This window comes from Ricinus communis, chromosome 4 (genome assembly GCF_019578655.1).
Source record: "Ricinus communis isolate WT05 ecotype wild-type chromosome 4, ASM1957865v1, whole genome shotgun sequence".
Lineage (NCBI taxonomy): Eukaryota > Viridiplantae > Streptophyta > Magnoliopsida > Malpighiales > Euphorbiaceae > Ricinus > Ricinus communis.
In genome coordinates this window covers 10945233-11089411 of record NC_063259.1, presented here as the reverse complement: position 1 = coordinate 11089411, position 144179 = coordinate 10945233, and the positions used below count along the sequence as shown (strand labels likewise).

The following is a 144179-nucleotide window of genomic DNA, read 5'->3' as shown; positions in this document are numbered from 1 at the left end:
ACATCTTAAGAATAGTCCATTATCATTGCCTTTAAGCAATTAAGAGATATAGCCACAGATACCTACCCCACACTTGAGTATAACATTGTCCACAGTATTAGAAAAATTAAAACTGGGTATAGCACATAACTAGCACATCATAATCATTGAAGATCATACTAAATGTACATATCAAGATGGCAAAGCAAAGTGTTCTACTAAAATAAATTAACATGAAAGGAAAATGAAAGAAAATAACATAAAATTGAAAATGCAAAAAAGAATAGAAAATAAAGTAAAATAAAATAAAGAAGGAAAATAAAAAGGAAAAAGAAAAATAGCACAAACTTTTTTTTTCACTACTGGTAGTCTGCCGAAGGCGCATCCTCACTAGCCGGATCTGCTGGAGGATGAAGAGTAGGGGAAGTCGCTGAAGGAGGGGGCGGTGGTGGTGGCACAGGGTCCGTGAAGCATCCTGCTAGATGGAACTCCATATCATCGACGAATCGCTGATTTTGTGCTCCGGTCTCCACCTTCTTTTTAATCTGCTCCACCATTAGGTATGTCTGGGTGGCCTACCTCTCCAACCCATGCATAAGCTGCTGGAGCATATCGTTTAAACCTTGAAACTGTGTCGTAGTCTCCTCTTAAAACTGCCCAAACTCCTTTCTCTACTGTGCAAACTCAGTGTAGTGTTGTTGCTGTAAATCGTAGACTCGATCTAGTCGGTCAGCCAAAAGCACTAATCTGAGCACTCAATGTCCCTGTAGAATAAGAAGATGAGACTCTAGATGTAAACATAAACACTCTGGCTGGGTTAGGAATCCTAACATCTGGAATCCCAACCGTCAGGTCTTAGGCTCCTCTAGCTGCTGTCTCTCTAGCCTCCTTGACTATTGCGTTTACGAGCCTATACTCTATGCCATGTGGGTGTTTTGTAGCCATGATCATCTGCATGTTGATCATCTTTCTGATCCCTAGTGGTGTCATATCAGCAATCTGTGAAAGCTCTGACAGACAGTCATCCAATACATCTAGTCTCTTGGCTAACCTAGTGACATACGGGCCAAAATAGTAGTGCATCTTCTTCTAAGCATCTATTATAAATGAACGGATTTGACGAGCCAACAGATATCCTAAGTCAAGCTTCTTACGATGTTGTATAGCCCAGAGGATGAAGACATCAGTCTGTGTTACAGCTCCAAAACTATCTCCCCTGCCTGTAATCGTGTAAGCTAATAAAGTATGGAGATAGCGGAGATGATCCGGAATGCTAGACGCCTTAAACCTGCTGGGTAGTATGATTCCAGCCTGAGTACCAATGAATCCCACATGGTGTCGTACGAGATTGGGTTGATGTAGAGACATCCCTGATACTCCTCACCCGAGGTCTCCTGCTCAGTCTATAATCCCAAATACATGCTGAATTATGGAACTGACATTGAGAACTCCCTTCCCCCAAGTCTAAAGTAAACTGCATCAGGCTGATTGATAGGCTAAATCGTGTTAGCTACAATCTAAGGCAGTGTACCTATCGATGCAGTCTAGCATTAATAGCGAGTATCAAGGTCGTATTCCTCGGGAAAGTGAAAGCCCAGAGTTACTCCTTTGTTCTTTGTTATATTAACCTAAAATGAGTGATGAATACTTTCTAAACTAACTAATAGCTACAATCTAAATTCTAAGGGAGATGCAAGAGTAATTGATAACTAAAATAACTAAGGCAAGAGAGCAAACCCAAAGGGAACCTAAACTAGTTGGCAATCAAACAAAAGATAAAGGATTGTTGAATCTAATTATGCTACCCATGGACAAATTCTTAACCGAATTCGGTTTCTCTCTCGAGATAACCGAATTCCTAAATCTAATAACCTAAAGTTGGAATCTCTTCCTAACGATTGATTCTTAAATTAGCATTAAGCTTTAATCCGCCTCTATTAAGCTTTGTTAATTCTTAATCCGGCTAGTTAACTATCCTTATCTCTAAGCGATTATTAACTAGTTCTTGCTATTCAAAATTCCAAATGCCTAATGGACTTCTCAATCACACAAAGTAATCTAAACACACAATTCATAACGTCTTATGAATAATGATTATCTTATTAATACTGAAAGCAAGAAGAATACAAAACTAATCCAAACAATCTAACAATATAATACTAAACCAACATAGTGAAGAAATCCCAATGGATTTAATCAATCTAGCTAATCATGTTCATTATCAAAATGCACAAGAATTCAATTACAACAATGAGCAAAGGTAAAGAAAATCCGATTACACCCTTGGATGAGTGTAAACAGCCTCAATTCCTCTTGCTCGAATTGAATCGATTCTTTTTCCTCTTGCTCAATTTGAAAGCCAATCAACGAACCTCGCCCAATCTTCAATCTTTGAAGGGAATCCGATTGAAACCTTGATCCAAGTCTCCTTTTCTCTTGGTTTCAGCTCAGAAAACCCTTAGAGAGAGAAATATTAGGGTTTGGGACGTTCTAACCCTAGCCTCCTCTCTTTCTGAAGAGAATCCGATTGAAACCTTGATCCAAATCTCCTTTTCCCTTAGTTTCAACTCACAAAACCCTTAGATAAAGAAAAAGATGAGTTTTTGATGTTCTAACCCTAGCCTCCCTTCTTTCTTTCCTCTCTTCATTCTTTTAATTATTCCCCCTGTTGCTGCCAACACGGCCGTGTTCTTGCCCATGTTGGGGACATGGGCTGGTGTTCCTAGCCGTGTTACTCTCTGTGGCCGTGCTCCCTAAGAACTTCCATTTCTTTGATGTTTTGATGCACGCAACATGGCCGTGTTGGTAACACGGCCAGTGTTGAAACCAACACGGCCATATTTAGCTTCCTGATGCTCGTACTTAGCTCGTCTCGGCAGCTTTGACGTCCAATTATGCTCCAATTCTTCCCTTTTTCATTCTTTGACTTCTTTTGGACCTAATGCACACAAACAGACGCATAAGGTGAGTGTTGGTACCAATTCATATCCAAATATCCATAAAATCGATCTCAAAAACCCTATTTAGATGTGTGTATTTTACGCACATCAAATAACCCCACACTTAGCTCATTGCTTGTCCTCAAGCAATCAAAAGTAAAATAAGGAAAATAAACCACTAAGGAACAATACTTAAACTGACAGACAAGCTAGAGAGTTCATGCACATATCCTTAACAAGCATAAGTCAAACAAAAAGAAACAAAGTAATCAATTCAAGTATCACAACCAAGATGCCAATAATTCATAAAATACTATCTTAACAAAATTATTCAGAACCAATTCCTCATCAGATTCACTCTAAATCACTCAAAGTGTTTAAAGGGTAGTGTTTAATCGCTCAATGCATCAACTACTGCCTTACTTACTATATTCTTGCTCTTAAATCCTACTTTTACCACTTATGGAGAGTCAATAACCATGTCAAGAGGTCTTTATAAGGGTTGTAATGGGGATTAGGTAGGGGTAGGTAAATTTGGTTAGAGTTGAACCTATGGTGTTCTGCAATGAAATACATGACATGCACACAAATCATAATGATCACAAGGGGTAAACAATGGACAGTAGTCTAAGGTGGGAAATAGGAATCAAGTCAAAATGTTTAGCTCACTTACTTTCTTTCTTTTCATCACCTTTCCCTCTTATTCTTCTATTTCTTTTCTTTTCTTTTTCTTTCTTTTTTTTCTTTTTTTTCATAAGGGAAGAACATTCACATAATAGAGTGAATTAGTTTTGGATTGAAGAAAGCTGCTATAAGATTCCACACTATTCCCGAGATAAAAATTCCCAATAAAAACAACTCATGTGCAAAATCATAACTCAAAGCAGAATAAAACTAAGTGGTAATGGAATATGATAAAAAAAATATGGTAAAAGAAGGGGTTATCTATAGAATCAATAAATGAATGAAGGCTATTTGGCTAGAATGAAAAACCTAAGTGCCTCTATCATACCAAAGTGTTAAACTCTCCTTGTGGCCCTCATAAGCATTACCGAGCAAGTTCTAAAAGTAAAGACAGTAATTGGCACTCTCAACAAGAAATAAATACAAGCATATAAAGTGTATGCTTACAATTTAGGCTCAATTTCTCATAAGTGTGCTTTTGAGTAGGTTCCAAACAAAAAATCATCAAAATAGAATTAGATAAACCAAAGCAACTTAGTTAAAACTCAAACTAATTATCTTACATTCTTCCGCAAGACTCAACACTATCAGTTTTACCCGATCACATGGACATAAATAGGATTTCCAAAAGCAAGTCAACGGTAAAAGCATCGAAACAAAGTGAAAAATTTTCAAAATTTTACAAAAAATTGCACAAAGAATAAACAAATAACTGAGATGGGATAAATATCACCCACCCCACACTTGAAGGACACACTATCCTCAGTGTACAAAATATAAGAAATGAAAAAGGAAAAAGAAACTAATACTGCCCTGATTATGGCTCCAGAGTGAAAAGAGCTGCATCAGCAGGTATATTAGGGCGTTGGTGATGCGGTGGTGGAGGTGGCGCTCTCGAGGATCGGAAGTAGTGTCACATGCAGGAGCTGGTGGATCAGCAGGAGTAGTGTCAATAGGAGGCTCGTCAGTCTGCTGTGTTAAAGGGTGCTCAGTCGGAAAGGGAGGGCCAGCTGGATCATTCGCTAGAGGGATGTCAAAATGGCTCTGTTCTGGAACCCGGCTCTATGGACAGGCAGGTGCAAAGTCTGTAGCAAAAATATCATCAAACAAGTCATTCGCCATAGAGGCCTCTGACATTGTTGAGCCATCATTTGGCTCTGAAACTCAGCCTGACGCTATAAAAGGTCCTGTTGAAAAGCCTCTTATCGAATGAAATCTTTCTGCTTCGCTCCTCGCGCAACCTCGCACTCTGACTCTACAAACTCAATAGGGGATACTCCTAAAACGGTGATGAAGAACCGGAAGGGCTGAGTAGGCCGATGCGGAGGAAGACTCTGGAATATCAGAAGAAGGTGGGATATCCTAAGCACCATGGGCTTGTAGGGCAGGTCGCTCCTCTCGAGTCTTGCCAGAGAGCATTCCTCAGTCTATACTCTGGTCCTAGCGGGCCCTGCCTACGTGTCACCATCCCCATACTAACCATCTGGGGAAGTCCCAACGTTTCCATCACCCCCAGCTCTGTCAAATGTGGTATCGCCTCCTCCAAAACTCCTAAGCTCCTAGCCAGTCGAGTAATGTAAGTCCCAAAACGGGAAAATACCTTCTTTGAGTTATTGCAGGAAGGCAGTCTGTCCGGCCAATAAGTATCCCATGTCGTGAATTTGGTCTTTGGTGCATCTTTGTAAAGTATAAATACGTCCGGTGGGTAACTACACCACTGCTATCTCCTACGCGGTGATGGTCCTAGCCACAATGCATGCAAGTACTGCATGATCCACCGGGCAAGTTAGGCGCCTTGGGTGGCTAGCTTCATATCCTCGGTGTCATCAAATCTCGACCACATGCGGATATGACACACCAGTGTGTATCTGATGTTGTAGACCTCCCGACCGCATCCTCCTTAGTCCACAAGCCTAAGTGTACCCCAATGCTGTACACTCACGTGAAAGTCTGTTTTGCTAGTCTGAAACTGATCGCATCCGGTTGTTGGAAGTCCCGCAACTGGCTTTGCAGAAAGAAAGTGCTGGCATACTCCACAGTCAACTCCCTATATGTTGGTTCAACAATGTCAAAGAAATGTTGAAATGGGGGCGTCTCAAGATATTGGCGGACTGCGGTACTGCAAGTCAAGCGGTCTCGATCTTGGCGATCTATCCTACGCCCCTTTCCCAAATCTTTGTGCCTCATCGATTGATATCTTTGCTCAAAGGTGGGCTGCCCTTGGAAAAGTAAGAATCGATGGCGCTGCGGTGGTCTAATTTGGCCTGAACTAGTCGGTGCAACGCCTGACAATCGAGAGGAAGAGGAACCATCAGTCTGCCTCCTCTTGTAAACTCCTGATCCTCGTCTGGTGGACATGGTACCTGAAAAGGAAACTTTTAGTACTAAGGATCAACAAAATTCTGGCAGCATAACGGCATAAAATGAACAAACCAAATGATTTAACTTGATAAAATTAAACTGCTCAATGTCCTGCAAAGAAAATTTAATCCACAACACTGCCAAGCAATGCTAACCAATTAAATTTGCAATTCATCCATATGGAGTTTACTTTGCCATAATCCATCATAAGGCAAACCAACATGCTAATATAAAACAGACACAAACAGAGTCGACTATCTATGACAGAGCCTATTGTTTAGCGGCCGATAATAATAATAAAGAGAAAAATAAGGAATTAATCACAATCATAAATAATGGTAGAAAAGAAAAATGGAAAATATGAGCAAGTTAAGTATATAAACTACATTAAAGAAAATAAAAGAAAATCAAGCACAAACATGAATGTAAATGCATGCACCAAATAATAAAATAAGGAAATAAACAAAAAATAAAAAAATTGAAACACAAAATTCGAACACAAAGAAAACATAAATTCGAACTAATATCAAAATAAAATAATGGAAAATGAAGTCGGAGGGTACTTACTTGACAAACGCAATATCCAAAGCCTTCGAGATGAGAAATAAGAAGTGAGAGAGTAAGAGAGGAGATAATTTCCAAACTAAGAGGAGAGCAAAATTTTTGAAGATTTTGAATGAAGTGGTATATATAGGCAGTGTGCGAAACACGCCCGTGTTCCCCAACAGGGGACGTGTTCATGAACACGGTCAGGATATCGGGCCATGTTAAGCGAATTAAAACGTGCTGACTTACCACTTCTGAGAACACGCCCGTGTTACGGACACGGTCTTGGACACGGGGACATGTTGTGGACACGGTCGGGCATAAATTCCCGTGTTAGCTTTTGTGAACGTGTTCATCTTAGTTTGATTTTCTTCAATTAGAACACGGGCCGTGTTAATGAACACGGTCTTTAACACGCCCGTGTTAAGCTCCAAAAAAATGCAAAACTTGCGATTCTCAGCACTTTCTCACTCTTTCTCACCCGCAAAACCAATAAGTCCTCAACTCATACACTCAACATAAATAAAACTTAACAAAAACCAACTATAAAACCTAATCAACTAAGTTCACAATGCAAGGGTAAAGTATTCAAATTGAAAAATAGAATTTGGGGTACCTCCCAAAAGCACTTCTTTTTGATGTGATGAGTCTTCTTAGCTGGACTCATGGTGAAAAGCAAACGGTGGGGATTGATGACCATCCATTCTTCTTCTGAGCAAATGGCTTCAAGTATCCGCTTAGAGGGATAATCGTCGATTTCCTCTTCCTGATTATCAAGCAAGCTGCCAGTATGATGGGCAAGACTCGCTCCTCATATAATTGAACGTAGTCATGATGCTCTAGGGGCTCTTCCAATTTAAAAGCTGGAGTTTCAACAATTGGAAGGATCGATGGTTGGGCAATCTCTTCAGGAGTGTTGATGGTTTTCTTCAGTCCCTGGCTTGGTTCACTTGCTAGAAGAAACTCGAGCTCCTCCAAGACTTCTTCATTGGATAACTCGTGCTCATCTTCCATCATCGAAGGGACTTGTGGAAAATCTACCAACAATTCCTCTAACTGCAACTCAGCATCATCAACTGTACATTCCTGTTAATAGTCTTTCAGAGGAATTATGTTCGCCTCTTCCTTTTCTGGTTCCATCTCCATGACGAACACACAATTCCAACGGCAGCAGGAGAAAGAGAGACTTTCAGGGAAAGAGAGTAGCCATAGCTCCGGCCGTCCTTGCCAGCATTTATTACGGTTTGGGCACAAGTCCGCTCGGAACCAGTCGATTCCTGAGCCATTCATTCTCAGCCGCCCCTGAGCCCTTGTTGATCTTCAAGTATCCTCTCTGTTTGTTGGAATCTATCGTCAAGACTTGTAATGAACCTCATCATCAGCTCCTCCGACACTAACTCTTCATCTTGAGTTGAAGGTGCAAGATTAGGCTGCTGATGTGGTTCTTCGAGATTCAGTGGTTCTGGGCCATCTAAGCTCCATCCATAGGGTGAATGAGTGCTCCACTCTTGATTGTAGGTGCTTCCATACGAGTCATTTGGCCAACTTCCCATATAATTCACCTGTTCATAGTTATAAGAACAATGAGCAACATCACTATACAATGGACAATCATTACTCAAATGTAAACCACAACAAAATTCACAAAAAACTTGAGATGAAAGGATCAGAGTGGAGAGTTGATCGGTAGCCCTACGAAATGATTCCACTCGAGCTTCTAAAGATGCACGATTATCCCAATTTTTAGCACTCTTTTGGTTCCTAATCCCATTTTCCAATGCGTCATACAAAGAGTTTGAGTTTAGCATTGAACCTCCTTATCATTCATTATCTGAATCATAAACTTAAACTAAATAAATATGTACAAATAAAATAAAATAAATAAACAAATAAAAATAAAAATCATAAAATAATAAGAAAGAAAAAAAAATGGCTAAATTAACAAATAGCAAATTTCACTCTAGTTTTCAAACAGTTCCCCGGCAACGGCGCCAAAAACTTGATGGTTGCTAAATCGTGTTAGCTACAATCTAAGGCAGTGTACCTATCGATGCAGTCTAGCACTAATGGCGAGTATCAAGGTCGTATTCCTCGGGAAAGTGAAAGCCCAGAGTTACTCCTTTGTTCTTTGTTATATTAACCTAAAATGAGTGATGAATACTTTCTAAACTAACTAATAGCTACAATCTAAATTCTAAGGGAGATGCAAGAGTAATTGATAACTAAAATAACTAAGGCAATAGAGCAAACCCAAAGGGAACCTAAACTAGTTGGCAATCAAACAAAAGATAAAGGATTGTTGAATCTAATTATGCTACCCGTGGACGAATTCTTAACCGAATTCGGTTTCTCTCTCGAGATAATCTAATAACCTAAAGTTGGAATCTCTTCCTAACGGTTGATTTTTAAATTAGCATTAAGCTTTAATCCGCCTCTATTAAGCTTTGTTAATTCTCTTGTCTCTAAGCGATTATTAACCAGTTCTTGCTATTCAAAATTCCAAATGCCAAATGGACTTCTCAATCACAAAAAAAATCTAAACACACAATTCACAATGTCTCATGAATAATGATTATCTTATTAATACTGAAAGCAAGAAGAATACAAAACTAATCCAACAATATAATACTAAACCAACATAGTAAAGAAATCCCAATGGATTTAATCAATCTAGCTAATCATGTTCATTATCAAAATACACAAGAATTCAATTACAACAATGAGCAAAGGTAAAGAAAACCCGATTACACCCTTGGATGAGAGTAAACAGCCTCAATTCCTCTTGCTCGAATTGAATCGATTCTTGTTCCTCTTGCTCAATTTGAAAACCAATCAACGAACCTTGCCCAATCTTCAATCTTCAATCTTTGAAGGGAATCCGATTGAAACCTTGATCCAAGTCTCCTTTTCTCTTGGTTTCAGCTCAGAAAACCCTTAGAGAGAGAAATATTAGGGTTTGAGACGTTCTAACCCTAGCCTCCTCTCTTTCTGAAGAGAATCCGATTGAAACCTTGATCCAAATCTCCTTTTCCCTTAGTTTCAACTCACAAAACCCTTAGACAAAGAAAAAGATGAGTTTTTGATGTTCTAACCCTAGCCTCCCTTCTTTCTTTCCTCTCTTCGTTCTTTTAATTATTCCCCTTGTATGACACGGTAGTGTTCTTGGCTGTGTTGGGACAGTACTCTCGTATTTGTGCTCCCTAGGAACTTCCATTTCTTTGATGTTTTGATGCATGCAACACGGCCGTGTTGGTTCCCGTGTTGGTAACACGGCCAGTGTTGAAACCAACACGGCCATGTTCAACTTCCTGATGCTCGTACTTAGCTCATTTCGGCAGCTTTGGCGTCCAATTATGCTCCAATTCTTCCCTTTTTCATTCTTTGACTTCTTTTGGACCTAATGCACACAAACAGACGCATAAGGTGAGTGTTGGTACCAATTCATATCCAAATATCCATAAAATCGATCTTAAAAACCCTATTTAGATGTGTGTATTTTACGCACATCACTGATGCCAGTTTGTGATCTGTTGCTGCAGAAAGAAGGTGTTGAGGAATTCAATCGTAAGCTCGCAGTAGGTTGGCTCAATGATGTCGAAGAATCGTGCGTATGGTAGAGTTTTGAACAAAGCATGCACATCTTGAGCCAATCCCACTCTTTCCAAGGATACGAAGTCAATACAACGTCTAGCCATCACTTACTTCCATCTCATGACTTGGAACCGACTCTCGTTATCTATATTCAGAAATGTCCATAATGGATGACGACCAGGCGCGGGTGGATTCGCAGCTAGTGCTCTTCATACTCGGACTAGTTGCTGTTGCGGTGGTGGTGGTGGTGCTGGTGCTGGTGCTGATGAAGGTGAAGTAGAGGAAGATGTTCCTTCGCCACACGGGCACTTGCTGGTAGCGGCACGTTGCGGTTGCTTTCGATGTGATTGATCGCAGTCCCTCATATTGCCTAATGCAATGAATCATTAGTAATCAAACAAGAAATCAAGTTAATCATAAATTATACCGAAAATTAAACAGCATAACGACTATAATTCGACTAACAGAAAACTTTAGACTTATCACTAAGACTAAAGCCTCCATCTCCTGCATAAAACTAATTCACAATTACATTCCAGCCTACTTTATCGTGCACCAAATAAAGCAAATTTATGCTAACAATTGTTCATAATAAAATGCCATAAATAAACTTTATTGCTGCCAAACCCCACACTTATCATTTCATTAGTCGAATTCACAGAAACATAGCAACTAGTTTTAACTAAATCTTAATCGAATTCAAATTGAAGCAGTGTAACAAAGTAAACTACCAAAGTATATCAAAATGTCCTAAATAAAATGAATGCATAAAATAAAAATCAAATTTAATCAAATAAAAGCAAAAGGCGAAGAGACTTACTTGAAGTTGCCGAGACAGGCAAGAAAAATGAAAGACAAGGAGGAAAACTTCAACTTGGAGTTTAGAGAGGGAAAGATAGGAAAATTTTGAAAAGGCTTCCTTTTATAGTCACGGGGTTAGCACGGGCTAGGGCAAAGCCGTACTAGTCCGCACGGCTAGGACTCGGCTCGTGCTGAACCTTGATGCTTCATTCTGGCGCCCATCTGTCATGGGTTAGGGCATGGCCATGCTGGTCAGCACAGCCTGGTGTTGCTGCCCGTGGTGCCTTCGGAAGCCATGGTGGATTAGCTGAATTTACCTTGTGCTTTACGTGCATCTCCATCACGGGCTCAAGCACGGGCGTGGTGACCGACACGGCCTGGTGTGGTAGCCTATGGTGGCCTCAGAATCCGTGGTGGACGACTGAATTCCCAAATTCTATATGTGCATTCTCATCACAGGCTTCACTCCGGCCATGTTGAGTTACACCCATTATGCCCACAGAAACCGTGGTGGACGGGTGAAGTCCGGGCTGTCCTTCGCCTTCTCGAGTTGTCGAACTCCCTACCTGCATTGAACACATGTACGCACACATCTAGGCTGTAAATCAAGTAAAATAAATCAAATAGTTAAAGCGCAAGGGCGAGCTACCAAACCATTATCTCTGGCAGACCTTGAACTCAAACTTCTATAAGTCAAAAATGAATGCGCTGATCAACGCCGGTTGATCATGGAACTACACTCTGCTATACACTTCTTTTAGAAGAAAGAAGAAAATTATTTCTAAATTTATCAAAAGAAAAAGCAAACTGGGTCATCCAAAACTCTTTTTTTTGAAAAGACATAATAAACAAAATAAAATCTTCATTATCCTCAGACGAAAACACTCGCTCCTAAGTGTTCTCAGCTCGGAGAGGAGTTTTTTATGCATCTTCGAACTCGTGATTCGTCTTTCATTTTTCTTCACCAATTACCACAAATCTGACTTAAATTAGTCAAACTTAAATTCATACAACTATGTTTATTATTAAGTAAGTGTTCTAACTACCATCAAGCATGCAAATGACTGACAAAATAAAAATGTTAATAAAAACATAAAATTAAAATTTTAGGGTGCCTCCCAAAAAGCGCTTCTTTTTGGTCGAGTCGCTTAGTTGGACACTGCAGCAGCATTCCTGCTCCGTTGGCAAATTGAGAAGGTGGGCTCATTGTAAGCTGGGGCCTGAGGTATATAACCGCAAGGAGGCAATCCAATGTGTACAGCAGATGGCCAAGGAGGTGCTCTCCATACCGAGTTGGGATGTCCAGTCATCCACTCCAAATCCTGTCTAGATGACCTGTCATAAACAAACTTGCAACTACCCTTCTCGGGTGTATAATAGCATGAAGTTTCAAATTGACACAAGTTGTTTTCTTTAAAGGAATAACACATATCAACAACTAAAGAAGCATGTAGAGCATCGTCAATTAGTATATCATATGGTGGCTTATCACATGCAAAACCAATCCCGTCGATAGCGCAAATGGTGTGGACATGGTCGGCGAGAGAACTATCAAATGGGAGTAAACTGAAAGTAAACAATCATCCCCTATATTAAGCTCTAGTTTTCCCTTAATACTTCTATTTTAGCTCTAGCTGTGGCAAGGAAAGGTCTCCCTAAAATCAAAGGCACACCATGCTCATTATCCATATCCATAATCACAAAGTCCACAGGAAATATGAATTTATCTACGTTGACTAGCACATTCTCTACAACCCCCTAGGAAGCTTAACATAATGATCAGCTAATTGAATGCACATCCTAGTGGGTTTTTGATGAGCATAGTTTTATACATATTTGCTTGCATATTATTGTGTATTTTCTTAGCAATTATTGTGCTTTTATTCCCAGATCACCCGTGTTTTGTGTTCTTTTGCATTTCAGGAACATTTATAGGACCATCATCGTTGTTTAAGCAATTATAGATCAATACGTGCAGAAACGGACGAGAATTCATCAAGATCGGACAAGAGCCCGCAATGCATACATTGAGCACGGCTGGACTCGGCCGTGCTCAACCATTAACTGATTCTTGAAATTGGCACTTTGGGCACGGTTTCCGTAGCCACCACGGCCTCCGCGGCCCGTGGTGGCCAACACACGGCCGTGGTGGCCAACACGGGCGAAATACTGGCGTGGTGGTTAACACGGGGAGGAACACGGCCGTGGTGAAACCCTACTTGGTGAGATCCACGGTTTCGGCACGGCTGGACTTGGCCGTCTTGACCAGCCTGACCTTGAACACGGCCGTCTTGAGTTAAATATATAAGAAAAAATGAGTTTTTCTTAAGAAAAGAAGAGGGAAAGAAGTGACATTGAGCCTAGTGGGCTGGTTCGGTTTACTGCACAATCTTGAGTGCGAGAGAGTTGCGGTGAGTAAGAATCCGGAATCGTAAGATTCCGAGTGCAAACGATGAGTGGAGCAATTCAAGAGGCAGTTTGGGAGATTAATCAAAGTGTAGATCCAGATTTGGGCTGTTCATCCAATTCGAGAGAAAAGGGTGTACATGTTTTATTTTCATTATTCTTTCATTGTAATTGATTTCCTAGATTGTTTTAAACATGAACATGTTTAGCTAGACTGATTTAATCCATTGGGATTTCTTTACTATGTTGGCTTGATATTATATTGTTGGATTGTTTGAGTTGGTTTTGTATTCTTCTTGTTTTCAGTATGAATAAGATTATGCATTATTCATGAGACGTTGTGAATTGTGATGTTTAGATTGCTTTATGAGATTGAGAAATCCGTTTGGCAATTGGAACTTTGAATAACAAGATCTGGTTAATAATCGCTTAGAGATAAGGATAATTAACTAGCCGGATTAAGAATTAACAAAGCTTAATAGAGGCGGATTAAAGCTTAATGCTAATTTAAGAATCAATCATTAGGAAGAGATTCCAACTTTAGGTTATTAGGTTTAGGAATTCGGTTATCTCGAGAGAGAAACCGAATTGATTAAAATAAATCACGGGTAGCATAATTAGACTCACTGATCCTTTATCTTTTGTTCGGATGCCAACTAGTTTGGATTCCCTTTGGGTTTGTCTTCTTGTCTTGATTATTTCACTTATCAATTACTCCTGCATCTCCCTTAGAACTTAGCTCGTAGTTAATAGTTAGTTTAGAATTTATTCATCACCCATTTTAGGTTAATATAACAAAGAACAAAGGAGTAACTCTGGGCTTTCGCTTTCCCGAGGAATACGACCTTGATACTCGCCATTAGTGCTAGACTACATCGATAGGTACACTGCCTTAGATTGTAGCTAACACGAGTAGCACACATCAAGTTTTTGGCGCCGTTGCCGGGGAATTGTTTGAAAACTAGAGTGAAATTTGCTATTTGTTAATTTAGCCATTTTTTTTTCTTTCTTATTATTTTATGATTTTTATTTTTATTTGTTTATTTATTTTATTTTATTTGTACATATTTATTTAGCTTAAGTTTATGATTCGGATAGTGAATGATAAGGAGGTTCAATGCTAAACTCAAACTCTTTGTGTGGCGATTGGAAAATGGGATTAGGAACCAAGAGAGTGCTAAAAATTGGGATGCCCGTGCATCTTTAGATGCTCGAGTGGAATCGTTTTGCGGGCTACCGATCAACTCTCTTCTCCTATCCTTTTATCTTAAGTCTTTTGTGAATTTTGTTGTGGTTTACATGTGTGTAATGATTGTCCATTGTATAGTGATGTTGCTCATTGTTCTTATAACGTGAACAGGTGAATTATACGGAAGTTGGCCAAATGACTCGTATGGAAGCACCTACAATCAAGAGTGGAGCACTCATTCACCCTTTGGATGGAGCTTAGATGGCCAAGAACCACTAGGAATTCAGCAACTACATGACTAATGTTGCACCTTCAACTCAAGATGAAGAGTTAGTGTCGGAGGAGCCGATGATGAGGTTCATTACAAGTCTTGATGACAGATTCCAACAAACAGAGAGGATACTTGAAGATCAACAAGCCTCGATTAAGAACATAGAGCATAAAGTAGGCTTGATCTTTCGATTACTAGCGGCAGAGCAATTGGAAACTCCATCAAACGCTCTTTGAATCCGAGAGCATTTGAGCGCCATCACTTTGCTTTCAGGTGAGAATTTTTCCGGTTTATCTACTATGTTTGATGATGATGCTTCACATGCGGACGATCTCTTGAACATGGAGATGGAACCAGAAAGGAAAGCGAACATAATTCCTCCGAAAGACTATCAGCGGGAATGTACAGTTGATGATCTTTGAGTTGCGATTAGAGGAATTGTTGGTAGATTTTCCACAAGTCCCTTCGATGATGGAAGATGAGCATGAGTTATCCAATAAAGAAGTCTTGGAGGAGCTCGAGTTTCTTCTAGCAAGAGAACCAAGCCGGGGACTGAAGAAAACCATTAACACTCCCTGAAGAAATTGCCCAACCGTCGATCCTTCCAATTGTTGAAACTTTAGCTTTCAAATTGGAAGAGCCCTGAAACATCATGACTACGTGCAATTATACGAGGCGAGTTTTGCCCATCATCTTGGCGACTTGCTTGGTATGGGAAGAGGAAGTTGACGATTATCCCTCTAAGCGGATATTTGAAGCCATTTGCTTGGAAGAAGGATGGATGGTCGTCGATCACGCCCATTTGCTTTTCACCATGAGTCCAAATTTAAGAAGACTCATCACATCAAAAGAAGCGCTTTTGGGAGGCACCCCAATTTTTATCTTTAATTTCTAATTTTTTTTTTAACCTTTTGTTTTGGAAACATTTTATTAGTTTTAGTTTTCATATTTTCAGTTTTGATTTTATTTCTTTATTTTATTATTTTCAGGATTCTACTGAGGAGGCCTTTGAATTTCCACAACATCGGCCTCGATGGATGATCAGGCGATCCCCTAGATCTTTTATTTTTCCGCATTTATTTACTTTATTTTTCATACATGTCATGCACTTGGATTGTATTGCCTTTGTTCTCTTAGTTGAGCATTCCATGCGGGGTATCCATAACATTTTACACCGAGGACGTTGTGTTCTTCAAGTGTGGGGTGCTTATGGGTAAACCCTAATCTCTCATATGGATTTTTAATTGCTATGGCTAGGTGTTGTGTATTTTTAGGAGATGTTAGGACATTGTGTTTTTATGCACTTGAGTATGCTAATTTTGAGCTGATTGATGACTTGATTTATAGAATTGTAGTTACTTTTCTTTGTTGTTCATTGTCCTTGGAAAACCATTTATGGTGTTTTACATCAACCTACGGGTTAAACCGGTGTTATTTAATTGTTTTTCGAATTGTCGAATTTTAACTTAGAACGTTGATAATATCATATGCATGTGTTTCTTAAATAATGATTCAATTAATGATGTTACGAACCAACTGCACCTAATACCATACTTGAAAGTGAGATTTTGAGCCAGTTGAGCATTCATTTTGCTTATGCTCTTTATATTTCTTGTTTGAGTGTGCATTGTACTTAACTTTGCTTCTAGAACTTGCTTTGTAATGCGTGTTGAAGTTACATGAATATTGTGAATACCATGAGATGATTTGGGCGATTTAGGATTCCCCACATTTGACCAAAAGCCTACCACCTTATGTTTCCATTAGTTAGCCAATTTTTGAGCCTTCTTAACCTTTTCTTCATAATCTACACCTATACACTTCAATTATACCATTCTTTACATTTATCTTTCCTTTACCCTTATGCTGGAATTTCTTTCTGTGATATGTTCGACTTTATGTGGGATTAAAATGCTAGTTGCTATGTTGGTAAATTCACTAAATCTTTTTGATATTTTAAATTCTCCCCTTGATCCAATTTGTATTTGTTATTCTTTATGTTTATTCAAGGTTGTATGCTGGTGATCGCTAATAAAATTGCTAGTTCATTTCTTTAAAAAAAAAAAAAGAAGAAGGAGAAAAAAAATATAATAAACAAATTTCTTTAATTATTTATCTTTTTATTGGATTTAGGGCATTTGCGAGCGTTATTCTATGAAGTAGGGATTTTAGTGAATGATTCTTTTCGTGATCTTAGGCATTTAATCCTTTGAGCATATAATATTGTTTATCGCACGAATTCCAGCATTTTCAAACTTCTGTCCAAATCTCCGTACCTTTACCCTAGCCCTATTACAACCTTGGTAAAGACCCTTTGATTTTGGTATTTACTTATTCACAGTAGCGAAGATATAATTTATAAGCAAGCTTATGGTGAGCGGGTCTTGTGCATTTGCTTTGAGGGATTTGTTATTTACCTAATATACACTTTGAGCGACTTGAGTGATCCCTGTAAGGCATTGGTTCATGATGTTGGTGTTGAGTTGTCATTTAAGTTACTCATGCATTAATATTATTTCCATTCTTTGTTAATGATTTGTAATTTGATTTATGATTGAGTATCCTTTGAGATGTGTTGAATACTCTCTGTTGTGGACTAGGGGCATAAACTGAAAGGAATTGCTAACTGTAGTTTTATGAGGTGAGTTGTTAATTGCTTGAGGACAAGCAATAGCTTAAGTGTGGGGTAATTTGATGAGCATAGTTTTATACATATTTGCTTGCATATTATTGCGTATTTTCTTAGCAATTATTGTGCTTTTATTCCCAGATCACCCGTGTTTTGTGTTCTTTTGCATTTCAGGAACATTTATAGGACCATCATCATTGTTTAAGCAATTATAGATCAATACGTGCGGAAACGGACGAGAATTCATCAAGATCGGACAAGAGCCCTTAATGCATACATTGAGCACGGCACGGACTGCGGCCGTGCTCAACCATTAACTGATTCTTGAAATTGGCACTTTGGGCACGGTTTGTAGCCACCACGGCCTCCAAGCCGGCCCGTGGTGGCCAACAGGGAGAAACACGGCCCGTGGTGGTTAACACGGGGAGGAACAGCGGTAGTGGTGAAACCCTACTTGGTGAGATCCACGGTTTCGGCCGGCTGGACTTGGCCGTCTTGAGTTAAATATATAAGAAAAATGAGTTTTTCTTAAGAAAAAAAGAGGGAAAGAAGTGACATTGAGCCCTAGTGGGCTGGTTCGGTTTACTGCACAATCTTGAGTGCGAGAGAGAGTTGCGGTGAGTAGAATCCCGGAATCGTAAGATTCCGAGTGCAAAACGATAGTGGAGCAATTCAAGAGGCAGTTTGGGAGATTAATCAAAGTGTAGATCCAGTTTGGGTACATTCATCCAATTCGAGAGAAAAGGGTGTACATGTTTTATTTTCATTATTCTTTCATTGTAATTGATTTCCTAGATTGTTTTAAACATGAACATGTTTAGCTAGACTGATTTAATCCATTGGGATTTCTTTACTATGTTGGCTTGATATTATATTGTTGGATTGTTTGAGTTGGTTTTGTATTCTTCTTGTTTTCGGTATGAATAAGATTATGCATTATTCATGAGACGTTGTGAATTGTGATGTTTAGATTGCTTTATGAGATTGAGAAATCCGTTTGGCAATTGGAACTTTGAATAACAAGATCCGGTTAATAATCGCTAGAGATAAGGATAATTAACTAGCCGGATTAAGAATTAACAAAGCTTAATAGAGGCGGATTAAAGCTTAATGCTAATTTAAGAATCAATCGTTAGGAAGAGATTCCAACTTTAGGTTATTAGGTTTAGGAATTCGGTTATCTCGAGAGAAACCGAATTGATTAAGAATAAATCACGGGTAGCATAATTAGACTCACTGATCCTTTATCTTTTGTTCGGATGCCAACTAGTTTGGATTCCCTTTGGGTTTGTCTTCTTGTCTTGATTATTTCACTTATCAATTACTCCTGCATCTCCCTTAGAACTTAGCTCGTAGTTAATAGTTAGTTTAGAATTTATTCATCATCCATTTTAGGTTAATATAACAAAGAACAAAGGAGTAACTCTGGGCTTTCGCTTTCCCGAGGAATACGACCTTGATACTCGCCATTAGTGCTAGACTGCATCGATAGGTACACTGCCTTAGATTGTAGCTAACACGAGTAGCACACATCAGTTTTGCTTCCCCTAAACCTACCTTATTGAACATACTCGTGGGCATGACATTTATGCTAGCGCCTAAATCAGCTAATGCATCATCAACACACAAGTTACCCAAAGTGCAAGGAATAGTAAAACTCCTTGGGTCGTGACGTTTTTCTGGTAACTTGCTCTGAAACACTATTGATTACTCTTCATTGAGCTTAACATATGCTACCTCCTCCAGCTTGCTTTTGTTGCTAAGTATGTCCTTCAAGAATTTGGCATATTTCAGCATCTACTTCAATACATCGATAAAAGGCAAGTTAATATGCAGTTGTCTAAAAATATCCAAAAGCTTACTGAACTGCTCTTGTGCTTCTACTTGCTTCAGTCTAGCAGGATAAGGAATCTTGGGTTGATACTTCCTGACTGGGATTGGTTTCACCTTTTGCCTCTCAGGTTCCTTAACCTTACTGCTCGCCTAGATCTGCACATCAATAGTGGAATCATCAAAAACAGGCTTAGAAGGAGCTGAAACTAACTTACCCGAACAAAAAGTGATGGTGTTCACGTGCTTCTCGGGTTAGACTCAGTGGTGCTGGGGAGCGCTCCTTGTTGCCTTTCAGACAACATTTTAGAAATCTGCCCAATCTGATTTTCCAACTTCTGAATGGATGCTTGCTAATTTTTAAGAGCACTATTGGTCTACTAGAACCTCGTCTCAGTCGTCGTGACAAACTTCATCATCAGCTCCTCCAAGTTAGCTTTCTTCTCGGCTGGTGGAGGAAACTACGATGGTCGACTTCTGCTCTTCTTTGTGGTGGTGATCACGATCTCTGGCTTGGTGGACCACAGGCATTGTTGTTTCTCCAACTAAATTTGGGGTGATTTCTCCACCCAGGATTCTATGTGCTGCTATAAGGGTTGTTCTGCTGTCTGGGTGCATTCCGTATGTATTAACCTATTCATGGTCAGCAGAAGCAATAGATGAAGTAGAGAGGCTAGCAAACATACCTCTCGCATTACAATTTGCAACGTACTGCGGGCCACCACAAAACTCGCAGCTTATTTGGGCTGCTTGAACTGGCATCTGAAGCTGGTCTAATTTCTTTGTCAGAAGCTCCACTTGAGCTGCCGAGGCTGCCGTGGAGTCTAACTGGTTGACCATTCCCTATTTGACCGACCGACAGACTCCTAGAGGATTGCCACTGGTAGTTGTTCATAGCCATCTCCTCTATCAGGTTTTCTGGCTGCTCCGGTGTCTTGCTGTTCAAATCTCCACCTGCTACAGTGTCCACCATTTGCCTAGTAGCAAGGTTCAAACCACTGTAAAAGGTCTAAACCTGCATCCATATTGGTAGACCGTGGTGTGGAGAGCATCTCAACAAGTTCTTGTACCTCTCGCAGGCGTCGTACATGCTCTCGTCGTCCATCTGCACAAAAGAAGAAATGTCATTTCTCAATTTAGCAATTTTAGTTGGAGAAAAATACTTGTAAAGAAATTTTTCAGCCAAGGATTTCTAGGTTGTAATAGTGTTCGGTGGAAGGGACTGCAGCCATCTCTTTGCTCTATCCCTTAAACAAAATGGAAATAATCTCAGCCGGATGGCATCATCAATAGTTCCATTTATCTTGAACGTGTCGCATATCTCCAAAAAGTTGGCTATATGGGCATTGGGATCCTCGCTTGGCAGCCCTCCAAACTGTACACTTTGTTGTACCATCTGGATCACATTTGGCTTTATTTCAAAGTTGTTATCTGCCACCGCCGATCTGAGTATACTCATTTGTGTCCCATCCAATGATGGTCTAGTAAACTCGTACATCATTCTGTTGGCGTCCACCGCGGCATTTCCATTGTGATTCTCCATCCCTTTTGGTCTATCAACAAGTAGCTCAACCTCAATCTCCTCCTCTTCTGATTGCAAAAGCTTCCTTAAAAGTTTGAGGGATCATTCTGGATCAGACAGAGGCTCTATAAGATTAGAGCTAGAGCTCCTGGTCATAAACTACCTAAGAATGGAATGTAGCAACCAAAGAACAAAAGTAGTTAAAACAATAAAAGAATAAAATAAAGCAAAATAAAGACAGAAAAATCAATATGGCTAAATTAACAAAAACAAAAATTCACTGTAGTTCACACAAAAAGATCCTCGGCTACGGCGCCAAAAACTTGATATGCTATTTGTGTAGCTAAAATCTAACGCAGTGAACCTATCGATGCAGACTAGCACAAATGGTGAGTATCAAGGTCGTATTCTCGAGAAAGGGTGATCCTAGACCTACTGCAGTGTCTTATGTTATCTAACCTAAACAAAATCGATGAAGTATTATGCTATGATTAAATATGAACAAACAATTAATTAAGTGTCAAATAATCTGAAAGGATTTAGGAAAACTCTCGAAGAAAAAAGCAAACCCTAGGGGACCTAAGCTAGTTGGATTTTAGTGAAGATAGAGATTATATTGATTACCAATTGCAATTACCCGTGGATGAATTCTTAACTGAATTCGGTCTTGATGTAGATGATTCTATGCATGTTTATTGACTGTTTATCAATCGTTTATTTGTGTATTTGAGTCATATTTATTCCTGTTTGATCGCACTTTGGTTTGTTTATGAGTTTTTTAGGTTCTCAGACTCTTTGATGACAAATTGATTGATTTACGGGCAGAAACCAAGCTATTTGGATGATTTACACATATTAGAGGTTTGTCGAAGTCGATTCCTTGTTGGTGCGCATTTCGAGAGACCAATGTCATTTCAAAGGATTGATTTTGGGAGATTCAAGTAAAAATTAAAGGTTATAGACAATTGATCGAGACATCCGAGATCCATACTTGAGGCTGGTTTCAGAGTTGGCTTGCAACATTCCCATTCCGATTCGAGAGAAGAGGGGTTACATGTTCCATTTCCTTTTCTGTTGTTTATTTCCTTTTGTATTTGTTTCTTTCATTATGAGTAGCTAGGGCTGCCGAACCCATTGGGGTTCACCTTTGTTGATGCAGCAAGGTCGCGACCTGACATCACGAGCCACTGCCAGACCATGACCTCACATGCGAGAAGAAAGGAGACAACCAGTCCACTCCACGGGATGGACGCGATGCACCCATAATCATCGCAGCCTGGTCACGACCCATCTCATTGCAGTTAAAGGCAACAGCTCGAGCCCTATGTTTGGTGCCGCACTTTCTCCAGCCTCTTCATCAACTCACAACTGCGAACAAAAAAATTTCCAGCTCAAATCTTCGGCATTCATTGAAATTGCATAAAACCTTGATTGAATTTACTATTCATTAGTCGGGGATTTTGTAACCAACAACGAAATACCCTAACTAATTTGAAATCTAGGTTTTCAATTGCTTGATTTTTGGAGGAAAGTCAGGAACAATCTGCTGGATTTTTTATGCTCGATTCAACCAGACGTTAACCAAACTCGCTCTAGAGAATCTAAATACTTGGATGAAGTCACAAGGGTTTTCGAGCCCTCCTCCTCCTCTTTAATGAGATTTTATGAGTACCTCTCCCCTTTTACTTATGTTTATATTTTGCTTTTGCATTGTGGACACTGCAACATTTAAGTGTGGGGGAGGGTATTAGTGTATTAGTTTTTATTTGGTGTTGCTAAAAAGAATAAATAAAAAAAATTGAACATTCCAAGCCAATTTATGAAGCAAGTAATTTCAAAAGAAAAATGTTTTTCTATAGTTCTTGTCATGTGTTGATGGACACTAGATTGAATAATTCGGTAATAATGTGTAAATCCTTTCTTGGCAATGGGTTATGGCTAGAATTATCTTTCGGGCCCTGACTCGACTAATGCATGTATCTTGAGTAACTTGTGAGGAATTTGAGCCATATAGACTGACATATCTGAATCATTCTCTGTTTTTCATGTTTTCCTCTTATGTAGTATGATTCTTGGACTTGCCTTGGTTCTATTCGAGACTTTGTGACACGTATGTAGGGGGATGACTGAAGATTCCTTTAGGTAGTTAGAGCCTCAAATTTTAGGATTAGGATTATTCGCTCATTTTTCTTTTTATTTTACATTCCCCTCTAGGTTGAACCATGTTGAGCTTTAATCCCATTTCTTGACGCCCTACATTACATGCCTTAGAGCCCTTTTGTAGGTTTTTTTTTGGATTTTGCGGAGTATGCTACTACAGTATATGCTTTATATGTCAATATGGAGATTGTGATACGAAAGAAAAGTTGCAAAGTTTGTTACTCGAATAAAGTGTTAGTTTATTTTCAAAAAGAAAAAAGTGAAAAGTTCGGGAAAGAAGCACATCATTTCCCGATATAAAAAAAAAGAAAGAAAAAAAAAGAAAAGAAGTAAGTGAAAAAGTTCGAGAAAGAAGCACATAATTTCCCGATAAAAGAAAAGAAGAAAAAAAAAAGAGAATGAACCTTACATTTGGAAATAGTTGTGTTAGTCGGAGTAGGTTTTATTTTCTTTTATTAGGATTTGAGCACCACATCCCAAATAACGTTGTCTTACCCTATTTTAACCAAGCCTACCCTATTACAAGGAACTCATGACCCCTATGTTTATGCCACCCCAAAAGAAGTGGAGAAAGACCAGAGGCAAGTCTAAAGAGGAAGACTACAAAAGTGTCGACGCGAAATAGATTGAGTGATGATGCTGGTACCTTTTTAAACACATGAGAGACTCAATTTATTTCCTTCTACAAAACTAAAGTGAGAAGCTACATGCATATCACTGAGTTAGGGGAAGGAAGGGGTAAGATTAGTTGGCCATTGAAGGGTGTTATCGACTTACTATTTTATTCCATGTTCATTGATTTGTGACATTAACATAGTTCCTAAAATGATTTTAAGTTTTCAAAATTGTTACTTGATTGAATTTATTGGTTTGGATGTTCATTATTCAGCTTTGTAGGTATGCCATTCTGAAAACCTTCATGAGACCTTGCTCGTCCACTAGGGTTACCTAGGGGTTTAAAGGGCTTGTTGCACATGCTAAGTGCAACCGTGATTCCTACGACAGTGAGTTAGGATTTTATTGCTTTATTAGTATAGTTTTTCTTATTTTTGTTTTGTTTCCTCGAGGATGAGTAAAGGTTAAGTATGGGGGAATTTGATAGCGCAATAATATATGCATTTTATATGCTATATATATACGTTGTTCTTCATGTTATCTTCGCATTTCTAATCTTTTAGAGCTACTATTCGTTATTTTTAATATTTCTCTCCTGGGGTTCATTTTGTTTTGTTTTTGTAGGAATTGGCTCGAGCTGCTAGGCGTTGGCGAGGATGTTTGTAGAGTCGTTCATGGTCAAGCACAATATCAAAGAGATACTCATGCCTAGGAGGATTTTATATCGCGAAACGGGCAAGAGAAGCTATCCCGCGACCACTCCGTGACTTGGCTTTCAAGGCTAATGATAAAGTAAAGAAACAGTCCACTCTACCCCTTGCCCGCGGCCTACAATGCCACGCTGCAGCTTGCAAAACTGCATTTTGGACAGTTGTCTAGTTGATCTTTTAGGGTGAAAACCTAGCCAAACTCCTAGATACCCTATGATATAAATAGATTGTAAAGAACCTGAAAAAGGGCAGCCCCTTTTCTCCTTTTCTCTTTAGCTTTGTTTTTCCTTCTCTATTATGTCACTTTTCTTTATGCTTTGAAAATTTATTAAAGTCATCATTCATCTATCAATCCAAGTATTTTCCTTTTCCTTTTTAAGTTGTTATTAATTATGTTCTCTTTTATAATCTATTTTGTTTGTTTAACTATCATGAGTGAGTAGTTTTCTAATCTAGGGTTAAGTGAGCCCTAGCCATGATTGATGCATGATTTCTTCCTTTAATTCTCCAAATTAATTATTTAATTGCTCTTTATCACAGTGGGAGTTGGGTTTTGACAGATTTGATTATTTCAATTAAGGACATGAAATTCTCCATATGAGTAGGTAGAATGGATTGTTAGGAAGTCAGGGTATTGAGTTTAATGTCTTTAATTTGCATGATTCCACGGGAGCAGGTTTTGATTGCATATTAGGGAAGCCATTGATACTCAGGAGAGATCTATGGTATTTCATAGGGTTACCTTTCCTTGTGAACATTTATTTAATTAGTTTGGGGTAGGAACTTATCTTTGCATTAATTATGCTAGTGGGGATACTTAACTCTAGGTGCTTTTTTATCCTTGAATTTATTCTCATTATTATTATTTGCATTATAGATTAATTCATCCTCAATCGTTGATTTGGTTACTTACTTAGCATTAATTATAGTCAAGATTAGCTAGTTTTTACTACTTCAGTCTCTAGAGATTCGACCCTTGCTTGCCCGACTACATAGTTAGGAGGTCTAGTTAGGTTATTTTGGATAGGCAGGCGACAGCCTTGTCAATAGTTCTAAATCACGCTTAATGATAATCTGTAATAATCTGATATGAAGAGATTCCATTAAGTTAGTGCAGGTTTAGGAACTCGGTGAGCGAGAGAGAGGAACCGTGTTCGATTCGGGATTTAGGCACGGGTAAGCAAGATTGGTAAATTATAAAATCAACCTTCGAATTCCATCACTTAAGTCCCCTTTGAGTTTGTTTCTCTTGTTGCGATTGTCTTTCGATTGTTAGTTGTTGTTCATTTATTTATTTGCATTCATAGTCATTAGTTAATTAATTTAGACTTCTCACACCTTATCTCATACTAGATAACATAGCGAACAGTAGTAACTTTAGGTTCACCCAATCTCCAAGGATACGACCTTGATACTCACTAGTGCTAGGCCGCATCGATAGGTTCACTGCCCTAGGTGTAGGTTGCATCAGTAGCCCATCAAGTTTTTGGCATCGTTGCCAGGGACCCGTAATGGTTAACTAAAGTGAATTGTTTTTGTGGTACTTTAGTCATTATTTGTTTATTTATTTATTATTTATTCTTTATTTTATTATTTTTGTTGATTGGTGGCTGTTTGGATTGTCGTTTTCAGGTAGTTTATTGATGTGTGCTACTTGTGTTAGCTACAATCTAAGGCAGTGTACCTATCGATGCAGTCTAGCACTAATGGCGAGTATCAAGGTCGTATTCCTCGGGAAAGTGAAAGCCCAGAGTTACTCCTTTGTTCTTTGTTATATTAACCTAAAATAAATGATGGATAATTTCTAAACTAACTAATAGCTACAAGCTAAGTTCTAAGGGAGATGCAAGAGTAATTGATAACTAAAATAACCAAGACAAGAAAGCAAACCCAAAGGGAACCTAAACTAGTTAGCAATCAAACAAATGATAAAGGATTGGTGAGTTTAATTATGCTACCCGTGGACGAATTCTTAACCGAATTTGGTTTCTCTCTCGAGATAACTGAATTCCTAAATTTAATAACCTAAAGTTGGAATCTCTTCCTAAAGATTGATTCTTAAATTAGCATTAAGCTTTAATCCGCCTCTATTAAGCTTTGTTATTTCTTAATCCGGCTAGTTAATTATCCTTATCTCTAAGCGATTATTAACCAGTTCTTGCTATTCAAAATTCCAATTGCCAAATGGACTTCTCAATCACACAAAGCAATCTAAACACACAATTCACAACGTCTCATGAATAATGCATTATCTTATTAATACTGAAAGCAAGAAGAATACAAAACTAACCCAAACAATCCAACAATATAATACTAAGCCAACATAGTAAAGAATCCCAATGGATTTAATCAATCTAGCTAATGATGTTCATTATCAAAATCCACTAGAATTCAATTACAACAATGAGTAAAGGTAGAGAACCCCAATTACACCCTTGGATGAGAGTAAATAGCCCCAATTCCTCTTGCTCAAATTGAATCAATTCTTGTTCCTCTTGCTCGATTTGAAAACCAATCAACGAACCTCGCCCAATCTTCAATCTTTGAAGGGAATCCGATTGAAACCTTGATCCAAGTCTCCTTTTCCCTTGGTTCCATCTCAGAAAACCCTTACAGAGAGAAATATTAGGGTTTGGGACGTTCTCCCCCGCTCTCCTCTTTCTTTCCTCTCTTCTTTCTTTTAATTAATTCCCCCTTCGCCTGTACGGCCGTGTTGATCCGTGTTCAACCACAGTGGTGTTATATTCTCTCTCGTGGCGTGCTCACAAAACTTCTTCTTTTTAGATGTCTAATGCACCCAAAATGGCAGTGTTGGGAACACGGCCAGTGTTGCAATCAACATGGCCCTGTTCAGCTTCCTCATGTGCATACTTAGCTTGTTTCGGCAGCTTTGACATCCAATTATGCTCCAATTCTTCCATTTATCATTCTTTGACTTCTTTTGAACCTAATGCAAACAAACAAATGCATAAGGTGAGTGTTGGGACCAATTCACATCCAAATGTCCATAAAATCAATCTTAAAAACCCCATTTAGATGTGTGTATTTTACGCACATCAAATAACCCCACACTTAGCTCATTGTTTGTCCTCAAGCAATCAAAAGTAAAATAAGGAAAATAAACCACTAAGGAACAACACTTAACAGCGGACAAACTGAAACTCCTGCACATATCCTTAACAAGCGTAAGTCAAACAAAAAGAAATGAAGCAATCAATTCAAGTATCACAACCAAGATGCAAATAATTCGCAAAACACTGTCTCAACAAAATTATTCAGAACCAACTCCTCACCAGATTCACTCTAAATCACTCAAAGTGTTTAAAAGGTAGTGTTTAATCGCTCAATGCATCAACTACTGCCTTACTTACTATATGCTTTCTCTTAAATCCTACTCCTACCACTTATAGAGAGTCAACAACCATGTCAAGAGGTCTTTATAAGGGTTGTAATGGGGATTAGGTAGGGGTAGGTAAATTTGATAAGAGTTGAACCTATGGTATTCTGCAATGAGAGAAATGACCTCACACAAGCCACAATAATTACAAGGGATAAACAATCAACAGTAGTCCAAGGTGGGAAATAAGAATCAAGTCAAAATGTGAACTCCCAAAAGCAATTAAACAATTAGCTCACTTACTTTCTTTCTTTTCATCACCCTTCCCTCGATTCTTCTTTTTTTTTTTTCTCTTTTTTTTCATAAGGGAAGAACATTTACATAATAGAGTGAATTTCTTTTGGATTGAAGAAAGCTGCTACAAGATTCTACACTATTCCCAAGATAAAAATTCCCAATAAAAACAACTCATATGCAAAATCATAACCCAAAGCAGAATAAAACTAAGTGGTAATAGAATATGATAAAAAGAAATTGTGAAAGAAGGAGTTATCTACAGATTCAATAAACGAATGAAGGCTATTTGGCTAGAATGAAAAACCTAAGTGCCTCTATCATACCAAAGTGTTAAACTCTTCCTGTGGCCCTCATAAGCATTACCGAGCAAGTTCTAAAAGTAAAGACAGTACCTAGCACTCTCAAATAAGAAATAAATACAAGCACATAAAGTGTATGCTTACAATTTAGGCTCAATTTCTCATAAGTATGCTTTTGAGTAGGTTCCAAACAAAAATCATCAAAACAATATTAAATAAACCAAAGCAACTTAGTGCAAAACTCAAACTAATTATCTTACATTCTTTTGAAAAACTCAACACTATCGGTTTTACCCGATCACATGGACATAAACAGGATTTCAAAAGAAAGTCAACAGTAAGAGCATCGAAACAAAGTGAAAAAATTTCAAAATTTTACAAAAAAAAAGCATAAAGAATAAACAAATAACTGAGATGGGATAAATATCACCCACTCCACACTTGAAGGACACACTGTCCCCAATGTACAAAATATATAAGAAATGAAAAAGGAAAAAGAACTAATACTGCCCTGACTATGGCTCCGGAGTGAAAAGAGGTGCATCATCAGGGATATTAGGGCGTTGGCTAGTCTGTGGTGGAGGAGTGGCTGCAAATAATAAAATAAAGACTTAAAATCGAAACTGAAACAAAAATTAAATAAAATATGAAAACTAAAACTAATAAAATCTTTCAAAACAAAAGGTTAAAATATTAGAGATTAAAGATAAAAATTGGGGTGCCTCCCAAAAGCGCTTCTTTTTTATGTGATGAGTCTTCTTAGCTAGACTCATGGTGAAAAGCAAACGGGCGTGATCGACGACCATCCATCCTTCTTCCAAGCAAATGGCTTCAAGTATCCGCTTAGAGGGATAATCATCAATTTTCTCTTCCCGACTATCAAGCAAGTTGCCAGTATGATGGGCAAAACTCGCTCCTCGTATAATTGCACGTAGTCATGATGCTCTAGGGACTCTTCCAATTTGAAAGCTGAAGTTTCACCAATTGGAAGGATTGACGGTTGGGCAATTTCTTCAGGAACATCAATGGTTTTCTCTAGTCCTTGGCTTGGTTCACTTGCTAAAAGAAACTCGAGCTCCTCTAAGACTTCTTCATTGGATACCTCGTGCTCATCTTCCATCATCGAAGGGACTTATGGAAAATCCACCAAAAATTCCTCTAACTGCAACTCACCATCATCAACGTTACGTTCCTGTTGGTAGTCTTTCAAAGGGATCATGTTTGCCTCTTCCTTTTCTGGTTCTATCTCCATGTTCAAAGAGTCGTCCTGCACATAAGCATCATCGTCAAACATAATAGATAAACTAGAAAAATTCTCACCTGAACGCAAAGTGACGGCGCTCAAGTGTTCCTCGGATTCAATAACGTTTGATGGAGTTCCCAAATGCTCTTCAGCTAGTAACTTGAAGATTAAGCCTACATGATGCTCTATGTTCTTAATTGAGGCTTGTTGATCTTCAAGTATCCTCTCTGTTTATTGGAATCTATCCTCAAGACTTGCAATAAACCTCATCATCAACTCCTCTAACACTAACTCTTCACCTTGAGTTGATGGTGCAAGATTACGCTGCTGAAATTCTGGTGGTTCTTGGCCATCTAAGCTCCATCCAAATGGTGAATGAGTGCTCAACTCTTGATTGTAGGTGCTTCTATACGAGTCATTTGGCCAACTTCCCGTATAATTTACCTGTTCATAATTATAAGAACAATGAGCAATGATGTGCATAGTTTTACACATATTTGCTTGCATATTATTGCATATGTTCTTAGCAATGATTATGCTTTTATTCCCAGATCACCCGTGTTTTTTCTTCTTTTGCATTTTAGGAGCATTTATAGGACCGTCATCGGTGTTTAAGCAATTATAGATCAATACGTGCGGAAACGGACGAGAATTCATCAAGATCGGACAAGAGCCCGCATTGCACACATTGAGCACTGCCTGAGTCAAGGCCGTGCTGACCATCACCGCTTGGACTCTGGCCGTGACCAACCATCGAAACTTGGTCTTCAAAATAATGGTTTGGCACGGTTTTTAAGGCCACCACGGCCTCCACCATGGGCCATGGTGGCCCCCACCGGCGGGGGCACGGCCATGGTAAAAACCTACTTGGTGAGATCAACAATTTCGCCGTAGGACTCGAAGCCGTCAGCGGCCCTTACGACCCTGACCGAGTCGTCTTTGAAACAAAATATATAAGGAAAAATGAATCTTTTAGGGTTAGAAAGAGGGGGAAGGAGTGACATAGAGCCCTGGCGGCCTTCGGTTCGCACGGTGTGAGTCACGAGAGAAAGTTGCAGGGAGGAAGAATCCGGAATAAGGTTCCGAGTGCACTGTGATGATGCGTGAATTCAAGAGGCAATTTGGGAGATTAATCAAAGTGTAGATCCAGATTTGGAGCTCTTCATCCAATTCGAGAAAAAAGGGAGTACATGTTTTATTTTCATTATTCTTTCATTGTAATTGATTTCCTAGATTGTTTTAAACATGAACATGTTTAGCTAGACTGATTAAATCCATTGGAATTTCTTTACTATGTTGGCTTAATATTATATTTTTGGATTGTTTGAGTTGGTTTTGTATTCTTCTTGCTTTCAGTATTAATAAGATAGCATTATTCATGAGACGTCGTGAATTATGGTGTTTAGATTGCTTTGTGTGATTGAGAAGTCCATTTGGCAATTGGAATTTTAAATAGCAAGAACTGGTTAATAATCACTTAGAGATAAGGATAATTAACTAGCCGGATTAAGAATTAACAAAGCTTAATAGAGGCCGATTAAAGCTTAATGCTAATTTAAGAAGCAATCGTTAGGAAGAGATTCCAACTTTAGGTTATTAGGTTTAGGAATTCGGTTATCTCGAGAGAGAAACCGAATTCAGTTAAGAATTCGTCCACAGGTAGCATAATTGGATTCATTAATCCTTTATCTTTTGTTTAATTACCAACTAGTTTAGGTTCCCTTTGGGTTTGCTTTCTTGTCTTGGTTATTTCATTTATCCATTCATTCTTGCATCTCCCTTAGAACTTAGCTTGTAGCTATTAGTTAGTTTAGAAATTATTCATCATTCATCTTAGGTTAATATAATAAAGAACAAAGAAGTAACTTTGGGCTTTCAGTTTTCCGAGGAATACGACCTTGATACTCACCATTAGTGCTAGACTGCATCGATAGGTACACTGCTTTAGATTGTAGCTAACACAAGTAGCACACATCAAGTTTTTGGCGCCGTTGCCAGGGAATGTTTGAAAACTAGAGTGAAATTTGCTATTTGTTAATTTAGCCATTTTATTTTATTTTATTTTTTTTTGTTTGTATATATTTATTTAGTTAAGTTTATGATTCAGGTAGTGAATGATAAGGAGGTTCAATGTTAAATTCAAACTCTTTGTATGATGCGTTGGAAAATGGGATTAGGAACCAAGAGAGTGCTAAAAATTGGGATACCCATGCATCTTTAGAAGCTCGAGTGGAATCGTTTTGCAGGGCTACCGATCAACTCTCCCCTCCTATCCTTTCATCTCAAGTTTTTTGTGAATTTTGTTGTGGTTTACATTTGAGTAATGATTGTTCATTGTATAGTGATGTTGCTCATTGTTCTTATAACTATGAATAGGTGAATTATACAGGAAATTGGCCAAATGACTCGTATAGAAGCACCTACAATCAAGAGTGGAGCACTCATTCACCCTTTGGATGGAGCTTAGATGGCCCAGAACCACCAGAATCTCAACAACCACATCAGCAGCCTAATCTTGCACCTTCAACTCAAGATGAAGAGTTAGTGTCGGAGGAGCTGATGATGAGGTTCATTACATGTCTTGATGATAGATTCCAACAAACAGAGAGGGTACTTGAAAGTCAACAAGCCTCCATTAAGAACATAGAGCATCAAGTGAAGCGATCTTCAAGTTACTAGGCCGAAGAGCAATTGGGAACTCCATCAAAGCTCTGAATCAGGAACACTTGGCGCGCAAAATCACTGCGTTCGAGTTAGAATTTTTCGGTTTATCTACTATGTTTGACGATGATGCTTCTGTGCAGGATGATTTCTTAAACATGGAGATGGAACCAGAAAAGGAAGAGGCGAACATGATTCCTTTGAGAGACTATCAATAAGAACATACAGTTGATGATGCTGAGTTGCAGTTAGAGGAATTTTTGGTGGATTTTCCACTAGTCCCTTCGATGATGGAAGATGAGCACGAGTTATCCAATGAAGAAGTCTTGGAGGAGCTTGAGTTTCTTCTAGCAAGTGAACCAAGCCAAGGACTAGAGAAAACCATCGACGTTCCTGAAGAAATTGCCTAACCGTCGATCCTTCCAATTGGTGAAACTTCAGCTTTCAAATTGGAAGAGCCCCTAGAGCATCATGAGTATGTGCAATTATACAAGGAGCGAGTTTTGCCCATCATACTAGCAGCTTGCTTGATAGTCGGGAAGAGGAAATTAACGATTATCCCTCTAAGCGGATACTTAAAGCCATTTGCTTGGAAGAAGGATGGATGGTCGTCGATCACGCCCATTTGCCTTTCACTATGAGTCCAGCTAAGAAGACTCATCACATAAAAAATAAGAGCTTTTGGTAGGCACCCCAATTTTTATCTTTAATTTCTAATATTTTAACCTTTTGTTTTAAAACATTTTATTAGTTTTAGTTTTCATATTTTATTTAATTTTTGTTTCAATTTTGATTTTATTTCTTTATTTTATTATTTTTAGATTCTACCGAGGAGGCATTGAATTTCCACAAAATCAGCCTCGATGGATGATCAGGGCAATCCCCTAGATCCTTTTATTTTTCTGCATTTATTTACTTTATTTTTCATACATATCATGCACTTGGATTGTATTGCCTTTGTTCTCTTAGTTGAGCATCCCATGTGGGGTATCCACAACATTTTACACTGAGGATAGTGTGTTTTTCAAGTGTGGGTGGTTGTGGGTAAACCTTATAATCCTACTCTCTCATATGATTCTTAGATATATCTGAAATTGCTATCACTAGGTGTTGTGTATTGTTAGGATGTTAGAACACTATGTTTTTATGCACTTGAGTATGCTATTTTTGAGCTGATTGATGACTTGATTTATAGAATTGTAGTTACTTTTCTTTGTTATTCATTGTCCTTGGAAAACAATTGATGGTGTTTTACACATCAACCTGCTAGGTTAAACTGGTGTTTTTTGATTGTTTTTTCGAATTGTCGAATTTTAACTTAGAACGTTGATAATGTCATATGCATGTGTTTCTTAAGTAATGATTCAATTAATGATGTTGTGAACCAATTGCACCTAATACCACACCTCAAAGTGAGATTTTGAGCCTGTTGAGCATTCATTATATTTATGCTCTTTATATTTCTTGTTTGAGTGTGCATTGTACTTGACTTTACTTCTAGAACTTGCTTTGTAATGCATGTTGAAGTTACATGAATATTATGAATACCATGAGATGATTTGGGCGATTTAGGATTCACCACATTTGACCAAAAGCCTATCACCTTATGTTTCCATTAGTTAGCCAGTTTTGAGCCTTAACCTTTTCTTCATAATCTATACCTATACACTTCAATTATACAATTATTTACATTTATCTTTCCTTTACCCTTATGCTGGAATTTCTTTCTGTGATTTTTTCAACTTTATGTGGGATTAAAATGCCAGTTGCTATGTTGGTAAATTCACTAAATCTCTTTTATATTTTAAATGCTCCCTTTGATCCAATTTGTATTTGTTATTCTTTATGTTTATTCGAGTTGTATGCAGCGGTCGCTAATAAGGTGCTAGTTCATTATTAAAAAAAAAGAAAAAAAAAAGAAAAGAAAAAAAGAAAAAAAAGAAGAAGAAGAAAAGAAAAAAAAATATATAATAAACAAAATTCTTTAATTATTTATCTCTTTATCAGATTTAGAGCATTTGCGAGCATTATTCTATGAAGTAGGGATCTTAGTGAATAATTCTTTTTGTATTTTAGGCATTTAATCCTTTGAGCATATATTGTTGTTTATCTTGCAATTCCGGCATTTTCACGCCATCCAAATCTTCGTACCTTTACCTTAGCCCCATTACAACCTCGGTAAAGACCTTTTGATTTTGGTATTTACTTATTCACAGTAGCGAAGATATGATTTCTAAGCAAGCCTATGGTGAGCGGGTTTTGTGCATTTGCTTTGAGGGACTTTTTTTTCTTCACCTTATATACACTTTGAGTGACTTGAGTGATCCCGGTAGGCACTGGTTCGTGATGTTTGTAGTGAGTTGTCATTTAAGTTATTCATGCATTAATATTATTTCCATTCTCTGTTAATGATTTGCAATTTGATTTATAATTGAGTATCCTTTGAGATGTGTCGGATACTATCTGTTGTGGACTAGGGGCATAAACTGTAAGGAATTGGTAACTGCAGTTTTATGAGGTGAGTTGTTAATTGCTTGAGGACAAGCAATAGCTTAAGCGTGGGGTAATTTGATGTGCATAGTTTTACACATATTTGCTTGCATATTACTGCGTATGTTCTTAGCAATTATTATGCTTTTATTCTCAGATCACCCGTGTTTTGTCTTCTTTTGCATTTCAAGAGCATTTATAGGACCGTCATCGGTGTTTAAGCAATTATAGATCAATACGTGTGGAAACGGACGAGAATTCATCAAGATCGGACAAGAGCCCGCGTTGCACACATTGAGCACGGCCTGAGTCAAGGCTGTGCTGACCATCACGGCCTGGACTCTCGCCGTGACCAACCATCGAAACTTGGTCTGCAAAATAATGGTTTGGGCATGATTTCTGAGGCCACCACGGGCCATGGTGGCCAGCATCGGTGGGGGCACAGCCATGGTGAAAACCTACTTGGTGAGATCCACGGTTTGGCTGACTAGACTCGGCCGTCTTGGCGGCCACGGCCTTGACCCGCGATTGTCTTTGAAACAAAATATATAAGGAAAATGAATTTTTTAGGGTTAGAAAGAGGGGGAAGGAGTGACATAGAGCCCTCGCGGCTGGTTCGGTTTCTGCATAGTATTGAGTGCGAAAGAGAGTTGCAGGGAGGAAGAATCCCGGAATCGCAAGGTTCCGAGTGCAAAACAATAGTGGATCAATTCAAGAGGCAATTTAGGAGATTAATCAAAGTGTAGATCCAGATTTGGAGCTCTTCATCCAATTCGAGAGAAAAGGGTGTATATGTTTTATTTTCATTATTCTTTCATTGTAATTGATTTCCTAGATTGTTTTAAACATGAACATGTTTAGCTAGACTGATTAAATCCATTGGGATTTCTTTACTATGTTGGCTTAATATTATATTGTTGGATTGTTTGAGTTGGTTTTGTATTCTTCTTGCTTTCAGTATTAATAAGATAACATTATTCATGAGACGTTGTGAATTGTGGTGTTTAGATTGCTTTGTGTGATTGAGAAGTCCATTTGGCAATCGAAATTTTGAATAGCAAGAACTGGTTAATAATCACTTAGAGATAAGGATAATTAACTAGCTGGATTAAGAATTAACAAAGCTTAATAGAGGCGGATTAAAGCTTAATGCTAATTTAAGAATCAATCGTTAGGAAGAGATTCCAACTTTAGGTTATTAGGTTTAGGAATTCGGTTATCTCAAGAGAGAAACCGAATTCAGTTAAGAATTCATCCACGGGTAGCATAATTGGATTCATCAATCCTTTATCTTTTGTTTGATTACCAACTAGTTTAGGTTCCCTTTGGGTTTGCTTTCTTGTCTTGGCTATTTCATTTATCCATTCATTTCTGCATCTCCCTTAGAACTTAGCTTGTCACTATTAGTTAGTTTAGAAATTATTCATCACTCATCTTAGGTTAATATAACAAAGAATAAAGAAGTAACTCTGGGCTTTCACTTTCTCGAGGAATACGACCTTGATACTCGCCATTAATGCTAGACGGCATCGATAGGTACACTGTCTTAGATTGTAGCTAACACAAGTAGCACATATCAAGTAACATCACTATATAATGGACAATCATTACTCAAATGTAAACCACAACAAAATTCAAAAAAGACTTGAGATGAAAGGATAGCAGTGGAGAGTTGATCTGTAGCCCTGCAAAACGATTCCACTTGAGCTTCTAAAGATGCACCGGTATCCCAATTTTTAGCACTCTCTTGGTTCCTGATCCCATTTTCCAACGTGTCATAAAAAGAGTTTAGCATTGAACCTCCTTATCATCCACTATCTGAATCATAAACTTAACTAAATAAATATGTACAAACAAAACATAAATAAATATAAATAAAAATAAAAAAATGGCTAAATTAACAAATAGCAAATTTCACTCTAGTTTTCAAACATTCCCTGGCAACGGCGCCAAAAACTTGATGTGTGCTACTTGTGTTAGCTACAATCTAAGGCAGTGTACCTATCGATGCAGTCTAGCACTAATGGCGAGTATCTAGGTCATATTCCTTGGGAAAATGAAAGCCCAGATTTACTCCTTTGTTCTTTGTTATATTAACCTAAAATAAATGATGCATAATTTCTAAACTAACTAATAGCTACAAGATAAGTTCTAAGGGAGATGCAAGAGTAATTGATAACTAAAATAACCAAGACAAGAAAGCAAACCCAAAGGGAACCTAAACTAGTTGGCAATCAAACAAATGATAAAGGATTGGTGAGTCTAATTATGCTACCCGTGGATGAATTCTTAACCGAATTCGGTTTCTCTCTCGAGATAACTGAATTCCTAAATCTAATAACCTAAAATTGGAATCTCTTCCTAACGATTGATTCTTAAATTAGCATTAAGCTTTAATCCGCCTCTATTGAGCTTTGTTAGTTCTTAATCCGGCTAGTTAATTATCCTTTTCTCTAAGCGATTATTAACCAGTTCTTGCTATTCAAAATTTCAATTGCCAAATGGACTTCTCAATCACACAAAGCAATCTAAACACACAATTCACAACGTCTCATGAATAATGCATTATCTTATTAATACTGAAAGCAAGAAGAATACAAAACTAACCCAAACAATCCAATAATATAATACTAAGCCAACATAGTAAAGAAATCCCAATGGATTTAATCAATCTAGCTAATGGTGTTCATTATCAAAATCCACAAGAATTCAATTACAACAATGAGTAAAGGTAGAGAAACCTAATTACACCCTTGGATGAGAGTAAACAGCCCCAATTCCTCTTGCTCGAATTGAATCGATTCTTGTTCCTCTTGCTCAATTTGAAAACCAATCAACGAACCTCGCCCAATCTTCAATCTTTGAAGGGAATCCGATTGAAACCTTGATCCAAGTCTCATTTTCCCTTGGTTCCAGCTCAGAAAACCCTTAGAGAGAGAAATATTAGGGTTTGGGACGTTCTCCCCCGCTCTCCTCTTTCTTTCCTCTCTTCTTTCTTTTAATTAATACCCCATGTCGCCGCCAACACGGCCATGTTGATGCCCGTGTTCCCAACACGAGCTAGTGTTTATGCCCGTGTTACTCTCTGTGGTTGTGCTCCCTAAAAACTTCTTCTTCTTTGATGTCTAATGCACCCAAAACGGCTATGTTCAGCTTCCTCATGTGCATACTTAGCTTGTTTCGGCAACTTTGACGTCCAATTATGCTCCAATTCTTCCCTTTATCATTCTTTGACTTCTTTTGAACCTAATGCATACAAATAGACGCATAGGGTGAGTGTTGGGACCAATTCACATCCAAATGTCCATAAAATCAATCTTAAAACCCCCATTTAGATGTATGTATTTTATGCACATCATTTATGACCAGGAGCTGTAATCCTGATCCCATAGAACCCTTATCTAACCTAGAGCGCTCTCTCAGATTATTGAGATGACATTTACAGGCAGTTGAGGAGGGCGTCGGAATTACAGTTTAGGTTCATAGAGCTAACGTGATGGAGAACCACAACCCCCAGGCCGATGGCAATCAGAGGACGATGTACGAGTTTGCTCGACCATCTTTGGATGGGACGAAAACTATTATAGTTAGACTTCTTGTAGCAACCAACAAGGATAAAGGCCAATGTTATCCAGATGATCCAGCAAAGTGTGCAGTTTGGAGGATTACCCAGTGAGGATCCCAATGCACATAAATCCAACTTTTTAGAGATTTGTGACACATTCAAGATAAATGGAACAAGCGATGATGCCATTCGGCTGAGATTGTTTCCATTTTCCTTGAGGGACAAAGCAAAGAGGTGATTGCAATCTCTTCCACAGCAGACGATTACTACTTGGAAGGCGTTGGAGGTGATTGCAATCTCTATCCAGATTACCACAAAGTATTTTCCTCCGGCTAAAACTACTGAACTTAAAAATGACATATCTTTTTTTATGCAGTTTGATGATGAAAGCATGTACAATGCATGGAAGAGGTTTAAGGACCTTTTGAGATGCTGCCCACATCACGGACTGCCAGTGTGGATGCAGGTTCAGACCTTCTACAGTGGATTAAACTTTGCGACAAGGCAAATGGTGGATCTTTGCGGTGGGCGCTAAGCATGAGCAGCTCGGCGAGGTGCTCGAACTTGATAGAGGAAATGGCCATGAACAATTATCAATGGCCGACCAGGAAGACAGGGAGTGGTCAACCAAGTGGATTCTACAGTAGCCTTGGCAGCTCAGGTGGAGCTTCTAACTAAGAAGATTGACCAACTCCAGATGCCGGTTCATGCAGCAAACGTTGGCTGCGAGTTTTATGGTGGCCCGCACTACAGTGCAAACTGTACTGTGGGAGGTATGTTTGCTTCATCTTCCTCTGTAATATGGGAGGTATGTTTGCTTCATCTTCCTCTACTTTTCCATCTGTTTCTGTTATGTCTTCTGATGTTGAGCAGGTTAATTATATGGGGAATGCCCTAAGGTAGCAGAACGACCCTTACAGCAACACATACAACCCCGGGTGGTGCAATCATCCCAACTTCAGTTGGAGGAACAATAATGCCCAAGGTCCACCTGGTTTTTAGAGACTTCATCAGCAGCCACAACAACAGCCAACTGGGCCTGCACAAGCTCCTCCTCCACCAGAAAAGAAGTCAAATTTAGAGGAGCTTATAATGAAGTTTATGACGACTATGGAGATGAGATTCCAGCAGACTGATAGTGCACTTAGGAATCAACAGGCCTCGATTTAGAACTTAGAGACTCAGATTGGCCAAATTTCTAAGATGTTTTCTGAGAGGCAACAAGGAGCACTCCCCAGCACCACTGAGTCTAACCCGAGGGAGCATATGAACGCCATCACTTTGCGTTCAGGTAAGTTAGTTTTAGCTCCTTCTAAGCCTATTTTTGATGACTCCACTATTGATGTGCAGGTTGAGGTGAGCAGTAAGGTTAAGGAACCTGAGGGATAAAAGGTGAAACCAATCCCAGTCAGGGAATATCAACCCAAGATTCCTTATCCTACTAGGCTAAAGCAAGCAGAAGCGCAACAGCAGTTCAATAAGTTTTTGGATATTTTTAGACAACTGCATATTAACTTGCCTTTTATTGATGTATTGAAGCAGATGCCGAATTATGCCAAGTTCTTAAAGGACATACTTAGTAGGAAAAAAAAGTTGGAGGAGGTAGCCTATGTTAAGCTTAACGAAGAGTGCTCAGCAGTGTTTCAGAGCAAGTTGCCAGAGAAACATCACAATCTAGGGAGTTTTACTATTCCTTGCACTTTAGGTAACTTGTGTGCTGATGATGCATTAGCTGATTTGGGGGCTAGCATAAATGTCATGCCCACTAGTTTGTTCAATAAGCTAGGTATGGGGGAGGCAAAACCCACTAGGATGTGCATTCAATTAGCTGACCATTCTGTTAAGCTTCCTAGGGAGATTATGGAGAATGTGCTAGTCAAGGTAGATAAGTTCATATTTGTTGTGGACTTTGTGGTTATGGATATGGATAATGAGCATGGTGTACCGTTGATTCTGGGGAGACCTTTCCTTACCACGGCTAGAGTTAAAATAGACGTATTTGAGGGAAAGTTAGAACTTAATGTAGGGGATGACTGTGTTACTTTTAGTTTACCCCCATTTGATAGTTCTCCCACCGACCATGTTCATGCCATTTGCAGTATTGATGGAATTGGTCTTGCATGTGATAAGAAACCATAGGATGTACAAATGGATGATGCTATACATGTTTCTTTCCCTATTGATATGTGTTATTCATCTGAACAAAAAAACTTGTATCAATTTGAGACTTTGTGCTGTGATACACCCGAGAAGGGTAGTTGCAAGTTTGTTTATGACAGGTCACTTAGACAGGATTTGGAGTGGATAAATGGGCATCCCAACTCAGTGTGGAGAGCACCTCCTTGGTCATCTACTACACACATTGTACCTCCTCTTTGCGCTTATATGCCTCAAGCCCCAACTTATATTGAGCCTACCTTCTCAATTTGCTCGCGATGCAGGAATGCTGCTGCAGAGTCCAGCTAGACGACTCGAACAAAAAGAAGCACCTTCGAGAGGCATTCCTGAATCTATTTATGCTTTTTGAGTTTTTGGACATATTTTATTTACGTATTTATTTATTTTATTTTTTAGTTAGATATTTCGGTTTATTTTTAGTTTGTTTTATTTTGAGATGATTTTATTTTATTGAACCTTTAACTAGATGTTGCTTGGGATGTGTTTATTCTTGAGTTTTGCAGGAGTTAGCCTACTCGATGCTCATACGCAATTTTGAGGACTAACATATCCTGTAGTGTTAAAGCACACATCAAGGGCAGTATCCAATAGACTATTTCTAGTTTTTTTCTCTTTCTGTTGTCTTGTTTTTCTTTTAGTTTTCTAGCTTTTTGTGGACTCCTATAATTTGCTTCTTTGTGCATATTTTATCTCCCTTTTGGAGTGCCTACCTTATTTCACACTTAGGACAGTGTTTTTCTCAAGTGTGGGGTAGGTACCTTAGTTTTGTGCAGGTACTGATTTTGTTATCTCGAACCTCTGTAAGGATGGTATTCTGCTGTTTTTATTTTGCTTTCATTTCCCTTATTGATTGAATCCGTTCATTCTTACTGTCCTTATCTTGAGTTTTCTTTTAAGGGATTAGTTGATGATTTTTCTCTTTTGAATGGATACCCTTATAGCTTTTATCGAATCTTGTTGAAAGAAGGCAATGAATGAATCTTTTAATTTCAATCAAGCCAGGTAAAACTGGTGTTTTTCCTTAATTTTTCCATTTTACTTTATCTTGGATATAGAACACTGTTAATATTGATGCTTATTAGTATGATTGATTGTTTAAACTTTGGTTTGAGAATTCATGCAATTTTAACCCACTCAAATGGTTAGGTTTTTATGCTCCTTTTGTTTTTTATTAGCGAGCATTGTACAGAATTTTTGTTTCTAGAACTTGCTTTGTGATGACTTTTGAGACTACATGAATTTTTGATAATCATGAGATGATATGGGCACTTAGGATTTACACAATTTGGCCAAAAGCCTAACCCTGTTTTTCCCTTAGGGAACCAATTTTGAGCCTTAGCCTTTTCTTTCGTTATAATTCACCTTTGACACTCATTTTATCACTTCTATTCATTCTACCATTCTTTCTACCATTGTTGCTGGAAATTATGTAAGTTTATGTTGCATTTCATTTTGGATCAATTCGCATTCCTTTTGTATATATTCAGTAAGTTGCTAGATTTTTCGTAGATGCTCCCTTCAATCCAAATGGTACATATCGTTTTAAAATTGGTTATTGGGCAGTAGAAATTGTAACAAGCGTGCCATAAGCTATTTCTGTAATAGGATCACTTTTGCAGGAGTAGTTAAGTTAATTTGAAAAAAATAAATAAATAACCTTTTAGTTCATTTCGAGCATCATCTTATTATTGGAGCAACTTAGTATTCATTTTTGGTACAACATTTAATCCTTGGCTATTTTCTTGCATTACCTGCATAATTTTCCAACAACTTTTAGCCTATTTTCCATATTTCTCCATACCCTACCTTAACCCCATTACAACCTAGCTCAAGACCCTTTAATCATGATTATTGATTATTTCGCAGTAGTGGAGATTGGATCTATAAGCAAGCTTATGGTAAGCACTTTTTTTTGTATTTTTTCATTGAGATCTTGGCGATCTTTCACCTATATACACTTGTGTGTTTTGAGTGACATCTTGTAAGGCATGGTTCTCAAATTCTCAGTTTGGATGGTTTATCATTTTAATTTTAGCAAGCTTTATTAACTTTGTTCTCTTTCTCAAGGATTTAGTGATTTGGGGATTTTGAGGAAATTCGTTACGGAGTTTTGAGATTTGTTTTGAGCTAACCTCCTGCAATGTATTTGATTGAGTTATTTGGTATCTGTTTAAGGAGTGAGTTGTTGATTGCTTGAGGACAAGCAAATGCTTTAGTGTGGGGTAGTTTGATGTAGATGATTCTATTCATGTTTATTGACTATTTATCAGTCGTTTATCGTGTATTTGAGTCATATTTATTCCTATTTGATCGCACTTTGGTATGTTTATGAGTTTTTCAGGTTTTTAGACTCTTTGATGAGAAATTGATTGATTTCCAGGCAGAAATCGAGCTATTTGGATGATTTACGCATATTAGAGGTTTGTCGGAGTCGATTCCTTGTTGGTGCGCATTTCGAGGCTTTTGCACGGGCCGTTGCACGGCCTCCCTTGGACAATTTTGGAGATTGGCATTAAGGTTTAACCCGCCTCTATTAAGCTTTGTTAATTCTTAATCCAGCTAGTCAATTACCCTTATCTCTAAGTGATTATTAACTAGTTCTTGCTATTCAAATTTCCAATTACTAAATGAATTTCTCAATTACATGAAGCAATATGAATACCATAACTCACAACGTCTCATGAATAAAGTGATTTCTCAATAATAATGAAAGCAAGAAGAGACAAGCATTGATAATCAAAATCTCATAAACATTAAAATCAATCCAACAACTTAGGAACCCCAATGGGTTTGACAAATTTAGTTACTCATACTAATAAGCAACACAAAGTAAAGAATAGATTCAGAAAAGTAAATTAAAGGCATGTACACCCTTCTTCTTCAAGTTGGATGAGAAACTCTAAATTCCCAATTCAGAATAGTAAACCCTAATTTGCCTCTTGAATGCTCCCAAATCTTTTCTTGATCTTCAATTTGATGTTAAAGTAGTTGTAATCCTTCCTTCAATAGATGAAATGATCTTCTAAGATCGAGTATTGAAGTCTGGAGGAAGATGGTCTAAGCTTGTATAATGGAAATCAAGTCAGAAAATCGAACCCTTATTCAGCAAATCGTTTTTGCCTATGTAGTTCCTTCAGCATGGCCGTGGTCAAGCCCGTGTTGATCAGTACGAGCTGAGTCCAGGTCGTGCTAGACCTCCACATTCCGCAACTCGCAATTTCTTCCAGGTCGTGCACTAGCCAGTGCTGAGCCACAACGGGCCGTAGTGGAGGTTGTGGTGGCTTCGAGAACTGTGCCAAAATGGCACTCTTGAAAAGCAACTATTTGATGGTTCAGCACGGCCGGATTCCACGCCATGCTCGACCTTGGAATGCTAGTCCTTGCTAAATTTGATGGATTCTGGCCCGTAATTGCGAGTATTTCCCTCGATAATGACTTGAAACGTGAAAGGAACCAAAAGACAGGTGATTCTGCCATAAAACGAGATAACTATGCACAAAAATATGAACAATTGGGCATGTAAATATGTATAATATGATGCATATCAATATACGGCTTCAACCTCTCTTCTATTCCTTTCCATTCTTTGAGGGCTTGTTGGATTACCAGCATGAAGTCTGCATAGACCATCAAATGCTGAGCTCCTGTTACCACGACCACTTTTAATCCAAATAGACATGCTTCGTACTCCACCATGTTATTGTTCACTTTAAAGTCCAATCTTTTGGCCATTGGCAGCATCTCCTCTTCTGGCGTGATCAAAACTACTCCCGAGCCTACACCTCTTGCATTTACAGCTCCATCGAAGTACATCGTCCACTCTTGGGTCTCGATTGCCCCTAGATTCTCATCAAGAAACTCCAGATCCTAAGGGTTGTCTCCTTCAATCACATTCTTAGCTAGAAACTCAACTAAGGCTCTTCTTCCATTGACTACTTTATTGGTGATGTACTCAATATCGAATTCTGTCAGAAATACTAACCCTCTATACAAGTTCCCTACAAGAGATGGAGCTTCAAAAAGGTACTGGCTACCTTATAAGACTGAAAATAGTGCCTTAACTTTCTTATAGCCCATATCATGGCTAAGCACGTCTTTCCCTGAGGTTATACTTTAACTCGTAAGACAACAACTTTTTACTGAGATAATAGACCGTATGCTCCACTTCATTGGATCGGCATTGTGCTACCATTGCTCTTATGGCTTTCTCTTCTAAGGCTAAGTATAGGATTAGCGGCTTGCCATCCTTCGACGACTTGAGTACCAACGACTTCATCAGATACTCTTTGATTCTATTAAAGGCCTTTTGACCATGTTTATCCTACAGAACAGGATGATGCTTCCTCAAAAGCTTAAAGATAGGATCACAAACCATTGTAAGCTTGGAAATGAACCTGTTGATGTATTGCAAGCATCCTAGAAAACTTCTGACTTCTTTCTCCATCTTTGGCTTTGGCATCTCTTGAATAGCTTTGACCTTGTTTGAATCGATCTCTATGCCCTGCTGATGTGCATAGTTTTACACATATTTGCTTGCATATTATTGAGCTTTTTTTAGCATTTATTATGTTTTTATTCCAAGATCACTCGTGTTTTGTGTCCTTTTGTATTCCGGGAGATTTTATAGGTCCATCATCAGCGTTCGAGCAATTTTAGATCAATTTCGGCTGAAAGCGAACGTAATCAGAAGCGTTTGACCTTAGGTTGACTTTGGGAAGTCAACATGGCCCGTGCTCAAGCACGGCCTGTGTTTGAGCCTGTGTAGAAATTCCCAAGCCATGTAGCTTAAGCACTTTGAAGCAAGACAGTTCTCGAGGAAAACATGCCCCAAAGCACAGCTTGTGTTGGCTAACACGGGTCAGAACACACCCTTGCTACATTCAAGAGCACGGCCTGTGTTGGCTAACACAGGTGTGAACATGCCCGTGTTGAAGCGCAATATAAAATTGAATGAGCTAGTAAAGAGAAAAGGTTCTGCGATTTTGACTCTTCATCCTTCTCTGTAATTTCTCTAGACGCGTTTCAGATATCCCGAGGCGGCTTCAAAAGAGTACCTAAGTGATATCGAGTAAACCATAGGTGTTCTATACCCTATCACCTATAGACTAGTGGGCAAGTAGTGATTACCAATAGGGGTTTGAAATGCATCTTAAAGAAAACTGTGGGAGTGAGTAGGAAGGAGTGGGCGAATAAGTTAGATGATGCACTTTGGGCATTTAGGACAGCATATCGTACTTCTACAGGTTTTACACCTTATAGGCTTGTGTATGGGAAAGCTTGCCATTTACTTGTTGAGTTAGAGCATAGAGCCATTTGGGCCTTGAGAACTTGCACTTATGATGTTGATTCTACAGGTAGAGAGAGATAGTGGCAGCTCAATGAGTTGGATGAGTGGGGCCAGCAAGCTTATTACAACTCATTCATCTACAAGGAGCGGACCAAGAAGTGGCAAGATAAGCGGTTGAGGGGCTCCAAGGAGTTTCAAGTTGGAGACCGAGTTTTGCTCTAGAATTCATGTCTCCGTTTGTTCCCAAGGAAGTTCAGGAATCGTTGGTTAGGACCGCTCGTGATCTAGCATGTGTTCCTATATGGCATGGTCGAGTTGCATCATCCCGAGAAGGGAAATTTCAAGGTGAATGGCCATCACTTGAAGCATTAACATGGAGACTCATTTGAGGTTGAGGAGCGGGTCAATATGATTTTGTTCCAGCTCGAGTGACCTTTTGTATGAGTCTAGCTACACGACTCGGTCAAAATAAGCGCTCTCGGGAAGCATTTCCGAGCTTATCCTTTTGAGCATTTTACATTTTGGTTGGTTTTGAACTTAAGTCTTTTCATTTTTTATGTTGTTTTAGGTTGAAAGTTACTTGGTTGTGTAGATTATTGGTTTATACAGGTGTTAGTGCACAAAACAGAGTGAAAGCATGTGTCTAGGCATCAACACAGGCGTTGCATGGTTTCCAACACGGCCTGTGTTGATTGTCCAGGGCGTGTTAGGTGTGAGAAATAGAGCTACACTGTTCCTGAGAGTTACATGGTTTCCAACACCACACGACCCGTGTTAATACCATGTTGATTAGAAGGCGTAAACGGACACGGTCCAGGCAGCAAGCACGGCCTGAACACGGCCCATGTTTGGAACACGGGCATGTCGGCGCAGAATGGCTATGTATACGTGAAATCACAACACGGGTTTCAAACATCCCGAGGGAGCTTCCAGGAGACTTATTCTACCTTTTGACGTCAGATTCGTGACTCTTGGGATTCAATTGAAGATTGAAGAGGAGTTTTAGAGCAATTCAATAGGCATTTTGGAGATCATTTGTAGTATAGATCAAGGTTTTGAGCTGTTCATCCAATTCTAGGAAAAGGGTGTATATGTTTCGATTTCTTTATTCATTTATTATAATTGAATTTCTATTTGTTTTATACATGAATGTGTTGATTACTGTTCATAGAATTCTTTAGTAATTGAGAAATTCTAATTGAATTTGGAAATTAATTGCAAGAACAAGTTAATTTTCACTTAGAGATAAGGTCAATTAATTTGTCGGATTAAGAATTAACAAAGCTTAATAGAGGTTGATTAAAGCTTAAGGCTAACTTAATAATCGATCGTTTGGAGGGGATTCCAACTTTATGTTCTTAGGTTTAGGAATTCAGTTTTCTCGAGAGGGAAACCAGATTCAATTTAGAATCCATCGACGGGTTGCATAATCGAACTCAACAATCTGTTCTCTTTTGTTTGGTTGCCAACTAGTCTAGGACCTCTTTGGGTTTGTTTTCTTGTCTTGATTATTCCTTTTTCTCATTCACTCTCGCATTACATTTAGAATTCAGCTTTTAATCATTAGTAAATTTAGAAACCTTCATTATTAATTTTAGGCTAAATAACAAGGAACGAGTAGTAACTCTAGGATTTCACTTTTCCAAGGGATACAATATTTTTAATACTTGTCGTTGTGCTAGGCTGCATCGATAGGTTTACTGCCTTAATTGTAGTTGCATAAGCATCGCATCACCTGCTGATTTACTATGTGCCTTAATAACTTCCTTGATGTAACTGTGGGTACATTCTTTTTCGGGTTGAGTCTCAGGTTATACCTTTCCACTCATCCTAAGAACTTATCAATAGCCTGGAAGTGTCCTTCCCTTATTTCAGTCTTTACCATCATGTCATCAACATACACTCCCACCTCCTTGTGCATCATGTTATGAAACAAGTTAGTGGTTGATTTTTGATAAGTTGCCCCCATGTTCTTTAGTCCAAAAGGCATAACCTTGTAGTAGTACATCGCCCACTCAGTGATAAATAATGTCTTCAGCTTGTCCACCACTGCCATTATAATCTGATTGTGCCCAGAGAACCCATCCATAAAGGAGTACATTGCACTCGAGGCAGCACTATCAACTATTACATCTATATGAGGAAAAGGAAACTCATCCTTAGGGCACACCTTGTTTAATTCATGGTAATCTACTCACATTTAGACCTTACCATCCTTCTTCGGAACTAGAACAATGTTTGCCAACCATTCAGGGTAGTCAACCACGTAGAGAAAATTGGTCTTAACCTACTTAGCAACCTATTCTCATATTTTCTCTTCCTATTTCAGCCTCAGTCTCATCATCTTTTATTTGACTAGCTTGATGTGCAGATAAGTCGGGATATATGTTGCTCTGCTATTTTCCTGTCTACACCTAGCATGTCGTTATAGGACCAAGAAAATACCACTTTTCTAATCTCTATTATTTTCTCGAATTCTCTCCTCTCTTCAAGAGTTATATCATGAGCTATTAAAATATTATGTAGATTTACATTTGTTCCTAAATTAAATGAATCAATTTATATGGAATTGATATCAAACATGCACATGTCATGATTATCAAAATGCACACTACCATTAGGAAAAATATCGCACAAATAAGCAAAATTGTTCATATCATTGATCTTAAAAAGGAAAGAAACATCATCCTCATAAATGTTGGATGATGCGTTAGCCCCTTGTTGCTTGAATCAGATCTAGATAGGACGTGTGTCGAAGCTTCCCTTGTTGATGCCTAAGGCAGCCTTGATAAGTGGAGAAGGAGATCACGTTCTCGGCCTTGGAAAGGAGGTAGCTCAATACTCAATTTTGTTTGAGTAACAAATACAAATAAGGACAAAAGAAGACCAAGGTGATATCGGTAGAAATATTGTCCATGGCTCCACTTAATTAATAATGAAAATGGGGACAACCCCACCAACCCAATTCGACAAATGATGATTTATGGTCGTAGAAGAAGTGGACACAGATTCCACTTAATTTGCGGATAAAAAGTGGGGACAATCCCACTTTTGGCAAATGATGATTAAATGGTCGTAGAAGAAGTGGACACAGATGCCACTTAATTAGTGGATGGAAAGTGGGGACAATCCCACTTCCACAATTTCGGAAGTAGAAGTCCCAAAGTGGACATCGGTAGGGTGGTGATCTCAATTCTACTAATTTGATGAAGGTGCACCAACCACGTAACAATTTATTTGGGGACCGAAATGATGGAAATGAAGCCCGATCCCCACTTTCACAATTCGGCAAAAATAAAGAACAACCACTTTAAAATGGAAAATGGGACAAAAATAATTAATGAAGATGGACTTAATTTCCAAAAAAGAATGTAGAATAAAAGGGGTGATGGTGTCTAGTATTAGGATCGGCACAAATAAGAAATATAGGGAGGCGGCATCGAAGACAAGGGAGGAGTCCAAAGCTCTCTCAAATCCCTTGTTTTTTTTTATTTCAATGTATGGCCAACAAAACTAATATCCTATATATATATGGGAACCCTAAACCTAGATTTCTAATAAAGGGAAACAAGGTAAATAAATACAAGCAAATAAAAACAAATAGCAATATAAACCTAAAGATGAAACTTTAAGTTTTAGGAAGTCTCTTCACGCTAATTAGACAATGATAAAATCTTGAAGGTGGGTGTGGAAATTTAGGACGCTCCATTCCTTGTAAAGGCCTTAGCGACAATGCTCGAAGTGGCTTGAGCAATAGCTTTGGCTCGAGCCCTCGTGACAGGTCCGTTTGAGCGAACGCTCAACATGTCTTCCGCTTGAGCCTCCGTCAATGTCAGTGGTGGAACTGCATCATTGGACATTATTACATCATCATAGAGAACATTAATAATGTTATTTTCAATAAGAGTAGCTAGTTCCTTGATGGGCTCTTTATGCAACCTACACCTAAGGCAGTGAACCTACCGATGCAGCCTAGCACTAGTGAGTATCAAGGTCGTATCCCTGGAGATCGGGTGAACCTAGAGTTACTACTGCTTGCTATGTTATCTAGTCTGAAATAGGGTGTGAAAGTTCTAACATACCAGCTAATGGTTATGAGTGCAATTAAGTAAATGAAGGACAACGAACAATCAAAAGACAATTGCAAAGAGAGAAACAAACCCAAAAGGGAGCCTAAGTGATGGAATTCTAAAGATGAATTTTATGGATTGCCGATCTTGCTTACCCGTGCATAAATCCTGAATTGAATCACGGTTCCTCTCTCGAGCTTACCGGGTTCCTAAACCTGCACTAACCTAATGGAATCTCTTCCTATTGGATTACTACAGATTAGCATTAAGTATGATTTAAAACTATTAAGAGTTATTAATTCTTAATCTGGCGAGTAAATCAACCTTATCTCTAAGTGTTAACTACTAGTCCTTACTATTCAATGTCCAGTTGTAACAAGCATTTCTCAATGTCAAGAAACAACCTAATAAACAATTAATTCAACGTCTCAAATTAACTGAATCAAACTTTTATTACTAAATAGCAAGAAGATTGCAAGAATGACAATTATAAAACTAACAATTAAGCATAATCCATCAAAAAAGGTGAACCCCAATGGGTTCAAAAGATCTAGCTACTCATGTTCATGGTTAAAGCAATTAGGGAACAAAATAAGGAAAAGAAAATTAAAGGCATGTACACCCTTCTCTTTCAAGCTGAATGAGAAACCCTAAAATTGCAAATTCGAAATCTCAAACCCTAGTTGCCTCTTGAATGCTCCCCAAAGTTTGTCTTGATCTTCAATTCAGTGAAATCCCTCCTTCAATTGATGAATTTGATCTCTCAAGGTCTACGATTGAGGTAAAAGAAATAATTGATTAAGTGTGTGTCTTGGAATTGAGTCCAAAATTCGTCTTCCCTTTCCAAAAGAATTCAAAATTGCCTACATAGTTGATTCAGCATGGCCGAGTCCAGTCGATGATTCCGTCGGTAGGAGTCCAGCTTGAATCAGGAGTCTGTTGTATTGACTCCTTCCGAACCATGCCAAGCGGTCTTGAACCACCACAGGCCGTACTGGAGGCCGTGGTGGCTTCGAAAGTCGTGCTAAAATGGCATAATTGGGGATAGCTTCTTGGCAATTCAGCACTGCCGGAGTCCAAGCCGTGCTCAACCCTCGGGGTGCTAGTCCTCGCCCAATTTGATGGATTTTGGTCCGTAATCACATGTATTTCCCTCGATTATTGATGATGTCCTTCGAAAATGGCCTGAAACGAGAAAGGAAACAAAAGACAGGTGATTCTAGCATAAAACGGGATAATCATGCATAAAAATGTAAACAATCGGGCATGAAAACATGTGTAGTATGATGCTTATCAAATTACCCCATACTTAAACTTTTTCTTGTCCTCAAGCAATTTACAACTCACTCCTCAAATAGATACCAAATAACTCAATCAAATGCATTGCAGGAGGTTAGCTCAAAACAAATTTCAAAACTCCATAATGATTTTTCCCAAAATCCCCAAATCACTAAATCCTTAAGAGAGAGAACAAACTTAATAAAGTTGCTAAAGTTAAAATGATAAACCATCTAAATTGAGAAATTGAGAACCATGCCTCATAAGATGTCACTCAAAACACACAAGTGTATATAGGTGAAAGAAGATCGCCAAGCTCTCAATGCAAAAATACAGAAAAAATGCTTACCATAGGCTTGCTTATAGATCCAATCTCCACTACTACGAAATAATCAATAATCATGATCAAAGGGTCTTGAGCCAGGTTGTAATGGGGTTAAGGTAGGGTACGTATAAATATGGAAAGTAGGCTACAAGTTGCTAGAAGTTAAGCAAGTAATGCAAGAAAGTAACGAAGGATCAAGTGTTGTACCAAAATGAACACTAAGTTGCTCTAAAAATAAGATGATGCTCAAAATGAACTAAATTAATACTCTTCTTTTATATATATATATAGATATATATATATATATATATATATTACAACAGCTTATGTAGGGATTGTTGGTTATTAACACATACAATAAGACTGAATATCCAATTTTTTTTTTTTAATTGAAGGGAGCATCTATGAAAAATCTAGCAACTTAGTGAAATATATGAATGCAGATTGATCCAAAATAAAATGCAGCATAAACTTACATAATTTCCAACAACAATGGTAGAAAGAATGGTCAAATGAATATAAGTGATAAAATGAGTGTCACTGTTATTATTATCACGAAAGGAAAGGCTAAGGCTCAAAATTGGTTCACTAAGGGAAAAACAAGGTTAGGCTTTTTGGCCAAATTGTGTAAATCCTAAGTGCCTAAATCATCTCACAATTATTGACAATTCATGTAATCTCAAAAGATATCGTAAAGCAAGTTCTAGAAATAGAGATTCTGTACAATGCTCACTAATGAAAGAAAAGGGAGCATAAAAATAGTGATGCACCAATTGGCTCAAAATCTCACCATTTGAGTGGGTTAAAATTGCATGAATTCTCAAACCAAAGTTTAAACAGTCAATCACAATAATAAGCAACAATATTAACAGTGTTCTATATTTAAGATAAAGTAAAATGGAAGAATTTAAGGAAAAATACCAGTTTTACCTGGCTGGATTGTAATTAAGAGATTCGTTCATTGCCTTCTTCCAACAAGGTTCGATAAAAGCTATAAGGGAATCCATTCAAAGGAGAAAATCATTAACTACTCGATTAAAACAAAACTCAAGATAAGGACAGTAATAATGAATGGACTCAATCAATAAGGGATATTAAAACAAGATAAAAACAGCAAAGATAAAATTGGTACCTGCACAAATCTACGGTACCTACCCCACACTTGTGAAAAACACTGTCCTCGGTGTGAACAAGGTAGGCACTCCAAAATAAAAGGAATAAAATACATAAAATGAAGCTAATTATGGGAGTCCATAAAAGAAATTAGAAAACTAAGAGAAAAACAAGACGACAAAAAGAGATAAAAACTAGAAAGTCTACTAGATATTACCCTTGATGTGTACTTTAACACTTCAAAATATGTTAGTCCTCAAAATTACGTACGAGCATCAAGTAGGCTAACTCCTGCAAAACTCAAGAATAAACACATTCCAAGCAACATCTAGTAAAAGGTTCAATAAGATAGTATCCCCTCAAAATCAAACTTACTAAAAACATACTGAAATATCTAACTGCAAATGACTACATAAAATAAAATAAAAAATGTCCAAAAATTCAGAAAGCAAAAATAGATTCGGGAATGCCTCCCGAAGGTGCTTCTTTTTGTTCGAGTCGTCTAGCTGGACTCTGGATCAGCATTCCTGCATCGCGGGCAAATTAAGAAGGTAGGCTCAATGTAAGTTGGGGCTCGAGGCATATAAGCGCAATGAAAAGGTCCGATGTGTGCAGTAGATGACCAAGGAGGTGCTCTCTGGACCGATTTGGGATGTCCATTCATCCACTCCGAATTCTGGCTAAGTGACCTGTCAAAAACAAACTTGCAACTACCCTTCTCGGGTCTATCACGGTATGAAAGTCTCATATTGATACAAGTTATTTTTTTCAGATGAATAACACATACTAGTAGGGGAAGAAACATGTATAGCATCATCCATTTGTACATCTTGTGGTTGTGTATTACATGCAAGATCAATTCCATCAATACAACAAATGGCATGAACATGGTCGGTGGAAGAACTATCAAATGAGGGTAAACTAAAAGTGACACAGTCGTCCCCTACATTAAGTTCTAACTTCCCCTCAAATACGTCTATTTTAGCTCTAGCTGTGGCAAGGAAAGGTCTCCCCAAAATTAATGGTACACCATGCTCATTGTCCATATCCAAAACCACAAAGTCCATAGAAAATATGAACTTATCTACCTTAACTAGCACATTTTCCATAATTCCCCTAGGAAGCTTAACAGGCAATTGAATGCACATCCTAGTGGATTTTGCCTCCCCCAAACCTAGCTTATTGAACAAACTAGTGGGCATGACATTTATGCTAGCCCCCAAATCAGCTAATGCATCATCAATACACAAATTACCTAAAGTGCAGGGAATAGTGAAACTCCTTGGATCGTGACGTTTCTCTGGCAACTTGCTCTGAAACACCGCTGAGCACTCCTCATTAAGCTGAACATAGGCGACCTCCTCCAACTTCCTTTTTCTGCTAAGTATGTCCTTTAAGAACTTAGCATACTTCGGCATCTGCTCCAATGCATCAATAAAAGGCAAGTTAATATGCAGTTGTCTAAAAATATCTAAAAACTTACTGAACTGCTCTTTCGCCTCTGCTTGTTTAGCTCTAACAGGATAAGGAATTTTAGGTTGATATTCCCTGACTGGAATTGATTTCACCTTTTTTCCCTCAGGTTCCCTAACCTTACTGCTTGCCTTAACCTGCACATCAATAGTGGCGTCATCAAAAACAGGCTTAGAAGGAGCTGAAACTAACTTACCTTAACGCAAAGTGATGTCATTCACGTGCTCCCTCGGGTTAGACTCAGTGGTGCTCGGGAGCGCTCCTTGCTGCCTCTCAGACAACATCTTAGAGATTTGGCCAATCTGGGTCTCCAAGTTCTGAATCGAGGCCTGCTGGTTCCTAAGTGCACTATCAGTTTGCTAGAACCTCATCTCCGTAGACGTCACAAACTTCATCATAAGCTCCTCTAAATTTGACTTCTTTTCTGGTAGAGGAGGAGCTTGTGCAGGCCCAGCTGAATGTTGTTGCGGCTGCTGATGAAGTCTCTGAAAACCAGGTGGACCACAGGCGTTATTATTCCTCCAAACTGAAGTTGGGATGATTGCGCCACCCAGGGTTGTATGTATTGCTGTAAGGATCGTTCTGCTGCCTTGGGGCATTCCCCATATAATCAACATGTTCAACATCAGGAGACATAGCAGAATTAGATGGAAAAGTAGTAGAGGATGAAGCAAACATACCTCCCATAATGCGATTCGCCTTTGTAATGCGAGCCACCACAAACTCGCGATAGCGTTCGTTGCATGGGCAAGCATCTGAGTTGGTCGATCTTCTTGGCTAGAAGCTCCACTTGAGCTCGCCAAGGTTGCTGTAGAGTCCACTTGGTTGACCACTCCCTATCTTCCTGGTCGGCTCCTAGAGGATTGCCAACGATAGTTGTTCATGGCCATTTCCTCTATCGGGTTGAGCACGCTCGGGCGTCTTACTATTTAGCGCCCCACCTGCTGCAGCATCCACCATCTGCCTCGTTGCAAGGTTCAACCCGCTGTAGAAGGTCTGAACCTGCATCCACACTGGCAATCTGTGATGTGGGCAGCATCTCAAAAGATCCTTAAACCTCTCCCATGCATCGTACATGCTTTCATCATCAAACTACACAAAAGAAGATATGTCATTTCTAAGTTTAGCAGTTTTAGCGGGAGGAAAATACTTATATAAAAATTTTTCATCCAACGCCCTCCAGGTAGTAATTGTTTATTATGGAAGAGATTACAGCCATCTCTTTGCTCTATCCCTCAAGGAAAATGGAAACAATCTCAGCCGAATGGCATCATCAGTTGTTCCATTTATCTTGAATGTGTCACAAATCTCCAAAAAGTTAGAGATATGTGCATTGGGATCCTCACTGGGCAATCCTCCAAATTGCACGCTTTGCTGGATCATCTGGATAACATTGGCCTTTATCTCAAAATTATTGGCCGCTACAGCAGGTCTGACTATACTCGTTTTCGTCCCATCTAAAGATGGTCGAGCAAACTCGTACATCGTCCTCTGATCGTCGTTGGCTTGGGGGTCATGGTTTTCCATCGTGTCTAGTCTATCCACAGGTACCTCAACCTCAATCTCCTCCTCTTCTAATTGCAACCTCTTCCTTAAGAGTCTAAGGGATCGTTCTGGATCAGATAGAGACTCTATAAGATTCGAGTTTGAGCTCCTGGTCATAAACTACCTAAAACCGAAAGTCCACACAACCACCAATCAACAAAAACAATATAATAATAAATAATAAAAAATAAAAAATAAAAATTAAATAAAGAATAAATGAATAAACAATTAATGACTAAATTAACACAAAAACAATTCACTCTAGTTCACTAATTCTGTGTTCCCGACAGCGCCAAAAACTTGATGGGCTCTTTATGCAACCTACACCTAAGGCAGTGAACCTACCGATGCAGCCTAGCACTAGTGAGTATCAAGGTCGTATCCCTGGAGATCGGGTGAACCTAGAGTTACTACTGCTTGCTATGTTATCTAGTCTGAAATAGGGTGTGAAAGTTCTAACATACCAGCTAATGGTTATGAGTGCAATTAAGTAAATGAAGGACAACGAACAATCAAAAGACAATTGCAAAGAGAGAAACAAACCCAAAAGGGAGCCTAAATGATGGAATTCTAAAGATGGATTTTATGGATTGCCGATCTTTCTTACCCATGCCTAAATCCTGAATTGAATCTCGGTTCCTCTCTCGAGCTTACCGGATTCCTAAACCTGTAGTAACCTAATGGAATCTCTTCCTATCGGATTACTACAGATTAGCATTAAGTATGATTTAAAACTATTAAGAGTTATTAATTCTTAATCCGGCGAGTAAATCAACCTTATCTCTAAGTGTTAACTACTAGTCCTTACTATTCAATGTCCAGTTGTAACAAGCATTTCTCAATGTCAAGAAACAACCTAATAAACAATTAATTCAACGTCTCAAATTAACTGAATCAAACTTTTATTACTAAATAGCAAGAAGATTGCAAGAATGACAATTATAAAACTAACAATTAAGCATAATCCATCAACAAAGGTGAACCCCAATGGGTTCAAAAGATCTAGCTACTCATGTTCATGGTTAAAGCAATTAGGGAACAAAATAAGGAAAAGAAAATTAAAGGCATGTACACCCTTCTCTTTCAAGCTGAATGAGAAACCCTAAAATTGCAAATTCAAAATCTTAAACCCTAGTTGCCTCTTGAATGCTCCCCAAAGTTTGTCTTGATCTTCAATTCGATGTTGGAACAAGTGAAATCCCTCCTTCAATTGATGAATTTGATCTCTCAAGGTCTACAATTGAGGTAAAGGAAACAATTGATTAAGTGTGTGTCTTAGAATTGAGTCCAAAATTCGTCTTCCCTTTCCAAAAGAATTCAAAATTGCCTATTTAGTTGATTCAGCATGGCCGGAGTCCAGGCTGTGATGATTTCGCACGGCCGGAGTCCAGGCTGTGCTGAATCTGTGGAGTCTGTTGTGCTGACTCCTTCCAGGCCATGCCCAAGCCGATGCTGAGCCACCACAGGCCGTACTGGAGGTCGTGGTGGCTTCGAAAGTCGTGCTAAAATGGCACAATTGGGGATAGCTTCTTGGCAATTCAGCACGGCCGGAGTCCAAGCCGTGCTCAACCCTCGGGGTGCTAGTCCTCGCCCAATTTGATGGATTTTGGTCCGTAATCACACGTATTTCCCTCGATTATTGATGATGTCCTTCGAAAATGGCCTGAAACGAGAAAGGAAACAAAAGACAGGTGATTCTAGCATAAAACGGGATAATCATGCATAAAAATGTAAACAATCGGGCATGAAAACATGTGTAGTATGATGCTTATCATTCCTCTTGACTTATTTTCTCCGGTGGGGCGGTGAGCTCTTCTAAGTTCAGCTCTTCCATCTTGGTGGTATTCTTCTCTCGGACTTCCTTGATACTCAGCTCGACCATCCTGCCAATGATCAGATTCTTAAAAATCTCGAACCCTGGTTCCTCAGTCCCAGCTACATTAAAAAATTCGGGCTCTCCAGAGTAAGAGCTTGTACTCTTAGACGAATATGTCTTTTAGAGTCATATCCTTTAGTTTGCCTTCGTCTTCCTCTTCAAAATAACCCAATCCGCACTGAGTCTTCTGATCTATGAATTCCGGTAGCTCCAGACACCTTACTAATTCCTTCCTAGTCCCATTCCAGGCATGAAGTTCATTTTCTTGAACATGCTAGCTACTTTACAGTAGTCCTCATAGAGAACAACAACTTAGAATCTAGTAGGGGCATCCATCTCCTTCACAGCTTCCTAGATAGCTGAGATAACCTTACCATCTTCAATATTGATGGTGATGATCTCGCCTTCATAAGGAAACTTTACCTTTTGATGTACTATGGAAGGGACTCCTCATATGGCATGGAATCATAGCCTTCCTAATAACAATGCAAAAGTTACTGGGATGTCTAGGACGGTGAACTCTACCCAGGATTTAATAGGATCCGTTTTCACCAGTCCTGAAAACATTCCTTCCACATCTTCTTTTTGTCTCATCATAGGCCCTTATAACAATATCTGATGGTTTCAGGTCTTTCGCAGTCATCCCCAGCTTAGGGAGTATGTGAGAAGGACACACGTTGATGGTTAACCCATCATCCACCATCACGCATGGGGTTCTCTTTCCATTGACTTCTACTGCTATGTAGAGGGCCTTATTGTGGTCTCTTCCCTCAAATGGTAGCTCCTCATCTGAGAAGGTAATCATCTCGGTAGTGTTGTGAGTTACCGTCTTAATCATCTCCTCAAGGGTAGCTATTGTGCTAACACTTAAACTAGACAAGGCCTGAATTAGGGCCTATATTATGGCCTGATAATGCCTTGGCAGTTTCTAGACGTCGGTTGTCTTCTTGTCCTTCTTCCACCATTATAACAATACGGCATTTTGCTTTCAAGTGCTTGCTTATCTTGCTTCAGCTCTTGTACCCCGGCTTCCTTATAGATGTTTTGTTTAGCAAAGGTCTTTTGAAAACTCTATTTGCAACATAACAACTAGTGATAACGGCTTCGGCCCAAAAGTATGAAGGAGGTTTATACTTATTGAGCATTGTTCTAGCCATTTCTACTAGTGTTCTATTTTTTCTTTCCACAACTCCATTTTTTGGGGAGTTCTAGGAGAGCAAAAGTTGTGGGAAATACCAAATTATTTACAAAGATTTTTAAAAAGATCAATTACAAATTCCTTTCTATGCTCACTTCTTATAGAGGAAATCAAATATCCTTTTTCGTTTTGTACATGTTTTGCAAAAGATTTAAAAATATTGAAAGCCTCATTTTTATGAGTAAGGAAGTTAACCCAAGTAAATCTAGAGTAATCATCAACAATTACAAATGAATATGACTTTCCATCCAAGCTAGCTACTCTAGTAGGTCCAAATAAATCCATATGTAATAGTTGGAGTGGTCTAGAAATACTTACAATGATTTTGGATTTAAAGGATGATTGGTGTTGTTTTTCTATTTGGCATGGTTAACAATTCTTTGATGAACTTCACTTTAGGAAGTTTATTTACTAGCTCCTCTTTGGCTAATTTGTGAAGAAGCCCTATGCTTTCATGACCAACTCTTATATGCCATAGCCAAGATTCATCATTAATAGACACAAGACACTTGAAAGATTGGTTAGCAACTTTTTGTAAATCAATTGTGTAGGTGTTGCCATTTCTTTCTCCTTTGAATTTTGCTTTGTCATCCACAAGGGAATTGACAAGGCATCCATTAGAGCTCAAAGTGACTTTGTTCCTCTTATCACACAATTAACTTACACTCAATAGATTATGTTTTAAACCATCAACTAGGAAAACACTATCAATAAAAGATTTACCATCCTTATCAATGCATCTGATGCCAATTACCTTACTCTTGGCATCATTTTCAAAAGTTACTTTGCCTCCTTTATAGTCCTTGACATCTACGAAAAGACTCTTGTCACCCGTCATGTGCCTTGAGCATCCACTATCAACGTGCCAAAGATTTGTGCTTATGAATTTAAGATAGACCTACAAAAAGGAGTCAAATTCACTTGATTTCAAGTACCCAAAAAAAGTTATGTTCTTTGGGGTTAGCATTGAAAGATTCACTCATGAAAAGATGCATTTTCCTTATTTTGCATTTTACATTGATGTGTCCAATTCTTATGCAATAGTGGAAAATGAACTTAGAATTCTTAATACAATTCGAATTGCTCTTCTTAGCCACTTTTGCTTGAGGTTAGGGCCTTAATTGATTACCATCACACATGCATGAATAAACTTTACAATTTGTGTTCTTATACATGAATGCATGTTTTGTTCCTCTTGGCTTAGCCTTGGAAATATGTGTAGATTTTCCTTTCTTTTGAATATAAGGTCTAGTGTGTGTGTTGCTCTTTAAAGCTACATTTGGGTTTCTTTCTAATGTTTGAGTTTGAGTGGCTTTAACAAAGATTGTGTTATGAGATGAGGATGATGAAGCTCCTTTGAACCCAAGTCCATGTCTCACAAGGGGAGGTCTTTGAGACACAACTAGGGTGTCAAGAGACTCCTTCCCTTTGTGAAATTTTGAAATTGAGTTTCTAAGTTCTTCAACTTCATTTTTCAAAGAGTTGTTTTCTTGAAAGAAGTTTTCTTTTGAAACATCATCCAATAACTTCCTTAGGTCATCATTGGAGATTTTTAAGGAGGCAATTTTCTTCTTTGAAATTCTAAGATCTTCCTCCAAGCAAGAACATTTATTTTTATAAGAATTTAATTTTAAAAGCATTTTTTGTAAGAGCTCATCCTCATTATCCAACAAATCATCATTAAAAGAATAAGAAGATGAACATGAAGAAGAAGAGTTACATGAGTGAGAAGTGGAACATACTTCCTCTTCAAGTACTTTAGACAATTCAGTTTGATATGCCCTTGTTTCCCACACTCATAGCAACTGACTTTCTCCTTCTTGTCCTTGCTTGTTCTTGATTTGGAGAAGGTCTTTTTTCTTATGAAGGGCTTATTGCTTCTCCTTCTTTTTGCTTCAAGTATCCTCTTGACATGCTTAGTGATGAGTTCCACATCATTACTCTCACTTAGAGCTTTCCTTTGTTCTTCATCATCACTTGGAATGTCAATTGCATCTTGATCTCTAGTGCTAGCTTTGAGAGCTAGGGCTTTCTTCTTCCCACAATCCCTATCTACTTCATCTCTCATAAAAGACATTTCATGAGTTAGAAGCTTACCTATAAGAATATCAGTAAAAATTTTCCCTCAGTCTTCATTTGCTTCTTCAATGCTAGCTAGTCTAGCACCATACTTATCCAAAGGAAGGCTCCTAAGGATTTTATTGTTGATGTCCACTAGCTCATATTGCTTTCCGAGCTTTCTCATGTTGTTGATGATGGTGAGAAGTCTATTTCTTATGTCGGTGATGGACTCATTAGGCTTCATCTTGAACATTTCGTACTCGGTGATGTACATTTGGACCTTCCTTGATTTTACTTGTTTTGTGCCTTCATGGTAGTTCTCCAAAATAGTCCAAATTTGATGAGCCATGGTGCAATATTGCACTCTCCCACACTCCTCTAGAGAGAAAAATCACAAGTACAGCCATTGCTTGCTTGTTCTTGTGGTTGTGCTTCTTGTGGGTATCAACCCATTCTTCTCTAGGAAGAATTTTTTCTTCCCCATTCTTTATATCGGTGGGAGCATTCCATTCCTTCATCACATAATCTTGCACTTCAATGCCATAGGAATCCAAATATATTTTCATATGGAATTTTCAAAAAGCATAATTGGATCCATCAAAGAATGCCTTGAGGTGTTGGGCTGCTTTATTGGTTGTCACGATCTTTGCATTCACAATTAAGCTTAGTAAGAGTGACTAAGCTCTAATACCACTTAGTGTCCCTTGGAACAAAGAAGAAAAGTTGAATTGGTGACCTCTAATTGTGGAAGTAAAAGCCTTTTGGTAAAAACACAAGAGATTAATGTGAAAGTAAAGAGATTAAAGGTTGTAGAAATCAACACAAAGGGTTTATAGTGGTTTGAGAACAAACCTCCCTACGTCCACTCCTCAAGATCACACTTGAGTATTTCAATATAATCAACCTTAGGTTTTACAAGTTCACCCACAACTTGGTGTTTTCAAAGTTCACACTAAACCTCTTCCTTTAGTGTATCAAACTCTCACTAAGTCCCTTAACCCTTGAGTATTAATGGTTACTCAACAATCAATTTCTTGTATTTTTAATACCTAGGCTCACACACAATCCTTTTTGAGTTTTAGTTGAATAAAGATTTCAATTTAATACACTTTACAAAGAAAGGAAATAAGTGTAGAAAGTGAGAAATGAATTTGCAAGAGTTTTGGTATATCTAATTTACACACTTGCTAGTTGAGTCTTTAAGAGGGGTATTTATACTTATACCAACCCCTTAGAGATGTTATAATGAAGTTAAAACTCTTTCAATGCAAGATTTGATGACTTGGCAAAAATTGCATAAAGTCATAGAAAGTGCCCCCGTGCTTTCTGAAAAAAGATGTTGGAACTCCAACAGCTCGAGCCACGTGGCACTGATAAGGTGGTTGATGTCTCAACGGTTACTGATATCGCAATTAATTATAAAAACTGCCCCCATACCATAATAGCGCCCTCGTGCTTACCTTGACTACACCCAGAAACGCCCTCGCGTCTACCAAAATTTGTCTCAACACCTAAAGTGAGGCGACTTTGCGCTTTTAAAGTGCCCTCATGCCTTTGGAACTTTGACACTTTGATTGCCAAGTGTCATGAGATGATTGGACTTCTATCAAGTGGAATTTTCAACATCTTGTAAGCTTTTGACCTTATGAAAAGCACCCCCGCACCTCTAGAGCTCCCTCGCGCTTTTGAGGTATATTTACAAGATTTGCTTCAAGGCCAAAGAGTGTTTGGGATAGGCTTGGTTACTTTGATGCTCTATCACGTAGACACTCAGTCATGATGTTAGTGATAATTAATTTGGTTGTTATAGTCAAAATAGAGATCAATTGCGCCTTAGATCAACAAGATGCATGATACACGTGCAATGCAAAAACATAGAAGAATAAGGGGATTAGCACACATAATAATTTACAATTCATCCTTCCAATCTTATTACTCCTGCATATGATTCATGGTCGGTCTTCCTTTTCTAGAATTTTGGGTTTGGGCTTTCTATCAACAGGGGATAGTAGGCCTAATGCGTATGCCATAAGCTCTCAAAATAGATGTAAAGCAAACAAGACAATATTTCTCAGTGTAAGTATAAAAGTCTGCAAATTTTTGTGCTAGGGCCTGATTCCACATTTTTTGGCCAAGGCCTTTAATGCTTGGGCTTTAGACACTTACAAGGAAAATATTTCATACAGCAAGCAACAGGGTTCCTAAGGGAGAATACTATTGTCATTACCATTAGTTGAGTCTTTAGTAAGGATAAAAGGCTCCCACAAGTAAAAAGTACTCTTTCTTGGTTCGTCTCCCCACTCAAGGGTCCATGCAATGAAAAATATTCACTCATTTACTTATGAGTGATGGTTACCCAGTGACCCAATTCTAGAGTTCAAGTAGAACCAAAGAACCACTAACTGACGCCATCAGAGCTGTAGGGACCAAAGTACACAATGTATGATAATGGTGTAGTGATGCAAGAATAACTAATTAATAATAAAATTAAAGATAAACATACATTGGAATTAGCTTCTCTTATCCCCAGTGGAGTCGCCACTGTGGATGGTGGTTTTGGGCGCACCCCCAAGTGTCTTTAGCGACTATAGCACTGTAAGGCTTTTCAAACTAATTGAGATCATGCTAACTAGTCACTAAGACTAGCACGGAGATGGGAGTCACAACCTAGGTAATCATCGGGACACTTTTACTAATGAATGGTGTTTTTCAAATTCCATAAGGAAGCTTATGCCAAAAATCTAGAGATGGATTCGGAAGCCAACTTTCTTATTTGTGTATATTAGTCTTTAATTTTTTTGTTTAATAAATTATTTCCTATAAACACAGCAGTTCATACACAGGGATACCAAATAACACATATAATTTACTTAGGTCTAGCCCATTTTATTCAAGCTCAACCCATATTAATGTTGTTAAACTAACTTACTAATAATTATGTACATAGCCCACTTAGTCTAGCCCAATTACAAGTAATGTTTTGACTTCCAACCTTAAAGCCTAATAGACTGTTTATTATGATAAAGCCTGTTCTATATGAGCCTTTTTCTAATATAACCCGATTCTAATTAAAAACATAGTAAGGCCCACTAAATCTACTTTGATTTTAGAACTTAAACTTGATGAATGTTGATTAACCTATTGGACTAAAACTTTCATGTTGGGTCCACCTTTTTAACCTAAAGTCTATATGTCATTTTTTTTAATTAGGTAGTCATGTTGCAATTATTTATTATACATTAAACCATGAAACAAACAAGAATAAAGAAGAGAAAGATAAATTTAGCTATTACAATCTAGGATATAACTACAATTGCAAAGAAAAAGCTATAAAACCTAACTACAGTACACAAAACTAATCAAAATACATCAAAACTCGCAAAACACAAAAAATAGGGCCAAGAAGTGTAGAGTCGATCGGCTCTCGAGTATCTAGGCTGGATATTCTGACTTTTTATGTATTCCTCACGTCCTAGAGTCGATTTTTAACATGTACAGAGGGTAAAAATTAATTAAAATATGAAAGAAATAAAATAAAAATGAAATAAGAATAGTAAATTATAATTGATTGAGTCAGAAATCTTAAAAACTAACACAAAACCCTAAAAATTGAAGACACGATAAACAAAGATGGAAGATTAATCATAAAATCCTAATAAACTAATTTGCTTTTAAAATTATAATAAAAATAGAAATCTAATCATATATAATCCTATGCATGTGATTAATGAAATTCAAAACCCTAATGCTGGCATATTATCATATCCAAAACTTTAATGTTATTATTATCATATTCCAAAACCCAATAAATCAATAACATGCAGATTCATAAAAAAATTCTAATTTAATCATATTAATCAAAAAAATAAAATAATAAAATAACCCTGATCATGTTTTTAAGAAAAAGTATAAAAAATATTTAGAAAAAGTAAGGAAACCAGTTTAGAGTGATGTTGATAGATGCATGTTGGAGATCCCTAAGGTTGTCACCGTAGTTGATGGTTCTACGAGTCTCAGGTGATGAAGAAGTAGTTGAATCGAAGATTGATTGGGAATCTCGTGCTTCTGTTGATTTAAAAAATAGATTTTCAAAAATCAGTTCTTTCTTAGTGACTTAAACCTTTTTTCTAATAATGAAAGTAAGTTTTCCCCTCTTCTCAAATTGATCTTAACTTTTGTCATTTTTCTCTATGGTTGGTCTCCTATTTTTTTCCCTTCAAAACCCTAGGCACCTCTTTCTATTTATAGAGATAGGGTTTCAAAGGAAACTCTAAAGGAGATAATCTCATTTTTTTTTATAAAAAAAAAAGATGATAAATATCTATACTTAATTCTTTAACATTTGTATAATTATTATTAAAAATTCATGGTTGTCGTTAATTACTTTCTATAATCTGTATTTGGATGTAAAAGCGTCAAGAAAAAACAACGTCAAAGGAAAAAACTTGAATCAGTATTGTTAGAGCCGATTGGCTTGGCTCTACATACGGAAAGTTTGGCAAAAATTTGCAATTGAGTCCCTGATTTTGTGAAATCCATCATTTTGACCTCAAACCTAACCTCGTATTCGCCCGTCCTTCATCTTCGGAAAGACCAGAGAAGGCAGTAACTTTCATCACATGATTTTTTTATAATTTTCTCAATATCTAGATTCGAAAAATGGGTTTCGACACATAATATAAAGCTTAAGATAACATATACATTTAAAAAATAAAAATAAGTACAGTACCTCAACTAAGTTTTGAAAAACTATTTGTGTTTCCAATGCAGCCTTTTGAGCAAATTCGTCCTCTATTTTGCTTGATTCTACTTTTTCTCCATTATGTTCTTCTTTCTTTTTTTTCTACTCTCTTTTTGCTTTACTATGAGCTGGATTTTTTATTTTCTCATCCAATATAGTTTCATCAGATTCTTCAAGATAAATAGGACCAACTTCATTCACAATGTTATTTTTTAAATTCTCAAAAGTTCCTCACAATGCTATCGAGCTTTATTATTATTCTCACTAGCTAAAATCAATTTGTTAAAATTTCTAGACATTTGAATCCTCCAAAGAGAAGCAACTAAACCAGGTTTATTAGATGATGAAAAAATTGAAATTTCTTAAGTCACTTCTGGGAAATAACTGGAATATCTCCTTTCTCACTTCTACTTCCAATTACTTTTTTCATCCATCTTTTCACTATACATTTTTCTGAAATTGCTACAACACAATGATCATTATCCCAAGATAATGGTAGCAAAGAATGCCAACTTCTATAAACAACTTGCAAGTGCAACATATGCTCAAGTCTTGTATGTTGAACTACACCTCATGTCGAATGATATCCACATCCGGCCACCACACATGATATTTAATATTATTGTCATTTACCATAACATATTGTTGATGACATGCAACACCTTTCATGAAATGCTCCTCAAACTATTGTATATATTTTCCTAACATATGAAAAAAGCTTCACATCGTTGGCTGACTTTGCAAGCAACGGAAATCTTCACTAGTTTCTTTACCTCTCCATTCTGAGACTATATCAGTAACAGAATTATAAAAATCACAAAGTCCAGTAGTCTTAAACAGCTTTTAGACACAAAAAAATTAGTAGTCTCTCTCCTTTGTGATGATAAGAAAAAATATTTATTAAAAGCAAGACACCACTTCTCTCTATACTCGTATAACTTCTCTATCCAAGAATTATTGTGACAATGATATTCCGTCACTAACCTGAAAGAAAAACATATAGGTTCATTAAAACATAATTGCGGGTTTATCGGAATATAACTGGAGATTCATTAGAATATAATTGCAGGTTCATTGAAATATAACTGCAGGTATATTGGAATATAACTCAGGTTTATTAAAATATAACTTCAAGTTCATTAATATATAACTGCAGGTTCCTTGGAATATAATTGCAGGATCAATGGAATATAACTCATTGAGGTTCACTAAAATATAACTATAGGTTCATTAGGACATAATCGCAGGTTCATTGGAATATAATTGCAAGTTCATTGAAACAATTAATAAAAAGTCAGGTTCATTTGAAATATCATGTCCGATAAAACTCAAACTCTGCCTTTGTATCAGTATACTTCATAACATAATTGAGTAATTCTACAAATTATTTTTTACTTCTTAAGCACTTGATGTTCTTCTTTAGTTCTCTCCTATGTGCCAAATACAAATTCTCTGATGTGAGTTTGGGAACACCATAAAAATTTCAGTAGCGATAGCAGCAGATTGATCTGTTATTATTGTTTGTGGATGTTTACCTCCCATAGATCTTAAAAAGTACTGAATAATCATACAAAGGACTCAATTCTCTCATTTAATATAAAACCACAACCAAACGTCATATTCATGCAATGATGATTCATACTAACAAATGGACCACAAATCATTTTATATCTATTCGTGCGATACGTGGTATCATGGTCTAACAAACCTTCAAACATCTTATAATCTTGTCTCATCTGAGCATCTCTCTAGAAAAAAACTACATAATCTTGCATCAACGTCAACCTCAAAATAAAATAAAAAATAGTCCTTTTCATTTGACTATCTTCTTCTAAATATCTTAATCAACACACTCAAATCGCTATCATCCAATTTTTTCATATTTTACAATGCTAAATTATTATAACCATCCCTAGCTGTAAAACCAATAAATGGTAATCCTCCATATTGATTTTTTGGCACTCTAATACCATCAGCAACAACAACTCTACTTTTTTTGGATGTTGAAGATAACTCCTCTAGTTTTTGGTAACTCCTCTATATGAATGAAGCAAATAAGCTTTACTTGATTGACAGAGCTCATGATTATGTTCTTTTTCATATTTTGTTATAGTTCAAACTTCTTCATCAATATTGCAGCTATATTGAATATCAAGTTTCGAATAACACAATTTTCTTTTACTATCATTTCTCTTTATCTAGCCTTTGAGCAACAAAATCTTTTCATTGATAGTCTTTTGTCATCTGCTCTATATCTTTACTTACTCTTTTCAATACTAAAAGACATTCTGAATGCATATACTCATTGTCTAAATCATAAGCTTCATCAACAAATTTGACAAACAATCCAAGTAAATCCTCAACAGCTGCATTGTTATCATTATCAACTGTAAAAATAGAAAACATAATGAAACTTAGTTTAATACATAATGGACCTATTTTATTTTAATAATGAACCTATACTATAAACATAATGAACCTAAATATTGTACATAATGAACCTATACTTCATATATAATAAACTTATAGTGCAAACATATGAACCTACAGTGCAAACATAATAAACCTACAGTGCAAATATAATGAACCTAATCTTGTACATAATAAATATATTCCTTTTCAACAATGAAACTGAAATTATGAGCATTATGAACCTGTAGTTTCTAGACAATAATCATATTCTTTTAACAACTTATACGTATGTTCAATAATTTTAAAACAAATAGTAGATACATTATTATCTGTATTTGAAGATGAATCCAGATTTATAATTGAACATTCAACTGCACAAATATTTTATTGATTCAAAATCTCCAGATTCTCATCCACGAACTTCTTTACTAACCAATTTTACCACAAGAAAATGAAAGATTGAAGAATTTTAACTCGTAAAATTCTACAAATCTATCAATAAAAAGAAAAAAAGAAAGAAGAACAGCAGAATTATAAAGCAAAGAATAAAAAAAAGAAAGAAAAAAACGAAAAACAACAGAATTATGAACCAGAGAACAAAAAAATGAAGAACAGAATGGATGTGAAGGTTTGAATGATTGAGAATAGAGAATGAAGAAAACAAACTAGAACCAAACAGCAAAAAGACAGCTCACAATTTTGTCATAAATTAGGAGAAACAAGGTAGGGCATTATTTTGGAAAAACCCTATCACACATGCGATTTAAATTTTGTCCCATCATTTAAATAAAACGATAGCATTTTGGATAACGAGTACACAATTCATAATATATACCCGGGTCTAGGATATAATTTGTTGCAGGTCAATCCATCTAAACCTAATTTTTACAATGTCAACAGGTTAACTTGCTTATGACCTCAACTTTATACCAAGCCCAAACTCATTTAATTATGTTGTGTCGTGTCATGTCGTTTATTTGGATCGGGTTAAAAATTGTCAACTCTACAGCAAGATCCTAATAATCACATTTGTAAATCAATAAACATTACTGAACGAGAAGATCAACTTTGAATAATAATATCAAATAGAAAATATTAAAACTTACTAATTATAAATTAGCAAAAATATATTGCTTTAAAGTTATCTGAATAATGATTTTTTTATAAACGTAGCTGCTTTTGAGTTGAAAAAGGAATGTATAGTACTAAATGAGGAAGGAATATAAAACAAGTGACATTAGTGGAGAGGAAAATGAGTTTAAAGAGTAATAAAATAGGAATAAATCTCTGAGATTGTTGTTTTCAGCTACATGTATTTTTGTTTAATTTTTTTTAAAATGTTTAGAATAAAACTGTGCATTTTCTTTTAATACAAAGATACCGCTCGAAGAATTCTTAATCATTCTCACCAGATCGCACATGTTTATTGGCACAGAGGTCGATGATATAAAAATTATAAGTCAGTCACCTGAAGTTTTTATTCCCTTTGTCAATAATTCGACTGAACTTTGATTTTCAAATTATCCTCCATCAATTTTCTTTTTTCATTTATATTTTTATATAATTGTTACAATTGTATTCGATATTTACTATGGAATAATTTCATTGATATTTGTTTCTCTTTTCAACTTCAAGCGCAAAATTTATTAATCCAGAGTAGAGTATCAGGTACATAGGTTGTTCTACCCTTGAAAAAACATTACTGGGTTTGCTATTGCTTCCAAGTTCATAATCTGCCATAAATTAACCAGAGAAGTTATGGTGATAGCTTGGTTCATTATTCTTGAAATACTTAGAAATAAAATGTTATATAAAATAAAAGGTCTCAGAAAAACAATTCCCCTCGAGTCTAAAACGCCTAGTTCTATCAGAAGGCCTAATCTATACTCTTTTAACTGTCCAAGTTTTTTCACAGCAAAGCAAATTTGAAAACAAAAATGTGGCGCGGCCTTAAATTCTATCATTATTCAACCCTGTTGACCAGAAGAATGCCCCTGTTGAGATCGCCCACCACGTGCGCCCCGTGCACCACGAGCACCACGAGCACGTAATGCTTGTCCACGACCCCTGCTGCCTGGAGGAGATAGCACTGTAACTCCAGACTGTCTCAGCATAGCCCTCTCCCTGGCTCGCTTTGCTAAATCTACAACAGTCGAGGTACTACTTGCAGGGGATACCTGTTTAACATCTTCAGTTCCCATTGCTTGTTTTGAGACATCAACTTCTGTGGTGGCATTTGCTGCTGCATTCTCAACAGCTTGTGAAGTGGTTTCAGGATTCTGATCAGTCTCCGCTGCAATCTGATCGTTACCATCATTTGATTTATCAGAACACTCGGCGGGCTCCTCAACTAGATCACCTTCATCATTCTTCTCTTCATTGACAACCTCAGGATGGTTAATTTCACCAAACTCCACTTCTGCAGTACCGACATCCTCATCAAACCTAGCTGGTGAAGTCACAGGAGTAATGCCAACCTCTACTAGTCCCTCGCCACTTTCTGGGCTCCCCATCACATTAGACATATTGGCGCCTTCTTCAGCTTCTGTCACATCAGGCGCTAGCTCTCCCTCTTCCCTCTCACTTTCAGATTCCATCATAGTTTGTTGGCAGTCTTCTGCAACCTGATCCTTTGCACTGCGGTCAAAGTCCATTTCATTTCCACTTGGCTTTTCCAAAATCTCTTCCCCAACATCATTCTTCTCATTCTGACCATCAGCAAGATCATCTAATTGCTCAGACTCTTTGGGAAGCTCACCTTTCTCCCCACTAGTTTCCAACTCTTCTTTCTCAACACCACCTTCCTCATTTGAACCTGGAGTTGAATCACCAACTGCATCTGAAGCTTCCTCTACAACTGGCAGAGTTACCACACTTTCTGATAGGGTAGCAGATTGACCTTCAGTACCCTCGTGAGATGAATCAGAACCTCTGGGTCTTTTTACCATACGTGCTCCTGAATCAGTACTATTCTCCCCTTGATTAACCGGCTGCTCATTCAGTTCAGAAGCAGATGAAGCTACACGTTTGCGGGCTGGTGCTTGAGGTAGAGAAGTGAGATTCTGCTGACTTTCAGAATCGCGAGTTGGTGCAACCTTCCCCAGAGTGTTAGATCCATCAATCTCCGACATATCCACATCACCCTGAGGCTCAGCAGGTTTTACAAGCCGGGGCCTCACCAACTTCCTACTTGTTTTACGAGTTTCAATATTTGCTTTAGGTAGAGACATCCGTCTCTCTTTCCCTTCAGCTGCTTTAGCAGTTAAGTGACTTGAACTAGGGGCGACAGACGAACTTATGGTGGGCTGAGAAGAAACTAACTGGCCTGCACAGAAGAAAAGTCATAGACAGGTAAAGATGATTTTGTCAGTGGATATAAATTGAAAGGGAGGACTACACAGCTACTTAGGCAACAAATAAGATGACTCGACCAGGCACATTTCAAGATGTTCTTCAATTCACCCTTTTTCTCTCTATTTTTATTTTTTTTCAGCAAATCAAATAATTATGTCATTACCTGCAGAAGCAGCAACAGAAGCATCTGGAATAGAAGCCTCTATAGAAGCAGCAGGAGCTCCAAGCTGAACAGAAACAGAATTTGCAGACTTCTCAAAACTTTCAACAGCCAAGACATAAGCAGTAGCAAAATCATCCAAGACAGCCCCAGAAAGAAGCTGCATGACCGAGGTACCCTGAGATGGGTACATGTAGAAATGTTAAAATATAGGACAAAAACAAAGAAGACAAAAAATCTGATAGACAGAAAGTCTGAACAAGTTATAAGAAATGCAGACTTTTATCTTTATCATTGTATTTCTTTCCAAATATAATAAAAGCCAATGACTATTTATGAGTTTCTATTGTTTCTTTCCAAAAACTATTCATTAGTTATTTATTCCCAAAGTAAACTCTCATTAAAAGCAAAGATTTCAAATAGCCAATTAAAATGAAAGCAACACTACCTATGAAATCCAAGGTGTTGAAGGATAATTAATCCTCTTCAACTGATGTCATTCATAGGGCTTATGCCGCTAGCCTACACAAACAATCTCAAGTGTCTCTTACATATCAAGCCAACAACTCACCCTCCTGAAAGCACTCTGCCACTATCATATGCTCCAGGAATTTACTAAATTCTAATTTAAACAAAGCATTTGGGTAAATCTAATGGACATCTAAGATTTTAAGGCAAACTTTAGAGGAGAAATAAATAGATGAGGCTAAGCCAGAGAGCAGGAAATGCAACCTTAAGACCATACTATGCGCCAAGATGAAAAAGAATAAGAGTTAACGCTTTTAAGCAAAATATTGTATGTGCATTTTCCAGAAACAAAAATCCTGTCAAGTTGGACATAACATATCCAGTTTAGAATGAAGTAGGAAAACTTGCCCTAAAATATTTGGTTTGGATAAATCCTCAGTTAACATCTTTTTCCCTTAAAGTTGAACATAATATTAGTACGTGATATTACTTTTCCATGGTCTCATGGTTATAAAGTAATAGGAATGCTTCCAAACTCAACAACAGACGAACATAAAAAACCAGGAAGAGATAATTAATGCAGAAAATGAGTTTATACCATCTTCTGCAAAAAGGAAGATCGAAACAATGGAGCACATGTTTTTATATTCATAAAGACAAATGCAAACCTATTTGCAGATGGACATAGTTTTATTAGAGTTCCTCATAAGAGTATCAGGATTCAGGAGACCTGTATCTTCCAGTAATATTTTCCTAAATTAATTCAAGATGTACATTTGTTTGTTATGCATCAAATAAAAATGTAACAAAGTACAGCGTATGCAAATCTAAGTTATTTGCTAAAGATGGTTGACCCTCTACTCCCACAAAGCCACAGATTAAGTCACTTTGACCCAATATAGCAAAAAGCAAAAGGCACACCCAAGGCAATTTGCCTTCCTATCACCTTGAAGCATAAAGAAAGCGCTCGCCTGAATGAAGCAAGGCACAAAATCCTAAAAAGAATTAATTAAGAATATAAATAGATCTTTAGCAAACATAAGATAGTGATAATCAAAGCTTGTGAAAAGTCAGTTCACATGGAAAAATAAAACACTAACCTATAACATTTAAAACAAAAAAAAGAAAAAAACAGAACAGCTACGACACAAAAAAAAAAAGAATAAAAAAGAGCAGCTGCTAACTGTTTAAGGCTTTTCCTATTTTATATTAAATTATTAAAATTAAACCTATGATTTAAACGAATATTTTACCCTATAAGTTTGCGGTGCCCTAATTACCTAATACAAACAAAATCTGCCACTTAGTTTAAGCTGCCCTAATTACCTAAAACAAAAAAACAAAAACAAAATTGGATGCTTATTTGAACTTACAGGAAAAAGAAAAAAGACGCAATCACAAAAGACCCAACTCAGAAAACTACTAGTATTGTGGCTTCATTTTGAAATTTTGAACCTTAAACTGCAGGAAGTCTTGGTAAGAACTTGTTCTTGATACATGAACAACCAGAAGTCAAGTATAAGCATATAGAAAACTTGACTGCACCACTGTCAATATGAAGTGTTGCAATTAAATAGAAGGAAACGACCTTAACACCCTTGCTAATGATAAACTTTCTTTAACTGACAATAGGGCTTGCATACCATTATAATCTTTGTTTGTTGATTCTATTATATTAAGTGACAAGCATCATTTGGCAAATAACTAAAATTTATTCCTACTCAAGGAGATATGTAAGAGTAGCACACATTTAAAAACCAGATTGCAAGACTCAGATTTTAGTAGGCTATAACTATAAGGAGACTTCTCAATTTTTTGTTAGAGACATCAGTAGTCTTTTAGTTGCATCCCTTAGTATTTGATGAAAAGGGGAAAGCAAGCAGCAATACAGAAATAAACAACATTCAGAATCCATGAGGCCCCAACTTCCAGTAGCTTTTGTAATTTCCATAGAAAAGAATCGCAGTCTAGTAGTCACACCTCAAGATATTCATTGAAATAAAGCAAAAAAAGTAGTAAGAGAAATAGCTCTATAGATTCAGTGGTTACACATAAATAGAAAAGTCTATCTCATCAATTAAACAAATTCACCTCTGGAAGATTTCCTTCAGCGTGCTTAAGCTTTTCTAGTTCATTCGAAAGGCGCCTCAAAGCCTCCTTATGTTCCTCAAGTTTATTTGTAAACTTCGACTTCTCCTAAGATATAAAATGGACAAGTCACAAATGCAAGAGAAAGTTCGTCAAGATATTAAAATTAACTAGGCTTCGACCTTATTACAGTAGAACATTTCACGCGTAGATACCAGAAGGAAAAATTCAACATATTCGAAAATCACATGGTGAACTAGCACAGGTTCTCACATAAAATCCAACATGTATTTCATGCATATTTATACTTCAGTCAATCTTCCGGCTATCTACTTCTGTACATGTAACAGATAAGGCCTACCTGTTCAACCTGTTTGACCTTCTCGACAATCAAGTTCTCTATAGTTTTACGATTTTTTTCTTTTTCTGCTCGACGATCCTCTTTCTCCTTTCTCAATTCATCTCTCTGCCTCTCCACAGTTTTCTCCAAAATCTGAGAGACCATGATGTAAGTCAAAGAGACAAAAGGATAACAAAAAAGAACAAGGAACAAATTCATCATTAAGAATACCTGTATCCTATGTTCTTTTTCCTCTTTTTCCTTCATGACCTGCTCACTACTGACATTCCCGAGGGACCTTTTACCTGTCATGTTGAATTGAAGGTAGCAATGAGGCACATGGTGGCTCGATAAACTACTGAGTTTCTGCCATATGCTAAGTGTATACCTTGTTTCAGGTCCTCAATCTGTTTGGAAAGTGCCTGTTTTTCCTTGCTAAATTCATCCTTTTCCCTTGATAGGCTTTCAGATTTTTTCTACCAGAGGAAAACCAAAATGTAGAAGCCAATTCAATAATTATGACCATTATTAAAACCAAGCAAGAATTCTTGATTGTTAATATTGCATCTAAAATTTTACAAATGCAATCAAAAAAGTAAATCTCAAACATGAATAACCTTCCACTGAATCGCCAACTTCTTCTGCTTCTCGACCTCTGATTTCAGACCAGCCTGACAAGTTAGCCATATAAGTAAATAAAATCTTGACTGGACAGTTGTACAAATATAGATGTATAATTCACATGTATATCAGTGTACCTCTATTTGCAAAATGTCACTAATCCTCTTCTCCCTCTGACTCAGTTCTGATTCGCCCTTTGAAAGGTCTTGCTCTAATTTTAATATAGTCTCCTGCCGTTTTAACACGAGATTTCTTACTTCCTCGATCTCAGAATCTTTCTCTTTCATTTTCTCCTGTAGGAAGCCAATATAAATATATGAAAATAAGAAAAGAAATGTAAGCACGTTGTTGAAAGATCTCGTAAATAATTGTGATTATGTACCATATTTGTTATACTCTATATTTAGAGGTTTATGAGCTGTATTAGTAATCTTAGGAATCAATATTTATTTTCTTCTATATTAGGTTAGTTAGTTGAATAGTATATTTCTCCTTAATTAGGGAGATTAGCTGCCTTTTTTGTTCCTAGTTAAGCTCTTTAAATAGCTGTACATCAATATAGAAAAATTAATTCAGCCTTCTTATATTTTTGTTCACTGTTTTCATTTTTAGGCTATCTGGGGAAAAAACAGAAGAATAACAAATAAAGGGCCAAAAGGAGCTACCATTTTCGGTAATTCGGAACGAACCAAAATTTACAGGAATGAAAACTTGAGATATTTCTCAAAGGCAAAAAAATTTTACTGTTAGGCTTCGAATTCCAGAGCGATAGTACTGAGGCCAAATTGAAATTGTCAAGCCAGACGTACTTCCAAAAATGTCCCAGATGAAGGAGGCGTCAGATAGAACCAAGGCCCAATAATTTCAAATCAAACATGATAGTACTTTCCAGTTTCCATCACACATCATTTATTTGTAAAAAAATCAGCATAGGGTGATTATAAATCACCCATATAACCCACGTTAATTTGGCATATGGTTTCCACCGAATGTTTTACAATTATGTAGGAATTTAACTTACAATCTTAAAACTGGATAGTTTTGTACAATGTTTTTTACTTGAAAACCATTATCCCCTAAAAAGAATTAAAAAAAATATTAACCAAAATAAATAGATCCAAGCATATCAAAAGGTATAAACATCACATAATTAAAGCTAAAATGTAATTTACAAAAACTAAGCCAATCAAGGAAATAACAGCGCAATGATTTTAATTGTAAAGCATAGGACTTTAATCCCAATTGAAGTTAAGGGTGTTTATTTAAACTAGTAGCCAAACAATCCATTAGAAGTATTATGGGATGAAGCTGTTTCAAATTGGGAGTGGGTTGAAAAAGTGCAAAACCACTAATTCTATGCTCCATTTCATGTTAAAAACCAAATAATGCGTTATCAACTAGTAATGTGTTCTATTGAAATGATGCATTTCAAGTTGATATATAAGATTCTCAGAAACTGGCTGCTCAAAAGCTTTGCAACGACAGTTCCCTATATTACCTATCATCTATGAATCACCGACATTCCTAGAGGGTTGCCGTATGGACGTTGGAAACTCCAGAGACATGCTAGGGAATCTCTCTCTTTCTCTATTAGAATATAAAAGTTTTCTTATGTCCTTCGCTTCTTTTTTAACATGCCAGGGGGATGCTGTAGAGACACGTCGGGGACATGGGAAGTAATAAACTTTGTAAAATTTTGGGGTAAAATTTTACAAAACATGGCGCACTTTTTAAAACAACTTAAAAGTTAATGGATCAAATTATAAAAATATAAAAACCTAGGTTCTAAGGAAACTCTAGCCATATTTTATCTCTATACATCTCATTCTCATTTCTACAAAAAGAAATCCCTCTTTCTACCTCTCTCTCACTTCAATTCGTTTCTCACCTTCTCTGCACCACAAAATCTTTTTTACAACTTGTTTCTTTCTCAAATTTTGTTCTCTGTAGATGAAGTAGGTGAAGATGACGCGATTGCATATACTTCAGACTTCTATTTTAATTTTTATGAATGTTACCTGTATAAATCTGCATTACAAGAAAATACAGTGTCCCATACCCATACCCATACCCGTGCTTCATAGCCTGTCATACATAAGAAACAGCTTGTATAATAAAGTACCTACCTAAAGCTTTTCAGCAGCAGCTTTCCTTTTCTTTTTTAATGACCTTACCATCTCCCCACCATGTTCTCCTCTCAAAAACCCAAAGCTTCATATACTTTCTCAGTAATAATTCCCATTTCCTCTTCTCAGCTTAATTAGTTACTACTCATAGGTTTTGTTTTAAGTTTTTATTTATTTGGCAAAAAATATGTTCAAGAATAACACTTTCTGCATTTTACAGGAAAGTGGACATTGTTTTTAAGGTCACAAAGGTTGTAGGGCATCAGCAACTGAAGCGCATCTCGCATCTCGCATCTCTCTCTTTTTAGGCAAGGGGCTCGACTGTTCAGGATAAGAAACCATAGAGTTGGTGCATCCAGGAAAATGAGTCAATAGAAAATATATTCCTAATCAAAATAAAAACAAGCCATTTTCAAGGAATATACAATTTAATAGAACAACTACCAGCAGAAACTCATGAATAACAGAATCATTTATAAAGGCATACACAAATTAATATAACAACTACCCAGTCATCTCAGGTGACTTCCAGCCACAGGCGGACCTCAATTGTGAAATTTTAAGATTTGCTCTTTTTAAAACTTAAATTCCAAATTACTAAATTACAAAATACTATTCACTACTGATATATTTATATTTCCCTTTAAAAATAAATTAAGAATTAAAACTAAAATTAAATTTTCTTTTTTCCAAGATTAATAATATTAATTTTATTTTTATATTAATTCGTTTAGTCGTAACGTACTAACAACATGTAGAGGCTTAAGGTGATTCTCGGTGCCTTCGTCAGGAGATGGACAAGCTTGGAAGGAAGAATGAGCAATGTTAATGTACACATGCAAAGAAGTGACAGCTGTCTAGGATGGTGTAGATTGGGGCCTAAATGTAAGAATAACTGAAAGAAATGTGGGGTGCCCAAGTCAGCTAGAGAAAAAAGAGGTGGTCTTAAAAAGAAAGTGGCTTGAGAAACTACTGATGGATTCTCAAAATCATTAAGGAATATATTGGTCTCCTAAGTGGCAGTAGGACCACTGATTCTCATGTCACGTGGCACGATATTGGGGCAACGTTTCACTAACTTCCATTAAACAAAGTCAAAATATCATATGCTCCTCTTTGACAGGCCTTATCCTCAACTTACTAACCAAATCTCACTAAATATCCTGAATTTGATCATGGACCCTAGTGGTAGCCAGGTAGCTCAAATCTGATAATAAGAGCACATGAGATAGATTGTAATGTATCATTTATTAGCAGAAAACTATCAAGGGACTAAACACGTTTTTAATAATTTCAAAATTTGGAGCATCCACACAAGAACTTTATTCCTCAATCGGGAAACATTACCCCGTATATTTTGTAAACATAAGCAGTGAATTAAAAACCGATGTTTAACGAGTACTTAAAAAATAACAAAAAAGGAGAAAAATCACCTGAATTTCTTGAACACCATTCTTCATTTGATCATAATCCTCCAAATCAATATTTTTAGACCTCTCAAGTACCTTAAAAAATAATTTGTATAAGAATAGTTGAATAAGGAACATTTTCAAGGCAAAGAAAATAATTGGTGAAATACCTCAGAAATTCTCTTTTCTAGATGGTCTTTCTCCATCCTTTCCATTTCAATTTTCTTCTTGCAAGCTTCTATCTCAATTTGTCCCTCCCTCAATAGAGATTCCAGACGATCAGACTCAACCCTAGCTTTTTGTACCACTTCGCGCAATTTCTAACATATAACCAAATAAATGTTTTCAAGTTACTGAATGCGGACAGTATACTGTCAGCATTAATGGCATAATAACCATGGAGATGAGATGAATTCTAGAGTTCAACCATATAATACCTGGCACTCTTCAAAATTGTGCTTGTTTTCCTCTCTGAGCTGGGTGTTGCTTTCACGGAGCAAGTTCATTTCTCTAACCTGCGAAAGAATGTTCAACGCATACCTTAAGCAAGGGGAGAAAAAAGACTAAAATTTGACATTTGAAAATCGTTATAATAGTATTAGAAAGACGAGCATGCCCCCATATGCAAAGAAGAATAAATAAAACCATCTTGTTAGAGATATAAAACAATTATTGGAGTCTCACCTATTCTTTGATATGGAATTAGAGCCTCTATGATCAAAAGATCTGAGCCTCCATATTATTAATTAAATATTTCAGCATAAAGTAAAGTGAGATTATGCTTGTTCACGCTGCAAGCCTGATGGGCGTTCGTCTGTGGAGCTGTGTTAGAGATATTCTTGGGCTTCACCTAACTTAAGCTTTGAAAAGTTCTCTAACAGATCCAAGTTTGAGTTCAAAGTAAACTATGAAAACAACAGAGACCAACATTTTAAATAACCATAGCTTGAACTGTACTAGTACCAGTATCAGAAACAACGCAACAGTATTGGACTGAGGTGCACTGTATCTGACCAAAACGGCCACCAGTACTGTGAATTTCTAAAAGCAATTCCCACTTAAATGAGTAAATTCATAAATACATAGGCTAAAGTAGTGTTTGAAAAGCTAAGGGAAAGTTTTCTTGTTCCAAATCCCCTATAACGTATCGGTACATAACATATCGGGAGGCTAAAATCCCATTACAACATGGGTGATACGTGACATATCGGCCGTTATTTAAGACCATGATAAGGAATAACCCCTTTCCTTTACCTGAAGTTGAAGCGAATTGATCTCTTCCTCTGAGAATAGTAACGCTTTTGAATTTGCACGCTCAGCATGGAGAGAAGCCTGGGCAGTTTCTGCAGCCTTCAGAGCATTCTCAAGCTACACACATTGGTAACGTTGCTTTCAGATAATTTTATTCTTTTAAAGAGAAACTGGAAATAGTTAAAACCAGCAAAGTAAATTGTAAGAAACAACCGAACTTTGTGATGTTATAATCTAATCAAGTCTCCTGACCAAATATTTCATAAAAAATATGCGCTATAAAAAGACATGTTCTATTCAATAAGCCGAAAACAAGTGAACATCAAAATCGTATAACAATAAATGCCTTCGTACACGATTAATTCAGCAATCCATAAATCACAAAAACCCCTCACTGCAGAATGACATGACAAGAGGTTCAATAAATAGATTACACAGAGACCTTAAGATGTCATCTAACAATATTAATGACTCAACTGATTTCGACAATAAAAAATCAGATGAACCTGAAACGAGAGCAGTCAACATAGTCCTATAGTGATAAGTTAGAGATAGTTATTAATCATTGTACGGAAGAAAAATAGAACGTATTCAACAGATAAGTTATCCTCTTACTTGTGACTGCAATCGAAGTTTTTCCTGCTTTAGCAAAGAAATCTCAGTTTGTGCCTGTTGAAAGTAATGGAAAAATTAGAGAACCCATATTCGACCAAAAGGAAAAAAAGGAAAAGGTACCTTGCAAGAAATATACTTACTATTTCCTTTGACCTTCTAAGATAGTTAATCACATTTTGCAATCCAGCATCACTATGTGAATCTGAAATTGTGCTTCCAAAAGAAATACCCGCAACATTACGCTCTTTCTCAGCTAATTGAATGTGTAAAGCCTCAAGTCGATTAAGCAATATTTTGTTCTGTGAAATAAACATGGAGGTTCAAACAAGGCTCATAGAGCATAATATCCCATACATGACCATAGACTATCAAATATATATCCTTCTCAACTACATAGGAACATTAAAAGAAATTCTACAAATACCAAAGTACATGAGCATCTTTTGCATCTGGCTATAATGAAAGGCATTATCAAAGCAACTATTTAATTCATGTAAAACATGTTTAATCTCAATCTATCGAAAATTAATATGCACTTTAATTTAGATTAATCAAAGATTAATAAGTGCTATAATCTCAATTTACTTTATATCCACAAGTTGATACATTTTCAATTTTAAAGAACCCTTTAGACAACAAACCTTCAATTAATCAATTGATATAAATTTGACATGCACAATCTACATGAATAGATCAGTAAATCAACCAGTCAGTCTATGACAATATGACTTGCAAAAAATAAAATAAATTAAATAAATCAGAGTATGGAAAACAATATACCTTACAAATGCATAAGTTAATTTTGACCCTACAACAATATTTGGTGCCATAAAGAAACTTTTACACATTTACTCCTTGTAGAAACATACTCCCCAGTGTTTAATTAAGTTTGTTAGAAGTTATATTTCCAGATAAGTATAAATAAGTACCTTGTAGTTTTATTGTTTTATAATTTTTAGTATATAATTGTTTTACAGACAAAGAGAGATATGTGAATACAAATCGTGAAAAAAAAAACTCTCACACTGTTAAAAGGTCTTGATTCGCAAAGATTCAACCATCTTTACTCCGATCAACCATCATTATAAGTTGCTCGTGTCTGATAAAGTAAGTTTAGAAATTAACAACTCCTCATTTTGTTTAACCGTTGATAAAGAAAGTTTAGGACTTAACAACTCCTAAGTTTGTTATTTAACTGTTAATTGCAATTTAAGAAGTCACTGACCCGATAAGATTAATTTAACAGTCAAACAATGACACTTTGAGTTGTTCATTGTTCAGATCTAAATCTATGTATTAAACATGAACAATATGATAATGATGGTTGATTTGGAGTAAAGATGGTAACAGTGAGATACTTTTTTTTAATCACAATTTTTAACAGCATACTTTTTGTCTGGAAAAAAAAAAACCACATATACTGAAAAATGTCAAATCACAGAACTAGAAGATACTTTTTTGTACTTATCTCTTGTATTTGTCCAATATTGCTAAGTTATTGGGCTAGTATCGTGTATATATGTGGTTGAGCTCCATTTTCCTTTAAGCAAGCTTATGGGAATGAATTCTACCCAAGCCCATTTATCATGGTTTAAGAGCCAAACTTTTTTCAGTGATGAAGAATTCCATGTCACGATAAACGTGTGTGTGTGTGGAGTGGGTGGGTAGTATATCTATTTGGATTAGATACCCTCTTCCTTTGAACTGCCTCTTGGAAATGAATTCTACCCAAGCCAATTTATCAAAATCCTCAATTAATTAACATTCTCATGGGATGCATAGATGATGGGAAGGCTGGCTGGGAACTTTATTAGGTTTAAGAAATCTGATTTCCAGAGGAATATGATTCTGGTTGTTGCATGAATTCTGGTTCCTTAGAAAATAGGAATAAGGTATCCTAACATCTTTAGAAGTCTTTAATTTTATTAATTATTCCCGAGTCTTGTTCTAAATCCTTATTGGATAAGGATAAAGTGTCTATTTAGTGATCCCTTCAAGGATTAGGAGTTTTAAAGTCTTTAGGTCTAGGATTTGTTACTTCTATAAATATCTAGACTTGTAACTATTATTATTCAGTTTCCAAATTTAATAACAAAGATCTCCTGCAAATTATTGTTCTAGAATTGTATGTTTCAATTCTCCTTAGGTGGAACTCCTAAATCTTCTAAGGTGTTAACTCTTAGAAGTTTTCTTTTCTTTTCTATTCATCTATTAGTTTTCCGCGAAATCAACGAAGAACACGTTTCCTACATCTGTCCTACATCAATAAATTTCAAAGCTAAGAAAAAGACTTAATAATCTTCGTTTACAAAAACATATTGATTCCTTGCATATGGTTTCTAGGTTAGACAAAGCGCCAGTTTCAGCTACTTGAAATATCTAGAATAAATTCTATTTGTAAAAGTTGTTAATTGTTTGGTAAATATATCCTAAAAAGTACTTCCATAGTAGAGGTAATTGTGTCAACAAAATTACTTTTTAAAGGGTACAATTGTTCATGAAAATCATATTGCAACTTCTACCCGAAATGGTTACAGAACCAACTTTTCCCAAATATGATTTTCAGCTACCTGCAATAGCTGTTTCACCTGCTTTTACGTTCCTTAAACAGTAGTAATAGTAGCTTTTCTCTTTGCAAAAGCTATACCGACCTTGCACAAACTGATTCTCATATGGACTATAAATCCCTCTATTCCCATATCATTTGGCCTTCACATGATCACTCCTTCCATCCATTAAATACAATTTGGAAAGCCAAGATGCTGCTTAAAGCTGGGCTTTATTTTGGAAAAGTTACCCATTAAGGAAAAATGCTAATCGCCTTGTGATTTAGAACTACAAAGGATCCACAACACTATCAGGATTGAAAATTCTAAACTAGGAAAATAATAAATCAACCATAGATAAGGCAATAAAAATAATAGAATAACTTTCATTACTTCTTGTGAACAAAGAATTATTAAAGTATACTAAATCCTAAACTTATTAAATAGACAATTACAAAGAAAACTTGAATTTCATAAAGATAATTAATCAAAATAATTGATAGATTGTAATTATCTAACCACATCATTCTCCTCTGAATGGAGAAACCTTGACGTCAAATTCTATAGTGCCACAGAATGAACAATTAGGTTTATCTTCTTGCTTGGTAGCAACATAAAAAAAACTCTAAGCTTTATAATATCCTATCAATCACCAAGTTTATCAATATATACTCAAAAGTAAGTTGAAGTGTTGACTCGCTTTGAATTCATCATAGATAAAAAGACTTGTTGGATTTGTATTTTCCTTTATCTTTTCTATGTTCTCTAGATCTACTCTAGAGAAAAGATTCTCACAGTTTTCTAGCTCAATCATTTGATCCTATTCTACAAGATCATAAATTCTTCAAATTTTTCCTGCTAACTTTGACTTCACACTTTTCATTCTTCAACACTTTTGTTATAAAAATTTTCTGTTTCATTTCCTTTAGCTATAGTTTCTCCAAAAAAAGCTTCAGTCTCTCTTCAATCAACTTGTTTTTTTGATCTTAAGTAGGCTTAGTTGTTGATACATGTTTCCCCTCATAAGACGATATAATAAGGCATCATAATACCTAGAATTAGAACCACTTCATTGCTGAGAAAAATTTATTGATAGCACCATTCAACACAAGTTAAGTCGTTTTCATCTATCTCATTGAAGATGTTTGATCATAAATATTTATTAAATAAAGAAGATAATACAACTCGTCCACTTGTACCTTTTAAGCATAGGTTTCAGCTTATAGTCTTTAAATTCACCACACAGCACTCTTAATGTTTTCTTCTTTAGTTCCAACCCAAAACTTAACAGCAACTGACCTTTCTCGATTAACTACCATGCAAGAGGTCAAAGTTGAACATGAATCATCTTTAGACAAAATCAAATTGCACAGAAACTGCTATCCTTTTTCTCCAATCTGACCAATAAATTTCCATGCAGCCAAACCCGCACTTGTGAGAAATCACCGAGGAACGCAATAGTAACAAACACAAAACCAAGCACACAGCTATGGGAAAGCACAAAGCTTAATCTTTTAATGATTGAAATCATAAGATAGCCTAATAAAATAGCTAGCTTAAATAAGTTTGTCTAGAGCCCCAAAAATAGTCCTAACAATATTAGGATTGAAAATTCTAATCTACGAAAACTCTTAAACAATAAAATAACTTTAAACATTCCTAATGAGAATAATATCCTTAATAATACCAAATGCCAAATTGCTAAACAGATGAGTACAAGAAAAACAAGAATCTCAATTAAGACAATTAAGTCTAATCTCTAATTTGTAATTCTCCAATCGTATCACCTTGTACAGAAAATCTGACGCAATAAGTTTTATCTCTTGTTTCATAGTTTTTGGCATTTTTGAAGGGTTTGACTTGTTCTTGTCATCACAAGCTTTTGTTGATTTAAAATTCACTGGTTTGATAACAAGGGTCCGTTCTTTTCATGAGAATTTAAAGTCGTGGGACTTGTCATTTTTAAGCTTTTCAATTCCTAAAAATATAAAGTTTATTGTTCTTGATAGGTGGATTTTAGAATTCCCACATTAGAAATTCCAATATTCTTCAGCTTAGGAATTTTATGATAAATTACAAATTTTAATTTACATCCATATTGAAATAAAAGTTAAACGATGTCGTCCTATTTTTTATTTACTCGCTTAAAAAATTAATCAATGCAAGAATTTTAGTTTGAATAATGTCTCATCTTCAATAATCTAAGAAACAATAGAATTTTACACATTTCTCACGACTTTTCATTCTATCATTATTTTCCCACCAAAAGTAAGATCCTAAAAGGAAGGATAAGTCACTCTACAATGGTGCATTGTCCTCTGTTTATAGATAGAAAAAGAATGTGCATTTTTTAAATATAGAAGTTTTGGCCTACAATCTCATGTTTCAAGGACGCTCAAATATCATTCAACAGGACTTGAGCAGCCTACATTTTTAGGTCTTTTTATTCTTTGTTTTGTCTTTTGTGCCAATTAGGATAGAAAAATATTTTATCCCCACACTGGAATTTATGTACTCTCAATAAAATCTCTTTTTCTATATATAACAAGTGAAAATATAGGCTAAACTGCTAACAAGAATTTTGTATTTGATTTTTAAGAATTAAAAATGAAAAATATATTTATTACATGGTTAAACTTTTTTGCACCATCTCATACCTTTATGATTTGCACGGGAATTTGAAAACTACAAGAAATTCAAAGTTATTCTAATTGTAATAACATTTGTAACGACCCAAAACCATATCACATGAGATATTGTCCACTTTGGCCTCCACTTGCCTCAAGATTTTATCCTTTTGGCAGGTTCAAGAACTTCCCAAGAGATCACCCATCCTGAAATTTCTCTGAACCAAGCACGTTTAACTTTGGAGTTCCTACAACTCCACAGCCAAACAACCAAAAGGCGCCTCATGTGATCCAATTCCGAGTCGTTACAAATGGTATCAGAGCAAGACCCCTCTAGTAAATGTGTGGTTCGAGGACGAACCAGGCGGAAGCTGGTGCGCATGTGACAGCCTGACCTAGAAAAGCGGTCTGATGAGGGCGGGATGAGCAAATACAAAACACAAATTTGAATTGACCTAAAAAATTCCATGGGCATTCAACTGACATAAGAACCCATCATAATGCACAAACCAATTGGCTTACGCTAAAGTCCATACCTCTCCACTTATATACCACTTTATTTCTCTATAATTTTCCCATGTATAACTAAATTCTACAACACTTCCCCTCAAATTCATTCAAGTCTAAACCAGTTGTAACTTGCCAAACATGGGCCTATTCTTGGATGCCCGTCAAAATTAGGCATACATTGTCAAGCCCTAGGTCAGTAATGAGTCTAGAATCCTTTATTACCCAAATTCTAGGTCTTTTATATGTGAGCAGAGAATCATATCACCATTAAGTCACTTTCAGCTCAACTTTAATATCATGATTAAGTTCCATGGGACACAAGTGCTTAGTCAAACTATATCAATATTGGTATAAGTGGAATTTGGACTATTCTCGCAAAACCAATTGACTTATGTTAAGGCTCAATCTTTTTCACTTATATGCCACGTCATTTTCTCTCAATTTCCCCCAGGTGGGATTACATGAACAATCCATCAGTAACATGTAATAACATATACAAAAATTTTCATAACAATGCAACAAAGAAAGAGACAGCAGTAAAACTAAGAATGAATAATATTGAGCAAAGACCTGCTCGTCAAGTTCTTTAGACTTTCTCTCAGCTTCTTTTTTTGATTCCTCAAGCAATGATTTATCTACATCCCACTTGACCTTCAATTCACTCTGCAAATCAAAAGCACAAATTTAGAAATCATACTATACATGTTACCAAGTTTCATTAAATGGCCAAAATAAAACGAATATAAGAGACAACAATAATAATAATTTGGTTTTATTTGGCTTGGATCCAATCACTTGATTAGTTGTCCCCAACCACTTATAAGCCCTTGACGATGTGGTACAATCTAACACTCTCTCTCAAGCCCAATTAGGAGTGGATACCTAGTTGTTGCTTGGGACTGGATATCCAATTGTCGCGTGAAATAAATGCCAAAACGCAGCAAACAATCGAATCAAGCTGCTAGGGCTGGACATCAAGACGAAACACCGGAAATAAAATGGAGCTAGACCTGCTCTGATACCATATTAAATATCCAAAATAGGTGGGATGTGACCAAGAAAATGGGTAGAGTATAAAGCTCATTAATTCATTTTGAATTAATAAGAAATCGGGCTTTATTTGAGTTCGCTCCAACCATTACCAAAATGACTAGCTATCTCATACAAATAACTGGATCTAACCACTTATGAGCACTTTACATTTTAGTGTGTTAACACTATAGGATATTCTTGATCAAGAAAAAATATAGGATATTCTGACACATGTTTTGAGTCATCTACTATGTAAGGAGCATAATATAGAATGATATTTCCAAGTTGGACAAATATTGTAGCCTCATCTTTGACACCTCAAATATTAAAATCAATACCTTCTAAAATAATAAATGCATTTGAACAAGTTAAACAAGATAACTCCTACCTCCACCTTCCCCCTCCTCTCTATATTGCAAGCACACAATTCAACTCTGCCCTTTAAAAATGAACAAGTCTCTTCATAGTTCAGCCTCGATGAAGCATTTGCATGTATTTAATAGTTTGTGTCTGTTATCCCGCCATTTGCAATATTAGAACATTAGGCAGTTACTTAGTCTAAGAACTTAAAGCCTTTGTTGAAATTCTATTTTAACGAGTCCTAGAATTTAGGAGCTCTATCTAAAATAAAAAGGAATTTGGTTAATTTTAACTCTTATCTTTAATGATTCCTAGTTTAGTGGCATAATTATCTAAATTAGCGAAGCAGCGATGAGGCAGAGTTCAGAGCAATGTCTCAAGGAGTGTGTGAAGGAATCTGGTTAAAAAGGGTGCTAGAGGAATTGAAAATTCCATTTGAGAAACCTATAATAATGCGTTGTGATAACCAGGCTGCTATTAGCATCGCCAAGAATCCAGTACATCATGATCAAACCAAACATGTTGAAATCAATCAACATTTTATCAAAGAGAAAATTGAAGAAGGAACTGTCAACTTGTTATACACCCCAACAGCCCATCAAACTGCTGATATTTTAACTTAAGCTTTTATCTAGGACTCATTTTGATGATCTGATTTACAAGCGGAGTATGATCAACATCTACCACCCAATTTGAGGGAGGATGTTGAAATTCTAATTTAAGTCCTAGAATTTAGGAGCTCTATCTAGAATAAAGGGATTTGGTTAGTTTTAATTCTTATCTTTTATGTTTCCTAGTTTAGTGAGATAATCATCTAAAGTAGTTAGATATTCAAATCTCTTAGTTACCAGCAGATCTAGAGCTGTTGTTTCTTGTATATATATGTACTTTTCTACTCATTAGAAAAATAAGAAGTGAAATTATTTCTGTTCTTCTCAAATCACTTCAGCCGCTTTGCTGTCTATTAAAATAATGATGCAAGTGAACTTCCCTAAACAGATATTGAACTCGATTGTTCACCCATCCATAAAGCTGCCATGTTGTCAAACAACATAAAAGCATGAAAAGCGTTTGCTTGGTCACAGTTAATACTACAGAACTATGCATAACCGCCATTTATACAGTACAAGGATAACAAAACCTCTGCTTCAAGGAAATTGAATCACCACTACCTCACCAGAGATGTTAGGAGCCAGTTTGGAAAATATTTAAAATAGTGCAGGCCAAGTACCATACGAGTTATTTGATCAATAAATCCTTGGATTCATGCTAAAGCTACAATGACTTAAAAGTCAAACCAAAAGGACCTAGTACATACTCTTAATAATGATATCCAAACAGGCAATAAGACAGAAAAATGTAATAAAACAGGACAAACATAGACAAAACATTAGACCAAAACCATGGCGAATTGAAAAGTAAAAAGCGCAAGATAGTTCAAGAAAGTTACATTATTGTTTCTTAGTTCATCTGCCAATTTACGCAGATCAAATGTTTCCTGTTGGATTGAGGCCAAAGCTTGCGATGTTCTTGTCAACTCCTTAATTGTCTCAGATTGTAGAAGAACCTAAGAAAATAAAATACTATTCAAATCAACCCATAACAACGTAAAAAAAAACTGCCTCATACATCAATGAGACCAGATCGTATAACACTCTGATATCAATTTCATTTTTAAACATAAACACCCATTAACACCTATTGAATTTGCAAAGAAATTAAGCACCCTAAAATAAATACCGGTCAAGCTAATAAGATTGGTTAATAAATTTATCCATCTTATAGGTCCCTTAAAAGACCAACCAACAAAGTGAGAAGGTCAAGCAGCAGCAAGAAAGTACACCTAGGGTTGTAAACGAACCAAGCGGAGCCGAGCCGAGCCAAACTTTGACGAGCTCGAGCATGGCTTGGTTTAATCTAGCAAGAGCTCGAGCACGATTCGAACTCTTATATTCAAGCTCAAGATAGACTCGTTTTAAAATCATTCTTGGAAGTAGCTTGAGCTCGGTTCATAAATAGCTCTCTTTATGCTAAACGAGCTAAGTTCCAGATCGGCTCGTTAAATAGTTACATAGTAGAAAAAGCTCGAGCTCGTTAAGCATTTTTAAATATTAATTATTATTCTTATCATAAATAAATATTATACTTAATTTATGTATACTATATAGGTAATATATAATATATATTTTTAATATATGTGTCAATATTATATTACATAATATATATATATACAAAATTTTAAATTTAAGAATATAGAGTTCTTTCGAACTCGAGCTCGAATCATTAAACGAGCCTATACACGAGCTCAGAAATGAGTCTGCTCATGAGCCAAATCCCGAACCTATTCGTGAGACTCCTAAACGAATTGAGCTCGAGCTCACAGGCAGGCTCATGAGACAACAAACCAAATTCTGTCAAGCTTGAGTTGTCCCGGTAAAATTATTAAGCTTGAAACTGAGCTCGAGCTCGAGCTCGGTTCAATTAACTAAGCAAACAATCTCGAACAAGCTGTTTATCGAGCCAAGCTCTAAGTAGCTCATGAAATGTTTGGTTCGTTTATAGCCCTAAGTACACCAGCCTCAAGATTAATGCTAACAGGGCATAATGCAGTCGTTCTTGCTTAGAAAGGCAATTGTTATTGTCATATTAATATTAATGTACAAAAAATTTGAAACATAAATTAACCATAAAGAACAAATAACCTGTCTTTCGTAGTTATCTTGAGCAGCACGCCAGCGCTGATGTTCCTTCATTACATCTTCTTTCACAGCAAAAACTTGAGCCTCCAAATCCATAATTTGAGAGCTACATTAAATGCCTAGAATAAGAAATCAGAAGGAATACCTATATGAAATTATACTATGAAATTAGTCTCACATTTTACTTGAGCTTTCTTCCTTCAGACGAGCTATTTCTGACAGCGCAGAAGCAAGAGCATCTTCTTTTCCCACAACAGCAGAGGCTAATTCTTCAGACTTCAACTTCAATTCATTTTCAAGTTCTGAGTTCCGCTCTCGGAGTGAGCGAACTTCGGCTTCTAATAATTCCTTCAACTTTTCTGACTATAAATATGTAACACATTCAAATGCATGCATATATACATGTATACAGGCATAACAGCAGAAAATGATCTCTTGCACCTAAAAGATAGTTGGGAATACCTCAATCTTGAAGTTTTCATGAGCAGCTTCCATCTGCTTTAATGCAGCCTCATTTACCTGTGCTATACTCTTATACTGCAGGGAAAAAAAAGAAAAAGCAAGCATTTATGTCACTGAGCACAAAACAACAAAACCCTCATGACTCAAGTAAACACCTGTTGCATATGCTCCTTGTTAGCTTGTGCTTCCTCTTTCAATTTTTTGATTTCCTCCTTTGCCATTAACAAATCCGTGACCACCTGGAGCACATTTCATCAAAAGAAATAAAAGCAAAAAGAAAGTGTCAAATCAAAATGCTTCTAGACCTAGCAAAGAAAACAACTATTCCAGTATCACCATTTTTTAAACTAAAGAATGGTGAAGCCACTTGTAATTTGTCAACTAACATCAAATACTTATAAAGCAAAATTGAAGTAATCATGTGATTTAATCAGCTAATAAAAAGAAATGTGTATTTAATCATGATATGGCAATGAAACACTTTGAAATCATGATGAGTAAATATCATCTTGGCAAAAAGCAATAGAGTGCAATGCAACAATTTTTACTTTATCCCATTCTTAATCCCATTGCATAACACTAGAATCTGTTATGTCTACTCATGCTTATTCAACATCTGTTAATTGTTCCATGGGATGAATCCAATTAGAGAGGGAGAAAGACAGAGAGTTAAACTACAGAACGAATCTATGGACAATGGGCTGTTCAATCAGAAAACTATTGTCTCTTATGTGAACAAATCTTCAAACAAGTGGAAACAGTTGCCATCAAACTGGCTAATCCAAATACACAAATGATAAGTCACAGAATCAACAATGTCAAATGAACGGTGACCTCAGTAGTTGACATAGAGGAAGGAATGCCACCATCGTCCACATTAGCAACCTGTAACAGTAGGGCAGGCAGTACAGGAGAAAAATGATTGGAGTTAGATCACGTGAAACGACCGACAATAAACAATAAAAAATGTAGCCTAAGTTAATTCAATCATATATTCTGCCCAAGGCAGTAAATGTCTGTATGCTAGGCATAGTTAATAGGCAAAACCCGTTATTAACCCCCTGGACTTTTCAGTTTTATTTTATTGAGCCTCTGAATTTTAATTTTGTTCAATGTACTTTTACTTTTGCTTGGATTAAGAACTTCTTACACATATTTTATGAGATTTTTGTTTGTTCTAAGCCCTTCTACTTTTATTTTTGCTTCCATTAGGGACTACTATCAAAGCACAAATAAAATTACGACGACTTAATGAAACAAACTAATAATTAAGGGGCTTAATAAAATAAGACTGAGAAGTTCAAGGGTGCAAAGATGCATTATCCCTAGTTACTATTGTCCATTAAGGCACTAGGGGGTCCTAGAGCCTAAGAGCAAAGCACAAGTGCATCTAAGACAGGTGAAGATCAGAAGCATTTAAACAGAGAGTCGATCTTGTACAAGATAACTCATATGACTAAGATAAAGTTATTTAGGAATCTACTTATATATGCTTCTAAAAACAATTAGAATTTACACAGGCACACCAATACACTTGCGCAGCCCACACTCCGCAATTCCCTAAATCTCTATGCTCAAGCCAAGCTTCCTGAATGAGAGCTAATTCTTCACAAATTTTATGGTAAACCAAGACATAGAAAGTAATCCTATGGCATAATTAACAATTATACATGGCAAAAAGATCAAAATATAATCAACAACCTGACATGAAAAGTTAACAATCTAACATAACAGGTATATAAAGGCTTTGCACGTTGCTATACAAGAAATGTGAGAGGCATCTAGGAAAGAAGAAATGGGGATGAAAGGTGGAAAGGAAGGCAGAAGAGGTAGAATGAAGAAAGATGGATTCTCAGCCATCATGTTTTGGGATTAAGTGAGTGAAGGAGTACAATAGATGCATAAGAAAAATAAATAGAAAAAAGAAAAGAAGATCTTGACTGCACAAAGAGGATTACAGTGGCAAGCATAAGTGCATGCCTTGCATCTTAATCGGAACATGCACCTAGTGTCTGACGCATGCCTCTAACTATGATAATAGGAATTTTATAATTGGAGAGTCCATTCCCAATTTAAGCTACACATTTACAGACACTACTGACAAAGAACGAGACTGTACCACTTTAACAGCTTACTAGGCAGAATGACTTTTGAAGAATATATATTTTAGTAACCTTTGTTTTTATGTTTTAGCGAATGTGGGAGACAAATTCCAGTACAATATTTTTCATACATCTGCACCAAACAAAATTCAAAAGTTTGGAGAGGAGCCTTTATGCTTCGGCATAATTTGTAGTTTAAGGCCTAGTAACTAAGGACAGCAGAGTATGAGGTGATGTCTCTCACACAAAACCAACAATCTGAAACTGCCTCATTTAGGATATACTTACCATCATTACGCTATCTAAGTAGTTCAGAAACTAGATTATAGAACATATGCATATATAACATTTCATGCACACCAAAGACATGGCAAGGATCATGTCATATAGACACCATAAACCACATTAATGTTGCCTGGTGACATACAAGGGTTAAATAAAAAGAATGGTAACAGTAGCGATCAGGGTATCAGCCTATATTAGACATCTCAGATCGTTACACGCAATGCTACAATGAATTCTTTAACATTTAGGAAATTACTCGGAAAAATGTTGAACAAGTAATTTCCATAAACACACAATGATATTATAGATCCAATGTATTTGTCTAAATCAAACAATAACTAAACAGAGTTGTTTCTGGTCAGTTATAAACAGTAACCTACGCGCCCAAATACCAAAATGAGGTATCCTAATATCGATTATTCGATATATGCATATATCAACATAAATATCAAGAACTATGGAGGTATCAAAAATAATTTGATAGACTAAAAAAGCTAATAATTATAAGTTCTAAAATAAAATGATGTAAACAACAAATTTAGAATATACTTTTCAATTACAAAGCTAAAATAACCAATAATATTTTAGAAATGTAAAATCAAAGAATCTTGAATTCAAAAATTACATAAATTAAGTACATTTCAAATGTATAGATCTTTGACCACAATTTTAATGCTATGATTTATGAAAAACAAGTGGTCATTTAATATTTTTTATATTTCATATTGAATTTTCAATTAATAATTATGCTTACAACCATCATATAGAAAAAATTACTGCTCAGATAAATTTATTGTTGCAACATGTTCAAATAAAATGATTGGCTAAAATGGTTAAGGGTCTCCTTTTAGCCTTTTGAAGAGCCCAGGTTTGAACCTGTCTTGTACATAACAGTTAAGTATTATTCTCCAGAAATAATTAATTACTAGTTAATATCCATAAAATTTTCAATACATACATATATCAGCAATATATTCAATCAAGTTGTCAAAAACACGAAAACTCTATAGATCATGTTGTATTTTCAAGTAGCATGTTTTGTTCAATAAAATAAAATTTAGAAATACACTCGATGACACACCTTAATATCTGACGTTTTCATCTTTTTCTCTAAGTCAGAAAGTTTGGCCTGGCAAACAATGATCCAAAAACAGCAATTAGACATGCTCCATCACATATAAGGATCCTAAATCTTGTAAATTCCAGAAGCAGCAAATAAACAAAACTAAAATAAAATAGTAAAAGCAAAAGAATAACAATAAACAAATAATAAATAGCACAGATGAATCAGTACCTCAGCAACGGCAGCCCTAGTTTCAGCAGCCGAAACAGCATGCAAGGCATTAGCCAATTCTCTTCCCATTTCCTCAACTTGCCTCATTGCATTTTTCAAAGTTTCCTCCCGGTCGGATGTGAGACATCTGACATTATTTCGCTCCTGTTCCAGCTCTTTCTTGACCTCAGCCCAATCTCTCTGCACAAAATAAATTCTCTTTTAAAAAAATATGTGCAAGTACAGAATTCCTTGCATTTCTTATTTACTTTAGCATTATTGTAAACCATTTGATACTCTTATTACATTAAAGAAAAGGAGAGATCTCTTCCTTAACCGTAAAGGGGTCAGGAATGGGAGTCAGACACTTATGGGGGCGATAGAGTAGCCTCCTTACACAGGATGGGAGGTTACACACTAAGGCAATGGAGGAAAATCTAGTTCAGTTGAGTTTGCATGTCCAGATTCAAATTTTAAGTATTATATAAAGTATGAAATTTGCTTTTGAATGAAAAGCCTTCACTTCATTAAATCTAAGTTCTCACTGTCTGCTATTGATAAGATAATGGTGCTTACAAAGTGTTTGGAATTTGATGACTAAAACAATCAGGTAACATGGCTGAGGTCCTATATTCACGCTACAAGAGATTCCATTTCAAAGTGCAACTTTTTGAACAGTAGAATAGCAACTTGAATAGACAGCTCAAGCAGTGAAATAAGCAGCACTAGAAAGCTTTTTTACCATAAGTGAGGAAAGCGAAATACACCTCACTACTAATTAGGCGAAAGAGAGAAAACATAGGGCCGTAGAAAATTAGAACACACCTCAATTCGCTTTATGTAATCTTCTTGTTTACTCCTCTCTGCAGCCCTTGCTTCCTACATTACCCAAATGAGATATCAAATGAGAAATTATTATAAGAAACATAAAAATAATCCTGACATAAAATCAGATCATACCTCACGAACCTCCTCAGCACTACAAATTGTGTCCAAGCTAGCCTGCATACGGAGGGAAAGGTTAGAATATTTACAACGTTAATTACAAAAGCAAGCTGTGTATTACTCCCCAAACCTGCAGGCGATAGACTCGCTCTGACAAACTGCGAACTTCATCACAAGCCCTTTTCTCAGCACTTGAAACCATTTGCTTTTCATGCTTGAGAACAGATACCTGTTGAGAAACACATTGTAGAGTTCATAGCTTTAAAACAACACCAAAATGACGTCTTCATGTTATGTTGATCTAACTTTTACCTCCATATTTAACTTCCGAGAATGCTCCTCAGCTGCATGCAATGCTTCTGAACTTTCTCGTACTTTTCTTTGGTATTCAACTATTAACTGTGTGAACTCCACATTCCTTGATCTAAGGCTGTTCATTTCATTTTGCTGTCATGTATCATAGGCAACAAGAGAATTTAGTAAGTACTTGCATGTATCTAGGTCCTCTTCCACGGCAGTACATAAGACCTTGGGCAATCTCATTTCTACAATTTGTGGTGACAAGTTGTATTGGAATTTTTCCTTTGCCAAAGCAAGGAGTTTGCTTATGATAAAGCTGTCAGTGCAAAAGGAAAGTCTGCATTTTAGGTTGTTTACATGAAAGTTCCAAGCATGATACAGGATTGAATGTTGCAGCAGAGGATATGGCATAATAGGTTAGAGCTGTGGCAGAAAGGGTAAAGATGAAATTGCAGCAAGCAAAATGCAAAGTACAGAAAATGTTGTTGATTAGCATGTTTGTTTTTGACACTAATAATTATATTAATTATTATAAAAATAATGATTTTTAATTTGTTATAATAGTATGCAATAAATATATAAAAATAATGCAAATATAAATAATAAAGAATTATTTCACTTGTTTGACAATATACAATTAATTTTACTTGATCCCCATGAAAACAAAAAGATCATTCCCTTAAAGGAAGGAGAGAATGGGTGGGTGATCCTCATTGATGGAGAGATCTCATTCCGAATCAAGAGTTATGAAACACGCCCCTGAATACGGGTATGAGACACGGCATTTTCTACAATAACGAGATACACAGATAGAAAATCATCATTATTATCATTATTACTATTATAATGCAAATTTATATAAGTAACATTCATAAAAGTTAAACTACAGGTCTAAAACATTTTCAATGTCTTCGTCATCACCCACTTTATCTACAAAAAACAATATTTGAGAAAAAAAGGCTAGTTGTAGAAAAGAGGTGGAGAGAAAGTGAGGAACAGATCGAAGAGATAGAGAGGTAGAGAAGAGGATTTCTATTTGTTGAAATAAGCGTGAGAAGTATAGGGATAAGTGTGGCTAGGGGGGGTATTCTTAAAAGACTTTTGGTTTATAACTTTATAATTTAATGCTTCAATTTTTAAGTTATTTTAAAAGGTATCCAACATTTTTTCAAATTTGCCCCAAAGTTTATTTCTTCCCGTCCCTGGTGTGTCCCCACCTAAGAAAAAAAAAAAGAAAAAGTAAAGGACATGTTTTATAGTGTGTGCGATACGTGTCTCCGAGATGTCCCCGACATATCCGTGTCCCCAACATGTCCGACAATAAGAGTACTGGTGCTTCATAGTTCCAAAGTAATTTTTTACCAACCAAACACTAACAATGGGAATCAATCGTTCTCATTCGCTATGTTTTCACCAACCAAATGAACCCATAGAAGTAGTTGCATATTGCACCCAAAAGGCCCTTTAAGATTACACCTAGGATGAAGAACCGAGTCATGCAATTTAAAATAGCATATTTCCTGAATTTATATTAATGGGACTCCAAATTAGAAGCAATACAATCTTAAGTGTTTATAGAATCAAAGTAATACACTGCTAGGATTAGAATCCTAAACTAGAAAAATTCTAAACTGATAGTAACTAGGAAAAATAGATTAAACCAATACTTGATAAAATACCTTGCAAGGAATTAGGAAATACTACTAACTGATAGTAAAATAACTTGTAATACTTCTAATGAGAATTTAATTCCTAAATAATAATAAATTCAAATAAGAGTGTAGGAGAAATTCCTAAATTCTATAATTCAAACTCAATGCATCAGATACTTAATTACGACATATGTTCTTTATAAACATCTACTTAGTTTAAGACTTATTTAGAGCAAGCCCTGGAATTTCTTTCTTGTTCCTTCATATTTAAGTATTCCCAATTAATTTAATGTGATATGTGCAGCTGCAGGTTTGCAGTTTCCCTATAAATAGGTGGTGTTAAGAAGATGTTTCATTTAAGTTTTTCTTGTCCGCATCATTCTCCCCTGATAGAGAAAATGCGACCGCGAGTTTTGAAATGCCTAAGAAGCAAAACAATACTGCGTTGGAGTTGAATTCGAGCTTCTTAACTATTGGTAGCAAAAGAAATACTTGAATCTTCCTATAGACTCATCCATGAACTCGTTAGGAATAATGAAGCCCACCCCTTGAACATTAGCAATAGGTAACATAAATTCACCTTCTTGAGCGTATTTCGTAACTTGAACAGCAAATTTGACTTCCTATTTCTCTTCTATACATTAATAACTGCAACTGTTGTTCCACCACTATTGCTTATTGAGGAAGTGCCTCTAGTTGTTTAAACTTGCTATCTTAAATTCCGGCATGTGAATCCGGTTTTGGAACTTCTAGTTGCATGTTTTGAAGTTTTTCCTCATCAAATCCCAAACGTGCAAAACTTTTTAGTTGTTGCTTCTGCACTTCTGGCTTTTCTATTATTAGCTTGGTTGCATCTTCAACAATAGTAGGCATAGTTTGAAGATTAGATCTTAGGTTTGATTTTGCTACAATTGGTAGGCTTTGATCAACTTTCGGACATTGTTCTCCAACGATCTTAAATGAAACTTGTAGACTTAGGGCTGGTTTTTGTAGAGAAACTTGACAACTAATGATTTTGGAAGTTTGATTACTAGGGTTTGACGGGAACCTTCTGAATAACTCATCCATCATTGTATTCAAATGATAAAAGCTTCAACTGACGAAAAGGAACTATTCCTGCCAAAAACAAAGGATCTACCTCTCATCCTAGGAGATGAAATGAAGAAGAATGAACGGGAGGCGTCGGAGGAAGGACTGACGAACTACTTACTTTTGTTTGGTTACTGACTTGGGGATCTTCAATTCACGCTCTTGATGAGAAGAATTCAGATCTTCAGATTGTTTCAAGTAATTAGTCATTAGCATACAGCTATATGTTGAATTATGTACCTTTACACCCATTCCAGCTTTCTTTCCATCTCTTGGCGTGTATTAATTTGCAGTTGCCTCCCTATTTGTATATCATATTAAATACTATACCACCATAAATATGTAGATCCTATCAAATTACACTTTGCATATCCGATCCTACATAGTTCCCCATAGTTGTAATCAAAGTAGGATTTGAGAGAATCAATCCAATCACAAAATTTTATAAGATAACCTCCTTCAAACACAAATCATATATTCCCATTGTTGATGAAGATTACAACATCAAACCACAAGGATCTAAACCTCTTAACCAAAATTGATATAGGACAGATTTATATAACCTGTTCTATGTTAATCTTCGCGGAAAATAAAGGGTTTAAAATTGAATTCTAGGTCTGATTTGACAAGGATTTAGATCTGAAACAGAGGATTAGGAAAGAAAACAAGAGAACTTCTAAGAGTCACACCTAGAAGCTCTGAAAAATCACACCCAAGAAGAGATCCCTTTGGAATCACACCTAGAAAAAAATTGAATCGCGCAATCCAAAAACAATATTACTGTAATTTTTATTAAACTGAAATCTGAAAAATTAACTTTTACAAGCCTAGGTATATAGACTAAACTGATCCTAACATTATTAGGATTAGTAATCCTAAACTAGAAATATTACAAACTAAATTATGATATTAATATTCCTTTTAATAACAAAATTCCTTGGAATTATTGTTTCTTTTTCTTTATTTTATATAAATTTAATCTCTAATCTAAAATAACATATTTTAATAAATTAAATTATATCTAATTAGTAAATAATTTAGTTAACTCATTTTTTTTTAAGAAACTAAACTAATACCTAAAAGGCTATCAATATGTATATTTTGATAAATTTGTCTATCTCCTCCCCTTCTCACTTTTATATCTTATTAATCATTAATTTTTTATGAATTATACATTAATTATAATCATTTGACTTGAAAATTATACTTTCTGTTTTTGTTTTTAAGGTAAAGTTCAAAAAACTACAATGTGGTTTGACGCTTTTTCACTTGAGGGAGGGAGATGTTTTATGCATCAAAGGAATACCACGTGTTTTATTTTCTTAACATTTTTTAGGTACACATCTATGTTGTTATTATTTTTTACATAGTTTTGCATGTATTGAATATGAGTTATTACTAAATTATAATTTTATGAGTAATGTGGCATCTAATAATGCATCAAAAAATTCATAAACATATTAAAATTTTATTTAAATAATTACTTCTTAAATTTGATTAAAATTAAAAAATATATTTTTTAATAATTTTTTATAATCACAAAATATCTAATTGAATGCTAAATTAATTAAAAATACTTATTTTACTAAATATTTATATTTCTATTAATATTTACAATCTAAAAAAAGAGAAAAACTTTGATTGTACCAAAAAATGCTAGAAAAAGAAAACACATGTTACTCCTTTGATACGAAAAATACATTTGTACCTCAAGTGCAAAAGTAACAAACTACAGAGTTGTTTTTTGAACTTTACCCTTATTTTTATAGCTATAATATAAATTTTTTCTTAGCTTTGTAATTGTCGTCATTTAAAATGAAATAACACTTTTTCTTGCATTTATCAATAAATCTCTCTTTTATTTTTTTAAATATTAAATTAAAAATAAGTTTATTAATTTTTTTACTAAAATCATGCCAACAAAAAATTTAAAAGTTATTAAAAAAGTAAAAATTTTAATTGTTTAAACATTATCACAAATATTAATTTCATGATACAAATTTTTTTTCTATAATTCATGCCTCATATTTTTTAAGAAACTAAACTAGCTAAAACCTAGAAGGCTATAAATATTTATATTTTGACAAATTTGTCTATCTCCTCTTCTCACTTTTATATACCTCAATCATTAATTTTTTAATCTAAATGTAGTATACATTAATAATATTCAGTTGACATGATAATTACACTTGTTGTTTTGTTTTTATAGCTATAATTTAATTTTTTTCCTTGGTTTTGTAATCATTATGTCATCATTGAAAAATGAAATAAAACTTTTTCTTGCTTTTATCAATGAAGCTCTCTCATCTATTTTTTAGAATTAACTAGAAGATTATTATTTATTTTTTCATTTTTTTACTGAAATCATGCCAACATAAAACTTAGAATTTATTACAAAAGTGAAAAAACTTTTAACTGTTCAAATATTATCATAAATATTAATTTTATGATATATATTTTTTTCATGTAACTCGTGCAAATAAGGTTATATTTACTCATTTTAATTATTTATATACTTCATATATGTTTCCCAAAGAAAAAGAAGGTTTAAAAAAAATAGATTAACCACAGCATGCATAAGATGTAACTAATACTCACACGTGCAAAGTCTAGCTCTAGCATATAGTAAATCAAAGCATCAATTATTTTATTTCATTTACAAATAAAAGGACAAAAACTCATTATATACAGCTAAAAGAATATATATACAAATATAATAAATAAATAACTCTAACTGATTTTAGATTTTTTTATATATCATATTAATTATTAATAGAAGTATAATAGAGTTAGAACCTAAGAGTTCTTTAATCCTACTACTACTATTTTTAATTAATAATTAACTAATTAATAATTCAATTAATAAAAGACTATATTAAGCTGTTTTAATAGGACAAAATATAAGGACGTCATAGTAAATTTGCTCTAGCATATAGTAAATCAAAGCATCAATTATTTTATTTTCATTTACAAATAAAAGGACAAAAACTCCTTATATACAGCTAAAAGAAAATATATACAAATAAAATAAATAAATAACTCTAACTGGGTTACTTTTTAAATAATTATTGGATTATTAAGGAAAAATTTATTTGATGTTTTTTTTTTATAATTAATAGTTCGATCAAATCAATTTCATGATTTATTTTTTATATCTAATATCTCAAAGTATTTAGATTTTCTTTTATATTTCTAATTAATTGTAAATAAAAGTATAATAGAGTCAGAATTTAGCTAAGAGTTTTTTAATCTCACTACTCTTTATTAATAATTAACTAGTTAGTAACTCAATTAATAAAAGACTATATTGACCAATTTTAATAGAATAATATATAAGAGCATACATAAGTTGTCGCTAATACTCACACAGGGAAAGTCTGGCTCTAACGTATAGTATATCAAAGCATCAATCTCTTTATTTTTACATATAAATAAAAGGACAAAAGCTCATTATATACAGCCAAGGGAAAATAAAAACAAATAAAATAAATAACTCTAACTGAATTACTTTGAAAATAATCACTGGATTATTAAGGGAAGATTTATTTCGTTTTTTTTTTTTTTGTTAATTAATAGTTTGATCAAATCAATTTCATAATTTATTTTTATATCTAATTCTCAGAGTACTGATTTTAGATTTTTTTATATATCTTATTAATTATTAATAGAAGTATAGTAGAGTTAGAACCTTAGCTAAGAATTTTTTAGTCCTACTGCTACTATTTTTAATTAATAATTAACTAATTAATAATTCAATTAATAAAAGACTATATTAAGCTGTTTTAATAGGACAGAATATAAGGACGTCTTAGTAAATTTGCACACCTCCCCGCCACCCTCCCCCCTCTCTTCTCTTCTCTTTGCACTTTTATATATTGTTATGATATGATATGACATGATACAATATGATGTTATGATTATTCAAGTGCTAAACCTGTATTACATTACTTGGGCATTATGCATTGTGTCTCCCACACATGCATATGACATTTCAAATTACTCTGAAATCTAATAAACATCGGCGTCGAGTCCAAAAAAATATATAAAATGGATGACAGAGATAAGAAGAAGGAATTGAAGATATAAACTAACCTGCTGCTCACTATTTTTCATACAATTTTCAAGTCTCTCCCTTGTGTATTTTGCATCCAGAGCCAACTTGTCGCATTCTGATCGTAGTGATACAATCTCTCTCCTAAGCACATAAAATAGGAGCAGCAGATATAAATGAGAATAACAGGCAATGGGGAAAAGAGAAAGTGAACATTGCTAAAAATAGGCATACGCTAGGAATGACCCATCTTAAATTCTGTCAAGAAAAAGTTAGTCAACTCAGAAAATTCAGAAACAAACTTAGTTGTGTACCATTAAGTAGTTATGGTACTTTGAGGGAGAAAGAACATTCAATTGTTTTGAAAGGAAAACAAGCAGTATATATTATATAGGAACCCATATGGTATAAAAGATTGAATGGAAGAGTAAACGATGGAATCACATATACAGCTCTAATCAACCAAATTTGTGATCCCAATTCTCCATTTATCATGATGCACAGTGGCGAACACATAATAGAATAAAACTCTTGAAATATGTATGGGTAGTTCAGTTGATCATCAAAATACAAGAAAATTGCACAAAAAATCAAAAAGTAAATATTTAAATGCATAGAAAAACCCAAAACTTGCAGTTGAGACTTAGCAACAGACTCAACTACAACAAAATTATGAAGTGGTGGATAGGTATAAAGAATATCAAACAACAGAAGCAATTAACAACTATTATGAATGGCCATAGCAAATTTCTGCAGAGGATAATAGGCATTTAAAGAATGCAAAACTTGTACAAAGAAAGTAAACACTGCCGATCAAATTTCATCTTGTTTGCCATAAAACAAAAAAGAAAGAAGAAAGAAACAGAAGATAGCACAAGGTCATCACCTAGATTTTGTCAATTCCTCTTCAAGAGATCTCATTCGTTCAGCAGCCTTTTCTTGGGCAGCCTTATCAGAATCCTATACAAAATGACATCGAATGAAGTTTGTAAGAGCAAAAATCACAATAACAAATATCCATCCAAAAAATTCTCCAGTCCAATTCCTACCTTAGAGGCTTCAAGCAGAAGCAAGAGGTCTTTCCTTCCTTTGTCTGCAACTAAAAAAATTGTAATGCAGAAAAAATAGGTTAAAAGTTCTAAACATACATGTATGACCAGCAGATGTAGCCCAATTTTTTTGTTTCCATTTCTTAACCATATCACAGTAATAGTTATTAAAGCCTCCAAGGGGACCTGAGGACTCAGGACACAACTTATTGAGGCGAGAAGCAGAAAAAAGTAATGTTTACTACCAAGCATTCATGATGCTGACAAAAAATTATACGAGACTAGTCATGTCAATAACATAAATATATATATATGGAAAAGAAAAAGGAGCAAAGAGGACTGAAAGGCGTAGAAACTCTCCACGTCAAATGACGAAAAGATCCTAGGCCATTACATTTTCAAATTTGATGTTTTAAGAAGCAGAGTGAAAAACAGAAAAAGAGAAAAGTATTAAAAGAAAAAAGAAAAGGATAATTTTTGTAAGTTTAGATACATGTCCATGTTAACAGATCTCTTGATGTAATAATAACGCAATGGATTTAGGAAACAAATTGAAGGATAAGAGTTTTCAAAGCATGTCATGCATCGATTGAAACTTTAATAAAAACCATTACATTTAAATTGGGTGCGTCTTTCTTGATCACAGCTCTAAAAGAATAAAATTCTAAAGCATAATCATGAAGACTACACAACAGCATTGGATATCTGGACTGAGTCATCTGATGATAACACTGTAAGAGCAGAACCTAATGATCCATTAGAATCCAGAATACTGAAGGCGAATGTAGTGGATCTAGAAAAAGAAAGATAATTCATTTCCCACAAATATAATGACCTGAATAACAGAAATTCTACAGATCATTGCTATTCGACCTTTTTATATGGCTAACTGTTGCTTATTCAACATTTCCTTTTAGTTCATACATGTACACAAATATATCACTATCTCTGAGACTGCATTATATTTAGCATTTTTAACTAGGAGTTCAACTTAAAACCAGTCAATCTAATGGTGAGCTACAGAAAATCTGAAATCATCATGCAAAATACTCCAGCTCAACATGACTACAGCTCAAATTTCAGTAGCTTGAGTAATTAGTCGAGCTAAGTTCTATATTGAGCCTAATCAAGTATTTCATTTTCAAAATGTTTTAACTATGTTTTACATTATATATGATTATCCCAAACAAATAATATTAAAATGCCAATTTGACCTGAACTCATGCATATTCAAGCTTCAATCTTTACTAGAATCTTTGATAATAATCCAGCTTAAGTATCTAAATTACTATACTATGCCAAGTTTGAAAAAAAAAATAAACTGTGAATAAGCCAACTTTAAAGGGTACCAACTGTGCAAAATCTACTTGGCTCAGTTACAAACATACTTTTTATAAATGCTGCCCACATGCCAATTCCAATAAAGGATATAAGCACGCAGACTATCTGTAAGATAAGATGGACAACCTGAAGGTGCGTCTGGAGAATGTGAATAAGATGAATGAAGTTTGTGCTCTTCTTCATACAACCTTTTGTACATAGCAACCTGTTCACAAGAAAAATTAACAAATGATAAAATGTAAATCACATATAGCATGAAGATCAACCAACATTCCTCTTCATGTGACCCAAGCATATACATGGGCAGAAAAATGGGAGGAAAAAGAAAAAGAAAAAAAGAAAAATTCAGCATCAAAAGACTTACAGAAGTATGAAGTGATTCTATCATATGTCTCTGCTCTTCAGCCCGTTCTAATACAGCAGCCACTTTGCGAGCAGCTTCATCCATATGTTTCTTGAGCTCCATTTCAAGTTTTTCCTACAATTTCATTACATCACAGCTGGCTATCAAGATAAATCTTCTAATATAAAAGTTGCAAAGCCACTCATCAAGAAAGTCCACAGTAGATGGATACAGCTAATGTACTTATCTACAAATACCTTGAACTCCATCTCTTTATTTTCAACCTGATCAGAGAGATTGCGCAAAAGGCTTCTGAGCTGAACATTTTGCTCAACTAATCCATTTATCTCCTTGAAGGTCAACTGTAACATTGTTTCAACCAAATTGCAAATGAATAATTTGTAGGATAATTTATGTGCACAGCCAATCCTCCCCACTTAGAAAATGAAAAAGATAAAAAGCTAAGCACAGAAAACAAACAAATAGGTAAAATTTCAATGTTGAAGCTTAAAATTTGAGAACATGAACTTACAAGGCGTTCTGAAATTACTTTTTCAGCATCAGACTGCACATCCATCTCAACAGCAACAATTGCTGTGCAATCATCAGCATCATCATGCGCAGTAGACCCGCACCGAAGTTGTATATCACGACACTCCTTGAGAAGAACTGTGACCTGCAAAATCATAGTCAGCATTAAAAGAATGGTACTGGCAGGCAAAATAAAGAATGAACTATAACGATAGTCTATCGAAAGGAAATATGTACACATGCCTTGACAGACAGCCAACATCTAAGGTGGTTGTAGAGCTTGTAGAATAATAAATGCACACGCTGGCATATATGTACTCACATGCATTACTTTGTTACATTCTATTTTAGCTTAGAAGGTAGATATAAAAAATTTAAGAAAGAGAGATCTTTTAAAAAAAAAAAAAAAAAAAAAAAGAAGAAGATGAGCAGTTAATAATTTCTTTTTTTTTTTTTGAATCGACAAGGACATAATCGTAAGAAAAAAGTAATGGGGCTTTTAGAGAAATCAAAGCAATTTAGCAGGAACGCTTAATAGCAACAAGAAAAAAACTATACTTAAAATTAGTGTCATAAATAAGGGCACGTATATTTCATGTAATACTTCAAATCGATAATTTTGGTGATTTCTTTTTCTTTTCCTAGTCACAATAATTTTCCCAAGTCAACACATCAATGTTATATAAAATTAGTCTCATGCTGGTGTCCTCAAGGGGCGGTAGGGGGTGGGCTGAAGGATAATGAAAACCAAAAATCATATCAAGGAAATTGGAAGTGATTAAGCAAGATAAGCCACTAAAATTGAATAAACAAAATGAAAGAAAGATGCCCCTAATATCCATGCCTGTTTCTGAAGATCCACAATCTCCTTCTGAGCCATAGAGTTCTCACGTTCACTCCTTCTCAAATCCGCCTAGAAACCAAACATGCAAGTTAACATCAGCAAGGAATAACTATAAGACATGAAGATGTATAACCGACTGGAATTGACATAAACCTTTAGTTCTTGGATTGCTTTCTGTAGATTTTCCTGTTCAGATATTGAATGCTGCAACTTTTGGTTGATGACAGAGTGTGATTCTGCCATTCTACTATATTCCGCTATATAGTGAACAAGTTTGTCAGTATAAATACACATCCCACAGAAGAACCACATACATTCAGTACAATAATAGTTTTTCAACATGCAAAATTGCATGCGACTATATGATGTACACAGCAGATACAAAAAGTGGACTAGGTTTATTCATGTAAATGAAAAAGGAGCAAATACAAACATTATATCTTGTTGCTTTTATCATTTCCTCCATTATTGCGGATGAGGAATAATAGACAAACACTACATGGAAAAAGGGAATGAAACAAAAAAAAAACATACACACACACACATATATATATGTGGAGAGAGAGAGAGAGAGAGAGATGATAAGTCCAAAATCTACAGTAGAAGTAACATCTTTAAGATAATTCGCCACCGTAGCGAAACAGGCTTACATCTTTAAGAATGTAAGATCACCTGATCGACTCCATATCTTTTCACTAACCAACGCAAGATAGAATGCTGAACAATTAAAAAAATTGTCCCTCCTAGGCCTCTCCAAAGCAATCCACTGCTATTTGCACCTATATCAATGACTTAGAGAATTAAAACCCTGCAAAAGTCCCAATGATGATCACCACTTGCCAATAGCAAGTTTTAAGCTACACTATCATATCAAAACTCGAGATTTAACCAAGGCATCTGTGAAACTTTATCCCGGCAAAAAAAACAGCAGTCTTCTAAGATGATCACTATCTAAAATGAACCAAAGCCAAAGTTCTTTAACTGTAATTTCAGATTTTTCTGTTAAGGAGGCCCCAAGATTTCTGCCAGCAATGATGCTTTCAAGCTCCTTCTTGGACAGCTTCAATTTGACAGCAACTTCAAAAACAGCAGAATCCCCACTCTACTGCCATCTCACCATCCCTTCACAAGTTCATCAGTTCTCCACCTTCGCCACAACAGAAGTTGTCACCATCCCTTCACAAGTTCACTAGATGTCCATCTTAAGCCACAACACAAGTTATCAAGAGAAGCACCAGTTCTAATGAAGACCATATATACCAAGGAAACAAGAAGATCATTGATGCAGTCCTTTCCACAGCCAACCTTTAAGAATAGTCAAACCTTCATATGGTAGAATTCTCTCGAAACACTAAAAGCACGCAACAATAACCTTCAAATGGAGAAACATACACTAACAATTGAAAACTTGAACAATTATCTCATATAATACTCTCTACCATATTCCTTCACCTGGATTTGCAGAAAAATAACCATATCAATATTCCCACCAAGAACTGTTGGAGGCCTATTTATCTTCGGACAAAGGGTCAATTTGCCTCCAAAACTTATGTCCAATGGTCAAACAGACCCAATTTAAACTTTTTTAGCAAATAGCCTCTTGAAGTTATGTCTAAGGGTCAAATATATCCAATTTAAACTTTTGTACCAAATAGCCCCCTGAACTTGTGTTCAAGAGTCAAATACACACAATTTAATTTTTTTTTAAAAGCAAAATAATATTAGATTTTTATGTTTTAATTGAATTATAAAAATTAAAAATAATATTTATTTCATTCATTTGCTAATACACTATATAATAACGCACTACACAAGAGTGTGTTTGACAAAATTTAAAATTCAAATTTAATTGACCCAAAAATGATGAGTTATGGGGCCATTTATTAAGAAAGTTGAAATTGAACGTATTTAATTCTTAGAAAATTGAATTTTGACATATTTAATCCTTAGAAAATTGAAATTTGACTTATTTAATACTTGTCATTTTGGGTAAATTAAATCCAAAATCTAAAATATTTCAAATACACTCTTGTATAGCACATCACCAGATATTATACCAGTAAATAAATAAAATAAATATTATTTTTAATTTTTATAATTTAATTAAAACCTAAATTTTAAAAAGAATTGAATTGGATATATTTAACCCTTGGACACAAGTTCATGGGACTATTTGCTGAAAAAGTTTAGATTGGTGTATTTGATCCTTGGACTTAAGTTCAGGGGGCTATTTGCTGAAAAAGTTTAAATTGGATAAATTTGACCCTTGGACATAAGTTCAAGGGGCAAATTGACCCTTTGTCCATTTAACTTCTGAATAATTCAATCCATGAAAAGGCCCTTATGTAAGCATCATAAGGTAACCCCCCCTCGAACAACTCTGAAGCAAACATTCAGCATTTCAAAAAACACAGCCTATCTAACCCATTATTCAGCACAATAAATAAGTATGAGATATTCAAATTCCCCTCATGGAGACACCCATCGCCTCAAATACCAAACATCTTGTTGGTCATCTTCTTTCCCTTGTTATTTATTTAACCTTGGAATCCCCCAAGACAAATAGTATGCAAAGGAAGCCCACCTTCTTTGAGACTATCCCGGTACCCGGGCCATCATTAACATAATAAACACAACAGGACCCATGGCATGGTTAAAGAAGTGCCACCCATATTCCTAATTAAACAACTCATGATCCCTTGATTAGCCAAAAACAAATCCTAGCGACCAGAAGCTAAGCAAGGAATTTCAACTACATTATAATGAGAATGCAAAGAAACCCTAGCACAAGGATGACACTACACATATTATTAGAGGCATACAATACAAAATCTAATGAGCGTAAGCTACCAAGTTCAGACAAGAAAGAAGCATGATTCGAAAAATTAATATAAATTTCCAACTAGGAGAACTCTCATAACTGCTTCAGCTTCCGCTGCTTCTATCATGTTAAGGTCCCCTCATTGGATATAGTCATTTCTAAGGAACAATCCAATTTCCATGTTATGTTCTCACACTTTTAAAGATGATGATGCATGGTCAATGTATCTTTCAGACATTCAAAAAGAGAAATGAATTGACAGAGGACCAATTAATATTTACAAAAAAGTATATAAACAAATAAACAAGTGTAGATATTCAAATTTAAAACCACAAGTACCTCTTTCATCCATAATGATGCCAGCTTTCTCCTCTAGTTCATACAAAACCTAAGACAAAGAGATCCAGCGTGTTTTAGATCTCGAAGTCTATACATGCAGGTAATTCTAGTCAATTAGTTAGAACCAACTAAAAGGGACATCAAAGCATGGAGCATATCGTATATAATAATTATAACTTACAAGTCAAAAAACCCATAAAGAATTCAAAACTTATAAAAACTAGAACCAAGTACAATAATAATGAATCATGATGTCCTATGCATGCCTAGTTCAAAGGCTAGTTGTTTTCTGTAGAACCCTTTTTTCTTGAAAATTTTCTAAAGTAACCAAAAGGAAAAATTAGGTATATAAAATTGTGTAAGATTTGCATTCTCCAATTGTAAAATGGATATGCTCACATGAAAACAAGGATTGTGGCAGAACAACATCAATATAGCACAACATTTAAACACAGAACCTAATTACTGCCCAAGGAGTCAAGACAATACCCGCTGCAATATCGCTTCGGACTCCTTCCTACCCAACTGCTCATGGCGAAGAGCATCAACTGCTTCTTGGTATTTTGTGTACATTTTAGCTAGCTAGTAGCCCAAAAAAACATAAAAAAAAAAAAAAGAGGGAAATTATAAAGAGCACCAATAGAAATATGGAAACATTAGCATAAGTACAGTTTTCAATTACTCACACTCCAACCATCACGAAGCAGAGAAGCTGCTAATGCTGTTCCTGAAACACCAACAGGAATCCTAGGCACAAGCAAGTTGTTATCATCGATAATCTCACTAGAATCAAGTGAATCTTTCCATCTGCAATTATAACAACAATAATACACACACTTATCCAAGAGTAACTCCACAGAAAAATCATAACCTAACTGAACAAATAAGTTTCAACATTAATCAAAGCTTCACAATCTTGAACATTGATTAAAAGTTCCACATAACATGAACTAAAATAAACCAAAAAAAGGTTCTACAAGTCTATAATAGCCTGTTAGAGACAAATGTCAAAACATGCCCAGATTTGGTCTAATTCTCTTCTCCGCATGGCAAGCCTATAGCAAAGCGAGAAAAGAACAAGTCCCTCATTTGCTTTGAACCTTCATTTAAAACTTTTTGTGTTCTTCCATTCCCCAACCTTCAGAAATTTACGCAATTTCATGAAACACAGTAGGAAGAGGAGGAAAAGGACAAAAATATCAAAAGTGATCTTTACATAGCCCACTTCTAGAAGAAGAATAAGGAGCATATTGAAATTAATTCATAGAACTCATCAAGTGCAATGACAAAACAATCCACTACAAGTTTGCATCAGAAAGGACAGAATATTCTCAACTTCATTATTTTGAACTATCAGAGAATAACTCACTTCTCTTTTTCCCAAGAACATATAGCATTATTACTATGGAAATTGCAGTCAAGAAGATACAGATGGCACCAGATGCATGAAACTGAAGTATTGTGATCTCAAATAGATTAATAGAAAATGGGCATCCATGAATAATTTTGTTTTTCATGAACCTCTGTGAATAAATCTTCCTCAATAACAATTTCTTGAATCAGCATGCCATTTGCAAATACATGCACCACATTTGCAATAGCAGAATGCTGGGATAGCATATATTCTTTTCTTGCATTTTCACTAGGTATCGGTATCACAAACATATTAGAAGACAACTGACAACCAACAGGAGTAACAGGAAGACAAGTGATATACTCCTCAAAAAATTAATGACAAACCTTTCTATGGTTAAACTGCCAAGTGGAAGAAGATTCAGCTCATTTGCTTTTCTACCGCTTTCAACCTCAGCTTCACAGTTTGCAAGTTTATTTTTCAAATCTGCTGCCTCCTATAACCACCATAAGAACCACATCATAAGCATGAAAACACTAGTCCCAATCCCATACCCCACCAAAGAAAGACCTGCTAAAAAATTTTTGTGGCAAGTAAAGGGAAGAAAAAACCAAGACCATGGATAGATATAAAAGAATAAAATGGTAACTATATAATGCTAACATGTTAAAAATTTTATTCTACTTATTGCTGATAAATTACAGACAACAAGAACTATTTAGATATATCCTTAAGAATTTAAGGAAAAAAAATTTAAAAGAAAAAATGCTAATCACAAAATGTCTGGCTGACAAGAAAAGTAAGCTATGATCAACAGAAAATGTACAGGGACTTTGAATCAACTGCTAGGATTTTATAAGCAAGATAACTTCTAAACCATGGACAGAATACATATCAGATGGAGAAAGCAAGGTAATAATGGCTGAAGTACCTTCTGCAATTGATTTCTTGCACATATTTCCTTATCAAGTCTCTCTTTGTAATCATTTTCAACTTGATTCAAATGAGTCTGCTTGCAACAGCAAAACAGATATCAAACAGAAAAACATACCATATATATTGTGTATAGACGTGACAGAGAGAAGGAAGTGGAAGACAGACAAAACTCACCTCCAGAGCTTTGATTACACCTTCAAGTTCTCCTGCCTTTTTGGACCATTCCTCAGAGCTTTCTTTATATAGTTCAACAAGCTTATTTATCTACATAGTATAAATTTCAAACAAAAGATTTATTGAATTAACATCAATTCAAGTAAAGCAAAAGAAGACATATCAAAGCAATTCTGAAATAGCTTGAGAAAATAGGGTTGAATAAAAAAAAAATAAAGCATGCAGCAAATGGATGCATCAAATCCCTGACAATCTTTAATCAGGGTCAACCGTATGAACTTTCACCAATAAACTCCTGGTCCTAACATACCCTTGTCGTTAGATAAATGCAACAGATGATAACTATGAGAGGCTACACTATCCTATATTTTATTATTTTATATTTTATTCTTTCTCACAAACTTTCTTAAATTTTCCTTTTATCATTTTTGTCATATTTCTTTTTCCTTCAGGTGTTAGGCAGAAAACTTGAGTATAGACCAGAGATGCGCCTTATAAGTGATTAAAGCTAAGAGTACAAACTACAAATCAAGGGACAATAAAGGAGAAGGCACAATTTAAAAGCAAAAACATCAGCTCTCTTCAGAACTTCTAAATTTATCATGACCATAGTAATCTGGAACCAGTAGCCCTGCATCATGGGATGAGACTAGGGACAGGGCACAGCGCTTAACTTATTATACTGTAGACTTGGTACCCCTAATTGGCACTCTAATCAGATCATTTAACGAATTATTATAAATTTTGTTTCCACAAAGCATCTGCTGTTCAAACTTTTTGAGGTGAGTCCGCTTACAACAAATAGAAAACCACAACTTGTTATTGTAAAATTACTAGAATTGTAAAATGCAGAAACAATAGAACCAGAATATCTAAGATGAAAACTAGCAATACACCAACATCAGTCCGGAGCTCCAAATCCCACAAAGAAGTAATGAAAATGTAAGTCATGGACATAGTTGTTAAAGGCGAAAGGTGCACCAAGGCAATAAGGGCTCTTGGTGCCTGAGGCGCAAGGTGAGGCACACGCCTGACAGAAGTGAGACGCAAAAAAAAAAAATAAAGTAAAACTAGGACTTATAACACAAGACATGCATAAAATAGAAAATTTAACACACAACCAAGAAAAAAATAAAAAGATCATGACAATCATGTTCAAGAAATCATTTAACAATAAAGAGACAATGTTCAAAAAGATATATATATACATAGTCTTATAATTAAATAGAAGTCCTAGAATAGTAAAAATCCTAAAGCATCTTCCATTACTAATTTACTATAATTCTATAATTATGGTATTGGTCTTACTCCTACACTCCTAGTCTCTTACTAAATATTAATTATAGTCATCACATCACTCATCAATTATCATCATTGAGCTTTTACATAGTCTTCTTCTTCTTCTTCAAAATCCCCTCCCTCTTCTCTTCGTTTTCTCGATCAGATGTCTTATTGCCCTAATCTTCTTTCTCTTTTTACTTCTTTTTGGAGATAATCAGGTGTGGGTAGGCCTACATCTATAATATATATATAAAATATGCCAAGTTTTCCCATGAGACTCCACTTGTCAACATTTTATAAAGCCACATCATGTAAAGTTTCAATAAAAAAATATATGTAGCTTTGATATGGTTATATTTAGGAAAAACTTCGTTGAATTACCTTGTGGTTTAATGTATTTTCACTTTAGGATTTGTGGTTTGCTTTTTTTTTTTCATTTTAGTACCCTGTGAATATGACCGATAGTAACTACTGGCCAAATTGCACAATACCGTTAAGAAATTCTAACGTGGAATGCAATAGCTATTATTCTTCCAACTTCCACATCAACACTAGCTAGCAGTTTTATACAATTTGGCCATTATTGCTAACCTTCATATTCACAAGGTATCAAAGTGAAAAAAAGTAAACCACAGACCCTAAGTGAAAATACGTTAAATCACAAAGTAGTTTACTAAAGTTTGCCCAATAATTTATTATGATATTAAATACTAATCAAATAAAATGATAATATTAAATGCATTCTAATGTTAAATACTAATCAAATAGAATGATATAATTTAGTCCTTATTAAAATAAAATGATAGCTAAATATAGTAAAAAATTAGTGACTATATACTGTTACTAATTTACTATATATCTATTATTTTTTAAGACCATTAAATTTTGAAGTTATTAAAGTAAACTGGTAATATTAAATGCTCATTAAAGTAAAATAATAGCTAAATACAATTATTTTCTTATAATATAATATTTATAATAAGACACTTTAAATCATAAGATTATCAATAATTGTGCATTTGCACAATATTAAAGTCTATGATGAAGGGCCGAGATCATTTCTTATCTTAAGGAAAAAAAAGAAATTAAAAGTCAAAATATTACAAAGACACGCCTCGCTTGCGCCACCTTAGGGCGCGTCTTAGTGAAGTCGCCTGCCTTTCTTGGCTTGAGACACTAAGGCTTGCGCCTTGTGCGCCTATCGCCTCAATCGCACCTTTGACAACTACGATCATGAATAAGATAAAACAAGTTTTTTACTAGCCGACTCTATGCAATATATTAGCAGGAAAATAAAAATAAAAGAATTAATCTAATGAGTCATATGTTAGTTCCTTATATGCGAAGAAATTCACATATCTAATGAATATATATATACACGCAAATATGCACTTTTGCAATTTTTTGGGTTAAAGGCGAATAAGTTTTGGATCCAACTTAAGGACGTTAAAATACTAACTACAAGGTCGTCAAATGAATCAGCATATTTTTCCAACTCGGGATTCTATTGATATTCAAAAAGTCATAATACTTCCCTCAAAATCCCTAACTTCATTCAAAGGTTTCCTTCGAATCTAGAATCTTATCTTCCATAACTTTTCCCGCATATTTCCAATTATCACTTCAAAAGAAAATGTTCCCAAAAAGATTATCAATCTTCCCTTCATAAATTTCTCAGAAAATATGTTCACTTTATAATCATTTTGCTTCGAAAAGAAAAAAAACTAAAAGAAGAAGAGGTAGAAAGATGAAGAAATACAGAAGAGAGAGTGGGATAGAGAGAGAGGAAAAATCAAAGAAGATGTGAAAAAGATTGGCCACTACTAGCCATTTTCTTATTAATTAAAGCAGACTTTCCTAACCAACTAAAACCTTCAACAACTCTCCTTTAACCAAATTATGAAATTGTAATTATTTTCTCTAATCCAAGTACTAATTTTGTAGTATGAGCTACTCATGCCTTACCCATGAGGTTCTGCACCTCATGCCATCTTCATGCCTGCAAACAGACTTTTCTAATGAGGGTGTATCTAGCACAATTTCATTTCCTTTACCTTTTACTTCCTCTACATTCCATCACTTTCTTTCTTCTTTTAATACTTCCATTTGAGTTGAAATGATTTGGGAATTTAAGTGAAGATTGGGATGTGGGAAACAAATTTAAATTTTAGATTAAAGAATCTGAGAGTAAGATTTTACATCAAAATTAGAAAATTTGTGAAAAAAATTTGAGGCAAACAAACGAAATGCTGAGTTAGAAAGATTTGACAAGTCATTTTCCATGTGAACTAGCATGCAATTAGAGGAGATTTTGTCAAAATCTGTTTGGAGTTAACATCTTAAGAGTATGTTTTAGTACTTAATTGTACAAAAGAAAATACTAATTCTTTAAAAGAAGAAATGCCTCTTACGGTGTTATCCCAAGAAACAACTTCATAATCATTTCGCAAGATATCTTGATCAAACAAGATTTTGAACACTGTTTTTTTCTTTTTCAGAACAAGATTCTATACCTAAACTCAATGAGTCTTACCTATTACATTTGCATAAGCTCGCAGCAATGACAAAAATAAATGAATAATTAAAAAGAGATAGGAACTTACAATAATCATCCTCTCACAAAAAATAGTACCATTTATTGCACAAAGCTAGTCTAGTCTCAACCAACACAATAATCAAGTTCAATAACAAAATAGCATTTGGAAAGACTTACTAAGGTTAACCAAAATATTGTATCCAAGCCCCCTGTTATTCCAAATATTTATAATCACTAAATCGCTAAGGTGAAGTCTGGGCAAATTCTAGAGGGAGAATCATGAAAAAGGAAAGGAGGGTTAAAACCTGAGCTATCAATTCAAGCTACTGTGGGCCAATCTGTCATTAAGACATAGCACAAGCAACATCATCAATTTACACTAGGGAGAAGAGTGACACATCAATGCCACACTTGGGCACACCTAGAAAGTTTTAAGCATTTGATCCACATAGACAAGTGCACTCAATCCATGTTGGTGTACCACGCTCTAACCCAAGAGCCAAGAAGCAATATCAAAGCCAATCAAAGAACAAAGTGACATTTCTACAAGAAAACATGTGGCCACATGAAAAAGAAAAAGGAATTTATGGGCTAGAGAACTAATAACCATTCTCCCATTTAGCATCAATTGTAACAAGATGCCCAACTCACGTCAAGAAAATAAGTGAATTAGAAAGCACCAGCCCCGCATCAGTAATAGTAATATGAACCTTGAACCCTTCTGATCATGCAGATAGACCACTTTATCCTTGTTTCTGAGGAAGTGATTTGTTCAAGAAAGAATGCTATATTAATGTCAACCTCAAGAAAGATTTATGAAAAAGCAAGTGGCTCCCCCTCAAAAAGAAAGAAAAAAAAAAGAGAGAAAAAGTCTTGATGCTCTTAAATTAAATTATCTTCCATATTTCAATTAATCATAGAAACAAGATGGCACAGCTAGCAACAAGGTATAGTGGATATTAACAAATAGCTTAAGCTTACCATAGTACAATGAAGTGATTAAGCAATGTCCCCCATTAAATTGCCACAACAGTATAATAAGGAAATCATGTAATCAAGCTGCTACTATCAACAAAACAATTGACTAGAAACTAAAAATATAATATAAGAACAATTTCAAAATAAAAATGCTTATTCAAGTTCAATTTTCAAAGTTCTATTCCAACAGCGAGTACCAGTTAGGACAGTATGATATGACCAACATATTCAAATTTCACAAACATTGCCACCTAAACTAACATAAACCAACACTACCAGCACATTCAATATAACACCAACTCACCATTGCTAGCAACTAGATACTACATCTGCCACAAGGCATCCCGCACCCATGCCCAATGGGAAAGGTGATTGAGTGGAAAAAAAGTTAAGGAACAATCCAAATCAGAGGAAAACATTTCTACTCCTAACAGCTAAGAACTTTGGACAGCATCAATCTATCTTAGGCTTGAATTGCAATCCCCCAACCCCCATCCTCCAAAAGAAACACAAATAAATAAGTATATTTGTATGACATACTGTTGATATTTCAGCAGAAAACCGTTCCTCATTGGCAGCAGCAGCATCTCGATGTGAGCATAACTCCTTTATAGTTGGTACAAGAAAAATATTCATAAGTTGGCCAATAGTAAAGAACTAATAAAGAACTCAAATTTAAATATGAATTGGCAAACCTCCTGCATGGATGCTAACTTAATTTCTAACTCCTTCACCCTTTCTTTGTTCCACTTTAAAGAGCTAGAGCATTCATTTGATCGCCTCTCTGTCTAATAGAATTCAGAAATAATCATTCAACAACCCTGAATGGGATTATGAATCGTGTGTTTAAATACCATAAAAATAATCACCAAGATTGTAGAAAAGTCCATAGGACAAACTTACATCTGCAAGCTTAGCAGACATTTCTTCATCAAGATCAGCATGTGTCCTACGCAACTTGATGAGACTGTCAACTTTAGCAGTCAACTCCTCATTTAGCCAAGCATTGTGCCTCTCAATAAGTTCCTTCTCCTGATCATATCAAGATTTAAAACACGATATATTAATCCCTTCCAAACAGGATAAAAGCATTTTAAATGCATCATAGGAAAACCAAAACATTTGAAGCAGATGGGTAAAAGTTAATATTAAATAAAATCAAAATCATAGGAAGGGCTTCAAAGTTTTTGAAAATAACAGCCATATCCCTCATCCTCTTGCTCTTAAACAAGGAAAAGAGAACCTTTATTAAGGGTAAAAGACAAAGCAAAATAAGGACTTAAAATTTCCTCCTAAAAGTAAAGAACAAACTTGAAATGGAAACAAACTTATGAAGGTGATAAAACCTTATTATGTCTTTTGTATGCAGAAGAGATTCCAGCAGGCAATTAATGTAAAGAAAAAAAAAAAAATCATGGTCTTAGGACAAATGCTATAGTGTAGTTATGAAGGCATCGTTTAGGTCTCAAATTGTCCATAACAAGTTTCAATTGTTTACTATTACTGTAAAGAAAATAAGATTGTGGTCTTAGAAGAAATGCCATGCTATAGTTATGAAGGCATCCTTTAGGTTTTAAATCGTCCATAATAAGTTTTTTATTATTACTTTAATTTGGCTCTTTCTTTGAAAGGAAGTAAACAAGTTAGTGGTAAATGGTAAATAATACAAAGACATCAAACAATGACAGATAATAAACAATTTAAATTTTGAAACGATTTTGTTTAAGTTAGCAATGCAGATTCTACGTTTTCAGACAGTCCTTGGCATAGGCAGAAGCAGTTAGTGCATTGATATAGCCCCACATAAAATTCAGTGCTCGAGTCATTGAATTTCAAACAGTCCAAAACGCACTATTTAAAAAATTTATAAGATTTACAAAGATGATGCTTGTTGGTTGACATAAAACATTATGAAAATAGTACTAATAATAAAAAAGAAATCAATGGATAAACATAGACATGCACAGGGAGAGAGAGAGGTGGGTTATCCAGTTGATAGTATATCCAAAAAGAAAAGAAAAAGAAATTGATAGCATAAAACATACCTGAGAAAGACGAGCAGAGTTGGCACGTTCTCGAGCCAACTCTGCCTCAACTTCACTTAATCTAGTCTCCTTCTGTGCTGCTTTATCTGTCAAAGTGACCTTCACAGCCATCATAAAAGTAGTATTTAGACTTAAAGCTTTAGCAAACCAACATAACCATAAGGAAACAAGAATGTAAAGGAAGCAAATTACTATCTTATCAAGGTAGCCACTAATGATAATATTCTTTTCACTAATTTCTGAATCCTTCCGCTCAACCAACTCAATCAACTGTCTCTTTGACTTATGGACCTCAGACACCTCCATTGTCAACCTCTCTACTTCCCCATCCTTTGCAATCTACAAAACAAATCACAACCAGAAAACAAAAACAGTATCACTCCATATTTAGGTTTTAACTTGTGCATGTAAGTCAGATCAACTCTCACAAATATAAGCAGTCCTTTATCTAAGAACAAAGGTATTAAAATAGTGTATTTTCCAAGAAATTTAGAGAATTTCTTTTAAAAAAAAAAAGAGGCTTTAAGTACACATACTTATCCATGTTCTCTTTAGATATAGAAAACAAACCAAATAAAAAAAAAAAAATCATCATTTCTGTTAAATGGAAAACTAACCATATTGAACCTGAAAGCCCCAAAACCATTTATAGATAGGCTACGAACATAAACATAGTTCAAGTAGTGCAGATATTACCAAAAGCACATAGAGATACAGAGAAAAGTAGCAAATGAGCAAGAAATGGTTTATATAAAAATGCCAAAAACACTGTAAAAGAAACCTTTTGATATATTCATTTCAAAAAAATATGAAAGAAAGAGAGTGAGTACAGATTGCAAATGTAGCTGATGCTTCTGAGCCTGGACTTCAGCAAGCTCAGAAAGGCGATCATCGAGCGAAGTCTGAAGCTGTGCGTTTTGCGACTCTAGGTTTGAGAATTCGCTCGACAGAGACAAGAACTTCTGCTCCAAAAGCGAGCATGTTTGCTCCGCCGTGATCGCAGCTGCGTCTGCGGCTGCCTTCACCGTCTCAAAGTCGGCTTGTAAACCTTTGATGTAATCATCGGCTTTAGCGGCAACGAATGACACGTCGCCCGAATGACGCGCCAGTTCATCGTCGGAGATGAAGAGGGGCATCGTACTGCCCTAACTGGAAAATGATTTTGATTCTCTGCAGGGAAACAAAGGAAATCGATCGACAGAGGAGAAAAATGGTGGGAAAGGAAAGGGAATTTGAAGGAGATTTTATTTTAGAAGCCCTAATTTTTATGGATTTGTTAGGAAATTGGAAGCTACACTTCTCTATTGTTTGATTCGTTGGGCCAGCTTGTGGGGTTCTTCATTTTTTTCTTTAGAAATTACATAAAATACTGCCTTCTTAAAACAAAAAAAAATAATATTTCATTTAGATAATGAAATACTTTTTTTAGATATACAGAACCCACATTTTAAAAAATACAGCAAACTCTCATTTTTTTTCTTTTTTACAGATTTGTATGCAAGAGAAATTTTTTTTTTTCTTTTACCCTTCATCTTATAATCTTATTTCATCAATTCTCTCCTACTTTTTCACTTCTTTATAAAAGAATCATCAATATTTTTAGACAGCAACAGGAACATATAATAGAATTTTAAAATTTCAAACATACATCGACACCGATCACTTATTTCAGCAGTGCTTATTCTTTCCTTAACCATATCTTTTTCGACAAAAACAACTATCCTCTCTCTTACATTATGAATTCTTCAAGAATTTCAGTTTCTATTATTTTTTTTCTTTTTTTCTTGTATTGTTGTTAAATAAAATGTGAATACAAATTGATAAGTATAATAGTATTTTGAATGTCTTAAAAGTAAATAAAATAGTAATTCATGTCTCTAAATTTCTCTTGTCTTTCACCTATTTATTAATTTGCTTAAACCATAAATTATATTTATTAATGAGAAGAGAATGTCAACTCCATTTTAGGAAAATGAAGGTAAAATCAATTTAAGACTTATTGACTAGTTATTTAATGTAACTAGATTATTTTATAATGGCATTACCTATGTATAGACAAATAATGAAATAACCATTTGAGGTGGTAAATCAATTGAATTAAATAAATTATTTACGTTTGATGATATACTTATTCTAAGAGATTGATAAAACTTTTTGAATAGCGCTTAAGCTTATAGGTGTATAGATCTCAAAGGTACAAAGCATAAACAAAAAAGATAGTTCTATATACCATTTATATAATATATGTAACTAAAATATATAAAATCTATATCAAAATTTGTATTTAATGAAACGAAAGAGAACGCTATAAAGCTGAATTAATTATGTTAGTACATTGGATTTTATAGGAATGAGAGATTTATTAATAGAAAAAAAAATTGGGCCTTAATAGGAAGTAAAAATATTGTTTCTAATATTAGGAGTTTTAATTCCAGGTTACATGGATTGATGTTCGAAAATAGAGTGAAGAATATAGTTAATTTGTTAGATAAATATATTTAAGAGTCTTTATTTCACCTAAATTTTTGACTTTCTTTCTTTCATTGATTTTACATCTAATTTTTTTAACTTCCTTTCTTTTATTGTTATTTTTCTTTTATATATAACTACTAGCACTTTGTTCATGTCATTGCATGATTGTTTTATTTATTTTATATTAAATTTTTTATTTATATATTATATAATTTAATTTATAATTATATTAGTATAAAAATATTTTTATTTTATTTTATGATACTTATATATATATTGTTTAAGATAGCGTTGGTCAGCCTGGTTTTCCGTTGGTCAACCCGTCTTCCCAATTATCAGTCAGGGTGGTCCCGGTAGGTGGTCCCACTATCCTAAACATTATTTACCTGTATATTGTCTTTGGTTATGGCATCATTGTTTCATAGTTTCAGTAGTAGAGAAATGGCTTCTTCTTCTTCTACTCTTTCTGATTTAAATTCTGAAGAATTTACTGTTCAAGGGTCTAATATCTCAGAAATAGAAAATCAGTTACATAATTGGTCCATCCCTAAACAAAATGTTAATAGTATTTATCGAATTGGAACTTTTGATTTTGCACAAAATTATTCTATTAAACAAACTGAACAAACTATTGCTTTAAATAAATCTCATGAAAATTTACATTTACTTTCGTCTTCGCATTGCATGAACATATTAAAAAGAAATTTAAATTTTTACATATAGGCATGGTTCAAATTAACAGTTAAACCTTTATTTAGAATTGGATTGGACATACCTATTTTCCTTTGTTTAAGAGATGCAAGACATTTGAATTTTTCAAATTCACTTTTGGCTATGGCTGAATCAAATTTAGCCAATGGTCCTGTCTATTTTAATTGTTATCCAAATTTTTCAATTTCATTATTTGATTCAAATATTTTAGACACTTTGATTTTAACTGTTAAAACCAAAAATATGGATTTTGCTGAAAATTCTAGATCTATAGCTGTCATTTATAGGATCTACTATAAAGTAATGACAACAACTATAGATCCTAGAGCAAGACATTCTTTAATAAGAAATGAAACGATTTTATTTGAAGCTAATCCTTTACATTCTAAAATACAAGTCCCCAAAAGACTAAAATGGAATGAGTTGTCGTCGGAACTTGGGATTTACAAGAAATTAATAAGCCTCAATCTATAGAAAATAATTCTAGAGTTTCACAAATTTTAGAGCAATCAAATGGTTCTGTTCAAATAAGTTTTTCACCTACTTTTTTACCTTCATCTAGATTGTCTACTTTTGAAAATTCTAGACCTTCCACACACACAGCACGTTTTCCAAATTCTAATACAAATTTATAAGGGGTTGATTTTGAAAATAGGATTCCTCAACCTTTTTACACTGATTCTGTTAATATAGAACAAGATAAAAATTCTGATGAACATGTTTTGTCACCTTCTAGATCAACTATGGAAAATTTTTCAACTTTAAATATGATTTTTACACCTTTTAAAATAAATAAACATTTTTTACGATCTGATTATTACCATATAAGAAATCGTGAAAAAGTTTTATGGTTTCAAAATCATTTTTCAAAGGGGGAGAGAGAGACTATTCAAGAAAAATTTTATGAATATTTGAATTCTGTTAAGGTAAATGTTCCGTTTTTTATCTGGTTTGAAATTTATTGTAACAATAATGATATAGAATTTCCTTTTAAAAATATTTTTACAAATGATAGAGTTTCTAAAACTTGGAATACAACCGTAGGAAATAAACAAATTATTTCGCTCATCCACCTTTAGAAGAAGTTAAAATAAATGTTCATAATCGGGGAAATAATTGCTTCACCCTTTAAAAGGATAAGCTCTGAGAATGATGACAAACTCCCTTTATTAAAAGATATTAGAAATGTTCAAAATCAAAATAATTATACAAATCAAATTCTTTTTACAATTGCTTCACAACTTGATAGGATAGAGACATCTAGCCTAAATAATCAGGCACCTAGGCCAGATGGTATACCTATGAAACCTATTTTTCAATCCCATGAGATTCCTGAACAATAATTAATTAAATTAAATGATAAAGATGATATTTTGAACCAAATAAATTTAAAATTAGCTAGTCTGTCCTTGAAAGATAAACCTTATGTTAGTGTACTTAATTCTGATAATCCTGAACAAAATGAAGTTAAAAATTTAGAGAGTCAATTTATTAACGATAAATTTGAAATAAATAAAATATACTATAATAGAGGTTTTGACAAACCTAGGACTAGACATTATTATCCTAGACCTACTCCTCCAGATGTCTTGTTTAAGGAAAGAGTTAGCTTTACTCAAGCAAAATATGATGGAGATTCTGTTTATGAATGGAACTTAGATGGTCTGTCTGAATATCAGATTTTAAATATGTTACAAGAGAATGACCATGGCTCGAAAAATAGCCCAGATGTTAATATCTGGCTTCACTGGTCAATTAAAAGGATGGTGAGATAATTACACCTTCTTAGAAGATAAATCAAGAATTTTAAATGCTAGGAAAATAGTTATAAAAACTGAAAATCAAACATCTATTCAAACTGAAGAAGAAGATCTTTGTAACTTTACTTTTTGCTATTACAAAATATTTTGTTGGTGAACTTAATCAATATCAAATTCGATCTTCTGAAATTCTTTCAAATCTAACTTGTCCTAAACTTCAAGATTTTCGTTGGTACAAAGATGTCTTTTTAACACAAGTTTTCTCTAGAACTGATTGTAACCATAGTTTTTGGAAAGAAAGATTTATTGCTGGTTTACCTAAATTATTCGCTGAAAAAGTTAGAACAAGGATTAGAGATTTTTATGGAAATACTATTCCTTATGATACTTTAACCTATGGAGAAATTATTAATTTTATTAATAATGAAGGCTTAGCTTCGTGTACTGATTTGAAATTAAAAGCTAAAATTAAAAATGAATTTTCACAATCTAAAAAGGAGTTAGGAGATTTCTGTTTTCAATATGGCTATGAACGTATTCAAGCTCCTTCCTCAAAAACTAAAAAATATTTGAAAAGAAAATCTTCTAATAGAAATTATAAAAAAAATACTTCGAATTTTCAAAAACCTTCTTCATCCAAAAATATTTCTCAAAATAAAAATAAAAATAATAAAAAGAAAGGTCCTCCTGTCTGTTACAAATGTGGTCGTGTTGGTCATTTTAAATCCCAATGTAGGATGAAGGAAAAAATCAATAATTTAGGCATTTCTGATAAACTTAAAGATCAAATGCTTAATCTTTTACTATCTGATACAGATCCTGAAAATTCTGATTTAAGTGATTTTGAAGAAAATGATTTAAATATTTTAAGTGATTCATCTTCTACAAATACTGATTTTGAAACATGTGAAGGTCCTGGAATTTGTACAGGTCCTTGTTGTAATTCAACTTTAAATGTTTTAACAAAAGAAACCCTTTATGATCTTTTTGAATTAGTTGACAAAATTAATGACCCTTCTGATAGAGAAAAATACTTTTTAAAATTAAGAGATATTGTTTTGCATAACGAAACCCAAAAATCTGAATCTATTCCTTATAACTTAAAAGAAATTTTTCAAAGATTTGACTCAAAATCTTCTAGAAATTCTACACCTAATATTCAAGATTTACAAGAAGAAATTAAAAATATAAAACAAGAAATTAATAATTTGAAAAATGAAAATTTAGATTTCAAAGAAAGAATTTTAAAATTAGAACTAAATAGGAAAAATAAAGATATTGCTGAGTCCTCTGAAAATACGAATGATTCTCATATTAATGAATTTTTAGCTCATATTACGAGAGTAAATTTTCATAAATGGTTTATTTTTGTTAGAATTCTTATAAATGATTTTAAAATTGAGACAATTGCTTTAGTAGATTCTGGAGCAGATCAAAACTGTATACAAGAAGGAATTGTACCTACACAGTTTTTTGAAAAAACAACTGAAAAATTACATACTGCTGATGGTTCAAGAATGCAAATAAATTATAAGCTTTGTAAAGTTAAAATTTGTAATGATGGACTATGTTTTTACACTTCTTTTATTCTAATAAAAAATCTATCTGCTACTGTTATTCTTGGAACTCCGTTTTTAGCATTACTTTATCCTTTCACAGTTGACACACACGGTATCAAAACTAGATTATTAGGAAAAGAAATTTGTTTTAAATTCATCTTCTCTGAGCAAGAAAAAGACATAAATGTTTTAAAGAAAAATTACATTTTTAATGATCTTATTAGTCAAAAGAAAAAACAAATTACTTTTTTAAACAAAGAAATCTTATCTTTAAAGATTAAAGAAGAATTAGACCTTGATGTGACAAAAGCCAAAATAAAAGATATTGAGAATCTCTTTACTAAAGACTTATGTGCACCTGTCCCAAATGCCTTTTGGAATAGGAAAAAACATGTGATTTCTTTACCTTATGTTAAAGATTTTTCTGAAAATAATATACCAACAAAATCACATGCTATACATATGAATACAGAACTTGAAAATCATTGTAAAAAAGAAATTGATGAGTTATTACAAAAAGGATTAATTCGTAATTCTAGTTCTCCTTGGAGCTGCTCTGCTTTCTATGTTTATAATGCAGCTGAGAAAGAACGTGGTGTACCTAGACTTGTCATAAATTATAAACCTTTAAATAAAGTCTTAGAATAGATTAGATATCCTTTACCTAACAAAAGAGATTTGTTGAAAAAACTTTATGATTCAAAAATTTATTCCAAGTTTGACATGAAATCTGGTTTTTGGCAAATTCAAATTAATGAAAAAGATCGTTACAAAACTGGTTTTAATGTCCCTTTTGGTCATTATGAATGGAATGTCATGCCATTTGGATTAAAAAATGCACCATCTGAATTCCAAAGAATTATAAATGACATTTTTCATGATCATCAATCATTTACCATTGTTTACATTGATGATGTGTTAGTCTTTTCAAATTCATTAGCACAACATTTTTCTCATTTGCATAAGTTTTACAATATAATTAAGCAAAATGGTTTAGTTGTTTCTGCACCTAAAATGAAACTATGCCAAACAAAAATAAGATTTCTTGGACATAAAATTTTTGAAAATAATGTTTCACCTATTTCAAGAGTTTTGGAATTTACTTCCAAATTTCCTGATGAAATTAAGGACAAAAATCAACTTCAAAGATTTTTGGAATGCCTTAATTATGTATCTGATTTCTTTAAGGATATTAGAATCCTCTGTAAACCTTTGTTCAATCGTCTTAGAAAAAATCCAAAACCCTGGACCCATGAACACACTCGAGTTGTACAAACTATTAAACAGAAAATTCGTCATTTACTTTGTCTATCCATACCACATCCAAATGCCTTTCTCATAGTAGAAACAGATGCCTCTGATTTAGGTTTTGGGGGTATTCTCAAACAGAGGTTACCTGGTCAAAATACAGAGTCTTTGGTTAGATTTCACTCTAGAGCATGGAATGAAACCCAATCCAAATATTCTACTATTAAAAAAGAACTTTTATCAATTGTTTTGTGTATTACAAAATTTGAAGACGATTTAGTTGGAAAACATTTTTTACTACGTATTGATTGTAGTGCTGCAAAAAATATTTTGGAAAAAGATGTTAAAAATTTTATTTCGAAACAAGTTTTTGCCAGATGGCAAGCACTTTTAGGAATATTTGATTTTGATATTGAATATATTAAAGGTTCTTCAAATTCTTTGCCTGATTTTTTGACAAGAGAATTTTTGCAGGGAAATAAATCAAGCTAATTCTTATGGGCACTCCCATTAAGAAAAAATTATCTCCAGCCGATTTTGCGGCTAAAAAGTCTGGACAATCTTCGTTGGTTTCTACCAACAGATTTGAAATACTTGACAAAACTCCTTCTACCCCACCTAAACCATCCAACTTTTTACAAGCTGTTACAAAACCAGGTTCTTCTAAAACCGAACCACCCAAATATTTCACAAAACCTCAACACCAAATTGTAACTATTCTTGAAAGCGAAATATTCAATGGAAATTTAGAAAATCCCAATTACCAACAATTATTCCAACATATTTTTCCCTCTGGACAGTTTTTCATTCCTGAAAGTTCGTACAAACTAAAATTTTTTTACGAACTTATCCTTTTGGACACTCACTCAATAGAAATTGAACATTCCTTTGATAAAGACGTTCCTGAAAAGATCTCCTATTCAAAATGCAGAATTTTGAAAGTCCTTACCCTAACTGACTGGAACCAAAATCCTTATACTGCCAAAAAAATTTCTGTTACCTTTACACCTCCTTGTTTCAATTATTTTGATTATAAGAAAGTCTGGTACTATACTTTTTATCTTCGAAATTGGAACCATTCCTGGTTCTTTATGTTTCACAAAATCAACTCAAAAACCTTTCCCAATTGGTTTTCTGATTGGTGGACCTATTTTGGACTATGCCCAGAAATTCTACCTACTAAAATTATGGAAGGATTTACTATCTTTAAAGAAAAATTACCCATTCTTAAACATGACAAATTGATCATTTTTTCTGAAACTTTTAACCTACCTTGGATATTTTCTTGGCAATTCAAGGTGAAACCCTATAAACCCTCTCCAAATGTAAATTCTATTGCCTGCTTAGTTCGAGAATATAGTGTCAAATGGTGGACAAACTGCAAAGACATTCAAGCTAATAAAGAAACTGTTTTGAAACATTTTGCGGGAAAAAATCCCATGATATCTGGTACGAGCCAATCTATGGGACAATTTAACTTCTTATCGGATAAAAGTAAAATTTTAGCAAAATTATCTGGAAATACTACAAAGAAGGAATTTAAAGCAGCCTTGGAACAAGCAATATCACAAGTCTCTGGAGACAGTGATGATGAAGACTCTGGAAGCACTAGTGGACCTAATTACACTCCTCAAAATGAAGACGATTGTTATGGACTTAATAATTATGATATTCTTTTTGACTAAATGGACAAGAATCTTTTCCTTTTCACAAGTGGAAGAAAACGGACAAAAGAAGATGATAAGGATGAACAAAGTAATGGACAAGAATAATGGACAAAACAAGAAGACAAAATAAGATGATAAGAATGGACAAAGTGGAGGACAAGAATCTTTTCTTTTTGACAAAGTAGTTTAATTATTTATCTTTGTTGTTTTTTGTAATAATGTAACGGACTCAAGCTTGTTTGAAGTCCAAATAGTGTCCTACTTCTTATTATAAATAGATGTAAATTAGATGAAGGGAGGCACGCTTGAACTATCTTCCCTATTAGCTTTGTAAAATTCTCTCTTCAAAAAAAACAAAAAAAACAAAACAAAACTTTATATTACTTACACCTTCTCTTTCTTCTTTTCTTTAAACTCTTTTCTTCTACTATTTCTCTATTATTTTTAAGTGGGGAATTGAAGTGTTTCTAACTAGAAAATTTTGATTATATAATTATTAACTTTGATTTGTTGGAATTGATTTATTGATGTTTCATTCAAGTTTCATATTGTATTGTTGTTAAATAAAATGTGAATACAAATTGATAAGTATAATAGTATTTTGAATGTCTTAAAAGTAAATAAAATAGTAATTCATGTCTCTAAATTTCTCTTGTCTTTCACCTATTTATTAATTTGCTTAAACCATAAATTATATTTATTAATGAGAAGAGAATGTCAACTCCATTTTAGGAAAATGAAGGTAAAATCAATTTAAGACTTATTGACTAGTTATTTAATGTAATTAGATTATTTTATAATGGCATTACCTATGTATAGACAAATAATGAAATAACCATTTGAGGTGGTAAATCAATTGAATTAAATAAATTATTTACGTTTGATGATATACTTATTCTAAGAGATTGATAAAACTTTTTGAATAGCGCTTAAGCTTATAGGTGTATAGATCTCAAAGGTACAAAGCATAAACAAAAAAGATAGTTCTATATATCATTTATATAATATATGTAACTAAAATATATAAAATCTATATCAAAATTTGTATTTAATGAAACGAAAGAGAACGCTATAAAGCTGAATTAATTATGTTAGTACATTGGATTTTATAGGAATGAGAGATTTATTAATAGAAAAAAAAATTGGACCTTAATAGAAAGTAAAAATATTGTTTCTAATATTAGGAGTTTTAATTCCAGGTTACATGGATTGATGTTCGAAAATAGAGTGAAGAATATAGTTAATTTGTTAGATAAATATATTTAAGAGTCTTTATTTCACCTAAATTTTTGACTTTCTTTCTTTCATTGATTTTACATCTAACTTTTTTAACTTCCTTTCTTTTATTGTTATTTTTCTTTTATATATAACTACTAGCACTTTGTTCATGTCATTGCATGATTGTTTTATTTATTTTATATTAAATTTTTTATTTATATATTATATAATTTAATTTATAATTATATTAGTATAAAAATATTTTTTTATTTTATGATACTTATATATATATATTAGTATTTTATAAAAATTATAATACATTCTTATGAATTTTTTTTTATTTTTATATGCTAAGGTAAATAAACATGAGAAATATATATACTTATCGGTTAAAAATTTAGAGAGTCAATTTATTAACGATAAAATTGAAATAAATAAAATATACCATAATAAAGGTTTTGACAAACCTAGGACTAGACATTATTATCCTAGACCTACTCCTCCGGATGTCTTGTTTGAGGAAAGAGTTAGCTTTACTCAAGCAAAATATGATGGAGATTCGTTTATGAATGGAACTTAGATGGTCCACCGAATATCGGATTTTAAATATGTTACAGGAGAATGACCATGGCTCGTCTGAGCCAGATCGTAAATAATATCGATAAAAAATAGCTCGGATGTTAATATCCGGCTTCAATCGGGTCAATTAAAAGGATGGTGGGATAATTACACCTCCTTAGAAGATAAATCAAGGATTTTAAATGCTAGGAAAATAGTTATAAAAACTGAAAATCAAACATCTATTCAAACTCAAGAAGAAGATCATTGCAACTTTACTTTTGCTATTACAAAATGTTTTGTTGGTGAACCTAATCAATATCAAATTCGATCTTCTGAAATTCTTTCAAATCTAACTTGTCCTAAACTTCAAGATTTTCGTTGGTACAAAGATGTCTTTTTAACAAAAGTTTTCTCTAGAACTGATTGTAACCATAGTTTTTGGAAAGAAAGATTTATTGCTGGTCTACCTAAATTATTCGCTGAAAAAGTTAGAAATATTTATTAATGAGAAGAGAATGTCAACTCCATTTTAGGAAAATGAAGGTAAAATCAATTTAAGACTTATTGACTAGTTATTTAATGTAATTAGATTATTTTATAATGGCATTACCTATGTATAGACAAATAATGAAATAACCATTTGAGGTGGTAAATCAATTGAATTAAATAAATTATTTACGTTTGATGATATACTTATTCTAAGAGATTGATAAAACTTTTTGAATAGCGCTTAAGCTTATAGGTGTATAGATCTCAAAGGTACAAAGCATAAACAAAAAAGATAGTTCTATATATCATTTATATAATATATGTAACTAAAATATATAAAATCTATATCAAAATTTGTATTTAATGAAACGAAAGAGAACGCTATAAAGCTGAATTAATTATGTTAGTACATTGGATTTTATAGGAATGAGAGATTTATTAATAGAAAAAAATTGGACCTTAATAGAAAGTAAAAATATTGTTTCTAATATTAGGAGTTTTAATTCCGAGTTACATGGATTGATGTTCGAAATAGAGTGAAGAATATAGTTAATTTGTTAGATAAATATATTTAAGAGTCTTTATTTCACCTAAATTTTTGACTTTCTTTCTTTCATTGATTTTACATCTAACTTTTTTAACTTCCTTTCTTTTATTGTTATTTTTCTTTTATATATAACTACTAGCACTTTGTTCATGTCATTGCATGATTGTTTTATTTATTTTATATTAAATTTTTATTTATATATTATATAATTTAATTTATAATTATATTAGTATAAAAATATTTTTTTTATTTTATGATACTTATATATATATATTAGTATTTTATAAAAATTATAATACATTCTTATGAATTTTTTTTTATTTTTATATGCTAAGGTAAATAAACATGAGAAATATATATACTTATCAATTTTAACTCTTTATCTATTTTATTGTATTAATAAGTTCTCATATAGTTATATAATATTTATTTTTAATAAATAAGATTCTTAGAAATTTTACTATTTATTTATTTATTATTATTATTTTTATTTATTTTATATTAAAATTTTTATTTATATATTATATAATTTAATTTATAATTATATTAGTATAATTTTTTTTATTTTATGATACTTATATATATATATATATATATTAGTATTTTATAAAAATTATAATACATTCTTATGAATTTTTTTTTATTTTTATATGCTAAGGTAAATAAACATGAGAAATATATATACTTATCAATTTTAACTCTTTATCTATTTTATTGTATTAATAAGTTCTCATATAGTTATATAATATTTATTTTTAATAAACATGAGAAATATATAGTTATCAATTTTAACTCTTTATCTATTTTATTGTATTAATAAGTTCTCATATAGTTATATAATATTTATTTTTAATAAATAAGATTCTTAGAAATTTTACTATTTATTTATTTATTTATTTATTATTATTATTATTGTGATTATTATTATTTTGATATCACATATATATAGATTAAATTATATTGGACTAATAAATTCTTCAATATGTCACAAATTTCTTTTAACTATTTTTTGATCTAAATATAAACTCCTATTCTTTTACTATTTTATTATATTATATATATATATATATATATATATATATATACATATGAATATAAATATATATTTTATTAGAAAGATAATAAGATTTATTATTAACATAGAGTACCTTTACTAATTATTATACTTATTATAATCATTTAAAGAATATAATAATTTTATATTTAAAGAAATAAAAAATACGATATTCATTATTAGCTTTATTTATGATAACATTAGTTTTTTTATAAATATTTATAAGTTAATATTTATGTGAATATGTCATATGTCATTTTTTAATTAAAAATAATATGACATTGGCTTCATAAAGTGTTGCCACATAGAAACTCATGGGAAAACTTAGCATTTTTTTATATTCATCTTATAGATTTTATTTTTTTAACTCTTATTTTTCTATTTCTAAAGAAAAATAAAAGTTTTTAATTCTCATATTTATTTATTAAATTTTCTCCTTTTACCATCTATTTTATTCACAAGCTACCGCCATCTTCTTCAACTCAATTTCTTCATTATTCTTATGTTTATCATGGATTTTTTTCTATGAACACGTAAATTTATTTTTATTCTTTTATTTTTGCTTTTTCTATGCTATGTTAGTTAAATTCAAATCAATAGCCTTTCTATATAAAAAAAAAGCATTATAAGAGACATTTTCTCTTTTCTAAATGTATTTTTTTTATTTCTTAGAATCATTTTTATGCATTTTTGATATATTTTTTAAAGTTTTTATCACATATTTTGATATAGTTGTTTTACTTACATAATACTTTTTCTATTCTTTGAGGATAATTGTGTGTATTTTTAAAAGTTTTTTCTTTTTCTCTTAACAATTTAATTAAAACCTTCATCGGTTTGTCTATATTATTATTTCTTTCACTTTTAACAATGCAAGTTTAAGTTTTTAAATTATTTTTCATTTCTTTCAAATATTTTATTTAAAAAATAATATTTTAACATTTTAGTATATTTCATTAATATCTATATGAATAAATTATTTAATATTATTTTAATAATATTTTAATCTGCTAGAAGACAGGCACTCATCTAATTTGTTAATGTAAGGACATTTAGATGATGTGCTTAATTTTTAATGGTCCATATCCAGGAGATATTTGGCAAAAAAGTTTAGGAGTTATTAAACACAATAATTCTATAAGCTTATTTGTATATGGACTTTTTGTTGATAATAAATATTAAGCATGCTCCTATAATTTCAGGTATTTGTTATATATTATATGTATATTAAACATATATGTACCAAGAAATGGAAATAGATACTACAAATACAAATTAATTAGTAAAAAAAATAACTTCAAATATCTATTTTACATACTAGCAATATATTATATTTATATTAAATATATACTAAATAAATACCAAATATATGAAATTGATATTAAAAAAGATGAATTAAATACTAAAGTATAATTTCAGAAACAAATTGTAAATACTAATTATACACTAAATATATATCTAATATATAAAATATATATTATAATATGTAAAATCATAACATATATAAAAGTTCGAAGAGGAGGAGGACATGCAAAATTATTAAAAAGGTCTTAAATCTATATATATGAAAGTTTTCAACTTGCTTTCTTTCTCTTATCGTCAATTTTTCTATGAATTTTCTTCCATTTTGATGAATTTAATCTATTATTAGAAATATTTAAATAAATAAATTAGATTACTCTTTATTAATCATCATATAACTCTTCATTAACCATCATTTAATAATATATTTCAATTCATTTATTATTAAATGCTCCACTTATGGAGAAGAACTTACGTTATTAATTTTTCATAAATTTTCTTATGAAAATTTTTTCTCTTTAGAATTTGTCAATGCTTATATAAATCTACGTAATATTCATGAATTTAAATTTTAATTGTTTTAATTTTTTGGAGATAATTTAGTAATTTTTTTTAAAATTAATAATACATCAAGTATTGATGAGTCAATATTTTACATCTATAAGTAAAGAAACAAAACATAATAATAATGATAAACAATAAAAAAATAATAACAAATCTTTCGTTGTTCTTTTCTTTTCCCCTTCTCGCTGTCGACATCGAGACTAGCCGCCTGCCATCCACCTACCGCCTGACCGACGCCGGAAACAAGCTCTCCACCATCGACAACCTCAAGGCAGCCCTTCCCTACTGTTTCCTTTGCCAGCAGCCTCTGTATAGCCTCACTGGAGCCAATTTTCCTCCTCCACGATCTAGCATTTTCCGACAACAGTTAGGCTGCAATTTGGTGTTTTTAAACTTCTCGCAACTCAAGCTTTGCGTAAGCGTCTCTGGATTTGAAATTCGACACTGTTAGCGGCACCGGCTTTTGAACCCTGGTGTTTCCCGGACGAGCAGAAGTTCGGGTTTTGTCTCGGTATAATTTTATTGAGACTTTGAATTTTTTTTTGAAATTATTAGAAATGTTGGGTATATTTATTTGTTAGTTATAATTAATTAATTAATTAATTAATTAATTTAATTAATAGCGAGATTTTAGAATTAGTGTAGATTAATTCCAGAAGGAGTTAATATTCTGATATGTAAACTTAGGTCATGATTAATTAAATTAAATGTAAGGAATATTGTGTGATTGTATCGGAAGCAATATTATTATTTTTGTCGGGCTGTTATTTTCTTTGAATTATGATTTGAATTGTGTTGGAGAGTCGGGAAAATAATGCAGTTTCGGTGGCCCGATTCCCGTTAAATAAATATGAAATATTTGAAGTGTTTCTTGCAGGTTCTGGATCCGTTGTACGGGAGTAAACATCCATATTTTAGGGAAAGTTATGTTAAATTTTCGGTAGAACTTCTAAGTTAGAAATTTCTTAGGCAGTCTAATCTAGGAGTCTAGGCCTAGAAAAAATTAAGAATATCTTATTAATTGAGTTATTTTCGTAAACAAATAGTTTATCCGTCCAGCCAGCTCCATCCGAGGCGTAGGAGCAGACTGCAGAGCGCGATAGAACTGTGAGTTAAAGTCATATAACCAACTCCACATATCTCATATCTAAATTAAATGCAATATTATTATAATTATTATTAGCATTATTATTAATAATTTTGTTTGATTAATAATTATTATGATTATTATTAGCATTATTATTATTAATTTTATTTGATTAATAATTATTATGATTATTTTTATTTTTGTTATCATATTCATTATTAATTTTTTTTATTGTTATATATAATTTTCATGTTTGCTATACTCGAGGCTATTTAACTTTTATTCTTAATATGTTATTGAATACTTTATGTTTGCTTGTGATTTACAATATTTTTAATCATTATTGATATTATGATTATAACTTTGGGATGAGGCGGCAGTAGAACATGCCACCTGATGGGTTGCATCAGGACCGCGAGCGCACCGATATTAATCAGAGACATATAGTAAAAGAATATTTTTGGAATTTGCCTTAGTCGAGTACAACTCTCTGGGCTGTGAAAATTTGCCTATAGAATTTATTAAAAGCAACTTTCTCACATGCTTGATACACTTTGCCAAAGTCATTATCATTTTCATATAAGCCTTTAATGTACTCAAATTCTAATAATTTTGCATTTAGAGAAGCAAGTAATGCATACCTTCTTGAAATTGCATCGGCCACAACATTGTCCTTACCTTGTTTGTATTTAATTACATAAGGAAAAGACTCTATAAACTCGCTCCACTTCACATGGCGTCGATTGAGCTTATTTTTCCCTTTCAAGTGCTTCAAGGACTCATAATCTATATGAATCATAAATTCTTTCGGCCAAATATAGTGTTGCCATATCTCCAAAGGTCTAACCAATGTATATAGCTCTTTTTCATAGGTAGGGTACTTCAATACGGCTCCATTTAGATTTTTACTAAAGTAGGCTATTAGTCGCCCTTCTTGCATCCATACGACACCAACTCCTAAAATTGAAGCATCACATTCAATTTCAAAAGTGTTAGAAAAATTAGAAAGAGCAAGTAAAGGAGAAAAAATCAACTTGTCCTTTAACATCTTAAATGCTTCTTCTTGCGCCTCCCCCATTTAAGTCCCACACTTTTCTTGATAATTTCAGTCAAGGGTGCAACTGGGTTACTAAATTCCTTCACAAATTGTCTATAGAAGTTAACCAATCCATGAAAACTTTGTCTATCACCAACACTTATAGGCGTGAGCCACTCCTTAATTGCCTTGACCTTTTCCTCATCCACCCCAATTCCTTTTGCATTAACAATAAAACCTAAGAAAACAAACTTATTTGTGCAAAAATCACACTTTTTGAAGTTAACCATGTGTAGATATTCCAAAAGCTCATAAAAAGACTTGTTATAAATAAGAATATCATCAAAATAGACAACCACAAATTTAATAATAAAAGCATGTAAAATATGATTCATTAGTTTCATAAAGATACTGGGTGCATTAGTTAAGCCAAATGACATCACTAACCACTCATACAAACCATATTTAGTTTTAAAAGTAGTTTTCCATTCGTCATTTTCTTTCATACGAATTTGATGATACCCACTTTTCAAATCAATTTTAGAGAATATGCTAGAACCATGCAACTCATCTAATATGTCATCTAATCTAGGAATAGGATGCCAATATTTTATAGTGATTTTATTGACTGCGTCGACAGTCAAACATATACGCCAAGTTCTATTCTTTTTGGCACAAGTAGGACAGGTACGAAACATGGACTCATGCTTTCTCTAATACAATCTTTGCTTAAGAGCTCTTCGACTTGTCTTTGAAGTTTCTTCTTTTCCTCAAGATTACTTCGTAGGCTGGCCTATTAGGGCGCCATGTACAAAACTAATTTGGTGCTCAAAGCCCCTTATAGGTGGTAAACCACTTAGAAGTTCGTCGGAAAACATATCCTTAAATTCCTGCAAAAGAGATACAAAAGAACTAGGAAAAAAAGGGCTCAACTCGTTAGTACTCAAGCACGCCTCTTTGTAGAAAAGTACATTTATAAGCTGCCTCAAAAGTAAAGCTTTCTTCACATCTCTTTTTTTTTTGCATAAAAGCTCATTTCCTTCTTTATTTTCCATGCTCAATTCTCCTTTTGCATCTGCATCACTCTCCTTTTTTTATTGTGCATCCTCTCATTCTCTTATTTTTTCCTTTTTCCGCTCGTGTCTCACATCTCTTATTCATTTCCACACAACTCTCTTTTTTCTTAAGTGCCTTTTTTTCATGCACTTTCTCTCTCTCTCTCTCTCTCTATCTTATCATCTTTTGATTTTCATATACTTTCTTGGAGGTTAAAAGTATAAGGATAATAGGATTATTATGCATAATAAAAGAGTACCTATTTGAAAAATTCATCATGAATGACCTTCCTATTTTATTACTAAGGACGCCCCAAAAGGATGTGGCTCGCATGCATAGGCACTGCATCACATAAAATCTCATTTTTATACTTGCCTATGGTGAATGCTACTCTTACTTGTTTGTTTACCTTCACTTCTCCATAATCATTCAACCATTGTAAAGTATATAGTCGAGAATGCTTTAAAGTAGGCAATATAAGTTTCTCCACCAATAAGGTGCTTGTGATGTTGGTACAACTCCCTCCATCAATGATCATGCTGCACACCTTATCTTTCACTTTCCATATAGTGTGAAAGATATTTTCTCGTTACGTTTCCTCTTCTACCTTGGCTTGCATGTTCATGGCTCAACGTGCTACGATATTTCACCATATGCAGGCACTTGCAAGGACTCATCATCACTTGTATCTTCTAGCTCAAGTATCTTATCTTCTTCAGTCTCACTCATAACTTCACCATCGCCCTAGTACACTTGGTTGGACATTTGAAGCTATATGCCCACATCCCATGCATCTAATATACTTCATATCCCTTGTTTTAGTTGCTTGATCCTCACTCTTCTCCTTTTATTTTCCTTTGACATTTTTCCCTTCCAATTCGACTTTCATATAGAAGTGGTGGAGGCCGAATTGCTCTTGGTGCTTCTAGACTTCATTTGTCTCTCAATTTTGACTGCCATGTGTAAAATGCCCTCCATGTCAACATAGTGATATAGTTATACTATGTCGGTAATGTCCTTATTTAGTCCATGTAGGAATCTTGCCATGGTTGTCTCACGGTCCTCCTCAACATTGATTCTAATCATTGCCATCTCTATTGCTTGGTAGTACTCATCCACACTTTTAGAGCCCTGTACAAGACTTTGAAGTTTATTGTATAAATCTCTATAATAATCTGAAAGAACAAACCTTTTTCGCATGATTTGTTTCATTTCCTCTCTATTCCTTCGTCTACTAGTTACTAATTGATCCCACCATACTAAGGCATAGTTGGTGAACTCAATGGCGGCTAATTTCACTTTCTTTTTCTCAAAATAGTGATGACACTTGAAGATGAAATCTACCTTTTTCTCCCACCCCAAGTATGCTCTAGGGTCATTTTTGCTTGGAAGCTTGGAATTTTTATTTTGATACTTCCTAGGTTATTATTAAGTCGTGCACGTCCATATCTCCCCCAGTTAAACATTTGGTCATCATCTTCTTAATCATCTCGGATCTTCCTTCTCCCATGGAGTTGATTGTTGCGTGTACCTATGCTCCTCTTGAGTTTGAGATTTAAACTTGTTAAATCTATCCTCAAAGTCTCTTAGTCTCTCGGCGAACGTCATCTCCATTTTCTCCATCATTTGTTGGATGGACTTATGTAGAGTTTCATATCTACACGCCCTTCCTCACTTTGAGTGCTCTTTGCTTTATCTTGAGACATGTTGTATAACCTATCTAACAAGAAAGAAAAAAAAGATACCTCACCTAGTTAACCCTTACGTGTTTCACTCATTTGATGGCATTGCTCGTGTTTTCCGCTCAATTTTAGGCTTTTATCCTCTTTTGAACTCACCACTCACCTTTTATCACTTAAATTTTTTTATTTAATTTCTTATAGAACTAAGACAAATAAACAAGCAATTGCAACAAATTACTTATTAAATCAATACAAGAACTTAAAACTTAAACTTTTAAAATTCAAAAGCAACACACAAGTATCAAACAAAAGGAAGTAATCAAATGAACAAGACTTGAGTAAAAACAAAGAAAAGCAAGGTATAGGTTGCCACAATTATGAAGGAATAAGTAACAAATTAGATTCAATAAGGAATCAGGTTATGTAGTTACAAGACCACTTCCAACTCACTTTTTGTGCACCAGACTACTTTCTTCTTATTTTTTTTAACTAGGTGCAAATTGAAATTGTATAAACTTTTTTTTTTAATATAGGTGAAATTAACAAAAGAACTTGCTAAGGCGGTATTTTGCTTGAATCCAAACTATTTAGCAATAAGAAATCAATTTTTAGCCTTTTGGTGTAATAAAGATAATTTTGGCCTTCTTTGAATTCTTTTTTTGAATAAAGTAAGGAAATTGAATCAGCAACAAAACAAAGAAAAAATTGAAAATTTGATAGGTAAACCTGATTTGAAGCCGAAACTCTGATATCAAATGATGTGAACTCTATCGATAGAGAGATAGAATCAAAATAGAAATTAATTCTAACTTTAGGATTATCAAATTCAGATCTATAATTATGGAACTAAAACCCTTTAATTATATGGAATCAAGAACTTTAGTTATAAGAAGATATATATCGCCATAATTTTAAAAGCTTAAATAGATTAAATTTTGAAAATTGATAAGACAAGGAATTTGCAAACGATGCCAGAAAACTTGAAAAACTTCAAAAAACAAAGTAAAGAAATAACTCACACTTTATTGATAAAAAAATAATTCATACAAGATTGACTGAAATAAGTAGCCAAATACAACATATTTATAAGCTTCCTACTATCCTAGAATGACACTAGAAAAGAAATAAAATCACTTAGAGAACAATAAATTAATCATGTATCCCCTATACTTAAGCTAGGAAAGATAGGAAATAAATCATTTATGGAGTAAATCATTACTTCCTAAATAAAATAAAATAAATAAAAAAATTTCTAAATTAAAAATAGAAGGTTCCAACCTCCCTTTTGATTAGTCAACAAGTTTAAAGTTGAAACTTTAATTACTTAAGGAGGTCACATACATAGGTTTGCTCTTTAAGTCCTCATTGATCCAACTTGCTTCCTTAGTGCCTTATTAGCTTGATTTAAATAATTAAGATGCATGTGGAATTAATCAAGTCCCTTGGTATTGGATCAAGCTAATAAGTCTTGGACTTGATTTTATAGTTGACTCATGATGGCTTATAGTGTCTTAAATCTAAATATTCTTGAGAAGCCCAACAAGTGTTTCCTTCATCTTTTTAGCCCTTCATCTTGTGATTAGTCCTTCTTAGATACTTAAAAGATCTTGTCTCTTGAAATATATGGACTCTTGGCATTGGTCACATCACGATAGATAATAACGAACAAATTTAGGCTTTTTTCTCACAAATAAAAATACCAAAATATATCACTTTCTGATCTACAAGATTCTCTACTTAACAGAATATACAATAATAAAATAGTATTTAGAAATAAAGTCAACAATAAAATCAAATGAATATATAAAAGTTGTAGATAAAGATCAACAAAAATTACAATAAAAAAATAAAAGAAAGTAAAAAAAAAATAAAGGTAATAAGTTTGCGTAAATTAAAAAAATAAATAAGCTTTTAAATAAGATTCTATAATATTTATGCCTAAAGTATTAAAGATGATATCAATATACAAGTTCATCGTCTAAAACTAATATTATTAAGAACATTTAAATTTATTAAAAGAGCCTTATTAAGAGTTTAATCAATAGAGTTAATTAGTTCATTCATTAAATTAAATTTATTTATTAAAATTTTAATTTATTAAATATTGTCTAATAGAAGTCTAATTCTATTAAAATTTTCAATATTAGTAAAATATGCTTTACTTTTAATTGTCTCCTTATGCTATACATTGAAATGAATAGAAGTTCTCATGTCCCTATCTTATGTTGGTTAATTTAGGCATTTATAAATTAATTCATTAATAGATAATTTTTTAATAATTTATCAAGTACAAGTCTAACTCTAAAAGTCTGGCTCTATTAGGATTTTCAATATTAATTATAAAATATATTTTTTATTAAATAAAAAAATTAATATTTTATATATAATAGACCATTAAATTTGATAAAAAATGTGAAGTCTAAACAAAATTAAAAATGACATTCTTGTTATTTTCTTGGTAGAATATAATTTTTAATGAAAGATAAAGAAATCTACAAAACAATATTCTTCAAGAATATTATTGGTTAATAATATTAAAAATAAATTAAATACAAATCTAATTTTATACATTAGTAAATTATTAAATTCGATTAAAAATAAAAAAAACCTGAACTATAGTAATTAAAGCTGACATCTTTATTGACTTTTTTTTTCTTGGTATAATAAAATTTCTAATGGAAAATCAAAATACAGAATAAGAGTAGAGAAATCTGTATATAAAACAATTTTAGTACTTTTGTATGGAAATCTAAGCTATACAATTAGTATGGTATTTCTTATATATAAAAAAATTATGATAGTTTAAATTATAAATTTATAATAATTCCTACAGTCAAAAAAGATTCAAATTTAATATTTAAGTTAAATGAGTTATATTCACCGAACAAACATATAATGACATGTTTGAAAAAAAATTATATATAAAAGCTTTTAATAAAATTCTAATTCTATTAAGATTTTACTAAAATAACTAATAAAAAATATCGAATACAAAACATACGACATTATTCGAGATTGTTTTAATATTTGATGATATTTGTATTATAATTTTATCAAATGAGACAATTTAATATCAACTTAGTCTATAGAGTATCAAATGGGACAATTTAATGTATTATTGGAATATAGGGTGTGATTAATCAAGAAACTTTAAGGTAAATACTTGAAATATAATTTTTTTGGGACTAAATATCATATTTTTTTTAATTACTTGTTTAAAATTAAAACTAAATAAAATAAAAAGAGATGATTAAAAAAATAAAATAGCTACTAAAACTAACTTGGATATGTGATTTGGAAATAGACAAAATATTATTTATAGTAAAGATAATATATTGTGCAAAAAATATTATTTTTTTGTCTTTATCATAGTTTCAATTTTATTTTTAGAATTACTAACCTGATTGATGAACAAATCAGTTGAAATGTTATTTCAAGTAAATGCATTTCTTTCATTAATTATCTTATCTCTTCATTTAATATTTATTATTGATTAAAAATATTTTATAATATTTTATAATAATAAGTGTAAGTAGAATATTTTCTGATTTTTGAATTAATGCATATAAGAATTACGTAAAAAGGACATATATTATAAATTAATAATAATGAGTCCAACTATTAATATTTACGTACAATGCACGCAGATAAAAAACTAGTAAGTACTAAAAGTATGGAAGAAATTTTAAAAGATAACCAGAGATACCATTTTTACATATTAGTTATGTATACCAATTATTATTGAGTCGATACCAAACTTATACGAAGCATATAATAAATATATACCAAAAGACTTAATAACAATAAAAATTATGAAAACATATATCAAATTGCTAATTACATATACTATTTTACAAAAAAATGTATACATAACATGCCACCATATATTTAAAATAAATCTTCAACTTACTATATTTTTGAAAGAAACAATTTTTGACGATAAAAATGATATATTTAGCATTTTTTAGCTATTTGTGAAGAACCCTTTTTTAAAGAAATTTCATAGCCTTTTTTGTTAATTTTTTATACTGTTAGTTTTATAATCTTATGTTTATGCGACATAAATTTTTATTTGTATCGTTATTTAGATTTTATCTTTTATTTATACTGTTTATTTTTTGTTGACTTAAATTCCTTGTGTTTTGCACTTGTTTCTCTTTCTATTTTATACTCTTTCTTCTTTTCTCTTTAGGTAAATTGCACAAATGGTACTTTAACTATGCGTAATGTATCAAGTTGGTACCACAAGTCTATAATCACGATTAATAGTACCTAAACTCAAGATTAATGTATCAAACGACAGTACCATTACATTTTCTAGCAGCTTTCTGCTTATATGGCAGCTGAAATTTTTGAACAGATGACATGTCATCAATGACTTGTCCAAAAGGCATCCTAGTAAGTATATAAATCCCACAAATCTCTAATTCCCCTTATCCCCTTTTAATTTTAACCTAATTTCTCCCTCTATAACCACTAACTCTCTACTCTTAACTATCTTCGTCTTTTTTACTATTCTTCATCATCTAGTCGAGCACGAAATGGTAAAACCAAGGGCAAAGTATGTTGATGATTCTAGCTACAAATACCGAAGACACATTACTTCAATAGTATTTAACGAAAAGCAAATGACATGGGCTTAAGGTGTCTTGAATCTTCTTGATGACTTGAGAGACGAAAGGAACAATGCCTTAATTCAAGCTGGTGATGCTTTTGCAAAGTACGAGTTCAAGCTGGAGTAGTTGAAAGAATGCAAGCTGAGATTTAGTGACTTGGAAGAGAAAATCGATGGATAGAGGTTTCAAGTACAATATCTCGAGGGGGAGTACGAGCATTTTAAGGAGGCATATGAAACATTGAATTCAAAAATGAAGAAAGAGGATAATAATTTTATGGTAAAACATGAAACTAAGATTACAATATTGGTTGGAATCTTTGGACCTTGTTTGTTGGGTGTCATAGTGAAGTGTTGGGGAAATTGAAGTTGGTGCAAGAGTTGTATATGGCTGTGAAGCTGCTTATTTTGTGCTTTAAATGCGACTTATCCTTTTTTTAATGTGTTTGTGCTGGAAGTAGGTGTAAAGGTTGTGTTAAAGCCTGTAGGTATTGTTAGTAGGTACTATGATTTTGATGATGGTAATATCTGCTATCCACCATTGTAACCATGATCCTTTTTATTAATGTATTAACCAAATTTTGTCTATGACTTGTAATATTATAAGAGATATTAATTAACTATGCAAGTAATATTCAAAAGCCAAAAAATAATAACAAGAGAATCTACCGTTTGCATAAATAATAACTTCATAACAATAAAAACATGAGTTCTTGTGTCCTAATTGTACTAGAATAACAAAAAGTGAGTAGAGTGTTTGATCAAGTTGATCAAATAACATACAAAAAAGGACCACTTAGTGTAAATGAAATATGTTCCACCAATATATATGCAAACTAGGTGACAAGTGAACATTAATATTGTATAACAATAAATGCCTTCATACAATAATCAATTCAGCAGTTCATAGATCATAAAACCCCTCACCTCAG

At 34.3% G+C, this 144179-nt stretch overlaps 1 protein-coding gene, 1 long non-coding RNA gene and 3 other non-coding genes across 6 annotated transcripts; 2 read left to right on the top strand and 3 right to left on the bottom strand.

Annotated features, from left to right (window-relative positions):
- The first annotated feature begins 20257 nt into the window (after positions 1-20257).
- On the top strand, positions 20258-20364 carry LOC112534811. Its single transcript, XR_003079058.1, has one exon. It is a non-coding gene; the product is annotated as a small nucleolar RNA R71 (small nucleolar RNA).
- Positions 20365-38468: 18104 nt separating this feature from the next.
- Positions 38469-38575, bottom strand: LOC112534818. Its single transcript, XR_003079065.2, has one exon. It is a non-coding gene; the product is annotated as a small nucleolar RNA R71 (small nucleolar RNA).
- A 16292-nt stretch (positions 38576-54867) lies between these two features.
- Positions 54868-54974, top strand: LOC112534816. Its single transcript, XR_003079063.1, has one exon. It is a non-coding gene; the product is annotated as a small nucleolar RNA R71 (small nucleolar RNA).
- A 14497-nt stretch (positions 54975-69471) lies between these two features.
- LOC8286242 (nuclear-pore anchor) lies at positions 69472-119963 on the bottom strand. 2 transcript variants are annotated; one of them, XM_015718955.3, is made up of 48 exons: positions 119450-119963; positions 118812-118958; positions 118620-118718; positions 117478-117606; positions 117270-117362; positions 117115-117180; positions 111780-111869; positions 111601-111678; positions 111056-111165; positions 110002-110122; positions 109805-109897; positions 109316-109364; positions 106309-106412; positions 106156-106224; positions 105313-105456; positions 105038-105142; positions 104802-104915; positions 104564-104642; positions 103097-103146; positions 102934-103007; positions 102089-102191; positions 95268-95402; positions 95086-95184; positions 94971-95012; positions 94836-94889; positions 94032-94211; positions 93819-93866; positions 91185-91235; positions 90506-90589; positions 90351-90425; positions 90067-90251; positions 89892-89994; positions 88640-88756; positions 86368-86460; positions 80255-80413; positions 80115-80168; positions 79503-79616; positions 78686-78763; positions 78419-78568; positions 78273-78344; positions 74851-75006; positions 74710-74763; positions 74481-74568; positions 74324-74397; positions 74114-74245; positions 73756-73860; positions 71200-71374; positions 69472-71007 (listed from the first exon to the last, which is right to left on the bottom strand). In XM_015718955.3, the coding sequence occupies exons 1-48, from the start codon at positions 119753-119755 to the stop codon at positions 69650-69652; spliced, it is 6258 nt and encodes a 2085-aa protein (XP_015574441.1). In that variant the 5' UTR covers positions 119756-119963; the 3' UTR covers positions 69472-69649. The 2 variants fall into 2 exon arrangements, with proteins under 2 accessions (XP_015574441.1, XP_048228722.1); XM_048372765.1 differs by having other exon boundaries at positions 103097-103140.
- On the bottom strand, positions 106535-109307 carry LOC125369759. The gene is made up of 2 exons (XR_007215463.1): positions 107138-109307; positions 106535-106934 (listed from the first exon to the last, which is right to left on the bottom strand). It is a non-coding gene; the product is annotated as an uncharacterized LOC125369759 (long non-coding RNA).
- Positions 119964-144179: the final 24216 nt, after the last annotated feature.

Excerpts from the sequence above, each read along its gene's own strand:
- LOC8286242 (XM_015718955.3), bottom strand. The coding sequence starts at position 119,755 with ATGCCCCTCTTCATCTCCGACGATGAACTGGCGCGTCATTCGGGCGAC. Across the intron at positions 89,995-90,066 it reads GAAGAAAGCTCAAGTAAAAT|CTCTCAAATTATGGATTTGG; the intron begins GTGAGACTAATT and ends CATTTAATGTAG. Across the intron at positions 88,757-89,891 it reads AAGATAACTACGAAAGACAG|GTTCTTCTACAATCTGAGAC; the intron begins GTTATTTGTTCT and ends TTATTTTCTTAG.